This window comes from Helianthus annuus, chromosome 9, assembly GCF_002127325.2.
Source record: "Helianthus annuus cultivar XRQ/B chromosome 9, HanXRQr2.0-SUNRISE, whole genome shotgun sequence".
Lineage (NCBI taxonomy): Eukaryota > Viridiplantae > Streptophyta > Magnoliopsida > Asterales > Asteraceae > Helianthus > Helianthus annuus.
The window spans coordinates 109,022,631-109,166,809 of record NC_035441.2 but is presented as its reverse complement, the minus strand read 5'-3'; the positions used below and the strand labels follow the sequence as shown (position 1 = coordinate 109,166,809).

General features: G+C 37.8%; 6 protein-coding genes, 1 long non-coding RNA gene and 3 other non-coding genes across 11 annotated transcripts; 3 read left to right on the top strand and 7 right to left on the bottom strand.

The window, feature by feature from the left end:
• Positions 1 to 22,913: 22,913 nt before the first annotated feature.
• LOC110878156 lies at positions 22,914 to 25,505 on the top strand. Of its 2 annotated transcripts, none has more exons than XR_004866952.1 (5): positions 22,914 to 23,122; positions 23,244 to 23,470; positions 24,036 to 24,141; positions 24,522 to 24,600; positions 25,378 to 25,505. It is a non-coding gene; the product is annotated as an uncharacterized LOC110878156 (long non-coding RNA). The 2 variants fall into 2 exon arrangements; XR_002557655.2 differs by having other exon boundaries at positions 22,915 to 23,122; positions 24,032 to 24,141.
• Positions 25,506 to 63,429: 37,924 nt separating this feature from the next.
• Positions 63,430 to 65,319, top strand: LOC110878155 (GDSL esterase/lipase At4g10955). The gene is made up of 3 exons (XM_022126412.2): positions 63,430 to 63,615; positions 63,697 to 63,945; positions 64,395 to 65,319. Exons 1-3 carry the CDS (start codon positions 63,551 to 63,553, stop codon positions 65,119 to 65,121), a joined length of 1,041 nt encoding a protein of 346 aa, XP_021982104.1. The 5' UTR covers positions 63,430 to 63,550; the 3' UTR covers positions 65,122 to 65,319.
• Positions 65,320 to 95,435: 30,116 nt separating this feature from the next.
• On the bottom strand, positions 95,436 to 96,056 carry LOC110876082. Its single transcript, XM_022124262.1, has one exon. It carries the CDS (start codon positions 96,054 to 96,056, stop codon positions 95,436 to 95,438), a length of 621 nt encoding a protein of 206 aa, XP_021979954.1.
• A 1,950-nt stretch (positions 96,057 to 98,006) lies between these two features.
• LOC110878154 (putative glycine-rich cell wall structural protein 1) lies at positions 98,007 to 98,801 on the top strand. The gene has a single exon (XM_022126411.2). It carries the CDS (start codon positions 98,112 to 98,114, stop codon positions 98,514 to 98,516), a length of 405 nt encoding a protein of 134 aa, XP_021982103.1. The 5' UTR covers positions 98,007 to 98,111; the 3' UTR covers positions 98,517 to 98,801.
• Positions 98,802 to 101,587: 2,786 nt separating this feature from the next.
• Positions 101,588 to 104,391, bottom strand: LOC110878153 (protein mago nashi homolog). The gene is made up of 3 exons (XM_022126410.2): positions 104,057 to 104,391; positions 102,939 to 103,115; positions 101,588 to 101,916 (listed from the first exon to the last, which is right to left on the bottom strand). Exons 1-3 carry the CDS (start codon positions 104,288 to 104,290, stop codon positions 101,857 to 101,859), a joined length of 471 nt encoding a protein of 156 aa, XP_021982102.1. The 5' UTR covers positions 104,291 to 104,391; the 3' UTR covers positions 101,588 to 101,856.
• Positions 104,392 to 105,556: 1,165 nt separating this feature from the next.
• On the bottom strand, positions 105,557 to 106,374 carry LOC110876081 (sporozoite surface protein 2-like). The gene is made up of 4 exons (XM_035977002.1): positions 105,906 to 106,374; positions 105,707 to 105,713; positions 105,608 to 105,619; positions 105,557 to 105,560 (listed from the first exon to the last, which is right to left on the bottom strand). The coding sequence occupies exons 1-4, from the start codon at positions 106,372 to 106,374 to the stop codon at positions 105,557 to 105,559; spliced, it is 492 nt and encodes a 163-aa protein (XP_035832895.1).
• A 6,201-nt stretch (positions 106,375 to 112,575) lies between these two features.
• Positions 112,576 to 113,309, bottom strand: LOC110878152 (mavicyanin). The gene is made up of 2 exons (XM_022126408.2): positions 113,123 to 113,309; positions 112,576 to 113,033 (listed from the first exon to the last, which is right to left on the bottom strand). Exons 1-2 carry the CDS (start codon positions 113,292 to 113,294, stop codon positions 112,654 to 112,656), a joined length of 552 nt encoding a protein of 183 aa, XP_021982100.1. The 5' UTR covers positions 113,295 to 113,309; the 3' UTR covers positions 112,576 to 112,653.
• Positions 113,310 to 120,206: 6,897 nt separating this feature from the next.
• On the bottom strand, positions 120,207 to 120,297 carry LOC118482540. The gene has a single exon (XR_004868574.1). It is a non-coding gene; the product is annotated as a small nucleolar RNA snoR31 (small nucleolar RNA).
• A 209-nt stretch (positions 120,298 to 120,506) lies between these two features.
• On the bottom strand, positions 120,507 to 120,608 carry LOC118482556. The gene has a single exon (XR_004868588.1). It is a non-coding gene; the product is annotated as a small nucleolar RNA R30/Z108 (small nucleolar RNA).
• Positions 120,609 to 120,680: 72 nt separating this feature from the next.
• Positions 120,681 to 120,785, bottom strand: LOC118482538. Its single transcript, XR_004868572.1, has one exon. It is a non-coding gene; the product is annotated as a small nucleolar RNA Z107/R87 (small nucleolar RNA).
• Between the last annotated feature and the right edge of the window lie 23,394 nt (positions 120,786 to 144,179).

Below are 144,179 nucleotides of genomic sequence, written 5' to 3'. Positions count from 1 at the left end.
ATTGAGCATTATATAATTCCATCGCTTAGGTGGTTAATTGATTAAATATGATCGGCTCATTTAAACAGTTTTGTTGCTTATAAGCCTTTGGGGGGTTTAACGACCGTTGTCCCGGATATCCTCGGCATCATTTTACGAAATGGCCACGACCATCGACATCCCGGTGTAGGCGTACACCCGGTATAAAGTGTCGACATTAAAACTAAAAGACGTAGCCGTTGGTTTCTGTACTACGGTTTTACGCAAACGTGGTGTGTCTATAAATCTTTAACCCGGCACGACCCGGGCTACTGAACGCATAAAAGAACATGTAAAACGTTCACAAGATCATTATGAATTTTCCCAAGTTATAAAAGAGTTTGTGCCTTGTGCATTCAAATCAATTTTAATAAACATTTTCAAATGTGTCAGTTGAATGTATTTACCAGTGTAAACTGACGTATTTTCCCCAAAAGAATTAAGTGCAGGTAACTAAACGAAATTGGCTGGTATTAGCTCCCTAGCGTCGGGATAAGCCTCGCAAGCTTGATTGCAGTATCTGATGGAACAATACTTTATCATTATTTACGATCCACTGTGGATATATTCAACCCCTGTAATACATTTTGATATTACGACCAGAGGTTGAAATTTATATATTTATCTTATGCTTCCGCTGTGCATTATATAATTGTGTGGTTTGACTATATTGTTGCCAACATCGTCACGGTAATCCCCCACCGGGCCCACCGGTGAGACACGTGGAAATCGGGGTGTGACAGGTTGGTATCAGAGCCAACATTGAGTGAATTAAACACTATCCTATTGTGTTTAATCTCAGTGACACAATTGCACATACTTGAGTCTAGACAAGAACTTAGGACAAATTCGGATTAATGCTCCTTTTTGTCTTTATTTTTCGATTTGATTTTTAATAAGTTTTGGAGCAGGAAAATGCCACCTGTTATATTCCGAGGAAGAGGAAGGGGAAGAAGAGGCCGAGGAGAAATCGTGACACATCACGATCAAGAAGCTGGACCATCTGGTACAAGACATCCTTCGATGACAAGGAGCGAAGAGCCACAACGACGAAGAGATCTTTACGAACCCGCGAGGCATTCCACTTCGCACAGCTCAACGCCATCCTACCGGCACTCCTTTGGGCCAGATTCAGAAAATAATCCCAACAACCCACAACCTTCCTTCATACCTCTGCAACGTTCGGTTTCGCACCGGAATTATGACGACCCTACTCCATACTACGTAGCTCAGTTTAATCCGGCTGACTACATACAGGAACCTTCAGGTTTTGTTCCACTAGGGCCACAAGACCATTTTTCTGAAGATCCCATGGAGGAAGATGAGGATCCAACTGAACCAGCTCGTGGTACGCCCACGCATCCGATAGAAGTATCTGATGGATCTTCATATCATGGTCCGCAGTATCAAGGCCCAGACAGCTTTATGGCCTTGTTTGACCGACATGAGTGGTACAACACACCATCTCATCATACATCGCAACCGAGACATCCACAGGATCCCTCTGAGGATTCACGCTTTGAGGCAGTTACGCCACCACCTCCGCCGCCGGCACAACCAGTAATACCTGATCCGCCGAGGCGTAGGAGGACAAATGCTCGTATGTCTACACGAGGAGGAGGAGGTATGCACTTCAGCACTCCTCGACATTCCAGTAGTAGCCACTATCCGCCGCTACAAGAAGAAGGACCTTCAAGTCCTATACAGGAGGCGAACTCCGCACCTACTGCACGAAACTCGCCACCATTTGGGTATGACCAAACCATACCAGCTTACACAGGTCCAACGGCTTACAACCCGTTTGAACCATCACAAGCACAATACAACTACGGCTATGAGCGCGACCCATATGTGGTGTCGGCTAGATATAATGCGCGCTACCCTGAAGGAGCACATGGAAACATGGGACCACCGGACTACTCAGCTCATGGGTATCCAATACCTCCCAGACCTCCAGTTCCGCATCAAGCGCCACAACCACGATTCTCTCCTCCTGAACAGGAAGAAATACTCCATCGACTAGATCGAGTGGAGAGAGAGTTCGAGGAAGAGAAGAAAAGCCACCGAGGATTTCTCAAAGGCTTGGCGAACCTACTAAAGGGCAAAAAGAAGAAACGTGACCATTAGCCCTTAATAGTAGTACTACTGTAATTTCTACTTTGAAATAAGTCCCTGCGTGGACAACTTATCGTATTTCAGTCCCTATGTGGACTTATCTTTCGTCCTTGCACAGACACCTATCTTGCACTAGTCCCTGCGTGGACTTGTCACTTATTTTAAAACCTCTCTGGAGGTATGTATTATTTGAAAGACCCGTTTAGGGCAATATGTAATTGTATTTGAGATTTTGGAATGTATGTTATGAGTTTTGTTTTAATATATATAAAAATAAATCAAAACCATTCCTTTTATATTGATCTGCCTAAATAAAGAATCTTAAAAGGTGAAACCTAGCTTGGGGTCTTTTAAGATCTAGTCAAGATGGTACGACCTAACTGAAAAGATTCTGATTCCCTGTTAACCTCTGTACGCATGTTAACATTCATGGCAGATGTGATTCGTTATAATCACGCACGTCATTCTTATACAATAATCCTTTAAGGATTTCAAAACCCAACTAAATGATATATAAATCGTGGGTTAAATCACCAATGAAGGTGATCAATATTATAAAGACATCCATTAGTGATGCAATGCCTACGGGCCAGTATTATAAAGACATCCATTAGTGATGCAATGCCTACGGGCCAGTATTATTAAAACATCCATTAGTGATGCAGTGCCTACGGGCCAGAATTATTAAAACATCCATTAGTGATGTAGTGCCTACGGGCCAGTATTATTAAAACATCCAGTAGTGATGCAGTGCCTACGGGCCAGAATTATTAAAGCATCCATTAGTGATGTAGTGCCTACGGGCCAATATTATTAAAACATCCATTAGTGATGTAATGCCTACGGGCCAACCATATTAAGACATCCATTAGAGATGTAGTGCCTATGGGCCATAATAATTGTCTTATAAAGACAAAAGGCAGTGGTAGTCTATGACTCCCTGTCAGAAAGAGATAAAAAGAACTACGGTTCAATTCTCTATGCCTTTGATTCTCTGAAATCTCGGCTAACATTATAAAACATCATCATGATTAGGCTTTATGCCGCCAATATTATCTATATAGCTGCAATAGGATATATTCAGATCCTAATACTTAATGAAATAAAAAGTTAACCAAATATGGTCTCTGTACCATGGTTGACGAATTGTCATAAAAGACAATCATATAATAATCTCCTAAATTTTGTTATCTTCTGTAACAGATTCAAGTTACAATGGCGGATCCCAATGGAGAGAACAGCCACACAAACGAAGATGACTATGACAATGCGTCAGTACATTTGACAGGCGCACAGCTAAAGGCTCTGATCAACAATGCTGTCCAGGCAGCTATTGATCGTCAAAATACTGAGTCTCAAGGCAGAACTGTGTCAAAACCACCCTCTAAACCAAAGACACACTCCAAACCACCCTCTGAACCCAAGAAAGATGACGACAAGCACTCGTCTACTGAGCACAGCGTTCACCGCGATAGAGAATATACTGATGCGTCCAGTGCTAAGGGTTGCACCTACAAATACTTTGTATCATGCAAGCCCCGTGAATTTACAGGGGAGAAGGGTGCGGTTGATTGTATCACCTGGCTGGACGAGATGGACACGATTGTGGACATCAGCGGGTGCGCTGAGAGGGACGTGGTTAAGTTTGTGTCCCAGTCTTTCAAGGGCGAGGCCCTGGCGTGGTGGAGAGCTCTGGTGCAGGCTTCAGGTAAGTCTGCCTTGTACAAAATGTCATGGGGGGAGTTTATTACCCTCATAAAAGAAAACTACTGCCCTCAGCACGAGGTTGAGAAGATTGAGGCAGATTTTGTCTCACTAGTGATGACAAACCTGGATTGTCAAGCTTATCTGACAAGCTTTAACACTATGTCACGCCTGGTGCCATATCTTGTGACACCAGAACCACGAAGAATTGCCCGATTCATTGGGGGCTTAGAACCGGCAATCAAGGCCAGTGTGAAGGCCTCTAGGCCGACGACCTTCAGGTCAGTTACTGACCTCTCCTTGTCTCTTACACTTGATGCTGTCCGTCTGAGGGCACAAAGGAGCAAGGAGGCTGAAAAGCGAAAACGTGAGGATGATACCTCACGAAAGTCTGGGAAAAAGCACCGTGGAAACGGTGAAGGCAAGAGAGGGTCGGAGGCAAAGAAGGAGGGGCAAGCTGATGGAAGACCCCACTGCAAGGTCTGCAAGAAACCTCACTCCGGGAAGTGTAGGTTTGCGTCTGGTTCGCAGTCGCAACAAAGGACTCCACCCTGTGGGCTATGCAAGTCCAAGGAGCATAAGACAGTGGAGTGCAAAAAGATAAAGGACGCAACCTGCTTTAATTGTAATGAAAAGGGGCACATAAAGAGTAATTGCCCGAAGTATGCCAAGAAGGCGGAAGAGACGAAGAAGTCGAATGCGAGAGTTTTTCGCTTGGATGCAAAGGAAGCGGTTAAGGACGACACTGTGCTTACATGTACTTTTCTCGTAAATAATATATTTGCAAGAGTACTGTTCGATTCTGGCGCTGATAAGTCCTTTGTAGACCAGAAATTTTGCCAACTACTAAATATGCCAATCAAAACCCTTGGCGTAAAATACGAAGTAGAGTTAGCAGACGGCACGATAGAAACCGTCTCTACTGTTCTAGAAGGATGTGAAATGTCCATTAGGAACCATTCTTTTCCTTTATCTCTACTTCCTTTCAAATTAGCGGGTTTTGACATTGTGCTAGGCATGGACTGGTTATCCCGTAATCAGGCCCAAATTATTTGCGGCAAAAGGCAGATAGTTTTAAAGACTCCGAGTGGTGAATCTCTTACCATTCGAGGAGATACGCAGTACGGATTGCCCGAAGACGTACCTATGCTGAAAGCTTCAAGGTGTTTGAACAGAGGCTGTGTAATTTACATGGCTCAAGTGATAATTGAAGAACCAAAGCCGAAGATCGAGGATCTTCCTGTCATTTCTGAATACCCCGAGGTTTTTCCTAAAGAACTACCTGGTTTGCCACCAGATAGACAAGTGGAGTTCAGAATTGACATCATACCTGGAGCAGCTCCGATAGCACGAGCACCTTACAGATTAGCTCCGACGGAAATGAAAGAACTGAGGACCCAGTTGGATGAACTGCTGGCAAAAGGTTTTATCAGACCTAGTTCATCTCCCTGGGGAGCTCCTGTCCTGTTTGTAAAGAAGAAGGACGGATCGATGCGGTTGTGCATCGACTATAGAGAACTGAATAAAGTTACCATAAAGAATAGATATCCTTTACCAAGGATCGATGATCTATTCGATCAGCTGCAAGGAGCAAGCTACTTCTCCAAGATCGACTTAAGGTCGGGTTATCATCAACTAAGGGTCAGAGATGAAGATGTACACAAGACTGCATTTAGGACTCGCTATGGTCATTACGAGTTCCTAGTGATGCCTTTTGGGCTCACAAATGCACCGGCTGCGTTCATGGATCTCATGAATCGCGTTTGCAAGCCTTACTTGGATAAATTCGTCATAGTCTTCATCGACGATATCCTTATCTATTCTAAGAACCAAGATGACCACGAGAAGCACCTCCGTTGCATTCTCGAATTACTACAACGTGAGAAACTCTACGCCAAATTCTCGAAATGTGAATTCTGGCTACGAGAAGTTCAGTTTTTAGGACACGTTGTGAGTGAGCGTGGTATCCGAGTGGATCCCGCTAAGGTAGAGGCGGTCATGAACTGGCAAGAGCCAAAGACGCCTACCGAGATTCGTAGTTTCCTGGGATTAGCAGGATACTACCGGAGATTTATTGAAAATTTTTCAAGGATTGCTGCGCCCTTGACTTCCTTGACCAAGAAGAAAGAAAAGTACATTTGGGGCCCAAAGCAGCAAGAGTCCTTTGAAGTACTGAAGCAGAAGCTAAGCAATGCACCTGTGTTGACACTACCGGAGGGAACAGATGAATTCGTGGTTTACTGCGATGCATCACACACGGGCATGGGGTGTGTGCTTATGCAGAAGGGCAAGGTGATTGCCTATGCTTCAAGACAATTAAAGGTGCATGAAAAGAATTACACCACCCACGACTTGGAGTTGGGTGCCGTTGTATTTGCACTTAAGTTGTGGAGGCACTACCTTTATGGCATTAAATTTGTGATTTATTCAGATCACAAAAGCCTCCAGCACCTGTTCAACCAGAGGGAGTTGAACATGAGGCAACGCCGTTGGATGGAAACCCTGAATGATTATGACTGCGAAATCAGGTACCATCCCGGCAAGGCGAATGTGGTCGCCGATGCCTTGAGCAGGAAGGAAAGGGTAAAACCCATTCGAATCAATGCCAAGAGCATTGAAGTTAAAAATAATTTGATAGAAAGGATATTAGCTGCGCAGCGTGAGGCTGTGTTGGAAGCTAATTACCCTAATGAAAAGCTGGGAGTAACTGAGGAGCAGTTGACTCTTAGCAAGGATGGAATCCTAAGACTGAATGGACGTATATGGGTTCCAGTTTACGGAGGACTACGTGATGTTGTTCTCCAGGAAGCCCATAGTTCCAAATACTCAGTTCATCCTGGTGCTGATAAAATGTACCAAGACTTAAAGGCAAATTATTGGTGGATAGGCTTGAAAAAGTCTGTAGCCGCCCATGTAGCAAAGTGCTTGACTTGTGCTCAAGTCAAAGCCGAGCACCAAAAGCCGTCTGGCTTGCTACAACAGCCTGAGCTTCCCGAGTGGAAGTGGGAATGCGTAACTATGGACTTCATAACCAAGTTACCCAAAACCAGGAAAGGAAACGATACAATATGGGTCATAGTCGATAGGCTGACTAAATCAGCTCATTTTCTACCCATCAAGGAGACGTATAGCTCCGATATGTTAGCCCAACTATATGTTGATAAGATTGTAGCCTTACACGGCATACCTGTGTCTATTATCTCCGACAGGGATACTAGATACACATCTCACTTCTGGAAGAGTTTCCAGCAATCTTTGGGCACGCGTTTAAACTTTAGTACGGCTTACCATCCACAGACGGACGGTCAAAGTGAGCGTACTATCCAAACGCTAGAAGACATGCTTCGTGCATGCGCGATCGATTTAGGTGGAAACTGGGATAAAAACCTACCTCTGATCGAATTCTCCTACAATAATAGCTACCACACCAGCATAAAGGCTGCGCCTTTTGAGGCATTATATGGTAGGAAATGCAGATCGCCTGTTTGTTGGGCGGAAGTAGGAGAGGTCCAATTATCGGGACCAGAGATTGTTTTCCAGACAACGGACAAGATTGTCCAGATCCGGGAACGTCTCAAGGCTGCCCGCGATAGGCAGAAGAGCTACGCTGATCCAAAGCGTAAGGATTTTCACTTCGAAGTGGGTGAAAAAGTATTACTTAAGGTGTCACCCTGGAAGGGGGTGATGCGTTTCGGCAAGAAAGGCAAACTGAGTCCGAGATACATAGGGCCTTTTGAGGTCATTGAACGAGTCGGATCAGTTGCCTATAAACTGAACTTGCCTGAAGAGCTCAGTGGAATTCACAATGTGTTCCACATCTGCAATCTCAAAAAGTGCTTCGCCGACGAATCGTTGGTGATTCCACACACAGATGTGCATATAGATGAGAGCTTAAAGTTTATAGAAAAACCCTTGTCGATTGAGGATCGACAGGTAAAGAAGCTTCGCAGAAAGCACGTACCGATTGTAAAAGTCAAATGGGATGCTCGTAGAGGTCCCGAATATACGTGGGAAGTCGAAGAAACAATGAAAGAAAAATACCCCTATTTATTTGAGTAAATCTCGGGTCGAGATTTATTTTAAGGGGGTGAGGATGTAACACCTCGAATTTTTGTGTCCAATGATGTGTTAACACGTGTCATTTGTTTACACGTGGCATCTATAATAAATAAAGGACAAATTTTGACAAACCTTGAAAGTATATAAATTCGAGGGTTATAAATGTCAACAAGGGTAAATATACTGTATAGTATCCCTAAATAATGCTTAAACCTTCAAACGAATAAATTATAGATCGTACAAAAACAAAACGCGGAAGAAAGTGAGAGATTACAAACTACAGGGGTTAACTGTGTCAACATGTTTAATAATACCTCTGAGTGACCCTTTAACGTTCCCAAGACTTTGTAACGGTATTATACCCTCACTAAAATAATATATATGAATTTCGCGAAGTTTCGATATGAAACGAGAAAGTTACGATCGAATTCGTAGAAGAAGGGTTAAAAGCGTCAACAGTGAAAGTTAAGGCTTTCCAATATAATTAATAAATAAACCGGGGACTTAATAATGCGGGTAATTAACACGAGGCCCCTATCGGTAAATAACCGAGGGCCAAACCGCAAAGTTACCCCTTCAAAACTGAAAGGCCAGGTGAATCATTACGAAAGATTTCGTTATTAATGGCCAGATTCTGTAATTATTACAAAAAGATTTAAAAATCCTGAAATCTTAACCTTAGGCGACCCGCGTGAAGGTTAGGGATTAGTTGAGGCGGGCCGCGAGCCTCCTCACTAATTCGCCTGATTTCTTAACCTTTAGGCGACCCGCATTAAAATGCATGGGAACTCCCATGCGGGCCGCGTAAAGTGCCCAGATGCAGAATGGTTGTAACTACTTGGCTTTTGGAGCTTTTGAATGATCAAACACCAATGTATGAGGCATGGGCACCCTACACTTGACCCATAGCTTCAGGGGACACCTACCCATCACCCTTGACCTGTTGTAGTGCTTGTAATGATCATGCTTGCTTGACATTGGCTATAAATAGCCAAGTTTGGCACATAACATTCACACAAATCAAACAACACCTCTCTGATCATTCTAAGTGCTCCCAAGCATTCTCTTCTGCTCTATAATCAAGAAGCAACTACTGTAAGTCGTTCATAACCATTTTGGTTTCACATTTCCATAGTTATAGCTCATAAACGCAACCGTCGTAACTAACGGTTGTCATTACAATATCTTGCAAATGGTTCAGTCTTATGACGAATCAAAAATGGTTATAAGTTGGTATTTATGTGGGTATTAAACCTCTAAAATGGTTCCCCCTGATCACCACTCTAACTATGTCAATTATCGAGTCAAACGTGCGGTTAAAAAGTCAACAGAAAGCTATTTTAGCAATTTATGCATAATCTGTAATATATATGTTATGGAACCTGTTTTGACAATCATAAAACATGATAATAAGTATATAAACCTGTTTGCGCTCGTTTGAATCGATCATTTACTATATAGAATCGGTTCGGAGCCGAATGTCGCAAAAGTTTGACTTTTGCTTTGACTTCAGTTCTGACCCGTTTTAGTGAGGTATAAATATACCTTAGGACTCTCTTAGGACCAGGTCACATGTTGGTATAAGCCTCTGTGGTCGGTTCATGAGTTATCCGAGTCTTTTACGTATTTCCGTCATTCGCCTAAAAGTTGACCGTAACGGCCTTATAAAATTAAAACGAGTATTTCGGACACGTGAACGGACCAAAACCTTGCTTGTTAAATTATAAGCATGTCCTTAAAAGTTTCACATCAATCCGAGGCCTAGAATGAGAGTTATGCTAAAAGGCGCACTTTTAAGAAAGTTTTGTAATTAACGGCGCAATTAGCATAACGCCCATCTAACCCAAGTTTTCGTCACCAAAACTTTTACCCACTGTGGTAAAATAATATTTTGGGAATTTTAAAGATTTTTAATAATTTTTACCTTGCTCATAACCTGCGGTTATGGCTACGGTTCGGTAAATACCGAATATGCCCTTTTTGGCCAAAACGGGAGTTCTACAAGGTCTTTTGACCCGATTCCAGTTGCTACTGGTTTTAAATAATAAATAAAGTATTTTAAGCTTTATAAGCTGTTCGGGAAACTCAGATTTCCTGTAGAACTCGAAAAGCCCTTTTAAAGTCTTTAAAATGACCGAAAAGCCCCTTCGGGGCATAATATTAACTTAAACTCGTTACGAGCGTCACGGAAGGTATCCTACTGATACCAGAATACTTTTAAGGCATATTGACTTAGGAAATAAGCGTACGACTCTTATGGTTAACCGTTTCGCCTATTTGCGCACACGGTACGGCCCACGGAACTAGTTTTCGTGCAATAGCCGATATGGGTCAAATTATACTATTTGAACCCCAAAATCCAGAGTATGAACTATCAACCCATATAAAACAAGTCACTGAACTTGTCGGGTCCAAATCATACTCCATTCTCGGTTTTCGCCTTTTCGTGCGAATTAACCATATCAATATATCGGAATCAACCGGTTTAAAGCTACGGCTAATACAAGGACCGCTAGGATTCTAAGAGGTTAATTAAAACCTTCGTTCCAGATTAGGAGCCCCAGTAAAAGCTATCGGTGACTTGATCTAAATTAAGGATTAATACTTGCAAAGGTAAATACTTTTGACTTATTTCCCCTATATGGGCTTGGGTTACGGTATATTAATACCGCTTGATTGAGCATTATATAATTCCATCGCTTAGGTGGTTAATTGATTAAATATGATCGGCTCATTTAAACAGTTTTGTTGCTTATAAGCCTTTGGGGGGTTTAACGACCGTTGTCCCGGATATCCTCGGCATCATTTTACGAAATGGCCACGACCATCGACATCCCGGTGTAGGCGTACACCCGGTATAAAGTGTCGACATTAAAACTAAAAGACGTAGCCGTTGGTTTCTGTACTACGGTTTTACGCAAACGTGGTGTGTCTATAAATCTTTAACCCGGCACGACCCGGGCTACTGAACGCATAAAAGAACATGTAAAACGTTCACAAGATCATTATGAATTTTCCCAAGTTATAAAAGAGTTTGTGCCTTGTGCATTCAAATCAATTTTAATAAACATTTTCAAATGTGTCAGTTGAATGTATTTACCAGTGTAAACTGACGTATTTTCCCCAAAAGAATTAAGTGCAGGTAACTAAACGAAATTGGCTGGTATTAGCTCCCTAGCGTCGGGATAAGCCTCGCAAGCTTGATTGCAGTATCTGATGGAACAATACTTTATCATTATTTACGATCCACTGTGGATATATTCAACCCCTGTAATACATTTTGATATTACGATCAGAGGTTGAAATTTATATATTTATCTTATGCTTCCGCTGTGCATTATATAATTGTGTGGTTTGACTATATTGTTGCCAACATCGTCACGGTAATCCCCCACCGGGCCCACCGGTGAGACACGTGGAAATCGGGGTGTGACAATGGGGCCATTTTTCTCGTTCCCTTTTTCATCCTTTACCACTGCGAGTGTGTTTTATTCATTATAAACCATCAAACTTTAAAAACCATCATTTCATTGCAACCGTAGAGAGATACATATAGTTCCTAAATAAAATAAAAACTTAACTAAATAGGTCAGGAGATACACGGGGTTATCATAAAGGGTTCTACTTCTAAAGAAAATTTCGAGAATAGTTTCCCGATGTGGTAGGACCTTCGGCCTATGGTTCCGTTGATGTCATTCAAAGCCATTCTTCTATCTCCCTTGGAAGGAAGAAGGCGGCTTCATTTTCCTCAGTGGGTTGAGGGGGAACATTCACCGGGACTCCTTGCACCACCCTTTGCGGATGCTCTTGGTGCATGGCATACCATTCGGCCGGAATGATGACCTTGGGTACTACGTTCCACGCTCTTTGGGTTATTATGGGAACCAAAGGCGGGGAAGCAAGGAGGTTTAACCTCTGGTGCAAGAGGTTAACCTCCCGAAGACAACCCTCCAAGCCCACCGTCAGATGGTTGATACGGTCCACTAATGCTTCCTCCACTCCCGTCATTTCGTCGATGGCCTCCCGTAAGGCGTAAACATAGTTCACCAGGGAGTCTTCTGCTGTGGATGACCTCCTCCCCTGTCGGTTATTTCTTGAAGATGACCCACTTGCTCTGCTTGCCATTTTCTGAGAAAGAAACCGAAGAGAAATAAATTTTTACAAAACAGTACCTCGGACACGGCCCCGTGTTCGCTGAACACGGCCCCGTGTCCATTTGTCTGCAGGATTTTAGGCTAAGGATTCTTGGAGTTTTAAATTATTTTCATGATTTTTAACTATAGTTTAAGCTTAGATAATTTAAAACAAAGTTATACAACTAACTTTAAACAAGAATCCATAGCAAATAATCTTACAAACTTCACATAGAGGGTTGGAATCATGGAGTTTCCAAGCTTCCATGGAGGAAATGTTGAAAAAAAAAATTTTTTGAAAGAAGGGGAAATGAACAAAAGTGGAAGGGACAAGATGATCCTTGAGAACCTTCTTTTAGCACTTACCTAGGATGGTATGAGTGAAGATCACAGGAATCTCTGTCTAGTGAAGTGGTAAAAAATGAGCAGGAATCAGGCTGCATTTAAAGAAAACGACAGCGCACTGGACACGGCCCCGTGTTCGCTGGACACGGCCCCGTGTGCAGAGAAAATCCTGACACATTTTGTCCGTATTCTGACAAAATCAGCAGAGAATCTTTTAGGTGAGCACGGGGGCGTGTTGACCGGACACGACCCCGTGTCTGGAGGTTGTCTTATGGAGTTTTGTTGTTCCTAAGGACCTTATTGATATCGGGTGGTTCCTTACTGGATGGAACAACCCCAAAGTGCCTAAGATACCTTAATTGTCCTATACTAAGGCGAGAACACAAGAGGTTGTCGGTGAGGGTAATTCCTATTTTCATTCTAGGTGGCAAGTCCAACCCTTTCCCGGGCTCTCGTTAAAGAAGGTGTATGCCGAATCGCTCAGGTCTATGTATGCACCGAACGAAGTCGATGGAGAGTCCTTCACGGCACAATCGGCACAGGGACGACTATCGTCCAAGTCTTTTCTAGGTATGAAGCACTCCTATTTATAGGCTGAACAGAAGGCTGGGCACGGCCCCGTGTCCGCTGGACACGCCCCCGTGCCCGTCTGACACTCTCTCTCTTCATTAATTGTAATTCGCAATTACAATTAATGCGCCTGCTGTACTTTCGCCACGCCCCCGTGCTCACTGGACACGGCCCCGTGGTGAGCAATAGAAGCTTCTACAGGTTTGTCTTTTCTGCTGCTTCTTGGGCACGGCCCCGTGCTGGCTGAGCACGGGGCGTGTTCAGTCTTCTGTTTTCTCTTCTTTGCTTGGGAGGATGCCGTTGAGGGTTCGGGCAATCTACTTTTGTTCCTTTTCTTGTATTTATGCTAGAATTAGCTGTCTTTTTGCTTCTTTTGTGTATTTGAGCTCATTTCATCCTGAAAATACAAAAGGAGGACAAAAACACTCTTTTTCCAACATTAGTACTTAAAAAGGGTTAGTTTTATGCCTCATTTGATGTAATTTATATGTTGCATTTTATACACATCATTCGGGGACCCTAACTAGCTCAGAAAAGGAAAAACAATGTCAATGACAATATTTTTATGTTTCGGGTAAAGTCCGGTTGTTTGGTTTGATACTGTTTCGTTAAAGTGCTTAATTAATTCGCAAAGTGTCTTTTATGTATATTTTTGTAACACTTTTACTCTCTAACACTTAGGAAATTATAACGGACTATTTAGTGACTTTTCTGCATACTACTAGTATGTTAACAAGCACATGTAAGCATAACACAGATATCAGAGAGCAGTTAAGTAATTCCACACAGTTGTTAAGCACTTTAATTATCAATAATAAATTGTACGGAATACATGGAATTTTGAGGGTTGTCACATTCTCCCCCTGTTAAGAAAATTTCGTCCCGAAATTTAGCATGTGGTTACTGAGGAAGCTAGTTATGTTGCGTTGTTTTCCTGGTTTCCCTGGGGTGTCACATCATCCCCCCGTTGATTTGGAATTTCGTTCCGAAATTCTGCAGTAGCTTCAGCCTCAGTAGTGGTTGCATTTTTCTTAAACAGCTGGGGATACTTGAGCTTCATTTGGTCTTCTCGTTCCCAGGTGTACTCTGGGCCACGACGGGAATTCCAACGAACTCGGACGAGAGGTATTCTGGTACGCTTGAGAATTTTAACATCACGATCCGTAATCTCTACTGGTTCTTCGACGAATCGCAGCTGGTCGTCGATAGTGAGCTCCTTGAGAGGAACTATGAGGGTCTCGTCTGATAGACACTTCTTCAGATTTGACACGTGGAATACGTTGTGAACTCCGCTGAGTTCTTCAGGTAGATTCAACCTGTAGGCCACTTTGCCAATTTTCTCGATGATTTCGAACGGTTCGACATAGTGCGGATTGAGCTTGCCTCGTTTTCCAAAACGAACTACACCTTTCCAAGGTGAGACTTTGAGTAGCACTCGATCCCCAACCTGGAACTCGAGTGGTTTTCTTCGCTTATCGGCATAACTTTTCTGACGGTCACGAGCTGCCGCCATTCGTTGTCGTATCTGAGCAATCTTCTCGGTTGTATCCACTACAAGTTCTTTGCCAGTGATTTGACTGTCACCAACTTCTGCCCAGCAAAGAGGTGATCGGCACTTGCGTCCATACAATGCCTCGAATGGAGCTGCCTGGATGCTGGATTGGTAACTGTTGTTATATGAAAATTCCACTAACGGGAGATGCTTTTCCCAGCCGTTACCAAAATCGATTACACATGCCCTAAGCATGTCTTCAAGAGTTTGGATGGTGCGTTCTGATTGCCCATCCGTCTGTGGATGATAAGAGGTGCTCATATCTAAACGAGAGCCAAAAGACTTATGCATAGCTTGCCACAGTTCAGAGGTAAAACGAGCGTCACGATCAGAAATGATGGAGGTTGGCACTCCGTGCCTTGATACCACTTCCTTTAGGTAGATGTCTGCTAGGGTAGAAAACTTATCCGTTTCCTTGATAGGCAGAAAATGTGCAGACTTGGTCAGTCGATCCACGATCACCCAAATGGTATCATTCCCGCGTTGAGATCTGGGCAGGCCAGTAACGAAATCCATGGAAATTTGCTCCCATTTCCATTTCGGGATCTCTGGTTGTTGAAGTGGGCCTGATGGTTTCTTGTATTTGACCTTGACCCTCGCACAAGTCAAACATTTGCTGACGTAGGTCGCTATGCTGGCTTTCATACCAGGCCACCAGTATGTAGTCTTGAGATCATGGTACATCTTATCCGAACCGGGATGTACTGAATAACGAGACTTATGTGCTTCATCCATCACAAGCTCGCGTAAGTCTCCATAAAGTGGAACCCAGATACGTCCGTTAACATAGTAGGTGTCGTTTTCCTTTTGTTCTAGCCGTTGCCTCGACCTCGTAAGGACTCAGCCTTGATGTTTTCTGCTTTCAATGCTTCAACTTGAGCATCGCGAATCTGAGCGGGAAGGTTAGATTAAATGGTAAGCTGTAACGCACGTACACGCTTAGGTATAGTATCCTTTCGGCTGAGGGCGTCAGCCACAACATTGGCCTTGCCCGGATGGTACTTGATAGCGCATTCATAATCATTCAAGAGTTCGACCCATCAGCGTTGACGCATGTTTAACTCCTTTTGCTTGAAGATATGCTCGAGACTCCTGTGATCGGTGTAAATGGTGCACTTGGTACCGTACATGTAATGTCTCCATATCTTAAGTGCGAAAACAACTGCTCCCAATTCCAAGTCATGCGTAGTGTAGTTCCTTTCGTGAACTTTAAGTTGGCGTGATGCGTAGGCAATGACCTTGTCACGTTGCATCAACACGCAACCAAGTCCTTGGATGGAAGCATCGCAGTAAACCACAAAATCATCTGTGCCTTCAGGCAATGAGAGGATAGGCACGCTACAAAGTCTATCTTTTAAGTGCTGAAATGCGGACTCCTGTGCATCACCCCAATGATAGGTGACACCCTTCTGAGTCAGTGAAGTAAGAGGTTGCGCAATCTTTGAGAAATCCTTGATAAACCTTCTGTAATATCCTGCCAAACCCAAGAATTGGCTGACTTCTGTTGGTGTATGGGGTGCAGGCTAGTTCTTGATCGAATCAACTTTAGATGGATCCATGTGAATCCCATCCTTGTTCACTATGTGGCCTAGAAAATGGACTTCGCGAAGCCAAAAGTCACATTTCGAAAACTTGGCATACAACTGTTCCTTACGAAGAAGTTCCAGAAAAAGCCTCAGGTGTTGCTCGTGTTCCTCCTGACTCTTAGAATAGATCAGGATATCGTCGATGAAGACTATGACAAAGTTATCTAGGTAAGGCTTGCACACTCGGTTCATGAGATCCATGAAGACCGCAGGTGCATTCGTTAACCCGAAAGGCATAACCAGAAACTCATAATGGCCGTAATGAGTTCTAAATGCTGTTTTGGAGACGTCTTCCTCTCGGACTCTCAACTGATGGTAGCCCGACCTCAAATCAATCTTAGAGTAATAACTCGACCCTTGCAACTGGTCGAACAAATCATCAATGCGTGGAAGAGGATAACGATTCTTCACAGTCACCTTGTTGAGCTCGCGGTAGTCAATACACATTCTGAAGGTACCGTCTTTCTTCTTCACAAATAACACTGGAGCTCCCCATGGAGAAGAGCTAGGACGTATGAAACCCTTTTCCAAGAGTTCTTGTAGTTACGTGGACAGTTCTTCAAGCTCTGATGGAGCTAGACGATAAGGTGCTCAAGCTATGGGCGCTGCTCCAGGAGCTAGCTCAATCTGAAACTCAACTTGACGATGAGGCGGAAGTCCAGGAAATTCCTCAGGAAATACCTCAGGAAAGTCGCGTACAATAGGAATGTCTTCAAATCTTCCTTTCTTCCGCGGATGCATCCGAAATGAGGGCTAGAATAGCGGTGTGGCCCTTTCGCAAACACTTCTGGGCCTTAAGGAAAGAGATGATGCCTACAACAGCACCACTCTTGTCGCCACGAATCACGAGGGGTTCTTTACTAGGACGAGGAATACGGACGATTTTCTCCTTGCAAATAATCTCCACTTGGTGTTGAGATAACCAATCCATTACAATGACAACGTCAAAACCACCCAGAATGATAGGAATGAGGTCGATGGAAAAGGTCTGATCGGCAAGGACAAGCTTGCAACCCTTAACTACATGTGTAGCCTCTAAACTTTTACCATTTGCTAACTCTACAATGTGCTTGGTGTTCAAAAGTGTTGGAGTGCGCTTAAGCATTTGGCTAACTTTTAAGGACACATAACTAGTATCGGCACCCGAATCAAGTAACACAGTAACAAAGAAGTCGTCCAGAAGAAACTTACCCATCACAACGGTGGGATCGTTCCTTGCTTCACCCTGACCAATCACGAACACCCGAACTTGGGCGCCATTGCCATTATTGTTACCTCTGTTGTTGCCTCCATTGTTATTTCCATTGTGGTTCCCATTTCTTTGGTTGTTGTTCTGATTTTGGTTCAGCTGGGGGCAGTTCCTCTTAAAGTGGCCTTCAGCGCCACACTGAAAGCATCCTTTATTTCCCTGCTGATGCTGCTGCTGGTGGTTCTGTGGAGCTTGTTGTTGTTGTCGGCGATTCTGATTCACAGGACGTGGGCTCCTGCAATCCTTGGCTTCGTGACCCAGCTTGTGATATCTCTGACAACGACCCTTGTTGCACTGGCCGCTGTGGTGCAGATTACATCGATTGCACTTAGGGTGATTTCCCTTGTACCCACCTTGACCTTGATTCCCAGAAGACTGCTGACTGGGGCTCCTGTACTCATCTGTCTTTCGCTGCTGGGACTGGGCTGAAGTAGAACCCTTGCCCAAATTTCCATCCCACTTGCGCTTATTATCATTGGGAGCATCAGAAGTAGTAGCGCTAATACGCTTGGGCAGCCTGTTCTGCTCAACTGCCTGATCAGTGAGACGATGAGCCAACTTGACGATTTGCTGTATGGTGTCGAGGTTAGCTGAGGTTACGTGGCTTTGAATTTCTGGCACCAAGCCCTTAAGGTACAACTCAATGCGCTTGATGGGAGGGTCCACCATAGTGGGACACAGGATGGCTAGCTCGTTTGACCTCTTCGTGTATGCCTCAATCTCAGATCCTGTCATCTTCAGATTGACAAATTCCACCTCCAGCTTGTGGATGTCGTCACGACTATAGTATTCTTCCTTGATCAGTTCTTTGAAACCGTTCCACGGGGTGGCATTACTACCGCCAACCCAAGCAGTTGAACCTGCGCTTTCCACCAGGTTAACGCAGAACCTTCGAGTGTTCTAGTGGCATATTTCACCCTACGATCCTCGGGGCATTCACACATCTCAAAAACAGACTCCAGCTTCTCGAACCAGTGAAGAAGGCCTACAGCTCCTTCTGTGCCGCTGAAAGTACTAGGTCGGCAATCCATGAAGGTTTTGAACGTGCACACAGGAGGCTGAGCGTGTTGACCTGTGTTGCGAGAATAAAAGACAAGGTTAAGCACGAGGGTTGGTTTGCGAAGGTAGGATCTAAACGTCCTAAGATAGGTTGATATGGCAGGTTATACCTCCTGCAGGAACAGCTGCGAGTGCCTCAGCAACTCATTCGTTGATCAGAGCCGTCAGCTGGGCTTGAGTTAGGTTGATATGTCCTCCACGTTCGTTCATGATCTTCATAACAAAGCAACGTAAGTGAGGAAAGTGTCACGAAAGTGCGTAAAAGTGTGGGACGACAGCAGAGAGTGAGCACACAAGGTTCGAATAGCAATTATCACGTTATCTAATGCACAGTGTACACTATCTAACCGACAATATAACATAGATCATACCACCTATTGTGTCGAGTCTTGCACGTGGAGCGAAGCGTCGTTGTGGATCTTGAGCACTGTACAGGTTATAGTCTGGTTTTATCGAAAAGCTTTTCCCTTTTTAAAACCAAGTTCACTATAACCAATGGCTCTGATACCAATCTGTCACACCCCACAAAATCCACCATGCGGAGTACCACCGCTTGGAGGCGTGACATGACCAGGATCGAGCCACCAATCATACTGAACAACGTATTTTAGTAAATAAAGCCAACCACAATATGATTGGTGACCAAAAGCTAGTTAACCAAGTTTTAATTTAAACAGCGGAAGCATAAACGTAAAGTCCAAAACATAAGTCCATAGTTTATAAGTTTAAGTTCAAAACGCAAGTTTAATAAGTTCATAAGGGTTTAGATATTAAGCACGGAACATAACAGTCCGTACACCACAATGACTCCTTCCACGTGCAAGCTCCAAGCATTTAGCGACCTGTAAGGCATGTAACAACGAGTCAACAACAAAGTTGAGTGAGTTCACGGTTGGTTGTTTAGTTTTAAGTTGTTTCTGAAAACGTGGTTTGTCTTTCGTTGGCGTATTTGCCGTGGGGGTTACCCCGTAGTTGAAAGAAAATTTAATCAGTTCATTCTTTATTACCCATACCCTGTCCATGATTAGTGGGGGCTTCTCCATGTGAACTACTAGACCGTATGATATCGACTACTACGCAAGTAAGTTGTGCCCTACGTCAGTGTCTATGATCACTGATGGTTTGCCATAGTCCATTAGTACACGCCCGTCCGACTGGCACAGTGTGAGGTTTGTTAAATCTAATAGCGCTATTAACTAATGACCCGCTCGCCATTGGCCTCGGCGATTAAGTCGATATAAAATGAGGGACTTATGATAGAGTTTTGTCTAGTAAGTTTTAAGGTTGTTGTCCTACCCAAGGAGGACGAACGTACGTAGTTCTACCCAAGGAGAATACGCAGGATTAATATTGGCATCCTACCCATGGAGGATGGCCGTACATATCCTACCCAAGGAGGATATGTAGATTCAGTTTTAAATTCTTTAACCCATTCCCAAACCACCGGGAATCCCATGCCTTAGAAAGTGTGTGAACTCACCTCGGTTTGCTCGGTCAGATTCTCAAATATAGCTAACAGTCAAGGTCGGTCAATCACGTCCTAATATGATTACCAGTTAGTCATTTAGTGGTTTTCAAATAGAGTACAAAGTTCCTACACGTAACTATCACATAACATGCATTACTTTAACGGTTTATGCCCATGTAACCTTTCCATCTATTCCCATTCACAAATAAACATACGACATTGCACATAACACTTTTATCGACACATAACATGTTAGATCATTCACAGATAACATATTCGACATTTAGACACGCAAATCACTACTTATGTTGTTTCAACTTAATTATCCGAAACTGGGCTGTTTTCGAGCATTTTAATAAAATAGTTATCTTACTTCAAAAATTCCCAACTTTTTACAGAAGATGCTAAACGACCTATATATTATTGTGTAAAAATCTCGGGATCCGATTCAGTACCAATATTTTATAAAAAATCATTTTCCGGACTGCAATCAGATTCATTATTTTCTGACTGCAGCCCACAGAATAATTCATTAAAAATTCATTGTAAGTCGGATTGACGAAATTCCAGTGGGACAATTACTACGACATCAGTATCCATCTACAGTACCAGTTTCATGATCTAACTCTACATAGAACTCAAGTTATGATAGAAAACAGATCGTATATTTTCAGCAGAAAAATGCAGCTCTAGCTGCTGTTACAGAATGACACTTTAAAAATAGTAAACGAAGTCCAAAAATTATGATTCTAGTGCCATTAGAACCGTATTTCATAATACATAAATCTAGGCTTCAGAAAATACATTTTTCGTTTAGTTATGGTCCTGTTACAGCCAACTGAAGTTGGCTGTAAAAACCAAACAGCCTATTGTTTTCAGCTTTTAACTTTCTATCTTGTGTTCGATTGATTCCGTTAACATGTTTAGTGATCACAACAACATCAAACATCAATATTAACCAGCAAAATCATCATGAAATCAACAAGAATCATAACAACACAAGATCTGCATGATTTACACACACATCTACTCTTTATCCAACATATTCATCTTACTTTCAAGTCTTTGAGTTATGATATTGTGTGTTCTTGATTTTTAGTCATTAAATCACTTATTAACCACTTTAAACAAGATCAAGGGGATGTTTAGAAGCACTTACTACCAGCTCGAGGCTAGGGAAGAAACAAAGCGAAAACAAAGTGGATAAAAGCAACGTAGAGAGGTTCTTGAGATTCCGAAAGCACCAAGCCTCCTTGTGTGTGACCTTTCACCCTTGTGTGTATGGGAAATTGCAAGATCAAAGCTTGATGATGGTGAGATGGTGGGATAAGGTTTCGGCCGATCACAAGAGGAGAAGGAAAGAGAGAGCAAAATTTTGAAGTGTTGGTGTAAATGAGAGTGTGATCTTATGGTTACATTTATCAACCATAATAGAGCTTTTGTCCAACAAACAACATGCCATCTTGATACTAGACAATCTTAAATAAAATAATCAAAATGTAAGGGTGTGTCCCACATGGGGGAAACCGATTGGATCATGGGGGGGAGGGTATTTAGTTGGATTTCAACTAACTAGTTAAGTGTTAGTTAGTTTAGTTAGGTGATTAAATTAGTTACTAGTGTGTAGTGTATTATAACGGGTGTTAGGGTGTTCGAGGACCCTAACTAGCTCAGAAAAGGAAAAACAATGTTAATGACAATATTTTTATGTTCCGGGTGAAGTCCGGTTGTTCGGTTTGATATTGTTTCGTTAAATTGCTTAATTAATTCGCAAAGTGTCTTTTATGTATATTTTTGTAACACTTTTAATATCTAACACTTAGGAAATTATAACGGACTATTTAGTGACTTTTCTGCATACTACTAGTATGTTAACAAGCACATGTAAGCATAACACAGATATCAGAGAGCAGTTAAGTAATTCCACACAGTCGTTAAGCACTTTAATTATCAATAATAAATTGTACGGAATACATGGAATTCTGAGGGTTGTCACATCGTCAATCCCCAACGCCAGATCACCTCTTTCTTCTCCAAATCACCCTCTTCAACATCCTCTCATCCTCCTTCTCACACACCATCCTCTATTTCTAACCCTAAACCTACAAAAATGGCCCCTGCCACATTCTTCTTCTACCTGCAACAAAGCATGGCTCCTTCTCTTTCTTTATCTCTTGTCTCTGTGTCTCTCTCTCTGTGTTTCTCTGGGATGAACGAGGAAGACGAAGACGACAACGGTAAAGACATCGCTCCCGCCATCGCACCTCGCGTCCGAATCCATCATTGGGAAACCCTAGGGTTCCGACGGTTGTTGTGACCAAGAACCAGGCGCCGGCAAAAATAGAAACAGAACCCCTAGGGTTTCGACGAAGACGAACTCCGGCAGTCGGACTCTGGCCGTCACGGTGATTTGGATTCGGTCTGAGATAACCCCCAGCAGATTAGCGTCGTCTAGGGCCAGTGAACGGCGGCGATTCAGTTGTTAATTTGACCGGTTCTGACGAGTAGGTGAGTGTTTGCCAAGAATCCGGCCACTACAGAACTCAGAACCGGCGAGTAAGGTAAATTTGAGCTTTGTTCTTTTCAGTTGTATAATTTTTATCAACAAGTGATGTTCAATTTGTTGATGGTTATGATTCTGATTTTTTTTTCTTATGGGTTGCTTTGTTCCAAATCCATGTTAGGTCTATGAATTTAAGAGGTTTTAGGATTAATTACACAGAGATGATTGCATCTTAATTGAGATTGATATCAAATTTATTTATTAGCTTGATTTGGAGGAACAACAGATTCTATCTTCTGAGTCTTTTGGGCTTTTATAGTTTGATTTATTATATAGGGAACATAGCTTGAAGCACCAGTTGAATGATTAAATGCAATTTGTATTGAAAGCTAAGCAATCCTAATCAAATAACCAATATTCTATTTATTTAAACAAATATTTTTTTATAACCAAAATTTAGGCTGTGTAGTGTCGTTCATTGCCTCGAATATCGATAAACATATAAGAGTTACTCTACAAACTAAAAGCGCTAACAAACCGCCCTTAGTTATCGGCAATTCTCCTTCATTAGGATCATTTACAAACACTTAAAAACCACCACCACCACAAATCTGGAGAACCACATTGACCCACCAGAGATTTACGAGAGAGAGAGAGAGAAATATAAGAGTTTCCGGTCACCACAGCGGCAGTCAGCATCCGCGACGCAAGTGGTTACTAGGGTTTCTAAGCCTGCGTCTCCATACTCTGCAACGCCAAAGGTAGATTCCATCTCTATCTTCGTGTTCCTCTTTCCTTTCTTTACAGCAACTCTAATCAACAACAAAGGTGGATGATGATGATTGTTATTTGTATTTTTAATGATGCTGCCTGTTATGGAAGGGGTTTGATTGCTCATAGAGATGGATCTGATGCACTGTAAGCCATTTTACTTGAACCCCATTTGTTCTTAGAATAAATTTGATTTTTATAAGGAAAATTGCTAAGAAAAAAGATCACGGTGGTTAATGATTGGTTGAGGTGCTGTTCTATGTTTGCAAAGAGAATCCTTTGGCTCCTCTCATTTTGCATCAATACATGATATAATGGGCTTGCTTCAGGAACATCAGGTATTGGCTTTTACAAGTTTTCATCACCAATACATATACCATTTGTTTAATTGCTCCTTAATTCATTATATTTTATAGGCTAACTGCATTAAAAAGTGACTAACTTGGGTCAATTATCTGTTTTGTTAAGCATTTTATTTAAGAAAAGAACCATTAAAACCATCTAAAATAATATTTAGATTAGATTAGAATTACCTGCTGTTATAGCTTAAAATTACTAATCAAATTTAAAATAATACTTAACTTAGATTCCAAAACAATCAATGATGGTTGTGAAATCCTTGGAAGCCAGGAACGACAAGGCAAGTTAGACTTACGGTTTAGGTTATCGCAATTTGCAAATTATGTTTGGGTATCCGTGTTGAATTTACAGACGAAACACTTTGCTGACATTGCATTTAGTTTTTGGAGATAATTTGTATGTGTGTTTCATGTTGATTATTATTTTTATACTTAATTAAAATAGGCAGCTTATTGAAGAAGAATGGTATACATGCTTCTCATACTCTCATACACATTTTTTGTATCTGGTATCGATTACTAATATTTTCTTTCTTATAGCCAGAAACATCATTTACAGATGGTTGCTTCAGTTTGGAGGGTTGGGTTTAAAGAATGTCTGCTTGCTGATGGTCTATTCTTAGCTAAAGGTGCCATGGAATACGGCGTTGGTATGTTAAAGTATCTTCTCTTTTTCTTCGGATGACCTAATATTTTTTGCAAATTTTTATATGCGAATTAGATGCCATTTTATAACCAACATTCCATGTTCTGTTGATAATTTTTATATCCGAATGTGATGCCATTTTATAACAAGCATTCCATGTTCTCTTGATAGATTTTTTTTTTTTGAAAAAAAAATTAGTTATCTAAATTTTGTATGTTAGCTCTTTATACGTTGATTCTGCAGGAAACTACTGATAAGAATATGATTTTTTGTGTGTTTTTACTATATAGCTGAAATAGTTACAAAAAGTCTGATTTTGTCTTGGTATGTGTATGCATTCTTCAAACATTTTTGGGGTTTGATGGTTTTGTTTTGGGCTTGCAGTTCTTTCATACGTTTTGATTCGATGGTATTTAATTCGAGTTAGTTTCTGTTTAAACCAGCCGAAATGAGGAAGGGATTGGTACGTTTTCTTTATCTTTTACTTAGTTCAACTTTCGATATAAATTTTGCTCAAGAACCACATATCTACGTTTCGAGTTAGTATAGTTTTTAACATAGCATTTTTTGGGCTAGAATAGAATATGTTTTCATTCGACTGTATAAATTCCAGTTACTCTATTTCGACGTAAATTTAGTTCGGAAAGAGTCAAGTACGCCGCCGCAACCCACGGCGGGTACAAATACTAGTAATAATAGTAAATAGTCCTATAAACAAAATAATATATATAATTAAAAATTAATTTTCAGCATAATATAAACAACTTTTTTTTGAACGGCCAACAAATCCTCTAAATGGGTCACCGGCAAAATTCACCGCATCGGGATATACTTGCCTCCGAACCGGGGAAAACCCTCACCTAGAGCCGAAGCCCGTGAACACTTGCCAGAAGGCACTACAGTGCGGTGAGGTAAAATCCGCTCAGTTCAAAGAACGAACTAGCGATCGCCGCTTACTCGTCTAGTCTCCCATCATCACTAGGTGCCGCAGAAAATAATGAGAAGAGCAGGAATTTAACCCAGGTCTCTTAGAACACCAAGTCTTTTCCTTACTACTCGACCACCACCTCATTGCGCATAATATAAACAACTAATCAAAAAATATCAAATTTAAATGTGAATTAGCCTTTTGCATTGACTATTGGGTACTTGGGTGATTCTTTCAAGACAATAATACTTCTTTTTCCAAGGTGTTGTAATTTTTTATTAGTTTTTTATTTCAATGTTCTTTCTTCCTCAGCCTTGCTTCAAAAGAACCAGAGCTCGCTGGAAAATCGACAAAATTATACACTTCATTTTTCTCTTTCATTTCCCCACATTTCAGAGACAACTAGAAGGGTCAAAATGTAAAGAACTTTCTCTTTCCAGTACTGCTAAACACCAAACTTCGCTGGCCGGAGGGTCAGATGACCCCCCTGACCCCCCTCTGGTTCCGCCGATGCCTGCTTTCTTATAAACATTACATTTATTACACTTGGGAGGATCCCTCCACAAATGTCGTGTCGGGGATTTTGTTTGTTCCCCCTTATCGTGCGCAATGTTGCAGAAATCGGCCTAGGTGGCCGATTAATCGGCGCATAGGCGCTAGTCAGTGGGTTACTGCATAAATTTAAGCTAGTCGGTCAAAAAAATCGGTTATGGTCAAAATCGGTAAAAGTTGGACGAAATCGGTAAAAGTTGGACAAAATCGGACTAATCGGGCCCATATTTTTGTAACATTCCCATTTTTATCATATAAGAATTTTAGGTTTGATTAAATTTATTAACCACTAGTAACTAGTAACTAATTTATTTTTAATATAATTATTCAACCCAAATAGTTTTAAAAACTATTTTATATATAGTTGGTTGAAATATTATAATTAATTAGCCTGTATATGGGTGACCTTTCTAAATAAAATAAAAAGTATATAAAAACTTATATTATTAGACATGTATATTACGGGTAAGTTAAATGTTAGAAATATGAAGTACCTAGATGGGCCTAGAAACCGTTTAATAATTTTATTATAAAAAATACATTATATTTGAACCTACTCTGTTTTTAATTAAACTTGGTTCAAAATGTAGATTAGATTATTCTCGTTCTAAAGACATATTTATTGCCTTATAAAACGTCATATTTTAAAAGTTATAAGCGCCAAATAAGTAAAGCAGTTTAATTAATTATAATATATAAATAATAAAATAATAATAAAACAAAACTTTGAATTTTGAATTTAATATATACGTACGAAATATAAATAAAATAATAATCTAAAAATTGTTATGAATAATTCAGTGGACGACAAAATAGTTGCATAGTAAAAGCGCACAGTAAAGGAAATTATTCATTCGAATTATTGACACAGTAACTTCAATAATTCGTTCGAATTATTGACGCACAGTACAACATAGTTTCTTTCTTCTGTCTATATAAACTCATGTAATATTATAGTTTTGAGATACCAAGAAATATATATATATATAAGAAATCCTTTGAAAATTCTCTCTACTTATCTTCTATATTATTCAGCTTTTAGGCTAGTTTTATAACACGTTATCAGCACAAGCGCTGTCAACCAAGCAAATCAACAAAAGCAAAGGAGTTATTACCATACTCAATGTAAGAATTTCATATATTTAAATATATATACATATATATATAGGTTGAAAGCCTAAGGGTGCACCAGTGAGTGTAAAACCATACACCTTTAGGATGATCTTTTAGATCCCGTTTCTCCTTTATATATATATATATACTTATAATATAGTTCTGTGATAAATTAAAATTAGTACAGAGGACCTATTGCTCTGGAAATATAATAATCATGGGACTACTAACATTTATTTATGTACCTAACATTTTTGTTTATGCATCTAATATTTATTTATGCAATATAACATTTACTAGCTACAGTGAACTGTTTCAAAACGTATCATGGAAGCCTTAACCAAAGGTATGGTGTAAGCTTAGATTTTCTTATCTATATAAGAAACTCACTACTCGAGCTAATCTACACATAAGCTACAACTTCTGATATAATTCAACTCATAATAATTCTATGAAATTCATAGACCCTCGTTATCAATATATGCATCGTGTTTTAGCCAACACTATCAGGGGGCGCAAGAATAATCAACATAGGGTTAGTGCTACCGACCTTTTCCATCTGCATAGTATTTTTGAGCAAGTTCCTTGTAATATTGCCCACGAGCTTGCTACATATTTTTTAAATCAACAAACAAATCCTCTGAGAAGTCTCATGGGAGGGTCTTACATTACAAAAATAGCAAAATCATTAGGTGTCTTAAGTAATCAGATTATCCAAGGATTATCTCCACCAAAGGCATCTGGGATTGTAAATTTTAACTCTGTTAGGCTAGCCCCTGTTCATAATTATATACTAAATCAACCATTCCAGTCGGAGGAAGCTCAAGTTATCTTAGAAAGTACCTCAATACAAAATTTACAACAATCATTGTTGCAGCTTCCTCAACCGTCTTTTTATCGATTTGATCTACAACCACAGCTGCCACCCGTACAAGAACATATTACAACTAACCTATCTCAACCGAACATCTTACAAAACATCTCACCTTTAGTTTTCGAGGAAGATTCAACGATGCAACAAACTTTGTTTGATGAAAACATGATATTCCAAGAGCAGTTAGCATCAGAATCATTTTTGCAATCACCATTACCCCAACAGTTTTTCCAATCACTATTAAACGAAGTAGAACAACAACTGCCACCAATTAATATAACAGAATCATGTACGGTACCTCAATTGAATCTACCTTCAGATTCAATAGGAGTCGAAGTGGCTAGGTTAAACGATCAGATTCGAAATTTGTCTAAACAAATAAAACGACTGACAGAAAGAAATAAATGGTTGGAAGACATGCTAAAACAAATAGCTAATAGTATGCAACTAACTCTACCACCTTCACCACCTTATGATTCTGAGTCTGAATTTGATTCATTATATAATGTAAGTTTGTTCAAATCATAATAGACTATCAAATTATTATGATTAAATTGTTTAATACATACATTCTATTTTGTGTTTTTACTTACAAGTAATACATATATGATCATAAATAAGAAGTTTATGAATCATAATCAGTTGGCATGACCGATTAGACCACACCGAGTCAATGTTGATGTGAATTGTATTGAAGAACTAGAAGATTCTTCAAGTTGGTAATTAGCATACAATATTTTCTCTTAAGGGAAATTCATTATTTACCAACCAAAGTAGGGTGAGAATCCCTAAATATTCTGGAAGTGATTAAAGGATATGCATATCTAACATGATACCGTTTAGTGTTTTTAAATCGATGCATCGTCTAAATGGTTATCAAATCCACAACCTGAAGTTTGTGTGATTATGGCTTAGCTAATGTGATAGCAAGCATATTATTCCAGATTGATATAATGATTTTGATAATAAATCAATTTCACATAATGATCATTGCAATACACGTAAAACTTCATGTAGTTTGGACATGATTTATTGAGACAATCACTGGATGTGTTTGCAAAGTGTATGATCATGAGAGCAAAAGTTCATGTATCAATTCACATCAAGCCAATAAGTTATAATTCTCCCCATATAGTTGGTTTTTGGTCAGGAACCAAAGATGTCTCATCAAAGGTTATGGTCGTGCGACATATATTAAAACTCACCGCACAAAGATGGGACTTCTAAAAGGTTTGAGAATATGTTGGGTATAAACAATCGTCTGTGATTGAATACTTAAAGCCATTAGTGAGAAATTCGTTTATGGCTCATTGGTTTTCACTTTAGTGAATGAATGTTCCCAACATTAGGGGGGGGGATAACAAGCAGTTGGAAAGTGAAAAGTGAAATGAATTATCATGTCATCTTGATCCTCAGACTATAAACTATGAACTAGAAGGTTAAAGTATAATTCATTTACCAGTATTAAAGAACAAATTACCAGACAAGTTCACTGACCTAAATAGAGTGACTAAGTAAGTCACATAATCAACTGCTTATGCTCCAGTTATATTTGTGTCCCAAAAGGACACCACATATTTTCTAATGAGTCTATTACGCGCCTGAAGCGTGAAGCATGGTAGACTAGTCGATTATAGTAATACAATTCCTCGAAAGTTGGAGCAACTAAGTAAGATGGTCAAGTCGAGGTGATATTAAAAAGGTCTCTTGAAGAGACAATAGACATGATGGTTCAAGAAGAACCTCAGGTACCTGGAAATAAAGAGATCTCGATAAGTTGTATCATGTCTAACATATGTATGGAATCGAAATAAAAATCGACGTCGTTATACTTTTGTATATAATGAAGCGCTTAAAATGATCAAATGATAAGGATCAAGATTTAAGATCTGCCTATGAATGAATATTAAGAAATGATTGGCCAAAATAGAAAGACGCAAAATAAGGCAGAGTTTAGTTCTCTAAATGAAATGGAAAGTTTCTGGACCAACAGTCCATAATGTTGGATACAAAAGTGTCTTTTATACGAATCATGTGAAAATCAAATTATATGATATAAGTCAAAATTGGTGGCACAAGAATTTTTCACAAAGACCTATAATTGATTATGAGAAAACGTATTCTCCAGTTGTGGATGCATTGACTTTCCAATATCTTTTTAGTCTGGTAATATATAAAAGAGAATTGACATGCATCTTAGGAAAGTTATGTATCACTTGATACTAAGTCATATAAAATAAGTTTTCAAGAATATTATGATTATTATTCAGATCCGAATACATATACATGTTGTATATGTTATTGAATTGAATATAACTGGAACTCCCCATGAGTATCCTAAAGCATTTGAGTGCTTAAGAGGTTAATTGAAACACCTTATGGATGTAATTATAGTGCACCAATACTCCAATAAACATACATAGAAAATGTGTACCTGGTTATTATGAAATCTCAATGTACACAGTGTACAAACATGGTACAATATGGTTTTTGGAGATAAAAGCAAGTGTTCTTGATATTTTTGCATATGATATAGATATCTATGTGTTAAAAGGACAAGTTTATACAGCAAAACTTCTAAGATTAAAAGCACATGCATATTTGGATATGTATGGACTAAAATAGTTAAATTGAGTGTTATACAACTCGAGATATTCGCACAAAGAGGGATATAAGTTTGATTAAATTAGCCAAGTTCTATGAACATTCTACTTTTAAAAGTTCACTATAATCGCAATTTACAATAATGATGTCTAGGCATCATTGAGGGAAATTGTCGAGCTTTTAGAGGGAGAATTTTTGAATGACCTTGGCACGGTCTAATTATTACTCGAACTGCAGTTCGAGTATATATGTAATTATATTTTACTAATCCCTCTAGTATATCTAGAAAATGATGATTGGATATTTTAGTATAGACATAGTTGAACCTTAAAGTATGTTAAAGGTTGTTAGGTCATTTGCTATAAGAAATGCATATTATATCTCTTACCAGAGTAGAGATTCTCATCCTAGAAGTACCATCGTTAAATGCATAAGTGCATTAATATGTCTTGCTAGCTATGTATGGTTATAATATCTTTCACTTGACCATATTGTCATGATATAACCTTTGTCAAGCAAAGAGACATTGGAATGAGTTCAAAGAAATATTTCAGGTATAAACGATATTTGATTATATATTACTAACCTACCAAAACAAGTTTTGTTAGCTTTGTAAATGCAGGGAATGTAACAACATATAGTTGTGGTTCATATGGTATTTGTTTACATAAAGCACTAGAAATCTCATATAAAGACCATATAACATTGATCAACACAAAGGACTATACATATCAAGGAATGAAGTGGCAAAATATTAACTAAAAGATCTACGCAGAAGGCTTAAACGATACATAATGAAATCAGGGGGAGTATTACAAGTCACACTCTTATATACCACCAAGATTTTTGAATATACTCGAGACTTTATTAAAGACAATCAAGTCGAGATGAGATATGTCCAATCCAGCAACAATTCATCCGATCTTTTCACAAAAGCACTACCTACAACAACTTTCAGGAAACACGTTCATGACATTGACATGCGTCACGTATGGAGAATATGATGCCTTACAAATTGCAACTTGAGGGGGAGCTATAGACTGCACTCTTTTTCCCTTAGCTAAAGTTTTTTCCCACTGGGTTTTTCTTTAGCAAGGTTTTTAATGAGGCAGTACTTAATTACCCCAAAGTTTGCAAAGTGTCATCCAAGGGGGAGTGTTATGAATAATTCAGTGGATGACAAAATAGTTGCATAGTAAAAGCGCACAGTAAAGGAAATTATTCATTCGAATTATTGACACAGTAACTTCAATAATTCGTTCGAATTATTGACGCACAGTACAACATAGTTTCTTTCTTCTGTCTATATAAACTCATGTAATATTATAGTTTTGAGATACCAAGAAATATATATATATATATATATATATATAAGAAATCCTTTGAAAATTCTCTCTACTTATCTTCTATATTATTCAGCTTTTAGGCTAGTTTTATAACAAAAATAACATTAATGAAAAATGCATATGTGTAATGTATAAGGAATGTACATGTATGTAGACTATAGACGTGTCCATTTCTTAGCCTTTAAGAACTTGGAAATGTCACTATAAATTGAAACCAAAGCCATCCAAGAAATTGCTTAGTCTGTCTCCATCTTTCGTCTCTCTCTTTCTCTAAAAAAATTCTATGTTGTTTTATTTATAATAATAATAATAATAATAATAATAATAATAACAATAATAATAATAATAATAATAATAATAATAATAATAATAATAATAATAAAAGCTCTGCCTCGTTTTAAGTATTTTAACTCCCGATCACCGCTACCCTTTTCTGATTGATCTGAGCCCATAACACATGTCAAGGCTCTGCCTGACTAAGTTCGTTGGGGTTCTGTCTCGTGACATAGGGACAAGGTTGAATTAGGGGTACTATACTTACCACGAGTGCATTATATATTTTTTTTAGCTTAGAATTTATACCCAAGATTTATACCAGGAGATTTTCTAGTTGAACCCTAAAGTTACAAAGTAAGTCCATTCTCTTTTCTCACCAAAACTATTTATTATTATTTTACTTTGTCCAAAAGGAAACCCTAATTGAGACCCCCAAGTAATCCTGCGTAACCTTTAACATTTTCAGAACAGTTGGAATTAGGATCAGGGCCCCTAAAACTCAGAGGGGGATATTCCCTAATCAGAATTATCTTCATAATTCGTTGTCAAAATTGAATTTTTACGAAACGTCGACTCAGCAGACCTAAACAAGTGATAAGGCAGCCCTAGGCTAGGGGGTATGCCCCGCGACTCGCGACACGGGAGGGGGATCCCTTCGCGACTCGCGGGCGGGTCCAAAACGGGGTATGAATACAGGGGCTTGGGACTTGAAGTTTGGCGTTAGTTCGACGTAAAAACTCATTTCGTACGTTGAGATATCGTCTGTTTACTACATAACACACACATAGCACGAAACGCTGCCGCGATAACAGGGTAATAGCTCGATCACTGCTACGATTTAATGTCCGATCGATTGAAACCAATCCGATGGATGTTTAAGTGCTGCTCAAACCCGGTTTATACTTTGTCATTCGTCGTGATTCCGACAGGATGTTTGAGTGTCGCCCGAACTCGGGCTATACTATGTCATTCGTTGCGAATCCGCTGGATGTTTAAGTATCGCACTTTGTCATTCGTTGTGAGGTTTTAATCTCGTGAGCTTATCGTAAAAGTTGTATTCAGTTACTTACCTAGTTTCGTGTGCATTATTGTTTAAATTAGGTTATCAGGCTTATCAGTAGGCTAAACTCTACCCCATACACTTACAATCAAAGTAGATGCTAATTCTCAGAAGAATTTGAATCAGGAAGCTTGTTAAATCAATACTGCATGCTTATAATGTGAGTCATTCTCTTTTTACCAAATTTGCTTCCAAAATCATGTTTGGTTTTAAAGTTATAATTACAGGGATTAAGTCTTTGTAATCTTCAATTACTGCTGGTATGTGGGGTTTTGTATACATTACTTGATACCCGTCACCATTGGACAACGGGTTAGCCAATGGATGATCTGACCATAGTCACAGAAACGAGTCGAGTGACAAATACCGATTTGGGGTAATTGGTTGATATATAAACATTGTAATCGCTCTTAATACTGTAAATTATAACAATGCGTCATTTTAGACAAAAAGAATGATTCACTTAGTATTTCCTACTGACAAAACCTTTTTAAAACGTGTTTCAGGTAATTACAATAGATCGTAATAAGAGTTGGATACGGCACCAAAAGGCTTACAGAAGTGGCTTGATTTATCAATTAAATTAAATTAAGAAAAGTTGTTTTATGTATTTGGATTTATTCTATAATTAAGCTACCTTTCAAAACATGGTTTTATCCCATCTATTTAATAAATAAAAATCCGGTGTTTTCTAAAATCTGATAATTTTTCCTAACTCACGGTCCTGATGAAATTTCCGCTGCACTACTTTTCTAAATAACCACCGGTACCACTTGGCTGTTCGCGGCTCCCGATTCTGTCCAGGGTGGGGTCGGGGGTCGTGACAGAAGGTGGTATCAGAGCCACTAGTATAAGCTAATAGGTGTTGTGATAATAATACCTAAGCCTAAATAAATGAGTTAGGAAGTTGCTATTAACTGGTAGCGCACATGATAGCATTTAGACTTGAACTTAAGAAAAGATGCCTTAGTATAAGCTTTGAGATAAGCTAAATACTTGTGTAAATAAAGTGTGATAGAATTTTTGGGATGCCATGAGAATGATAACTAGAACGTTGCAAGTATAATAAATAAGCAATAACACTTGACCACTGTTATTTCTTATTTATTGATACTACTTTGTTCTAGAATATGATCCGTCAGGTAAATATTAATTTCCTGCTTCTTTGTTGAAAGTCATAATGCACTTTCCAAATCATGATTTAAGAAAAATACTATTTATGGGAAATATAAATTTCTTCTCCGGCAAGACTGGGTATGGTGTAACAGACTCTCCAGCTTGTCCGGATATAACAGGGTTACCTCTCCGGCGAGAACCGGATAAGACGGGGTATATAATATGTCAAACAAGTGACAAAATTTCCCTAATTAGTATCGTGACCTGATATTTGACTTGTTTTTGGAAATAAGAATCTGTTAAATACATTGACCTTATGAAGGGTATGTATATTACAACATGTGAAATATATGATTATATAGATATGTATATCTATAAGGAATTCCAAAAGTCAATTAAAGAATAAAGCACAGGTATATGTGTCAATAATAAATCTAGATTTCTTTATCAGGAATCTTTTGTATATATCTACAATTCCGATATCAAACATTATTTCGTTTGATCATCTACCTCCTAACTCGTGTGACAATATAAACGATGGAAACCCTTTAAGTTGGGACACCATCAGAAGTATAAGAATTAACAATGCGTTACCATAAACTATTAACGCAAGTAAGAAGCATGTAAAGTTGTGCTAGTGCACAAGAAAACACGTGAAACTTAAATTATACGTCCACATATGTCGAAGTATATCACACACGACTTTCGAGGCAAGACCTTTGGAAAATATGATTGGGCACGACGACACCAATACTAATTCCGTTAGTGGAAGAACTACTAGTCAAAAAGCGGCACTTTGCCACATGATCCTACAAACGATCTGAATATCGCTGAGGTACGTTGGGACAAGATTTCACAACCATCGGTGCACAGTCTAATCAGAGTCATAATTATTATCACTGAAAAAGGAGTCACATACCTTTGCAACTCCCTCTATTTCATTTTATTCGACATTCCATGATAACGTCACTTAACAACGGTTATCACACGAAATTCCAGATAAAGTTCTTATATTTCTTTCATTGAAATCCTGACTTCTGCATATAATGAGTTTACCTTCGCGTTTCTACTTCCCCTAATGGTCATCATACCATGAGGATTTCTTTCATAGTAGCAATTATTGATCTATTTCATTTCTTGGTAAATCCACACGTTACACATGCACTGTTGTTGCGCATGTGGTTCGTTTGATTTATGAAGACCGCTGGAGGGCTTCATTCCAATTTGTTATTTTATCCAAACTCAAATATCGTTTCACTATACTTGATCTTTGTATTTGTAAATCGCGTTTTTGCAAAACGATGACTCTTTGATATCGAATCGATGAATTTCTTGAAAAACTCGATTTTCTTTTGAATGGTATACGTGGTTTTTGTTGTGACCATTGTTTGAACTTGCTCGCATTACGTATTCAATTCAAAGTCCCATATGATAAAATTGAAGCCATCATATTCGAAATAATCCCAACAAGCACTTCAATTCTCTTAAACCATAACATGCTTGTTTGGTCTTCGACTTCATGAAATTGTTTCTTTAATCACGATCACCTTGTGGTGACGTTTTCCCAAATTTGTAGCTTGAGCTAATCTATATATATATATATATATATATACATTTCACTTGACTTATCCTTGAAAGTGGTCTTAATGCAATTATGTATTAAGACAATGATACACTAAACTCTATTATATTTCGGTGTATCCTTGCAATTCAATAAATGTCAACACACTGATTTTTCTCATTTCATGGTTCAATAGTTGACAAATCTTTCCGTGCTTCTATTTCAATTGAGCTTGTTGATTCTGAGTCTTCCTCAGTTGACAATCAAATTAATTTTTCCTTTGACGATAAATTCTGTTGATTCTAAAAGTCATTCACAACTTGTAAACATTCCATTTAAATATCTATTGATCATATATCTATTTTGACTTGAACCTAATCACCTTGGAAATTATATAATTTCACATCGTTCATTTGACATTGATTCCTAGAAATAATTCAGTTGAACCATTGAGTCTTATTTATTGTACAACTCATATTCACAAAATCTGATGTTTTGATTTTGTTTCATTTACCTTTATATTATTCTTATTGACTAAACATAACTCTAAAAGAAATATCGTAACCCAAATCTCGAGGACGAGATTTAAAACAAGGTGAGGAGGATGTAACATTCCCAATTTTATCATATAAGAATTTTAGGTTTGATTAAATTTATTAACCACTAGTAACTAGTAACTAGTTTATTTTTAATATAATTATTCAACCCAAATAGTTTTAAAAACTATTTTATATATAGATGGTTGAAATATTATAATTAATTGGCTTGTATATGGGTGACCTTTCTAAATAAAATAAAAAGTATATAAAAACTTATATTATTAGACATGTATATTACGGGCAAGTTAAATGTTAGAAATATGAAGTGCCTAGACGGGCCTAGAAACCGTTTAATAATTTTATTATAAAAAATACATTATATTTGAACCTACTCTATTTTTAATGAAACTTGGTTCAAAATGTAGATTAGATTATTCTCGTTCTAAAGACATATTTATTGCCTTATAAAACGTCATATTTTAAAAGTTATAAGCGCCAAATAAGTAAAGCAGGTTAATTAATTATAATATATAAATAATAAAATAATAATAAAACAAAACTTTGAATTTTGAATTTAATATATACGTACGAAATATAAATAAAATAATAATCTAAAAATAACATTAATGAAAAATGCATATGTGTAATGCATAAGGAATGTACATGTATGTAGATTGTAGACGTGTCCATTTCTTAGCCTTTAAGAACTTGGAAATGTCACTATAAATTGAAACCAAAGCCATCCAAGAAATTGCTTAGTCTGTCTCCATCTTTCGTCTCTCTCTTTCTCTAAAAAAATTCTATGTTGTTGTTTTATTTATAATAATAATAATATAGCTCTGCCTCGTTTTAAGTATTTTAACTCCCGACCACCGCTACCCTTTTCCGATTGATCTGAGCCCATAACACATGTCAAGGCTCTGCCTGACTAAGTTCGTTGGGGTTCTGTCTGGTGACATAGGGACAAGGTTGAATTAGGGGTACTATACTTACCACGAGTGCATTATATATTTTTTTAGCTTAGAAGTTATACCCAAGATTTATACCAGGAGATTTTCTAGTTGAACCCTAAAGTTACAAAGTAAGTCCATTCTCTTTTCTCACCAAAACTATTAATTATTATTTTACTTTGTCCAAAAGGAAACTCTAATTGAGACCCTCAAGTAATCCTGCATAACCTCTAAAATTTTCAGAACAGTTGGAATTAGGATCAGGGCCCCTAAAACTCAGAGGGGGATATTCCCTAATCAGAATTATCTTCATAATTCGTTGTCAAAATTGAATTTTTACGAAACGTTGACTCAGCAGACCTAAACAAGTGACAAGGCAGCCCTAGGCAAGGGGGTATGCCCCGCGACTCGCGGCAGGGGAGGGGGATCCCTTCGCGACTCGCGGGCGGGTCCAAAATGGGGTATAAATACAGGGGCTTGGGACTTGAAGTTTGGCGTTAGTTCGACGTAAAAACTCATTTCTTACGTTGAGATATCTCTGTTTACTACATAACACACACATAACACGAAACGCTGCCGCGATAACAGGGTAATAGCTCGATCACTGCTACGATTTAATGTCCGATCGATTGAAACCAATCCGGTGGATGTTTAAGTGCTGCTCAAACCCGGGTTATACTTTGTCATTCGTCGTGATTCCGACAGGATGTTTGAGTGTCGCCCGAACTCGGGCTATACTCTATCATTCGTTGCGAATCCGCTGGATGTTTAAGTATCGCACTTTGTCATTCGTTGTGAGGTTTTAATCTCGTGAGCTTATCGTAAAAGTTGTATTCAGTTACTTACCTAGTTTCGTGTGCATTATTGTTTAAATTAGGTTATCAGGCTTATCAGTAGGCTAAACTCTACCCCATACACTTACAGTAGATGCTAATTCTCAAAAGAATTTGAATCAGGAAGCTTGTTAAATCAATACTGCATGCTTATAATGTGAGTCATTCTCTTTTTTTGCTTTCAAAATCATGTTTGGTTTTGAAGTTATAATTACAGGGATTAAGTCTTTGTAATCTTCAATTACTGCCGGTATGTGGGGTTTTGTATACATTACTTGATACCTGTCACCATTGGACAACGGGTTAGCCAATGGGTGATCTGACCATAGTCACAGAAACGAATCGAGTGACAAATACCGATTTGGGGTAATTGGTTGATATATAAACATTGTAATCGCTCTTAATACTGTAATTATAACAATGCGTCAGTTTAGACAAAAAGAATGATTCACTCAGTATTTCCTTCTGACAAAACTTTTTAAAATGCGTTTCAGGTAATTACAGTAGATCGGAATAAGAGTTGGATACGACACCATAAGGCTTACAGAAGTGGCATGATTTATCAATTAAATTAAATTAAGAAAAGTTGTTTTACGTATTCGGATTTATTCTATAATAAAGCTACCTTTCAAAACATGGTTTTATCCCATCTATTTAATAAATAAAAATCCGGTGTTTTCTAAACTCTGATAATTTTTCCTATTCACGGTCCTGATGAAATTTCCGCTGCACTACTTTTCTAAATAACCACCGGTACCACTTGGCTGTTCGCGGCTCCCGATTCCGTCCCGGGTGGGGTCGGGGGTCGTGACATTTTTTGACCCAAAAAACCCAATTTTTGAAACCTAGACCATGGTTTAAAGCCCAAATTTTAGTTATAAACCTATTTTAACATTTAAGTTTATGTATTTTAACATTTAACCCCCTCTATCTTTTACTTGTTTACATATGGTTCCAAAACTTTTAAATTTATTAATAAAAAGTATAAAGTTATCTCCTAAACTTGTAAATTTATTAATAAAAAGTATAAAGTTGTCTATATATATATATATATATATATATATATAAATTTGTAAAATTATATTTAAAAGTCCAATACGATTAATCCCGATTAATCCCTATTAATCCCTACGCGGTACCTCACCGCCAGACTAACGCCTAGCGCCTTCTACAACATTGATCGTGCGTATTGTGGCGTGCATTCTCGCATGTGCTGATGATTACAATTTACTATTCTTACCATATTCAATCCATCTGTTGGTTATTTGTTGTTAGTAATCATATGAATTATGAGTTGGTGTATGCATATGGTGTGAGTATGTAGTAGATAGAATTTAAAAAAAAAGAGGTGTTTGCATTTAAAATGTTATTTTGGATAACATTTACTAATTGATATGATAACAAAACTATTGTTAGTCCACAACAATATCTGAACGGTATATGTTTCAACTGTGAATTTGGATGTCAAATTCATTTTCGTGTTTACTTTTTACAACTTTGCTTACTGTTACAATTTGAGTTAGTGGTTTGGTTCTTTTGGTAGAGATGTTCACGGTTTGGTTTCAAACAGGGCCGGCCCAGAGGGTGTTAGAATAACGGATTAAAATAGCAAAGTCAAATCAAATGAATTAAAGGGAGAAATTCATTCCATAGTTAGTGGGATATCAATCTTTACCTTATTGTGTAAATTATTTCTTAAATTATTTTGTATTCTCTCCTATAAAAGGGATCATGTAATCGGTGGAAGTAATATAAGAAAATTTATCTTTTCCTTACAAAAAGACATGGTATCAGAGCCACTTTTCTGAACCTGTCATCTTACATCCTTGTCCCTTTCAAAACCTACAAAAAATATGTCAGACTCAGAAGGATCAGTCAATACCAACAATGTCAATGATGAATTGACACTCAAAATTGCTGCCCTTTTGAGGAATAGCCTTGGAATTCAAACAAATTCAATGAACTCTGAAAATCTTGTTCTCGGAATCAAATTAAGCGGAGATAACTATGCTCTTTGGGCAACGTTGATGAAAAAGGCAATTGGTGGAAGAGGGAGAAGATCTCATATCACAGGGGATCCCTCACCTCCTTCAAAAACCGAATCAACCTACACCCGCTGGGAACAAGATGATCAATGCGTGTTTACTTGGTTGATTCAAAACATTTAATCAAGACTTGTAAACAATGTCTCACAATATCCAACCGCTAAAGCACTGTGGGATGGCCTTTCGGTCACGTATGGGTCTAGAACAGACTCCCTTCAAATATTTGATCTTCACAAAAGGGCAAACTCATTGAGACAGGGTGAAGACACGTTGGAGGAGTGCTGGAATAAATTACAAAACATCTGGATGACTATAGACAGACGAGAACCAAACCCTATGAAGGATCCCGAAGACATACAAGTCTACAACAACAAAATACAAGAGCAAAGATTGTATCAATTACTTACTGCAATCGATGAGAAATTCGAGTTAATCAAGCGTGATATCCTAAAAAGGGAACCTCGTCCATCAGTTGAAAGCGCTTATGCCACCATACAAAGGGAAGCCGCTAGATCTCAGATTCTCAAAGGTGTGGCACACGATAGTGACTCGTCTACAGGAATCGGGTTGGGTCTAGCCGCTGTCAATCAATCAAGGGGTGAGAAGAACAAAAACAGGAATAATTCACGAGTTAAAGAAGACAAATCAAAGCTATATTGCACTCACTGTCAGATGAAGAGACATACGACGGAAACTTGTTTCAGAATTGTTGGCTATCCAGACTGGTGGGAAAATAATGGCAAGGAGAAGTCATCGAACAAAGGCAAAAGCTCTGTTGCAATTGGGAATCAGAAAGGCGGAGAAGATGGGTCGCCGGCAACGGAAGGGCAAGCGACTGCTTTTGGGGGTGCTGCCATGGGAATCGACGATCTGAGTAATGGAGGTAACGGGTTTGGATGTTTTACTTCAAACCCTTCTATACCCTTTAATTCCTTATTAAACCCTAAATATTTTAAACCAGGGTGTTTTGATAAAGAAAATGGGAATGACTCTTCTAAACAAAAAAATGATAATCACAAAATTAAGGCTCTACATATACAATGTTAACCGATTATAAGTTCAAAATAAAAAAAAATGGATTTTTGATTGTGGGGCTACGGATACGATTACATATGACCCAAACCAAACAAGTCGCGAATTGAGACTGTGAGTGGGGAATTCATCAAAGTTAAAGGGGGAGGTTCTATTAGATTTTCTGATAAAATTGAGATAAAGAATTGTTTATATGTTCCAACACTATCTTCAAAGTTGCTATCGATTAGTCAAGTTTCAAAGCAACTTAACTGTGTTGTACTGATATATCCGAATTTCTGCATTTTACAGGACATTCTTACGAAGGAGATAATTGGGCATGGTACTGATCAAGGCGGTCTCTACTATGTGGATGAGGTGGTTCACCAGGGACATGCCATGCTTGCTCATGGAACGACTAATAGACAGCTTTGGTTGTGGCACCGACGTTTAGGTCATCCTTCTTTTGGTTATCTCAAGTTTTTATTTCCATGTCTTTTTTCAAAAAAATCCACTCACATGAAGTGTGAAATTTGTATTCATGCAAAAAACCATATAGCCTCTTTCAAACAAAATAACACACTGGTTGATTCTATTTTTTCATTAATTCATAGTGATGTATGGGGACCGACTCCAACATTTACTAACAGTCATTTTCGATATTTTGTGTTGTTTGTGGATATTTCTCTCGTATGACTTGGATTTATTTCTTGAAACATAAGTCAGAAGTCCCTGAATTTTTTTTATGTTTTACCAAATGATTCATACTCAGTTTAAAAGAAAAATACAAATTCTTCATTCAGATAATGGTGGGGAGTTTGTAAATAAATCTATGGAAGAGTTCTTTTAAAAGAACGGTCTTATCCATCAAACTACGTGTCCCAACACCCCTCAACAAAATGGTGTAACGGAACGGAAGAATGGCATCCTTCTTGAAAAAGCCCGTGCTATGATGATTGGGTCTCGCGTTCCTAAATCTTATTGGCCCGAGGCAATAGCCACTTCCGTTTATGTACACAACAGACTACCAAGTCAAATTCTAAATTACAAAACACCATTACAAATGCTTTCCACTCAAGTCACAATCCCTTCCATCCTAACATTACCACCGAAAGTCTTTGGTTGTTCAGTTTTCATCCATATTCCTAAAGATAATAGGGATAAACTCGATCCATGTGCAGAAAAATGTGTCTTCGTTGGGTATGGTACACACCAAAAAGGATATCGATGTTACAATCCTCGTACCCGGCGAATTCTTGTTACGATGGACTGCGATTTCCTAGAGTCTGAATTTTTCTTTCACCAACTTAGTGTTCAGGGGGAAACATCAAGTGACCCACTAAGCTGGTTGTCCAATCTAAGCTGTTCTCAAGTCATTCAAACAGAGCAAGTAGATGGAGCCACAGAATCCACCTCTCCCATTGAAAAGGCTGGCGAGCAAGTTCACATACCTGATGACTCTCCTTCTGAAAATGTCCAAAGTAATGAGAATGAGGTAAATACTCAGGATTCTCCTGTTACAAATTCTGACTCTAATAATGCATCTTATGATGTACCTTCTCATGAACATGAGGATACCAACAGTGACAGCCCAATATACGAAGATCAGTCACATATCAGAATTCTTCCCCCTCGATAAAACAGGGGGATCCCTCCTAAAAGGTACAGCCCGGAACATGTCTCGCGTAACTCGAAGTATCCCGTAAACACTAACAGGGAGAATGTTGCTGATACTGCAAAAGCATTCTCTGTTCTTCTCTAGTCAGAAGAAATTCCAAGGACAGCTCAAGATGCATACAAACAGAAAGAATGGCGAGATGCTATGAAAATCGAAATGGAAGCTCTTGTTAAGAATGATACATGGACTAAATGTGAGCTACAAGTGGGAAAGAAGCAAGTGGGTTGTAGATGGGTCTTTACCATCAAGTACAACGCTGATGGAACAATTGAACCTCGCAAATCAAGACTTGTAGCCAAAGGGTATACATAAACATATGGCATTGATTATTCAGAAACGTTTTCCCCAGTTGCCAAAATTGACACTATCAGGGTTTTGTTCTCTATAGCAGCAAATGAAGATTGGCCTCTACATCAGTTTGATGTAAAAAAAATGCTTTCCTCCATGGTGATCTGATAGAAGAGGTATATATGGAATCTCCACCCGGTTTCTCAGATAAGTTCAAAGAAAATGAAGTTTGTAAACTAGAGAAGGCATTATATGCGCTAAAACAGTCTCCGCGCGCCTGGTTTGGGAGATTCACAGTTGCTATGAAGAAGTATGGGTACAAACAGAGTAATGCTGACCATACCTTGTTTTATAAAAGAAGAAGAGAGCTAGTCTCCTGTCTTATAATCTACGTAGATGATATGATTATAACAGGAAACGATGAGGAAGAAATTGGTCAACTTAGGAGAAATCTTTTCAAAGAATTCGAAATGAAAGATCTTGGAGGATTGAAATACTTTCTGGGAATTGAGGTTCTTCGATCAAAGAAAGGAATCTATATCTCTCAAAGAAAATATATCCTTGATTTATTTGTGACAACTGTGCTCTTTAATCGATGAACAACGCAAAACAATGTTAATTATCAATAATACAATGTGTTTTGGTGTTATTATGTGTGTATTTATGTTTGGTGATTTTACAATTCGATTCGATTCGATTTCAAGCTTTAAATCGCTTTCTGGAAAGTTATACGCAAACTGGTGCGTAAATGCAGTCAGTTTAACGCGACAAACACTCCGGGATAGTGAAATAGGCTTGACATACCTTAAATAACCTTCACATAACTTAGAAATAAGTTTTGGATGGTTTGGTGTGTCGAAAACAAGTTTGTTCGATCGCAGGAACTATTTGTGTCAAACTGTGAAACTATACCGATTTGTATAGTAACGAACATTCCAAAGCTTGATCGTAAGTTACACATACCATAAATATCCTTTACATAGCTTAGAAATAGGCTTTGAGGGATTTGGTATGCTAAAATAAACTTATTGGTCATTCAGGGACTAAAAACGTCAAAAAGTGCACAAGTTTGCATTTTCGCGCATATGTTACGTTCTGAATATATCCGGACATCCAAAAATTTATGTAATCATTAAAATATTTTATTTTAGTGATTGGCATGATAAAATTCCATTCTTCGCTTAATTTGGATCGTTATTGCGTTCGTTACGACTTCCGTCGTAATTAACCGAACAACGCAACCGTACGACCAAACGAACCGACATCCGAGATGTTTTTGAGCATGTTTTGAGTTCCCAATACTTTAACATCATTTTAGAGCCTTGAAATGAGGTTAACGGGGCTTAAACGTGTCAAAAATGGGCCGAAATGCATGTTTTGCAAGTTCAGGGACTAAAACTGACAATCTGCCAAAGATGGTCAGGCGGGGCGCGTAAGACTAAGTGAAGTCTTACGCGGGGCGCGAGGGCATGCCAGACAGAAACATTGAATTTGGTCATTTAGCTCGTTTTTGCTGGTTTTGATCTCTAGTTTTCAATGCTAGGGGCTGGTTTGTGTGTTCTCCAAGTCCCCCAATCAGTCATTAACAATTGTATGGCTTGGATCATGCCCTCTTCTCCAAGAAACGATCCTAACGGTTTGCGAAAAACTATATATAGCCATCCATTTCACTTGTTTCTTTGCTCATTCATTCTTTTTATTGCTTTCTTAGTTTGAAAGTCAAATATAGTTTGACTTTCAGCTTTGACCACGAGATGGTCAACGAGAAGTTCGTTCGAACTTCGCAACGTGAGCGTAATCACGTTGGTTATAGTCCTTAGTGACTATACCCGCTGATTACCACGTTAACTAGGTGTAGTGACGAGTCAAAGTTTCGATCAAAATGCGTTTTAGCACGCATTTTGCAAATGGAACTACTAGTAGGTATCAAAACACTTTGTTTTGATACCAAATCAGTAGGGTAAACATGCTTTGACATGTTTAGCTCGTCGCTTTTAGTTAGTGCTTGTTTAGAGTCGTAAGTCGAGCGGTCTAAACCACCGCTTAGACTTTCGAACTCGACCCGTTTGGTCGATCATTAGGATCCGACCAAGCATGGTTAGTGACCATAGTTGCATAGGGAATAACCTTCCGAGGTTATACCTTATGGTCACCGAGTTTAAGTAGTTATATGATAGGTGGTTTATATGTCTTAGGTAAATTACCAAAATGCGCTTTTCATGCATAATTGGACTTTAAGCATATGTAACCTAACTTTTGTCACCTAAACTGATTATGCAACTTATTTAAACATGTTTAGGCATATACTACTTGTCATAGGACTAGTTAGACATCTCGAACGCGCGTTTGCGCGCACGACGCGTTAAAGTAGCGTAAGCTACCTTAATGGGTCGCAATGGGTCGAAAGCACTTAGGTTAGGTCTCAATCTAGGATGTAGGTTTTGTTAAACCATATCACATGAGTTCCAACACTCATTTGGTTTACAAGACCTCATTCTGTCTGATCTCCCGATTTAGGTGTCTATTGTTTGACTAAGTAATTTGATTATTAGGTGCTGCTTGAGTTTCCTTGGTTTGATTGAGCTTGTTGAGTTCTTTAGATTGAGGATACTTTGCACTTCAATGTGAGTACATAGTTCCCCTATTTTACTGTTTTCAATTGTTTTGGGGTGATTCATATGTACAAAACGAATTTCAAGGTTTAAACGATGATTTCAAAAAAAAAAAACGATTAAGATGGTTTATGTAACACCTCGAAATTTTGCGTCCAATAATGTGTTGACACGTGTCTTGAGTTAACATGTGGTATTAAATACAGAATAAAGGACTAAAGTTGACAAACATTGAAAGTATGTAAATTCGAGGGTTAAAAATGTCAAAGAGGGATATATATACTGTACAGTAACCCTAAATGATGCTCGTACCTTCAAACGGATAAATCATGGATCGTACGGAACGAAATGCGGAAGAAAGTGAGAGATTACAAACTACGGGGGTTAATTGTGTCAACATGTTTAAGTTATACCTCTGAGTGACCCTTTGACATACCCGAGGCTTTGTAACAGTAATTACGCTCACTAGAATATACGATATAAATTTCGCGAAGTTCCGTTTTAAAACGAGAAAGTTATGATCAATTTCGTATGCGAGGGGTTAGAAGCGTCAACAATAAAAGATAAGGCTTTTCAGATAGTAATTAAACTAACCGGGGACTTAACGATGCGGGTAAAAGTCACGAGGCCCTTATTCGTAAATAATCGAGGCCCAAATCGCAAAGTTACCCCTTCGAAACCGAAAGGTCAGGCTAATAATGGCAAAAGATTTGAAAATCTTGAATTACAGGCCTCAGGCGGGCCGCATTAGAGAAACAAGGAAGCTCATGCGTGCCGCGAGCCATGTGAAGATCCGGTTCCTGACATAAGGATTCAGGCGGCCCGCGTGAGCGTAGCCTGATCCTTAATGCGGGCCGCGTCAAGGTGCCAGATGCAGAAAACATGCACAGATTCACTGTTTGATGTTTAAACCGACCTTGGGTGCAATTATGGCAGCATGGGCGCCCCCTACATGTCCCCTAGCACTCAGGGACAGCTGCTGATCATCCATGAGCAATTATAGACTTAGTTGTGATGATCTTGTGCTCAAATTTTCACTATAAAAGGCAATGTAGTGCACACATTTGAAACACACCTCAAACCTGCTTTCTTGATCACTTCTGGAGCTCAAGAGCATTCTTCTAACGTCTCTGGTCGTGCACCAAGCTTCTGTAAGTATGCTTAACCCTTTGTGGTTTAGTTTTTGCATAGTTTAGCTTAAAAGTTAATCCGTTGTAATTAACGATTGACTTTACGATAAATCACAAATGGTCCAGTGGTTTGTCGAATCAAAGGTAGTTATATGTTGGTAATCATGTGGGCTTTAAACCCCAAAAAGGGCACCCTCTGATTCCCAATCTAACTAGTCCAATTGTCGAGTCAAACTTGCTTAGAAAAAGTCAACAGAATGCTATTTTGCGAATTTATGCATAATCAGTAATGTAGATAGCGTGTAACCTGTTTTAACACTCATATAACATGATAATAAGTATATTAACTAGTCTAAGCTTGTTTGATCCGACCATTTACTGTTTTGACCCGGTTCGGAACCGAAAGTCGCAAAACTTTGACTTTTGCTTTGACTTCAGTTCTGACCCGTTTTGGTATGATTTAGATATGCCTTAGGACTCTCTTAGGACCAGGTTACATGATGGTATAACCCTCTGTGACCGGTTCATTGTTTGTCCGAGTCTTTAGCACATTTCCGTTAAATGCTTAAAAGTTGACCGTAACGCCCTTGTCACTTTAAAACGAGAATTTTGGACATCAAAAAGGACCATAACCTTGGTTACTGATTTCTAAGCATGTCCCTAAAATTTTACGTCGATCCGAGGTCTAGAATAGGAGTTATGCCAAATAGCGCAATTACGGAAACTTTAGTAATTAAACGGCGCAATTAGCATAACGCCTATCTAAACCCAAATTTCGGCACCAAACCTTTTACACACTGATGTAAAATAATATTTTGGAATTTTTAAGGATTTTTAATTATTTTTAAACTGCTCATAACCTGCGGTTACGGCATCGGTTCGGTAAATACCGAATATACCCTTTTCGAGCATAACTTGAGTTCTACAAGGTCTTTTGACCCGATTCCAGTTGCTACTGATTTTAAATAATAAATAAAGTATTTTGGACTTTATAAACTGTTCGGAAAACTCAGATTTCCTGTAGAACTCAGAAACCTCTTTTATGATCTTTAAAACGACCAAAATACCCCTACGGGGCACACATTGGATTAAAACTCGTTACGGGCATTATGGAAGGTATCCTATGGATACCACAACCTCTTTAAAGCATATTAACTAAGGAAACTTGTGTAGGACTCTTACGGTTACCCGTTACGCCTTTTGCGCGCACGGTACGGTTTATGTAACTAGTTTCCATAAACTAGCCGAAACGGGTCAAACCTTGTTGTTTTGACCTCAAAATCTAGGGTGTGACTATATTACCCATATAAAATAAGTCTTCAAACTTGTTGGGTCCGAATCACATTTCATTCCCGGTTTTCGCCTTTCACGCGATTAAACCGTAATTATCCTTTGAAACTGACCGATCTAAGCTAAGGCGAAATTAAAGACCCGTTAGGATTCTAATAGGTTGTTTAAACCTTCGTTCCAGAGTAGGAGACCAGTAAAAGAAACTTGCATCTTGTTTAAATAAGGATTAATACTTGCTCAGGTAAATACTTTTAACTTATTTTCCCTATACGGGCTTGGGTTACGGTATATAAAATTACCGCTTGTTCGGGCATTAAATCTTCCATCATATGGTGGTTAATTGAATAATTTAATCGGCCCGTTTAAATACGTTTTGTTGGCTTTACGCCTTTGGGAGCTTAATGACCATGTCCCGGATATCCTTGGCATCATTTTACGAAATGGCCACGACCCCGACACACGGGTGTAGGCGTACACCCATAATGTGTCTATATTATTAAAGGTATAACCGTTGGTTTTCTCGCCACGGCTTTATGCTTTGTGGCGTGTCTATTAACCTTTAACCCGGCACGACCGGGGCGACCGAACGCATAGTAAACATGTAATTCTTTTACAAGATTTAATTATAAATTATCCCAAGTTATAAAGAGTTTGTGCCTTGTGCATTCAAATCAATTTTATTAAACATTTTACAAAAGTGTCGGTTGAATGTATTTACCAGTGTAAACTGACGTATTTTCCCCAAAAAGATTAAATGCAGGTTCTAAGCGTAATTGGCTGGATATTTCTCCTTAGCATCAATAAAGAGTCTCGCAAGCTTAAGATGCCTACGTCTGTTGAACAATACTTATATTTTATTTTGATCCTCTGTGGATTATATTTCGACAATTGTGATACTTTGATATTACATTCAAAGGTTGAAATATATTTATCTTTATGCTTCCGCTGTGCATTTATATATTGTGTGGTTTGACTATATTGTTGCCAACTACGTCACGGTAATCCCCCACCGGGCCCACCGGTGATACACGTGGAAATCGGGGTGTGACAGTTTATACAAAAGTAATAACGATTTCAATAATGTGAACAAACTTGTTGGTTGTAATTACATAACGAATGACATTCATTAGCTCTGATCAAGCCGACCAGTATTAGGTTATGGTACCATAGGATCTGACAAATCCCGTTATCAGACTACACCCATGGTTATGTGTGGGGGTTATGTGGGTAACGACCGAATCTGTGATTATTAACTTACCCTTTGGTGGTTTGTTAATACGAGAACCGAGGTAGTCAAGTCACGAAGGTTTGAATGTTGTTAGCGAGACGACCAAAAGTAGTTTCACTATTAAAACGAATACGATTTTGTGAAGAGTTAAACGACTTGAAATGAGTTAAACAAATTAAACGATTGGTTTGGGGTAGTGATTTGATAATGGGACGGGTGTAGCATGATAAAAGCATGGTAGATACGCCGCTGGTACATCTTATATATAAGTGCTTCTATCATACTACATTGCGTGTCGTTATTTAGTTCACTTGGGAAACGATTTGAAACGATGTCACACAACGAGGTTTTCAAAATGATATAAACCATACGAGTTTTATTAACGAGTTTTACGAGATGTTATACGATTTGGTTTATTAAAACAAATGTTTTTGGGTTAAGAATCATGGCTACGGGATTTTTATAAACTATAACCAATTCGATTTGTGTTGGTTAATTATGTTGCAATACACTTTTCAAAACGAGGTTTGTACTTTTGACTCTTGTAGTCTAACGAGGTACCGCAACATATAAACGAGCCATGAATCTGATACTCTCATAAAACCTATGTACTCGCCAGCATTTCTTTGCTGACTTTATTTTTACATATGTTTCAGGTGGTATTGCTTGATGTTGCTTACTAGGAAGCTTGTGTCACATAGGACCTGGACGAGGCCTTAGTGACTTAAAAACAGTTATAAACAATGTGTAGTTCGTTTATTTTGATTTAAAGACAATGTACATTACCTAATAATTCAATAAAACGAAACATTTGGTTACCATGGTTGTGGAACAATAATTCTGTTGCAACACTCCCTGACGTTTCCGCCACGGTTTGTTGTTTTAACGTGGTCGGGGTGTGACAGAAGAGTTGGTATCAGAGCCAATGGTTATAGGGAATTAGGTTATTAGTAATACTTTGACCTAGACTATAACTTTCTAGGACCCTAACACAAGTTTACTTGTGTTTAGAATTTTAAAACAATACCGTCACCTATCCTTAGGTGATAACCACAACGAGAACACAATAACGAATCCGCTTCGAAAATTAATCATCTATCCTTGGATGATTCATTACTAGGTTTTGAACCCTTTGTTATATGGTTTTGAACCCTTTTGAATTTTCAAAATCTCGTCAAAGTTAAATAATGTGAACACGTGCAAACTGGAAGAGTGAATGCCTGTACCCTGAGTTTTCTGTCTAAGGATAGAGTGTTCGTACAAATCCGCATTATCGGACCAGTCACTCTTACCTGGGAACTCTTGGGGTGAGTGTTCACTTATAGGCGAGCATGTCTTCGGTGATACATTATTATGACCTATTTACTTTGATTTGTCACTGCGTGTCGTTTGTTTGTTCGAGGTAACGAACAAATGATCGCCTTCCTTGTGTTTTGTCGATGTTTTCAATGCCTCCTTTGTTTTTCCAATTATCGACCTCACTCGTTTCTCATGTTTCCTTGTTAGACAATGCCTCCTCGACGCGATGCTCAAACTGATGCTCGAACTTATACTGCTGAGGAAGTCACAACCCTTGTCTCTCAGCAAATGGCTGCTGTGCTTCCAGGCATTGTGACCCAAATCCACAAACTATACAACAACAACAATAATAACAACAAAAATGCACCATGTAATTTCAAGAATTTCAATTATGCGAAGCCGCTTAAGTTTTCTGGGTCACAAGGAGCAATCGCGCTCCTGTAATGGTTTGAAAGTATCGAGAGCACTTTCAGACACGTGTAGTGTCCGAATGAGCGTAAGGTTGAGTTTGCATCTAGTGTATTCGAGAAGCGAGCTCTTACATGTTGGAACAGAGTAATGCGTGATAGGGGTGCCGAAGTGGCACTAGCACAAACTTGGGAAGAGCTCCGAGCTCTCATGATGAGAGAGTTCTGTCCCCGTTACGAGATTCGAGCTTTGGAACGGGAATTCGATGATTTGAAACAAGTCGGGGGAGAACACCGTGCTTATACGGATCGATTTGAGGAGCTCAGTTTGTTGTGTCCCACGATGGTTACCCCATTGGATAAGGCAATTGAGAGGTATATCGATGGTTTACCCGATTCCATGCAGGATATTATGACCGGTGTTAATCCTACTACCCTTCGTCAAGTAATTGAGTTGTCTGCTACCCTAACTGAGTCTCAAGTCAGAAAGGGTAAACTCACCCGCAAGGGTGATAAAAAGAAGTCAACTGATTCTGATAAGGAAAAGGGTAAGGGTAAGAAGCAGGGTGAGTCTTCGAAAAAGTCAAGGAAGCGCAAGGCTTCCCAAAACTTTGCTGTCACCAATCAAACTGCTCAGAACCCACCGACTCAACCTCCTGCGAAGAAAGCATATGCTGGCACCACACCTCATTGTACTCGATGCAACGGTCACCATGTTGCTCAACAGGCCTGTAAACAGTGTGCTACCTGTGGTAGACTTGGGCATTTGGCCAACATCTGTCGCTTTGGTCAAAATCAGGCCGCTCAGGTTCCAGCACAAGCTCAAGGGAATGCTGCGAGATTCCCACCTGGTTCGTGTTTTAATTGCGGAGAAATGGATCATTTCCGCAACAACTGCCCGAGATTGGTAAACGCGAATGCAAATGCGAATGTCAATCCGAATGGTAACGCGATAGCGAATGTAAATCCCGCTCATGGACGAGCATTCCATTTGAACGCAAACGAGACGAGGGCGGACAACGAAGTTGTTAACGGTACGTTTCTTGTTAACAATCAACTTGCGTCTATTCTTTTCGATTCTGGTGCCGATAGGAGTTTTGTTTCGTTATCCTTTGAGCCTTTACTTGCGATACCTAGAACTAAACTGAGGAAGCCCTTATCTGTCGAAGTTGCTACTGGTAAACCACTCGCACTCGATTCTGTTCTTCGTGGTTGTCAATTGAACCTCGATAACCATCTTTTCCCTATCGACCTCATACCGATGCAACTTGGGAGTTTCGACATTATCGTGGGGATGGATTGGTTAACCAAACATCATGCTGAGGTTGTTTGTTTCGACAAGATCGTTCGTATTCCTCTTTCCTCTGGTGATGTTCTTGAGGTTCGTGGCGAGAAACCATCTGTTGGTTTGAAACTCATGTCATGTATGAAAGCTCAAAGCTATCTATGAAAAGGATATGTTGCTTTCCTGGCACATGTCACCGAGGAGAAAGGCAAGAGCAAAAGTACACAGGATATTCCGGTTGTTCGGGATTATCCAGAGGTGTTTCCTGTTGAACTGCCTGGTTTTCCTCCGGTTCGTCAAGTCGAGTTTCATATTGACCTTGTACCCAATGCTAACCCGATTGCGAAAGCACCTTATCGTCTTGCACCTTCCGAGATGCAAGAGTTATCGAAACAGCTTCAAGAGTTATCTGATAAAGGATTCATCCGACCAAGTTATTCACCTTGGGGAGCTCCTGTCCTCTTCGTGAAAAAGAAAGATGGATCTTTTCGAATGTGTATCGATTATCGTGAGCTTAATAAGCTTACCATCAAGAATCGATATCCCCTACCTCGAATCGATGATCTCTTTGATCAGCTGCAAGGTGCTACCTGTTTTTCCAAGATTGATCTACGTTCTGGGTATCATCAGCTTCGTGTATTCGAAGAAGATATTCCCAAAACTGCTTTCCGCACGAGATATGGACACTACGAGTTTACTATCATGCCTTTTGGTTTGACGAATGCTCCAGCCATTTTCATGGACTTAATGAACAGGGTCTGTAAACCTTATTTAGACAAGTTCATCATTGTGTTCATCGACGATATTCTCATTTATTCAAAGTCTCGAGTCGATCACGAGCAACACCTTTGTTTGATCTCGAACTCCTAAAGAAGGAACAACTTTTTGCTAAATTCTCCAAGTGTGAATTCTGGCTTAAAGAAGTTCAGTTCTTGGGACATATAATCAACGAGCAGGGTATTCATGTGGATCCTTGCAAAATAGCAGCAATTAAGGATTGGAATACACCAACGACACCCACAGAAGTTCGTTCTTTTCTTGGCCTAGCTGGATATTATCGTCGTTTTATTGCAAACTTCTTGAAGATTGCGGTTCCACTCACTGCTTTGACTCAGAAGAATAAGCCTTTTGAGTGGGGACCCAAGCAAGAAAAAGCGTTCCAAACGCTGAAACAGAGACTTTGTGATGCTCCTGTTCTATCTTTACCCGAGGGAAACGATGATTTCGTTGTCTACTGCGATGCATCCAACTTAGGCCTTGGTTGTGTTCTTATGCAACGAGGTAAAGTTATAGCATATGCATCTAGACAATTGAAAGTTCACGAGAAGAACTACACGACTCATGATCTTGAGTTAGGAGCTGCAGTTTTTGCTCTAAAAATCTGGAGACACTGCCTCTATGGCACGAAATGTGTGGTTTTCACAGACCACAAAAGCCTCCAGCATATTCTTAATCAGAAGGAGTTGAACATGAGGCAACGACGTTGGGTTGAGCTCTTGAGTGACTATGATTGTGAGTTTCGCTACCATCCTGGTAAAGCGAATGTCGTAGCTGATGCGCTTAGTCGAAAGGAGCGAGTCAAGCTTCATTCTGTTCGAACTCTATCTGATCTTCAAACTCGTGTTCTTCAAGCCCAGCAATTTTGTGTTTCACAAAATTTGATAAATGAGGAATTGCCACATCAGCTTGAGCTTAAACTCGAAGCGAAAGACGATGGTTTGCTTTATTTCAAGGATCGTTTGTGGGTTCCGAAACAAGACGATCTTTGCACTTTAGTGATGGACGAATCTCATAAGTCTCGATATTCTATCCATCCAGGTGCTGATAAAATGTACAAGGATCTTCGTACCAAGTTTTGGTGGCCTGGCATGAAGAAAGATGTTGCCTTGTATGTATCGAAATGCCTAACTTGTCTCAAAGTCAAAGCTGAACATCAACGACCTTCTGGTTTGCTTGTACAACCAGAGATACCGGTTTGGAAGTGGGAGAACATTGCTATGGATCTCATCACTAAATTACCGCGTACATCTAAAGGTCACGATGCTATTTGGGTTGTCATCGATCGATTAACGAAGTCAGCTCATTTTATTGCGATTCGTGAGGATCTATCTGCTGATAAACTTGCAAAGATTTATGTTGATGAGATTGTATCACGACATGGTGTTCCTTTGGATATCATTTCCGATCATGATGCTCGATTTTCTTTTCATTTTTAGAAGACCATGCAATCTGCTATGGGAACCCAACTAAATCTAAGCACTGCTTATCATCCCCAAACAGATGGACAATCCGAGAGGACGATTCAAACTTTGGAGGATATGCTTAGAGCGTGCGTGATAGACTTTGGTGGTAATTGGGACTCTCATCTACCAATGATCGAGTTCTCTTACAACAATAGTTATCATGCTAGCATCAACATGGCACCATTCGAAGCTCTTTACGGTCAAAAATGTCGTTCACCTGTCTGTTGGAATGAGGTCGGTGAGGCTCAGCTTACTAGACCTGAACTCATTTTGGAAACAACAGACAAAATCAAGAAAATTCGCGATAATCTTGTGACAGCTAGAAGCCGTCAAAAGAGTAATGCGGATATGCGACGTAAGCCCCTAGAATTTCAAGTCGGGGACCATATCCTACTCAAGGTGTCACCTTGGAAGGGAGTGGTGAGATTTGGAAGGAAAGGAAAACTTGCACCACGATATGTTGGACCATTTAAGATTGTTGAAAGAGTTGGAAAGGTTGCCTATCGACTAGAGCTACCTCCAGAGCTTGGAAATATTCATCCGACTTTTCACGTGTCCAATTTGCGAAAGTGTTTAGCTGACGCTGATCTTCACATTCCTCTCAACGAGATCCAAATCGATGAAACGATGCACTTTGTCGAGATACCTGTGGAGATAGTGGACCGTACATTCAAACAGTTGAAGAACAAACGGATTAAATTAGTCAAAGTTCGTTGGGAGTCCAAACGTGGCCCAGAGTTCACTTGGGAACGTGAGGACCAAATGAAGGAGAAATATCCGCAATTGTTCTCACAAGTTTCCTCTAGTTAAAATTTCGGGACGAAATTTCCTAAAGTAGGGGAGACTGTGACAACTGTGCTCTTTAATCGATGAACAACACAAAACAATGTTAATTATCAATAATACAATGTTTTTTGGTTTTATTATGTGTGTATTTGTGTTTGGTGATTTTACAATTCGATTCGATTTCAAGCTTTAAATCGCTTTCTGGAAAGTTATACGCAAACTGGTGCGTAAATGCAGTCAGTTTAACGCGACAAACACTCTGGGATAGTGAAATAGGCTTAACATACCTTAAATAACCTTCACATAACTTAGAAATAAGTTTTGTATAGTTTGGTGTGTCGAAAACAAGTTTGTTCGATCGCAGGGACTATTTGTGTCAAACTGTGAAACTATACCGATTTATATAGTAATGAACATTCCGGAGCTTGATCATAAGTTAAACATACCATAAATATCCTTTACATAGCTTAGAAATAGGCTTTGAGGGATTTGGTATGCTAAAATAAACTTATTGGTCATTCAGGGACTAAAAGCGTCAAACAGTGCACAAGTTTGCATTTTCGTGCATATGTTACGTTCTGAATATATCCGGACACCTAAAAATTTATGTAATCATTAAAATATTTTATTTTAGTGATTGGCATGATAAAATTCCATTCGTCGCTTAATTTGGATCGTTATTGCGTTCGTTACGACTTCCGTCGTAATTAACCGAACAACGCAACCGTACGACCAAACGAACCGACATCCGAGATGTTTTTGAGCATGTTTTGAGTTCCCAATACTTTAACATCATTTTAGAGCCTTGAATGAGGTTAACGGAGCTTAAACGTGTCAAAAATGGGCCGAAATGCATGTTTTGCAAGTTCAGGGACTAAAACTGACAATCTGCCAAAGATGGTCAGGCGGGGCGCGTAAGACTAAGTGAAGTCTTATGCGGGGCGCGAGGGCATGCCAGACAGAAACATTGAATTTGGTCATTTAGCTCGTTTTTGCTGGTTTTGATCTCTAGTTTTCAATGCTAGGGGCTGGCTTGTGTGTTCTCCAAGTCCCCCAATCAGTCCTTAACACTTGTATGGCTTGGATCATGCCCTCTTCTCCAAGAAACGATCCTAACGGTTTGCGAAAAACTATATATAGCCATCCATTTCACTTGTTTCTTTGCTCATTCATTCTTCTCTTCTCAACCATCTGATTTGGAAGGCTCCTTCAAGTGTTTGGAGCTTTCTAATCTCATTGGGAACTTGGTTTTCTTGTAGAAAAGATAGCAAGGACCCATTTTAAGCATTCTTTCATTCTTTTTATTGCTTTCTTAGTTTGAAAGTCAAATATAGTTTGACTTTCAACTTTGACCACGAGATGGTCAACGAGAAGTTCGTTCGAACTTCACAACGTGAGCGTAATCACGTTGGTTATAGTCCTTAGTGACTATACCCGCTGATTACCACGTTAACTAGGTGTGGTGTAGTGACGAGTCAAAGTTTCGGTCAAATGTGTTTTAGCACGCATTTTGCAAACGGAACTACTAGTAGGTATCAAAACACTTTGTTTTGATACCAAATCGTTGCTTTGACATGTTTAGCTCGTCGCTTTTAGTTAGTGCTTGTTTAGAGTCGTAAGTCGAGCGGTCTAAACCACCGCTTAGACTTTCGAACTCGACCCGTTTGGTCGATCATTAGGATCCGACCAAGCATGGTTAGTGACCATAGTTGCATAGGGAATAACCTTCTGAGGTTATACCTTATGGTCACCGAGTTTAAGTAGTTATATGATAGGTGGTTTATATGCCTTAGGTAAATTACCAAAATGCGCTTTTCATGCATAATTGGACTTTAAGCATATGTAACCTAACTTTTGTCACCTAAACTGATTATGCAACTTATTTAAACATGTTTAGGCATATACTACTTGTCATAGGACTAGTTAGACGTCTCGAACGCGCGTTTGCGCGCACGACGCGTTAAAGTAGCGTAAGCTACCTTAATGGGTCGCGATGGGTCGAAAGCACTTAGGTTAGGTCTCAATCTAGGATGTAGGTTTTGTTAAACCATATCACATGAGTTCCAACACTCATTTGGTTTACAAGACCTCATTCTGTCTAATCTCCCGTTTTAGGTGTCTATTGTTTGTCTAAGTAATTTGATTATTAGGTGTTGCTTGAGTTTCCTTGGTTTGATTGAGCTTGTTGAGTTCTTTAGATTGAGGATACTTTGCACTTCAATGTGAGTACATAGTTCCCTTATTTTGCTGTTTTCAATTGTTTTGGGGTGATTCATATGTACAAAACGAATTTCAAGGTTTAAACGATGATTTCAAAAAAAAAAAACGATTAAGATGGTTTATACGAAACTAATAACGATTTCAATAATGTGAACAAACTTGTTGGTTGTAATTACATATCGAATGACATTCATTAGCTCTGACCAAGCCGACCAGTATTAGGTTATGGTACCATAGGATCTGACAAATCCCGTTATCAGACTACACCCATGGTTATGTGTGGGGGTTATGTAGGTAACGACCGAATTTGTGATTATTAACTTACCCTTTGGTGGTTTGTTAATACGAGAAACGAGGTAGTCAAGTCACGAAGGTTTGAATGTTGTTAGCGAGACGACCAAAAGTAGTTTCACTATTAAAACGAATACGATTTTATGACGAGTTAAACGATTTGAAACGAGTTAAACGAATTAAACGATTGGTTTGGGGTAGTGATTAGATAATGGGACGGGTGTAGCATGATAAAATCATGGTAGATACGCCGCTGGTACATCTTATATATAAGTGCTTCTATCATACTACATTGCGTGTCGTTATTTCGTTCACTTGGGAAACGATTTGAAACGATGTCACACAACGAGGTTTTTGAAATGATATAAACCATACGAGTTTTATTAACGAGTTTTATGAGATGTTATACGATTTGGTTTATTAAAACAAATGTTTTTGGGTTAAGAATCATGGCTACGGGATTTTTATAAACTATAACCAATTCGATTTGTGTTGGTTAATTATGTTGCAATACACTTTTCAAAACGAGGTTTGTACTTTTGACTCTTGTAGTCTAATGAGGTACTGCAACATATAAACGAGCCATGAATCTGATACTCTCATAAAACCTATGTACTCGCCAGCATTTCTTTGCTGACTTTATTTTTACATATGTTTCAGGTGGTATTGCTTGATGTTGCTTGCTAGGAAGCTTGTGTCACATAGGACCTGGACGAGGCCTTAGTGACTTAAAAACAGTTATAAACAATGTGTAGTTCGTTTGTTTTGATTTAAAGACAATGTACATTACCTAATAATTCAATAAAACGAAACATTTGGTTACTATGGTTGTGGAACAATAATTCTGTTGCAACACTCCCGACGTTTCCGCCACGGTTTGTTGTTTTAACGTGGTCGGGGTGTGACATTATTGGCTGAAACGGGTGTAGTAGATTGCAAGCCGGTTGATACTCCAATAGTGGTGAATCACAATCTTAAACTTAACAGTGAAACTGAATTAGTAGACAAAGGGAGATACCAAAGGTTGGTAGGGAAATTAATCTACCTAGCCCACGCTAGACCCGATATTGCATATGTTGTTGGGGTAGTTGGTCAGTTTATGCACTCACCTCGAACGGATCATATGGAGGCGGTCATGAGGATTCTTCACAATCTTAAGGGAACTCCGGGAAGGGGAATTGTTTTTCAGAAAAATGGGCATCTAAATATTGAGGCGTTTACCGATGCTGATTGGGAGGGTAATCCAAATGACAGAAGATCAACTGCAGGATATTTTGCCTTGGTTGGAGGAAATTTGGTCACTTGGAGAAGTAAAAAACAGAAGGTTGTTTCATTGTCGAGTGCTGAATCTGAGTTTAAAGGGATTGTCAAAGGAATTGCGGAAGTTTTGTGGTTAAAGAAACTAATGAATGAGATTCGATTTCCACACAATCGTCCAGTTCAATTAATGTGCGATAACAAGGCAGCCATAAAGATTTCTGAGAATCCCGTACAACACGATTGAACCAAGCATGTAGAGGTGGATCGACATTTTATAAAAGAGAAGATTGAAGATGGTATTATTGAACTTCCTTTTGTGAGGTCTGAAGATCAGTTGGCAGATATTCTCACAAAGGCAATCACAGGGAAAAATTTTGAATCTGTCTTGTGCAAGTTGAGCATCGGAAATCCAACTGCTCAACTTGAGGGGGAATGTCAGAATAACGGATTAAAATAGCAAAGTCAAATCAAATGAATTAAAGGGAGAAATTCATTCCATAGTTAGTGGGATATCAATCTTTACCTTATTGTGTAAATTATTTCTTAAATTATTTTGTATTCTCTCCTATAAAAGGGATCATGTAATCGGTGGAAGTAATATAAGAAAATAATTATCTTTTCCTTACAAAAAGACAGAGGGTGTGCCACCGCTCTGGGCTCTGGGCCCAAAGCTTTTGGGGCCCGAAAATATTTTTCATTCGGTTTATGCTTATAAAGAAATTGCTGATTGCTGAACCAATTAAGAACATAAGTTTAATATGGTGGAGATGGTTGCCTGATTGTATCTTTATCCAAGATATGTAGGTTCGAAGCAAGCCAACACAAAAGTTTTTTAGTTCTATTCAAACCATTTTTTTAATTTTGCATGGATATCAGTGGATATTAGGCCCTTAATAGTGGATTTTTTTTTAAATTAGCTTCATCAAAAAATAAAGCAAGTGGTGGTTATTCAATTTATTTTGTTTAAATTAAGTTTAATTGTTTTGTTTATAAAAATGATTGTTTAAGTTAAATCTTTATATTAATTGATCAATTGTTTGTCATTTTTATTATTTTTTATTGAGGTAAACATGTAATTATTTAAAAAATAATGACTCTTTGAGTCTGTATGTATTCACCCTATTTTGACTGATCCATATCTTGTCCCCTACTCAAAATTCATGTATTCGCCACCGGTTCAAGCTTAATTTGCATGTTGAGAGAAGAGAAGGGAACAGTGAGAAAAAAGCAACAATTTTTGTTTTGTTTCTATCTTGTATTTGTATAGTTTGATTTATAAAAAAATAGGCCATAAAACATAAATAATATGATGTAGGGGCCCATTTTTGTTTACTCGAACAGGGCACAAAAGAATATAAGTTTTCAGAGACGGCCCTGGTTTCAAACCATGAAACCGCCCAAACAGGTTATGAGTTTGGTTTCGCGGTCGGCTTTTTTTAATAACTTTCGGTTGGTCGGTTTCAAAATATCAAACCGTGACGAATGTTTTGGTTTATGGTTTATATAAAAAAACCGGCCATATAAAACCAAACCGGACCGTGATATCTAATCATATATTTTTGTCGTTTAGATATTTCATATCATAAATATTTAATTATTACTATATATTACTAAACGAATTGAAATCAATAGTGATTTTAATATTATAATAATAGTTATTTTCTTTACTTTTAAACTTTAATTATTTTTTTAATATCAGGTGTTGGGATAAGCTTGGTGTCAACCGGTATCGAACCAGTACTGGTATCGAAAATACAGGGACGGTCCTGTTCGGCATCAGTACCTAAAGGTAAAAACCGGCACTAATACAGAAAACGCCAAAAGTTGGCGCCGAATTGATATTGGAAATCTTTTGGTTCGGGAAATTCAGTGCTGCTACCCGGTACCATTTGCTCATCCCTGATCACGGTTACCGTACAAACAACGGTATCATATAACTTTTTTTTTGTTGATTTTCTTCAACTTTTAATTTTTTCTTTTTTTAGTTTCAGAGGTAGGGATGAGCTCAGTGCCAACCGATACAGAACACCGGTTACGGTACCGGTATATGAAGGTAAAAAACGGTTGTGAACCGGTATCAGGAACGCCAAAAGTCGGTACCAAATTGGTACTTAAGATCTTTCGGTTCGGCAAATTTAGTACCGGTACCCAGAACAATTTGTTTGTGTAAAATAAGAATAAAGTAAACTGGGTGAACATTGAGCTGGGGTTTTGAAGCTTCTGTATTAGACATCATACACCTTTTTTAAACTTCTTTTGTGTGTATTCAGTTTTAAACTTATAATATGCAATCGCATATTATTTTTAGTTCAGTTGTTTTGGACAGTAGAGGTTTTCTTAAAAACACATCTATGCAGTACTTTGGCTACATGTTTAAAGAAGCTTGTATTCTACTATTCTAGACAACTCAGATTAAATTATTAAAACTGGCAGTTTTTATTTATATATTATGAATTTTATATAAAAGGCCCAATAAAACCCAAACCGTCAACAACGGTTTGGTTTTTAAGATGAAGGGTTTGGTTTCAGTTTTCAATAAGAAAAAAATTTATTAACGGGTTGGCTTACAGTTTGACCTAAAACCAGACCATGAACACCCCTATCTTTTATTCAATAAAATAGGGTGTGGCTGTCTTGTAAAATACGTTGAAAAGGAACAAAATGTGTGTATGGAAAAGTCACTCGGATCCATGCCAAAAATATATTCTAACACACATTTTTTTCAACCCTCTACAGGTAACTCACTATGTACATATGAGAAGTTGAGCTAACATTCACAATTCTATACTACCATAATTTTGTGTAATTCCTTTGGTACTCTTATGAGAAGTTGAGCTAACTTCTCATTTGTAGTTGTAGGGGTGTGTATGGGTTGGTTTTGACAAAAAACCATAACCATAACCACTATGTCGGTTAATGGATAACCATGGTTATGGTGGTTATGGTTATTCGGTTTTGATGGTTATAGCAGGTCGGTTATGGGTGGTTAACCGTGTATTTAGCTTAGCTAAAAATAACTAAATATTTTTACATGTAATAAAGTGTTGCATATTTGTATACATTAGTATATTACATAGTATTAAAAAATACATAAAATCTATAATATTAATACCAATTATTATCAAATATTCAAATAAAGTGATATGATACATTCTATAAATTTAAATAAACATTCAACCAAAACCACAAAATGATATGAAAAACCCATAAGTACTAAAAATCTTGAGTCAAAAAAATCAAATATTAAAAATATGGTAAAAAGTCCTAAATACTACAAAGATTTATTACATGTCGGTTCAGTTCGGTTATGGTGGGTATGGAAAAATGATAACCATAACCGACCCGCTAAGTTCGGTTTTCAAAAAAATCATTAACCGACCCACCGGTTTTTTATTCGGTTCGGTTTTTTCGGTTCGGTTTTGTCGGTTAATTCGGTTATGGTTCGGTTCATTCGGTTTTTTCCACACCCCTATGTAGTTGTATGTCTAAATGTCTTGATGCAATGCTGCTAAAAGAATTACAATGCACTTGTAAAATGTTCCAATACAAATTAACTTATTATGATTTTATTGAAACACAACGTTGTATTTTTCTTGCTCAATTAGGAATTTAGGATAGCATTAGAAATGAGGATATATGTGAGAAGGTTGGAATGATGAATATTGAGAAGTTGAGGCAACATTATTAAGAGGTGGTTTGATACGCTGTACAAAGTACATGTTATAACATCAATAACGATCCGGTTGAGTGCGCCGCCGTATCAAAAGCTAGTTAATCTTTAAACTATAAATTTATGAATGAGCTCAGTATCAACCGATACCAAAAATCCCAAAAAATGAGTATCGGTACCGAAAATATCAGGGTTCAGTACCGGTACTGACCAATATTAGAAGGTAAAAAACGGTACCGAAAACTCTAAATGTCGGTACCAATTCTGAACTAGTACCCGGTACCATTTTCCCATCCCTATATTAATGTAACAATATCAAATATAATACGTGTTTATCTATTAATTTTTTTTTCTTAATTTCATAATTTTTTATACCCAATTCCGTATCATATGGGTTTCTTCTTTCTTTCTTCCTTTTTTTGCTTTTATTATACCGCTAGTATGTAGTATAGTATAGATTGTAGACCTAAATTTTATAAACCTTACATGAATTTAAATAACACCTAATCAAAATTCAATATATGTATTTTTAGATAAATCCATAAGTAATTATCTTATATTAGATATCGGTAGGTGGTGTCGTATAACTCAACACAAACTTTGACTTTTGAGAAGAATCTCTCTATATATATTGAAAATCCTTAAAAACGAGTGAGAATTGCAATAAAATTAAAATCAGATCATGATTTGTTATATAACATTTGAAAAAGTCAAACTGTTACTTATGTTTGTCTATTGCTACTTGCTAAATGCCAACTCACTAGCAAAGAAAGTATGCATATGCAAAGTCTAAGTCAACCCCAATTTGCTTATACTTTATATACTCCTTTGGTATTAAAAAAATATGTTGGATGATCTTAATGCATCTCAATCCCCATAAATTTCAACCTCTGAAAGAGAAGCTCAAGTTGACTGATAATGGCTTCCCAACGAGAAATTTTTGATGTTTCAGGCCCTTTGCACCTGCTAAACTCTTTCGATTGGTACATATTGTTGTTATAAACCTGAAAATTTCGCTTTAAATTGTCTAATATTCGAATAAGCGTTTAGATTTCGCTTTACAGGAGAAACACATTTCATCGGAGATCTGTTGCCGCGTGCCTCGTTCAAGGCGTTTACGTTTTGGAAAAGGATCGTCAGCGTGGAAGCAGCGGGCATGAACACGAAACTCACGCTTCGCCTTGGTGGGAACGGTTTCATTTTCAGTTGAATCATGTGCTTGTAGACGATAGTGATTTATCGTTTTTTGGAGCGATTTACGAGCTCAAATACGCACATCCGTTTTTTTATCAGTCTAGCCCGCTCCCTCCAAGGTATCACGAATAATGAAAACCCTGTAAAGTATTATGTAAAGTATTATAAAAAAATACAATAAGAATAATTACAAAGAATAACTAATTATAAAACAAATTCTACTATATTGTGTGCATATATTAAGTGTATATAAACCAATTTGTCGTTTTTTTATCGCTTTTTTTGTCACAAAACTAAAACCCTTTCTTATACGTCGGAATTTCATAAGAAATGTGTTGGCATTTTCGTTCGTAGAAAATGCGTAGGAAATTTTAATAGGAATAATAGCAGTTTTCTAGTAGTGATACTTTGTTTCTAATAGTTGTTATTGCTATTATTTCAACTCATGACTTATCATCTATATGTATTGAGATCACATTGTATTTGTATTGTATCATGATCACATGTCTATTGGTATTATATAACAATAAACCCTAACTAATATCTTCTAATATATTCTCTCTAACAGATATGTAATAGCTTTTCGTGGAACAATCTCCAGATCTCTCACCAGATCTGAAGATATGCGACTCAACTTAAAATGCGTATTCGATAACCTCGAACAAAGCCCTCGATTCCGTACGGCTTTCGAAGCTATCTCAAAAGCCGTAGCAAATGTGGGAGCTCAAAGCGTGTGGTTAGCCGGACACTCGTTAGGCGCCTCAATCGCAATGCTGGCCGGGCGAAACATGGCAAAGTCTCGATCTCAACTCGAAACCTATCTCTTCAATCCGCCTTTCATTTCAGTTCCCCTAGAGAAAGTGATACCAAACCAAACTTTGAAACATGGAGTCCGCATTGCAGGCAGTCTTGTAACTGCTGGAATCGCGACAGCAATGAAGGGTAGGAATAAGGGTCCGGAAGAGGATCCCTTTGTTGTGTTGTCCGAATGGATGCCGAATATGTTTGTGAACCCGGCTGATCCGATTTGTGCTGAGTACATTGGGTACTTTCAACATAGAGATAAGATGGACCGGATGGGTGTAGGGAAGATTGAGCGAGTCGCGACGAAATATTCGATCGGGAGTCTGGTTTCCGGAGCGATAGGGAGAGATTCGGAGCCGGTGCATCTTCTACCAACGGCTTATTTGACGGTGAATTTGAGTTCTTCTGAGGATTTTAAACAAGCTCATGGAATACATCAATGGTGGCAACCACATTTTCAATGGCAGTCTAAGCTTTACAAGTTCAAATAGGGGTTTGTTAATTCATTTATGTTTCGGTTCCATGATATGAAACATAACTGATTTAGGTGTTTGTCTTGCGATCTTGTCGAAGTATGAATAAAAAGGATAAGTTCCCTTTTTTTGCATGAAGGGTAAGTTGTAAATATATGTGGTTTTAAACAGTTTGATCATTCAGTTTGCTTGAATTTGAATAAGCATTTATCACTATTTTTTTAGTAATCCAAATCCAAATTAAATTATCCAAGTAACCAATATCAATTCAACTATCGTATCTCCAATGTAGATTGCTAAAAAACCCTTATAAACACGTTGACTCAACTCCTACGTTAGCAATGCATCAGTTCTTCTAAAACACCAAATTTCTCTTCAATGGTTCACAAATTTCTTTACAATGTTCATGTTATGGTCAGCTTTCAATTTTATTTTGAGTAAAATGTCAAAATGGTATGGTCCCTGAGTTTAGGCCACTTTAGTTCAAAAATAAAACTTTTCCACTTTAGTTCAAAAATAAAACTTTTTGTATATGAAATAAAACTTTTTGTATCTACGTCCCTGCGGTTTCATTTTTGTTGCCATTTTCATCTAATTGGCAAACTGGGTTAGAATTTTCTATTAACTTCTCCCACTTTTTGTCGTTTTCCTCTTTAATTAAAATATATTATGGCATAAAATGACGATTATACATTCATTTAAATGAGAAAAACGACAAAAAAAGGAGAAGTTAACAGAAAATCCTAACATTTTTCTACCGATTAGATGAAAATGGTAACAAAAATGAAACCTTAAGGACCTAGATACAAAAAGTTTTATTTTTAAAGTAAAGTGACAAAAATGGCCTAAACTTAGGAACCATTTTGGCATTTTACTCTTTTATTTTTCATAAGTAAATAATTTATTATATATATATCAAGTTACCTATAAAAAGTTAATTAATTTGTCATTGTAGCAACCACCAAGACATTCAATAACAAACATATTTTGATTGTGCATTTTGTCTATCGATTTCATACTATTGTTCGACGGTGATTCTTTGATCAAACATGATCATCATCACTATTTGTATTAATCGCTTCCGTTGTTGTCGACAATCCAAGCTCATCCTTCACCATGAACGACAACCCAAGAATGCGCCATGGACGAAAGCTGGTGTTTTCCGCATTACTCATGGTAGAGCTTCATGAATTGAACAACCCCGTTAAGAGGTGCTCTTATGTGAATAACCCAGATTACCTGATTTTGAAGCATTACCTCTTCAACCTACTACCCTATTATACAATGTATATGCGAAGTAAAAGTCAAACCCGAATTGTTTATTTTGTTTTTGTATTTATTCCTTTGTATAATATCATTTAAAAAAAAGTCATAGCATAGAATACATATTTTTAAATCTATGATACATATATCTTTCTAAATAGTTATTTGTCAATATTCTGGGTAATTTAAGATTAAATGCATAACAACTCTCTCATTGGTATACCTAGAAAATTAAGAGGAAGCAACAATCCAATTCAACAAGATACTCAATAAACACAAGGCGAACAAACAATTAAGAATCCCAAAATACAGAGAGTTAGAAATAAGGAACAATTGTATATTTCCCCTTAAAAAACTGTTTAATTGCGTATTTACTCAACTTAGAATTAAAATTGCATATATCCCCTTACTTAACTATTAAAATTGCATATATCCCCTTCCTTAACTAATATAATTGCAAATTTACCCATTTTGATTTATTTTATTAAAACAAGTTATATAATGACTTTTTTTACCCTTATTTTTACTAAAACTAAAAAAAAATATTTATTCATTTTTCTAGTCTTTATGAATTTTTCACAATTCTTTAAAAAAATTCATATTTATTCATTTTTACTAAAACTTAAATACTGAAATAAACCGCTAAACTAGTAAAAATGAATAAATATGTATTGATGTTTTTGACCGGTATAATAATAATAGTATTATTTTTAATATACCTGAAAATATCTTCTTTTTTAACAACAAACTACACTATTTTTAATATACTTTTATTGTTTACTAATTACTGCATTTTACAGGATTTTAACCCTTCACCTTTAGGACAAAGGAAATACACCTTATCACCATAATATATAAAAAAACGTACTTTGATTTTATATATCATAGTAAGCCTTTCTGTCACGACCCCCGACCCACCCTGGACGGAATCGGGTGCCGTGAGCAGTCCCGTGGTACCGGTGATTATTTTTGAAAAACATTGCAGCGGAATTTTCATTAGGACCGTGAGTTAGGAATAATATCAGAGTTTAGAAAACACCGGATTTTATTTAAATAGATGGGATAACTCCCTATTTTAAAATGGTAGCTTTAACAAAGATAAATTTTATTTTATAAAACAATATTTCTTTAATAAGCCAATTCTTGATGCCTTTCAGTGCCGTATCCAGCCTTATGATAATTTCCTGAAACATGTTTGAAAAAAGTTTTGTCAGCGGGAATGCTGAGTGAATTCATTCCATTTTTATACAAATATATTGTTATACCTTACAGTATTAAGGTTTTATATTTATTTGCATTTACCTTACTCAATCAGTATTTTGTCACATAATAGCAATTCCAATATAACAGCAATAATATCACTCATTGGTTTACTTTCATTCAATAGTGAATTAATCAAATAACTTATACTTTACTGTTATTCAATTTATCTATCATTAGGCAATTCCTATGACTGGGTCATATCACTGTTGATCATTCTTTCAACTAGTGACTCTGACCATATCACTTGTTCATAACACTGTTGATCATTCTTTCAACTAAGGTCTTTGGTCATATCGCTGTTGATCATTCTTTCAACTAGCGATTCTATTCATGGCACTGTTGATCATTCTTTCAACTAGTGCTTCTGGTCATTATCACTGTTGATCATTCTTTCAACTAGTGATTCTAATTATAACACTGTTGATCATTCTTTCAACTAGTGTCTTTGGACATATCACTGCTGATAATTCTTTCAGCTAGTGACTTTGGACATAATGATGTCTTATTACTTGGTCAAATATATTATTTCTAGCACCAAATCATGCAATTCAGAATAATGACATTTTATGTCAATTATTATAACTTATCAAAACATATTAATTCACTAATTGTAATATCAGTGTATAGTAACCTGACTAAAAGTATTATATTTGACTATGCACCATTTAGATTTATACATAATAATTTAATATTAAGAATAATATTAGTTGTGGTCATGCTAACCTTCTGTATAATACCTCCCATACCAGTAAAATATAATAACTTAATCACTGTAAGTATAACTGGTAACCATTTAGGATTTTAGAAAGCATTTTGTAATATAATTGTTTCACAAAAAGTGATAAAACTGTGATAAAAGAGTATGGACTCACAAACGGTGAGAAAAGAGAAATGAACTCACAGTGCAGATTTCTACGGGCAAAGTTTAGTCTACAGATAAGCCTTGATGTATTGCTGATTCAATTTAAGCAGAGTCTAGTCTATTGATTAGCCTAATTCACACAAACGGGTTTGTAACTAATACAGCAATTACGACAATTCACGAGATTAAACCTTCACAACAATTAATCAGTGCAATACTCGATAATTCAATCGGATTCACAACGAATAACAGAGCATAGTCCGAATTCGAACAGCACTCTAATATTCAAGTCGAAATCACGATGAATAATCAAAGTACAAGCTCAATTGAGCAGCACCTGGACTATCGTTGGATAGTTATAATCGATCGGACGTTGAATCGTAATAGCGATCGAGTTATTACCCTGATTGTGGCAGCGATTCGAGGTTTGTGTGTTAATTGGGGTAAACAGAGCATAACTCCGTGCCTCAGACGAATTTCTTCGTCGTTCAAACGTAGAATTTCAAGTCCCAACCTCTCCTATTTATACATGAAGTTTGACCCTGTCGCGTAGCGCGAGGGGTACCCCCCATGGGCGTCGCGCTACGCGAGTGGTAACCTATTTTTTATAGGTAGCTTCGTGTCTAAGTAGCTTAGCTGAGTTGATAAAATTGTAAAATTCTAAACGGCCAACAAGTTATTTAGATAATCGTAACTAGGGTTTTGCCCCCCCCCCCCCCCCTGAGTTTTAGGGGCCCTGATCCTGATTCTGATTGTTCTGGAAATTTTAGGGTTAGTGCAGAATTACTTGGGTTTCTCAATTAGGGTTTTCTTAATAGCTAATTACCATCCTAATTATGGATTTTAGTGACAGTTGTTACATCCTCCCCACCTTCATAAAAATCTCGTCCTCGAGATTTGGGTTATGATATTTCTGTTAGATTTATGTCATAATTTAGTTAATGGAACTGGATTTTAAGGTAAATGACACAGAGTCAAATTTTGTGAATACTAGTTGTATCAGTAGAGTTTAAAAAAGTTCAACTGAAATAGTTCAAGAAATCGATGACTACTGAATGAGATGAAATGATATAGTTTCGAATAGGACTAGGTTCAAGTCAACAGATATATGATCAAATAGATATCTGTTTACAGTTAGTGAAATGACTTTTTAGAATAAAATTCATGATCAAAAGAAAACTTACTTTGATTGGCAACTGGGGAAGACTCAGAATTGATAAGCTCAAAATAGAAGTATAAAAATGATTGTCAACTATCGAACCAAAAGGAAAAATGTGTTGACATTAACTTGCAAGGATATACTGGAATATAATAGAATTTAGTGTATCATTGTCTTAATACATAATTGCATCAAGACTGCTTTCAAATGATGAGTCAAACGAAAGATATACGTGGGTTTTGAATGATTCGTATGATTAGGATTAGCCCAAGCTACAAGTTTGTAACGACTCCGCAAGGTGTCGTAATGATTGGAATAATTTTAATAATTACGGTGCTCGAACAATTTCACCGTATAATCAACTGAAAGTTTAGATGAAGAAAACTTGGATATTTATTTCAAATAGGAGTTTCAATTGATGATGAAAAAGACCAAATGAATTACTCTAAAATTTTCGATAAATAATGAAAGAAACGTTTAAGAAGTACACCGGAATATGGTACGAATTTTGTGTACTTTTATCTTAACACATAGTTGTATTAAGACTGGTTAAGAATATGAACCAAAATTAAAATTCGTATATTAGGAGTGAAATTGAAAATAGTTCAAGCTATAAATTTATTATGACGCCACAAGGTGTCATAGTGATTGAAATAGTAGCGGTGAATGAAACGAGTTTCACCGTCAAATGAAGTAAATCAAATGAAGTAAATCCGAATGTTTCAATAAATTATTTTGGATTGAAATTGAAATAATTGAAGAAAGTTTTTCGATCGAAGATAATAAGGCAATAAGGATTACGAAACGCTCGATAGATACACGGAAATATGAAATGAATTTGTGTATCATTATCTTAGCACACGATTGTGTTAAGATTGTTTTGATAGGATAAATCAAAGCGGATTCAACATGAATGAATAATTAAACCCGTATGTAAGAGGTGCAACGAGATTAGCACAAGCTTCAAATTTGTGAAAACGTCACCACAAGGTGATCGTGACCAAATAAATGATTCAACGAAAGTGAAAACTAAACAAGTTTGGTATGGATCTGAAATAGAGGAAATATTTGACGGAATGTATTTATTTATGAACTTTTATTTGTACTAGGGTCAAATGATAACTTAACTTAGATATATATCAGTGACTACGTCTGGAATCATCTCTACTTCTTGTGTAGTAAGTGCGTATGCTAGCGCGTTCTTCTTAGCTCTGTTTGTTGTTCTAGCCTTGTTGTCAGATGCTTTGGTTAGTTTCGGGCAATATGGTTTGATGTGTCCGGTTTCCCCGCAATTGTAACAGATGTTAGTTTTCCTTCTACACTCTTCCTCTATGTGCCCAGTCATCTTGCAGAAGTCACAGTAGGGTGTGTTCCTAAAACGACATCGTCCTGAATGCGTTTTGTTACTGTTTCTGCAGATAGGTTGCTCTAATGACGGTTCAGTTTCTTTCTTCTTGAGTTCTTGGAAAATTTTCTGGGCTAATTCTTTCTTCTTGTTTTCTTCTCTTGTGCGGATTAGTCCATCTGTCAGCATGTTAGCTAGTTCAACTGCTTCCTCAATAGTCTGGGGTCTAACGGCCTTGACTATGTCTCGGATTTCGCTAACTAATCCCCAAATATAACGAGAAATTAGTACGGGTTCTGGCGAAGCCAGAGTTGGCACCATTCTTGCATATTCGAAGAATATTGTCGTATATTCACGACAATTTACATCTATCATTTTATGATTTAGGAATTTGTTAGTTATTCTTTCCTTTTCATAAGGAGGACAAAATTTTCTTTCTACTACTTCCTTGAATTCTTCCCAGTTTATGGCATAAGCCATGGTCCTTCCTTTTGCTTGAAGAATAGTATTCCACCATTCTAATGCTTCTTCCTTAAAGAGGTTAGATGCATACATCACCTTATCTTCTTTGGCACATTTGCTGATCGTAAGAACAGCCTCTGTCTTTTCCAACCATCGCAAAGCAGCCGTGGCACCTTCACTGCCCACGAACTCAGTTGGTTTACAAGCTAGAAATGCTTTGTAGGTACACCCGAGAATCCTCGTCTTCTTCTTCTTGGGAAATGGGGTTTTGGTAATATCATTATTACCACTATTATCACTATGGTTAAGACTATCGTCACGGGTATGCTTACTGCTCATAGCTTTGGTAGGTTCTATGGGATTTTTAACAGCTTTAATTATTAAGGGTAAAGCATTAGCTATTCCTTGAGCTATTAGATTTTCTATAGCATTTTTATCCAAAGGATTTTCATTATTAGCATGAACTTCTGAATTATGTGATACTTCATTCGACATCTGGATTGCAAATATTTTCACTTATTAATATCACAGGGTAATTAAACAAAATAATACCTCCAGGATATTATATGTGCATATAGACATATACATATTCATGTATAACACATAAGTTAATTTGTATTAGTTTCCTAACTTTATTGTTTAGGTATTAAAGAACACCTAATTAGCTTAAACAAGTGGCTTAACTTATACAAAGGCATCTTTTCTTATTCAACTTTTGAATGTTATCAGATGTGCTACCAGTTAATAGCAATCTCCTAACTCTTTTATTTAAGTTTAAATACAACACTTATAGGCTCAGAATAATGGCTTAGCTCTGATACCACCTTCTGTCATGACCCCCGACCCACCCTGGACGGAATCGGGTGCCGTGAGCAGTCCCGTGGTACCGGTGATTATTTTTGAAAAACATTGCAGCGGAATTTTCATCAGGACCGTGAGTTAGGAATAATATCAGAGTTTAGAAAACACCGGATTTGATTTAAATAGATGGGATAACTCCCTATTTTAAAATGGTAGCTTTAACAAAGATAAATTTTATTTTATAAAACAATATTTCTTTAATAAGCCAATTCTTGATGCCTTTCAGTGCCGTATCCAGCCTTATGATAATTTCCTGAAACATGTTTGAAAAAGGTTTTGTCAGCGGGAATGCTGAGTGAATTCATTCCATTTTTATACAAATATATTGTTATACCTTACAGTATTAAGGTTTTATATTTATGTGCATTTACCTTACTCAATCAGTATTTTGTCACATAATAGCAATTCCAATATAACAGCAATAATATCACTCATTGGTTTACTTTCATCCAATAGTGAATTAATCAAATAACTTATACTTTACTGTTATTCAATTTATCTATCATTAGGCAATTCCTATGACTGGGTCATATCACTGTTGATCATTCTTTCAAATAGTGACTCTGACCATATCACTTGTTCATAACACTGTTGATCATTCTTTCAACTAAGGTCTTTGGTCATATCGCTGTTGATCATTCTTTCAACTAGCGACTCTATTCATGGCACTGTTGATCATTCTTTCAACTAGTGCTTCTGGTCATTATCACTGTTGATCATTCTTTCAACTAGTGATTCTAATTATAACACTGTTGATCATTCTTTCAACTAGTGTCTTTGGACATATCACTGCTGATAATTCTTTCAGCTAGTGACTTTGGACATAATGATGTCTTATTACTTGGTCAAATATATTATTTCTAGCACCAAATCATGCAATTCAGAATAATGACATTTTATGTCAATTATTATAACTTATCAAAACATACTAATTCATTAATTGTAATATCAGTGTATAGTAACCTGACTAAAAGTATTATATTTGACTATGCACCATTTAGATTTATACATAATAATTTAATGTTAAGAATAATATTAGTTGTGGTCATGCTAACCTTCTGTATAATACCTCCCATACCAGTAAAATATAATAACTTAATCACTGTAAGTATAACTGGTAACCATTTAGGATTTTAGAAAGCATTTTGTAATATAATTGTTTCACAAAAAGTGATAAAACTGTGATAAAAGAGTATGGACTCACAAACGGTGAGAAAAGAGAAATGAACTCACAGTGCAGATTTCTACGGGCAAAGTTTAGTCTACAGATAAGCCTTGATGTATTGCTGATTCAATTTAAGCAGAGTCTAGTCTATTGATTAGCCTAATTCACACAAACGGGTTTGTAACTAATACAGCAATTACGACAATTCACGAGATTAAACCTTCACAACAATTAATCAGTGCAATACTCGATAATTCAATCGGATTCACAACGAATAACAGAGCATAGTCCGAATTCGAACAGCACTCTAATATTCAAGTCGAAATCACGACGAATAATCAAAGTACAAGCTCAATTGAGCAGCACCTGGACTATCGTTGGATAGTTATAATCGATCGGACGTTGAATCGTAATAGCGATCGAGTTATTACCCTGATTGTGGCAGCGATTCGAGGTTTGTGTGTTAATTGGGGTAAACAGCGCATAACTCCGTGCCTCAGACGAATTTCTTCGTCGTTCAAACGCAGAATTTCAAGTCCCAACCTCTCCTATTTATACATGAAGTTTGACCCTGTCGCGTAGCGCGAGGGGTACCCCCCATGGGCGTCGCGCTACGCGAGTGGTAACCTATTTTCTATAGGTAGCTTCGTGTCTAAGTAGCTTAGCTGAGTTGATAAAATTGTAAAATTCTAAACGGCCAACAAGTTATTTAGATAATCGTAACTAGGGTTTTGCCCCCCCTGAGTTTTAGGGGCCCTGATCCTGATTCTGATTGTTCTGGAAATTTTAGGGTTAGTGCAGAATTACTTGGGTTTCTCAATTAGGGTTTTCTTAATAGCTAATTACCATCCTAATTATGGATTTTAGTGACAGTTGTTACACTTTCTCATGTTGAGTTTAACAGTTGTAAACTAGCTTCTCATTTCTAAGAAGATAAAGGACAACCGTATAATAAGGTTTGACTTGGTTCATAAACATGAACAAGTTTTGCCATAGACGGGGCCATATTTACTTTATTTTTGTTTTTAGATTAGAGGATTTTATGCTTGAATATACGTTTGTTATTTCTTTGTTTAAATTTTATATTGCCTTGCTGTATATATTTATTTTCGTTTTTAATATTTTTTAACTCTTAAAATACTCAAATTTGTCTAATGCTGGTCAGTGTAATAGATGTCTTAATATAATTTTTTTTAAGTTTTAGTAAAAATAAAGTTAAAAAAGTCCTTATATAACTTGTTTTTAATAAAATAAATCAAAATGGGTAAATTTGTAATTATATTAGTTAAGGAAGGGGATATATGCAATTTTAATACTTAAGGAAGGGGATATATGCAATATTAATTTTAATTTGAGTAAATACGCAATTAACCAGTTTTTTAAGAGGAAATATGCAATTGTCCCTAGAAATAATAATTAGATCCCTTTTATTTTCTTTTATACAAAGAGTTAGAAATAAGAAAACAAAGATAATTGGGATCCCTTTTATTTTCTTTTATAGAAAGAGTTAGAAATAAGAAAATAAAGATAATTGAGATGCCTTTTATTTTTTTTTTATGTATTAGCCCTATAACACAAGGCAAACAAACAATTAATCATCGAAGTTAACAATTTTTGCAACTTAATTGGTTAAATATAAAAAAGTATTTTGAAGGGTATACTTGATATTTTTTTCTTTAGGGTAAACATAATTATACAGTAGATGGAAGATATAATATAAATACTTAGGTAACGTTTGGTATGCAGAAATGAGAGGTGGAATAGAATAGACCATTATGGGGGAATGAAGAAAAGAGTGTTTGGTTGGTCGATGGAATGGAATCCCCTATTTTAAAATGCATTCCATTCCTCCAAAATCATTCCATCCGTCCCCCCTGTTTTTTCCATTCCATTTCCACTTCATTCTTCATTAACAACACCACAACCCACCACCGTTGCCTCCACCCACCGGTCCACCACCACCACCACCACCATCATCCGCCGTTGTCACCCACCACCGTCGCCACCCACCACCGCCACTGCCGCCACCTGCCACCGCCACCCACCTCCATGGCCGCCACCCACTGTCGTCGCGGGCACCTCCGATAACCGCCACCACCCACCTTCGATCATCGCCGCCACCGCTGCCACCATCGTTGTTGCCACCTCCGATCACCGCTGCTGTCGCCACCCACCTCCGCCACCGCTATCAACCGCCACAACCCACCGCCGCTATTAACCGCCACCACCCACCCCCGTTACCACCTGCGACCACCGTCGTCGCCGCTACCACCTCCAATCACCGCCGCCACCCACCTTCGTCGTCATCCACCACCACCACCGTTGTCACCACCCGTCGCCGCCACCCACCATCTCCGAGGGCACCAACAATTACCGACGGCACCCACCATCGCCGCGGGCACCTTCGAGCACCGCCACCACCCTCCTTCGATCATCACCGCCACCGCTGCCACCATCGCTTCTACCACCTCCGATCACCACCGTCGCCGCCACCCACCTCCACCACCGCCATCAACTGCCACCATCCACCGCCGCTATCAACCGCCACCACCCACCGCCGCTACCACCTGCGACCACCGTCACCGCCGCTACCACCTCCGATCATCGCCACCGCCGCCACACACCTCTGCCGTCACCCACCACCACCACCGCCGCCGCTACAACTGCCACCTATCACCACCCACCATCACCGCCCATCACTGACCACCGCTATCCGATTTTATTCCTTCGTCTTTTTTTGCATACCAAACAACAAAAAAGTAATGGTTCATTCCATTTTCAGATGGTAACAAAACAAGACACGGAAAGGTAATGATCAATTCCATTACCTCTTTCATTCCATTACCTCGTTCATTCCATTCCCTCGTCCATTCCATTATCCCATACCAAACAGTTAATGGAATTGATCATTACTTTTTGTTGTTTGTTAGATAAGAAAAGACGAAGGAAAAAAATCGGATGATGGTGGGTGGTTATAGGTGGCAGTTGTAGTGGTGACGGTGGTGGTGGGTGACAGCGGAGGTGGGTGGCAGCGGCGATGGTGGTGGAGGGGGTGGGTGGTGGTGGCGGCGGCGGCGGTGGGTGGTGGTGGCGGAGGTGGGTGGCGACGGCGGTGGAGGCGGAAGGTGGGTGGAGGCGGTGATCGAAGGTGGCAGCAGTGACGGTGGGTTGTGGTGGTGGTGATCAGAGGTGGCAGCAGCGACGGTAGGTGGCGGCAGTAGAGGTGGTGGGTGGTGGTGGTAGCGATGGCGGAGGTGATGGTGATGGTGACGATGGTTGCGGTGGCAGTGGTGGTGTCGTCGGTGGGTGGCGGGTGGCGGCAGTGGTGATGGTGGTGGCTGGTGGCGGAGGAGGTGCGAGACGATGGTGGCTGGTGATGGTGGTGGGTGGTGGCAACGATGGTGGGTTGTGGTGTTGTTAATGAAGATGAAGAGGAAATGGAATGGAAAAAAACAGGGGGACGGATGAAATGATTTTGAGGGAATGGAAGGCATTTTGGAATGGGCGATTCCATTCCACCGAACAACCAAACACTCTTTTCTTCATTTCCTTACAATGGCCATTCCATCCCCCTTCTCATTCCTGCATGGTCTTGTTTTCAATGTGGGTTGTTGTGTCCATTGCCCGAATGTGCCAGAAACGGTGGAACACACCTTTCTAGACTGCAAAAACGCGAAAACACTATGGAGATTGATGTCCTTATAAGTTGGTTGGGACTTCACCGGTTTCTCTAGATGCTTAATCAGATCATAGAGGACGCTTCGGGTCAGAGGAACAAAATTCAGCTCCGCATGATGTTCAGGACCATCTGGATGCTTTGGAGAGACAGGAACGAGAAGGTTTTTAGGAGTATAAAGAGGTTGCCTGAGAGAATTTGTGAAGAAATCGTTACTACTCTCTTTCAATGGATTACAACCAGGTCTAAATACATCGATTGGAGCTGGGGGTTTCTGACCCGTTTAGCTGCTGCATTTAACTTCTTTTTTTTTTTGTTGTCTTTTGTTTATGCCTTTTGCTTTCCTTCTGTGTTTCCAGTGTTTTGCTGGAAGGCCTTGTGCCTCTTGTGTTTTTGCATCAATATATTAAAAAAAAAACCTGAAGCAACCATTTTAACTTCTAAAGAAAAATGATTTAAATTAAACTGGGCTTAGGACAATGAGCCGAATGAATTAAAGAAATGGAATGCATGGAGCGGCCCGCATGATTTACAAAAGTCACAAAACCCAAATTACAAAAGTCACAAAACCCAATGATTTATTATGGTGTGCAAGAGCCTTACCCAATACTCCAATAGTGTAGTAGGCCATTATAAAATGAATCACACAAAACCTTTCAAAAGATTCTTCAATGGAAACCATGCATCCCACATCATCTATCATATTAACCATTAGGGATAGTTAAGGTTCATATGTGTCTAGGCTTTTTTTTAAATTGAATCTTTATACATGATTGGTGGATTATCTGTTTCTAAAAAGCCATGATAGATGTTTAACTATTACCCATGCATGATAGATGTTCATATTATATGTGAATATTACCAACATGCATCTCTATTATTACCATAATATACCATGCATTGTTATTAGCAACAAGAAGTTATTGGTCATGATTGAATTAGGCATGATGGAATTATTAAGTGATGTTCAGATGTTGCGCCCCCTCCCGCCCCCACTATGTTACGTCCCTGTATAGAATTAACTTTTAGGCATCATTGTTTGATGTTTATATAGGCGGATATTGCTCATAACATGTCTTTTTTATAACACAAAATGTTAGTCTTTAAGGACATATGATTTGATGTTCATATATGCAGATCTCCTTAGACCATGTGTAGTGGTAGAGGGTTATAATGCTCCCACCATGGGGCATTATATGACACGTGGTGTCCTAGTCAAGAAGGGGGCATTATAGCAAAAGTGGCGTAGTGGGGCATTATGCCAATAACCCCCATTCAATCATTTCACAATCATTTCACAATTATTTTTTTTAATTTAAAACATAAAAAAAAAACTTCATTAATTTAAAAATAAAATTACATTACTTGAAATAAAAATAAAAAAAAACTGAAAAAAAAACAGAAAATAAAAAAAAACTGAAAAAAAAAACTGAAAAACAGAAAATAAAAAAAACAGAAAAAATAAACTTAAAAAAAACAGAAAAAATAAACTTAAAAAAAATAACATGATCTAGAGTCCATATTTTTCTCTAATTTTTTGGCGACGCATTTGCGCAAGGATCAACGCATCGCCTTGTAGGTGGTCGATAGGTTTGGACAAAAACTCGATGTCCTTTTCCATTTGCCTCGCCTCTTGCATCTCGTTAAATTTTTTGGTTTCGGCCATTCGTTCCTTCATAATCTCATAACGTTGGTGGCCGAGGTCGCGAATGTCTTGGAGACGACGGTTCATCTCCTCGAAATCTTCCTTTAACTCGAGATTGGAAGACGACTCGACCGTTTTTTTCCCGGTTCCCTTTCTTCTACCGGTGGGTCGGACGAACTCTTCTTGAATTCCCTCATCAACGTCCACCGCCTCATTTAAATCAACATTGCGGGCATCCGATGTCGGAGTTGACGGGTCAACGGAGGATGATGTTTTTGACCTTTTAGCCCGACGTCTACTACTAGACGTCATTGGATTAACTACCGCCCACTTTGGACTTTTTCGTAGTAGCTCCCAATACTTGTAGTACGTGAAAGGGCATTTTGTCCTCTCGAACTCCTCCAAACTCTTCGTTAAAACACCCACGTCACCTTCACCGCTCGGCCGATTATCGTAGTTACGTTGGAAGACTTCTTGGAACGCATGACACTTGTTGTTGATGTCGGTCCATTTGCTAGAAATTGAATCTTTGTCCCGATATTCGCCTTGCCCCCACGTGCTAAAGAATAGTGCTCGAACCCTATCCCAAAAAACCGGGCCCGTTTGAAAGTTTGCTACAAAAATAAAAAAAATAATAAGTACTATGTTAAAAATTAAAGTAACAAAATAAGTAAATAAAAATTTATATAAAATAGTTACCGGTCTCTTCGTCCTCCGAAATGTCGACAAACGCCCGAGTCAACGCGAATTCCTCTTCCTTCGTCCATTTAATGATATTTTTTGTACGCCGCGGTGCGTCCTTATCCTTCTTCTTATGCGACCTTTTGCCGCGTTTCGATGTTTCTTGCACCGGTTCGGGTTGGGTCTCCGGTACGACTTCCACATCGGGTTCGGCTTCGGGTTGTGACGGTTGAGACCCGCCGGCTTGACCATAGCCGAAAGTGGGAGGAACAAACGGAGGGGCGCCACTCAAGTAAGCCGCGTAAGTTAAAAAGCTCGGGTCCATGTCTTGAAGGTTGTACGGGGTTTGCGGTTGGGTTGTGTTCGGGTTTGTGGGTCTTGCGGGGACACCAAAAGGAGGGCGGTATGGATGCATGATTGTATAAAAATTAGAAGAAAGTGGGTTTTTTTTTATAAAAATTAGAAGAAAGTGGGAGAGAAAGTGGGAGAGAAAGTGAGTTTTTTTATAAAAAAGGTGTGAATGTGGGGTATATATTTATAGTTGGAATATTTTAAATTAAAAAAAAATAATAATAAAGAATGTTACCGTTTGACAACGGTCAAAAAGTGGGCCCCCTCTCATTTTAAGTGTTTTAATTAAAACGCCGGAGGGTTTTTTTCTCGAAAATCACGCCCCAAAACGCCCCCTGTAATGGGGGGTTGGGCGTTATTGGGCGTTATTTAGCAATTTTTTTTTTAAAAAAACACCCCACTACGAGCGGTCTTACAATGAATCGTTAGTTATGATGGATGTTTGTTTTGATGTAATAATTAACATTGACTTAATAAACGAGCTCTAGCCTGGACTTAAGGTACCATAATTAATTACGGTCACCGGTCTAAAAAAAAATCCTATTTTTTATATAATATAATATAACTTTATTACATATAAATAATAATAATTAATATGTTGCTTCTATGGCAGATTTACCTAAGGACTAGGAGGTGTAATTCCCCTACTCGAGAATAGCTCGTATATTTTTTTAAAGAAATTTAAATTTAGAAAACTCGGCTCCGGTAAATTACCTATATAATAAAATTAGACTTGAATGAATAGTAGTAATAAAAATAGAATACCTATATATTAAAAACACACTTCAATGAGTAGTAATAAAAATAGAATTGAATAAAAACACACTTGAATGAGTAGTAATAAAAATAGAATTGAATAAAAACACACATGAATGAATAGTAGTAATAAAAATTACCTATATAATAAAATTAGACTTGAATGAATAGTAGTAATAAAAATAGAATACCTATATATTAAAAACACACTTCAATGAGTAGTAATAAAAATAGAATTGAATAAAAACACACTTGAATGAGTAGTGCTTTTAAATCCACAGAAAAGGACTGCCTTTACATAATGATTATGCTATTCACCCTAAATTCTTTTAAAGCAAATTACTCTGTAAGGATACTCTTAAAGGTTTAATGATTCACGTCATTTTATCTTTAGGTTTTATATAAAATACGAATCAAGATGTTAAAAAAATGGTAAGTAGAAGCTTTAGTTGGATAACAAAAAAGGCCCCACATTTTTTACATTGTTTTGGGTCCTCAAAACTGACCGGGCCGTCCCTAAGTGTATATAAAAAAAATAATTAATGTGTATTTGAAAAGTAACTAAATAAACTTAAGCTCTCTTAAGTTAAAGTGGTCGAGCTCAAATTTAGTTGAGCTCAAACTCAATTTGTTCAAACCCCTAAGAATAATGTAGCATGATTCGATGATTGTGTCTTAACCAGGGGCGTAGCTTAGGCTACCCCTGAGGGGGCATCCGCCCCCCGAACTTATTGATACGTAGTGTTATGAATAGTACTTTCATATAGGTATATACGCCCCCCCCCCCCCCCCGGTTTCGGAAAAGATGAGTGGGGAGGGGGGGGGGGCTTCGCCAATGGTCTTAACATGATTTTAGAATGAATCTCCAACATACAAAATGCTACTTTCAATAAATAATTGTCATTAGATGTTGATGTTTCATCCTTGTTAAACCATTAGGATTGAAGATGAAAATGACACATAGTCGAGACCACATAGGAAAAACAACTAAATATGCATTTAGGATCATGCTAAGAGTACTACTAGGCAAACTTGACTTTACCTAAGACTATCTCCATGCTTGTGGCATCGGTCATTGGTTATAGTTGAATTGAAGGTTATAATTGAGTTGAATTGTAGTACCCTAACGTCTCTTTCTGCCATCCATGGATAATGGAGCGTCTTGTTAAACCACTAATAAGTTATAGGAAATAAAGACATAAGGGTTGTGTTAAAAGCTACACCCAAAATTGTTATATTGACACCCTCTGTACTATACTTATAGCCATATACGGTTTTCACAAACTCTTGGTCCATAATATCATATAGCATCGTGTCATGTCGTATAGCATCGTATAACACCGTGTCGTATAGTATCGTATAATATAGAATAGTATCGTATAACACTGTGCCCTATAGTGTCGTATAGCATCGTGTTGTTTAGTATCATATAGTTTGTTTGGGAAGGTCGTCGTTTGGAGTATGTTCATGAAAAAAATTCATGTGTGAGGCAGAAGTTTTACCACAATAGGCATCGTATATAATAAAAATTAAATGTTTACTTAATTTTTTATAAAACTTGCTAGTCGATAAATATTGTATTAAAATGTTTGTAAATAAAACTAGGTCTATAAGCCCCCATATAGGTCTATATTAGGCCTATACGCAACATATGTAAAAAAATAGGTCTATAAGCCCTAATATAGGTTTATAAAAGGCCTATACAAGGCAGAACTATACGCCACATATAAGAATATACGTGATGTATAAGGTTAGCCGCCAGACATATTCTGATAGCATTCCCTGAAACATTCTGTTGGTACAAGGTTGTACCGTATACGCCACGTATAATTTAATACGGTGACGTATAGGGTTACGCTTACGAGTGTGTAGGTAATCACATGGGGTGTTCTGGTATCTCCCCCAAAAAATAAAAACTTATAATTTTAACCGTTATATTTTGCCTCACCTAAGAATTCGTATGGAGTTAATTGCCCGGATGGTCTCTGTAGTTTTACGTTTTTTCACGTTTAGTCCCCACCTTTTGAAAATAGCAGGTATGTTCCCTATGGTTTGTCATTTTGTTACTCGAATAGTCCCTGAGTAGATGTCAGTTAGTTTGGAAATTGCATGTATGCTCCCTATGGTTTGTCATTTTGTTACTCGGATAGTCCCCGGAGTAAATGTTGGGGGACTATCCGAGTAACAAAATGACAAACCATAGGGAGCATACATACTATTTTCAAAAGGTGAGGACTAAACGTAAAAGAACGTGAAACCACAGGGACCATCCAGACAATTAACTCAATTCGTATGGGTGTACAAATGTTGTATGATTCATCTGATATAGTGCGGAGGCACAATATATAAAAAGAATACTCTAAAAATTGATACATTTTTGAACGAATAAAACTACTATATCAATATCCATTTGATATAGTGGGGAAGCACAATATAATAAAAAGAACATACTCTAATAATGGGCGGAACCAGAGGGAGGTCAAGAGGGTCTGTTGACCTTCCGGTCACCGGAACTTTTTGAATTTTTATTTATAAATTTTGAGTTTTTGAAGAACAAACTTAGAGATGGATCCCCTAATTTGAACGAGTATAGAATATAAGCTTATGATGACCCCCTAACTAAATCGTTCTGGTTCCGCCACTAACTCTAATGAAAATTGATAAATTTTTAACGAATAATATAAAACTATTATATCAAGTCACTATTATAGGAAATTTCTAGAATTTTCAAGTTGAGTCCCGAAGTTAAATGTCTAAATAAACACATAATATTACAATTAAATCGAAGTAAAGCAAACTCATTAAGATTGAAGATAACCTCAAACTTAGAACCGGGCCAGTCTGTAACATCCGGCCTCTCATACTACCAATATTGTTTGATTTGCCCAGAAGGAGCTCAGACATTTGTTTTGGTTTCCTTGGTGGAGACATCGCAGAAAGTCACGTATCCTATTACTACTCCTTATGATTATGGTGCTACAAAGTTGTGTTATTTCGTTTATGTGTTATGGCCGGCCTCATAAACGGATCAAAAGTTTTACCCGTTTAAGTTAAGCCCTATTTTAGCCTATCCGGTTGTTTCAAAAAAACTTCTCATTCTTGTATCAGCTCCGGTCTCGATCTCCATCAAGTATTACACAATCAATCGAACACGAGACAAATATTATATCCTCGTTAACAACAGTGTCGAATACCCAAATCCCAGATGCCGTTAAATGGATCTTCGCTGACGTCAAGAGGCCTTTGTCTTCGTCACTGCAAAAGAACAAACCGTTAGCCTCGCCACGGAGGACCCCGGAGTGGGGATCCGTGACCAAGCTCCGGCATGAGAGTAAGTAAACCTGCCGGAGAATGAGAAGGAGTTATTCCGATGGTTAGGATCACCGGAGTAGTTCCTTTAAGGTGTGAATCTAATAAATGCCTGAATGTGTTTAATGTGAGAATGTTGGTCGGAGATAATGCCGGGAGAGTAAATGAGAGTGTGTTAAATGTGTTCATACCTCTTGTTACCGTTTTCCCCTTCTTATATAAGCGAGCAACCTTATCTTGCATGTGGGATATTAGTTGACATGATCCAACGGCTTCTGGTAATCTTTGGGGGGCTCAGACACGTGTCTGAACCCCAGCGGCAGGATGATAGTCTCATTTAATGCTTACGGCTGGAAGTGTACCATGCCAGCCGAGATGCTGGTTACATCGGACATTAAATGCTCTTTTTTACTTTTCTGAATTCATGCTTCCCGCTCATATTTTCATGTGGAAAACCTTAATGGAGAAGCAAACTTGTTCGTGGGCCTCATGTGTTGGGCTTTTGTGGCGTCAGCCCAAACTGGGTAAATGGAGCAACCCATTGGCCCGTCGTCAAGTCATCTTTAGTCCCTGGTTCTGAGACCCAAGGCTCATGATCCGGGGCTGAGCCATACTTGTATTTTCAGAAGTTAGTTTTCTGTCCTAGAAAATGTGGGCCCGGGCCCCCAAGTGGTTATTATTAACCCTCTATTAACCTGCCGAGTATTAATGGCGGGGTTTAATCCCCTTGATACACGTGCCCCCTTTTTGAATTTCGAAAGGACTCTGACGTGACGGTTATCATCACCACCAGTCATCTCTTTAAATGCACTCTTAGCCCCTTTGATTTCTTGTTCTGCTTTCATTATCATCTTTCCTCTCTCATTTCCTTTAACATTTCTCCGATCGTCATATCTACATTTGTCATGAGCCGTTCAGGCCGTTCGGCGATACGATCGGTTTTGACAGCAAAGGACTTGAAGTCCTTTGTTGAAACGTACAATATCCCTGAGCAGTTTTCTCCTTCTTTGCCGGGTCCTAATGAACCGGCTGAGTGTACGTCGGTCAGGATCTCCATTTACACGCTAGCATTTTCCTCCTGTGGGGTCCGGTGTCCTCTTTCCCCTTTTAAGGTTGCTTTGCTTCGTCACTTTGGTGTTCACTTTTCTCAGATACATCCTTTAGGATTTATGAGGGTGGTACACTTCGAGTTGTCATGTGCAGCCGTTTCTGGGGAGCCTTCTATCCCTCTATTCTGCATGTTCTATAAGCTAATCTCTGATGGAGATTGGTTCACTTTTGCAAAGCGACAAAACAGCGTGTCGAAACCTTGTTACTCTTTTATGCCCACTTCTACCTATCCGAAGGATTGGAAGAGTAGGTTCATCTTTGTTTCTGCTACTATGCTGCCGGAATCTCCACTGCTAAGAGATCTTGAGGCTGTTATCGAGGATGTTGTTCCGACCCTGTCTGCTGCTAAGACCGTCCAGTGGAAACGGATGTACGAAAACCCAACGAGGACCTTTACTTTTTCCGAGGGGATGCTCGCCATGGGGGGTTGGGCCCTTCCTATCCGGTTCGTCCCAAGGCCTTTTTTGTCAAAAGGGTATCCTTTATTCTTGATCTGCTATTTGTTGTTGTCCTTTTTTGTGCTTTAAGAGTTGTGCAGTCATCTTTAGTGCTTTTCCTTGTGCAGAGCTAACTTTGTGGAGGCTACTTCAAGGTGATTCCAAGGATGTCAAGTTTGTAGTTGATAACAAAGTCGATCATGGCTTGAATGCAGAGGTACATGTTACTGGGGGGTCTGCCCAGGTTGGGGGTTCTATCACCATGGGAGGTGATGAGGGAAACCCTTCTGATGAGGAGGAAAGTTCTCCTGACCTTCCCCCTGTTCAACATTCTGATCAAAGTGATGATGAAGCCTTGGAGGTTTGTTTGATTCATAAAAGAAAGGCTGCAAGTCCTAAGCCGACCCCTGCTCCCCGCGATATCCGGCAAAGGCTCCGGAGTGCCAGCGGTCAGAAGCCCCCTCCTTTATCGAAGGTTGTTTCCGATCTTCCCCTGTTGGAGTCAAAGGTTCCTTGTCTAAACACCTGAGGTCTTCAAGTCTTGTGAGTGCACCTTTGCTGGTAGGTCTTTTCTTCCTCCCATTCATTTTTTTCTACCTTTGTTTTGTTTTTGATATCCTTTTTCTTGTTACGCAGGGGAGTTCTCAGGATCCCATAGAAATTCCTACTGGTCCCTATTCTTCCCGTGTTCGGGATAAGACTTCCGAGGTGGGCATAGCCCGTTTTTCCTCAGCCTTTGAACTGTCACCTTCTCATGCTACGGGGACCAGTAAACCCACTCGCCTTGAAGGTCCTATTCATCGGTCCCCTTTGGCTCCTCTGTTCGCTGATGCTATTCCTCATACATATGTCCCCAACTGGAAAATATCTCATTCTTCTGTGATAGGGACTCCTGAGTCTGCTAGGGACTTTCTTACTCATGTTGTTCCTCCCTCTCATAAGTTTGTGAACTCCGCTCTGAGGGATGATCTCTTTGAGGATCAGTACAGTCTGTCCCTTTGTGAGAGCTTTTTCAGAGGCGCTGGGATGCTGCAGCGGATTGATGATTTAAGGAGGACGAATGAAGGACTCAAGGTTGAGCTCAAGACCTCCTAGTCTGTTGCTGCCGACCTTAGGTGTCAAGTGGTCGAGGCTGAGAGGAAGTTGCAGGAGGAGAAGGTATATAGCCCTTCCTCCCCCCCCCCTTTTTGTTTTTGGGTTGTTTGTGATGCTTTTTTGTCTAGGGAGCGGGGACCATGCTGGAGCAGAGGAAACAAGCTTGGGAAATGGAGATGGCGGCGCTGGTGGAGGAGAAGGAGGAGCTGGCTGCTGAGTTAAAACATTTGAAAGAAGTTGGCTCTGTCTCCCAGGAGCAGTTGAATACCATGTATGCAGATTATGGGTTGACTTCTGATGATAACCAGCGGTTGGCCGGGGAAAAACATTGGCTGGTCACGGAGGGGTTTGGGGCCTTCCTTTCTGCTGTCTCCCAGTCAGAGGATTTTAAGAGTGGTTTGGCGGAGATATATAGGGCTTACCGGGATGTTGGCTACCAGGCTGAGTTGAAGGATGGCTAAGCTTATTCTGCTCAGGGTCTAGGCAGGAAGGAGACTCCGCTGTATAACTCCAAGGCTAAGAAGAAATTATCCAAGCTGGATGAGGAGTTTGGGAGCAAGAGCCCGGTTATCCTGAGGAAAATCCTGGAGCATCCCTTAAAATCGATAGATGAATTAAAGGCCCTGTTTTCCTCTGTTGGTCCTTCCTCTCCGCCATCTTTGTCTGGGGGTGCCCCCAGTGATTCCTGGACATTTGCTTTCTTCGATATGGTTGTAACTTGAATAACTACTTTCCTTAGGATACTTTTGAACTCTTTGTGTTTGAAAAGGGGGACCTTTGTGTGGGGGTCCTCCTTGGTGCCTAATCGTATAACTTATGATCCTGTGTTGTTGCCCTGTCATTTGCATGCTTTTTGTTATGTTTGTTGCTTTGCAGGGACTTTTGCCTAGGATCAAGTTGGTGTTTTTCCTGGGGACCTTTGGACCGTTTTGCAAGAAGTTGAGCTTTGGTCTTTTTGGTTGAACTTGTTGTGTTTTGTTGTCTTGTATTTCGGCCAAAGTTATTAGGGCTTTTCTTTGAACATTTGTTTTGTAAATAAATAAAACATGATCTCTTTTTGTAGTTTTGTTTACAAAGATATGTTGTGCTCGTGGTTTGTCTAGTAAACCAGGATTGTCTGTTCGAGGCCAATCACAGGACAAGTTTATAATGTGAGATTATGTTCTTGGTTTGTTTTTGTCCGCTTTCTTTGGGTTAGCTAGACCCTATTTTCCCCACGGTCGGGCTTTTGGCATGTTTGATATACCTTGTACACGTGTGTCTGCTTGTTAATTAGGTTTTATAGTGTTTCCAGGCACGTCTGCCTAGGTATAATACCTGCTATTTTGTCAAAAGAGGACATGCTAACTGCCCATTTTTCATTTCTTGGGGGATTTAACTTCCCAACATCAGTTGTTACAAAAGACCTGTTCTTGGGGCTGAAACCCCGGGACATTAGTTAATCATTACAAAAGTGGCTCCTTGGCCGTTTTTCTTTCGGGGAGTTATTCCTTACGCGTGGTACTTTCTAAGTTGCATGAGGTTCCATGTCCTGGGGACCTCCTTGCCTTGGAGTGTTTCCAATTTGCAGCTCCCCTTGCCGTTTGCCCATATGACTCGGTAAGGCCCCTCCCAATTGGGGCCTAGTTTTCCAGTGCTCTCCTGTAGGCTGGCCTCGTTTGCTCTTAGCACCAGATCCCCTGGGACGAGGCTGAGCTTTTTCATTTTGGCGTTGTAGTAACTTTCCAGCTACTTCTTGTATTTGGCCTCCCTGATTGCTGCCACCTCTCTTATTTCCTTTAAAAGGTTCAGGTTCATCTGGAGGTCCTGTTCGTTCTCCTCCTCCCTGAGCTTCATTCGGGCAGTTGGGGACCCTATTTCGGCCGGGATAACGGCTTCCGTCCCGTAAGTTAAGCTGAAAGGGGTTTCCCCGTTGCAATCTTTAGGAGTGGTCCTGTATGCCCATAACACAAATGGTAATTCCTCCAGCCATCCTCTTTGCTTTCTCCCGAGCCTCCCTTTTATTCCCTTGATAACGCTTTGATTGGCTCTTTCTACCAATCCGTTGCTTTGAGTGTGGGTGGTGGAGGTAAACACCTGTTGTATGTGCATCTGTTCATACCAGGGTCTGAAGGGTCTTCCCGCAAATTGGACGTCGTTGTCACTTACTAGCTCCTTTGTAACCCCATATCTGCAGATGATGTTGTCTAGCATAAATCGTCTCATTTGTTCCCCGGTTATCTTTGCTAAGGGTTTTGCTTCTATCCACTTAGTAAAATAATCGATGGCGACTACCACATATTTGACCCCTCCTGAGCCCTCGAACGACCCTATTATGTCGATGGCCCACTTCTGAAAGGGCCAGGACGTCGAGACAGGTATCATCGGATGTTTGTGTCGGTGGGTCATAGGTGCATGTACCTGGCAGTTGTCACATTTCTTGATTTCCTCGGAAGCTGTTTCGTACATTCGAGGCTAATAGAACCCCGCATTCATTGCCTTTGCTACTACTGTCCTTGGCCCCGAATGCATTCCACAAATCCCCTCGTGCATTTCCCTAATCACATACTCAACTTCTTCCATGTCAACACACTTTAATGAGGGGCCCAGGTACGATCTTCGATACAGCTCCCCATCAATCAATTCATATTGCAGGGCCTTGACCCTTACTTTTCTGGCCGCCCACTCTCCCTCAGGCAGAGTTCCGTCTCTGAGGAACTTTACAATTGGTGTCATCCATGTTTCTTGTGCATTTTCGACTGAAGCCACCTCTTCTGTACCGAGGGAGGGGGAAGTCAGGACTTCCACTTTGACTTCTCTTGCTAGGTGGTCAAATGCTACTGAGTCTAGTTTGCTGAGGGCGTCAGACTTTCTGTTTCTCCCGCGGGGGATGTATTCTAGCTTGAAAGTTTTGAACACTTCGGCCATTTCTTTTACTTTTGCCACGTATTGTGCCATAGTGCTATCTTTTGCCTCGTACTCTCCTTGATATTTCTTGACCACCAGCTGCGAATCAGTGCTAGCCTCCACATGCCTTGCTTTCATTTTCTTTGCCAACCTCATCCCTGCTAAAAGGGCTTCATACTCTACGGTATTGTTGATGTTTTCGAAATCTAATCTTATAGCGTAGGTCAACTCAACCCCCTCAGGACTTATCAAGGTAATGCCTGCTCCACTTCCTTCCTCACTGGAGGCTCCATCTGTGAATATCTTCCATACAGCCCTGACTTCCTCCTCTTTTTCTTTTCTTTCCAAGGCTTCCCATTTTTGGAGTTATTTCTCTTCGTCCTCCGGAACCTCTGCTAAGAAGTCGGCCAGTATCTGTCCTTTTATGGCTGTTCTGGGCTTGAATTCCAGGGAGTGTTCTCCCAGTTCTACGGCCCACTTAGCCAGTCGTCCGGACAGCTCCGGCCTCTTGAGCACCTTCTGGAGGGGCTGATCTGTCATTAAATTGATCTTGTGTCCCTGGAAGTACCTTCTGAGTCTTCGGGAAGCGAAAACAAGGGCTAACGCTAACTTTTCCAGAGGCATGTAACGCTCCCCAGGACCCTTAAACGTTCTACTGATGAAGTATATTGGTATTTGCTTTCCCTCTCATTCCACCATCATGACTGCGCTTATGGTTGTTTTTTAGGCTGATAAATACAGGAGTAGGTGTTCCCCAGGTACTGGGGTGGCTAGGGTTGGGAGTTAGCAGATATAGTTCTTCATTTCTTGGAAAGCAGTTTCTGCTTCAGGGGTCCATTTGAATTTGTTTGTTTGAAGGCAATCCTTCAGCACCTTCATGAAGGGGAGAGTCCTGTCAGCCACTTTCGATAGAAAGCGGTTCAGCGCGATTAGTCTTCCGTTCAGCTGCTGGATATCTTTTAAGAACCTGGGAGATCTCATTTCTGCCACGGCTTGGGTTATCTCTGGGTTGGCTTTGATTCCGCCTTTGGTGACCACTATCCCCAGGAATTTCCCTTCCTCTACCCCAAAACAGCACTTCCCAGGGTTCAATTTCATATTTACGTCTTGCATGGTTCGGATCGTCTCGGCTATGTCGTCTATCATAGCCGCTTCGGTCAAACTCTTGATGACAATATCGTCTACAGACACCTCCAGGTTTCGTCCCCGTTGTTCCCTGAAGAGGGCATTCATGAATCTTTGATAAGTTGCCCCCGCGTTCTTGAGCCCGAAGGGCATTTTGGTATAACAAAACGTCCCTTCGTCTGTGATGAAGGCGGTCTTCTCCTCATCTTCCATCGATATTTGAATCTGGTGGTATTCTTTATAAGCATCCAAAAAGCACTTAAGGGGGTATTGAGATAAAGAGTCTACTTGCACATCTATTTCCGGGAGGGGGTAGCAGTCCTTGGGACATGCTTTGTTTAGATCTTGAAAGTCGATACACATCCTCCATCCTCCATCTTTCTTTTGAACCATAACCGGGTTTGCGACCCAGGATGGGTACTTTACTTCCCTAACTATTCCGGCTTTGAGCAATTTTCTGGTCTCTTCGCAAGCGGCCCTCCTTTTACTGGGACCCATGCTCCGCTTTTTTTTGTTTAACTGGCTTTGCCCAGGTGTAAGTGTTGAGCCGGTGTTCAGTTAGGCTCCTGGGGATCCCTGTCATATCCCTGTGCTGGAACGCGAATACATCTATGTTGAAGAGGAGTAACTCCTTAAGGACGCTCTTGCATTTATCGCTTAAGTGACTTCCCACTTTGACCGTTTGCTCTGGGAACTTGTCACAAAGGACCCATTCTTCCACCCCCTCCCTTCGGGGTTTCCCGGGTGCTTTCTCCTCGGACACAGAAGAGACTACCTCATATGCGGATTTCACCCAGGCTAAGCCCTTTGGTGTCTGAAAGACTAAAGCTCCATGTGGGGTGGATGCTTGTGCCTGCAAATCCCCAATTCCGGGTCTTCCTAAGATTGCATTATATTTTGAGGGTGCCCGGACCACTGTGAAAATCAGGTTTATGGTCCGGACGCGATCCCCTACCCCAACTGTGAATGGGAGTCTGATTTTTCCCAAGGGGTGTGATATACTATTGTTGAACCCTACCAAAGGAATAGAGTCTTCCTCGAGCCGATCTCTTACATCTCTGTCAAACCTGAGGAAACAATACTCGTATATTACTTCGACCCCAGATCCCCCGTCCACATGTATCCGGGACACCTTATGACCAGCTATTATGGCCGAGATGTTGAGGGGGAGCCGTTGCACTTCGTTTTCCTCCAGGTGTGGCATGAGAATGGGAGCTTTCATGCAGTCCGGGGAGCCCAGAATTCTGGCCTTTACACTTCGGGTGGTATTGAATTCGTCCCTTCTTCTAATCATATCCACATCTGCCCTCCCAGGCTCCCTTGCATTTCTTCCCTTCCGATCCCCTCCTCCCCCCTTGATTTCCTTCACCAGATGGGCCAGTCTCCCCGTTTTCACTGCGGCCTCTATCTCTCTCTTCAGGTACATGCAGTCATCAGTTTTATGACCAAACCCTTTATGGAACTCACAATACTCGTTTGGCTGTGCTTTTGGTCCAGGATTTATGGGTGGTGGTCTTGGAAAGGAGTCCTTCACCCTCTCAGTGGCCAGTATCTCGCTCGGGGTTTTGGTTAGAGGGGTGAAATTGTCAGATAAGGAGGAGGGCCTCTTCCCCTAGGTTTGTATGGGGAATAGGAGGGTCTTGCCCTGTCGTGCAACATTCTATCAAAAGCAGGCTTTCTAGAGTAAGGTGTACCTTTGTCAGTAGGTTTTGCGGTTGGGGTGACCCTTCGGGGTGTGACATCCATCTCCTTAGCTTTGCTGACTGTGTCTTTTCCCCTGACGAAGGCTCTGAGCCTGTCCATGAGGTTGTCAAACGAGTGGGGGAATTCCTCCCCCAGTTTTTCACATAACTGTGCGTGCTTTAGCCCGTTTATGAAACTGCTGATTTTCATGACCTCCGGGGCATCCTTGATGTTCATACTTTCCTTGATAAACCTCTCCATGTATTGGCCTATCCGTTCGTTGTCTCTTTGCCTTATGTGCAGAATTTCGTTTGGATTCTTGACCACCTTCCTTTGTTGACCAAATTTCCTGAGGAACTTCTCGCTTAGCTCTTCGTAACTGTCAATTCCTCCTGGAGGGAGGCTGTCAAACTAGAGCCGGGCTCCCTCTGTCAAAGTCTGTACGAACATATGGCACCAAACCGGCATGGGCCATCACCCAAGTTGTCCTGCTCCCCTGAAGGCATGGAGATGATCTTCAGAATCTCTTGTCCCATCATAGCGGTCAAAGTTGGGGGGGGCAGCTTTGTTTTGGGGGGCATCGGTGCTTCTGCAATCCTCCGAGTGAACTTTGAGACTTCGGCTAAGTCCCGTGGCAGATAGGGCTGATCCAGGCCGTCCTCATTTTGATTATCCTTTTCTTTCTCCTTTCTTTTTGATCTTTTTCCTGTGACGAGCTCTTCCCTTTCCTCTGAGGACATCTGTCGAAGGACTGTCATGAATGTTTCTATTGGGTCACCACTACTGCCTTTGCTTTGAAGGTCTGCCCCTTCCTGGTTGGAAGGTGCATCAAAGGCAAGTCTAGCCCTAAGGCTGTTAAGTTTTTCTTGCCTCTCCAAATCTTCAAGACACTTTGTTAGTTTCTCTCTGTGCATGGCCACAAAATCTGGAGTTATATGTTCCACTCTTTCTGGGTTTTCCACTTGATTCTCGTTGCCTTCTTCATGAGTTATATCTTCTATTGTGACCTGATCACGATCATTCTGTACCGTTTGGATGGTACGTGAGCTGGGTGGGGTTGCCATGCTGCTGTTTGCGAGACAGGCTGCTCTTAACGTCGGAGTTTTATGTGGAAGCACCAGTCAGGCTGGGGTCCCATGGATGGCGCCAATGTCGAATACCCAAATCCCGTATGCCGTTAAATGGATCTTCGCTGACGTCAAGAGGCCTTTGTCTTCGTCACTGCAAAAGAACAAACCGTTAGCCTCGCCACGGAGGACCCCGGAGGGGGGGATCCGTGACCAAGCTCCGGCGTGAGAGTAAGTAAACTTGCCGGAGAATGAGAAGGAGTTATTTCGATGGTTAGGATCCACTTGTTAGTTTCTCTTTGTGCATGGCCATTTGAATTTGTTTGTTTGAAGGCAATCCTTCAGCACCTTCATGAAGGGGAGAGTCCTGTCAGCCACTTTCGATAGAAAGCGGTTCAGCGCGATTAGTCTTCCGTTCAGCTGCTGGATATCTTTTAAGAACCTGGGAGATCTCATTTCTGCCACGGCTTGGGTTATCTCTGGGTTGGCTTTGATTCCGCCTTTGGTGACCACTATCCCCAGGAATTTCCCTTCCTCTACCCCAAAACAGCACTTCCCAGGGTTCAATTTCATATTTACGTCTTGCATGGTTCGGATCGTCTCGGCTATGTCGTCTATCATAGCCGCTTCGGTCAAACTCTTGATGACAATATCGTCTACAGACACCTCCAGGTTTCGTCCCCGTTGTTCCCTGAAGAGGGCATTCATGAATCTTTGATAAGTTGCCCCCGCGTTCTTGAGCCCGAAGGGCATTTTGGTATAACAAAACGTCCCTTCGTCTGTGATGAAGGCGGTCTTCTCCTCATCTTCCATCGACATTTGAATCTGGTGGTATTCTTTATAAGCATCCAAAAAGCACTTAAGGGGGTATTGAGATAAAGAGTCTACTTGCACATCTATTTCCGGGAGGGGGTAGCAGTCCTTGGGACATGCTTTGTTTAGATCTTGAAAGTCGATACACATCCTCCATCCTCCATCTTTCTTTTGAACCATAACCGGGTTTGCGACCCAGGATGGGTACTTTACTTCCCTAACTATTCCGGCTTTGAGCAATTTTCTGGTCTCTTCGCAAGCGGCCCTCCTTTTACTGGGACCCATGCTCCGCTTTTTTTTTGTTTAACTGGCTTTGCCCAGGTGTAAGTGTTGAGCCGGTGTTCAGTTAGGCTCCTGCGGATCCCTGTCATATCCCTGTGCTGGAACGCGAATACATCTATGTTGAAGAGGAGTAACTCCTTAAGGACGCTCTTGCATTTATCGCTTAAGTGACTTCCCACTTTGACCGTTTGCTCTGGGAACTTGTCACCAAGGACCCATTCTTCCACCCCCTCCCTTCGGGGTTTCCCGGGTGCTTTCTCCTCGGACACAGAAGAGACTACCTCATATGCGGATTTCACCCAGGCTAAGCCCTTTGGTGTCTGAAAGACTAAAGCTCCATGTGGGGTGGATGCTTGTGCCTGCAAATCCCCAATTCCGGGTCTTCCTAAGATTGCATTATATTTTGAGGGTGCCCGGACCACTGTGAAAGTCAGGTTTATGGTCCGGACGCGATCCCCTACCCCAACTGTGAATGGGAGTCTGATTTTACCCAAGGGGTGTGATATACTATTGTTGAACCCTACCAAAGGAATAGAGTCTTCCTCGAGCCGATCTCTTACATCTCTGTCAAACCTGAGGAAACAATGCTCGTATATTACTTCGACCCCAGATCCCTCGTCCACATGTATCCGGGACACCTTATGACCAGCTATTATGGCCGAGATGTTGAGGGGGAGCCGTTGCACTTCGTTTTCCTCCAGGTGTGGCATGAGAATGGGAGCTTTCATGCAGTCCGGGGAGCCCAGAATTCTGGCCTTTACACTTCGGGTGGTATTGAATTCGTCCCTTCTTCTAATCATATCCACATCTGCCCTCCCAGGCTCCCTTGCATTTCTTCCCTTCCGATCCCCTCCTCCCTCCTTGATTTCCTTCACCAGATGGGCCAGTCTCCCCGTTTTCACCACGGCCTCTATCTCTCTCTTCAGGTACATGCAGTCATCAGTTTTATGACCAAACCCTTTATGGAACTCACAATACTCGTTTGGCTGTGCTTTTGGTCCAGGATTTATGGGTGGTGGTCTTGGAAAGGAGTCCTTCACCCTCTCAGTGGCCAGTATCTCGCTCGGGGTTTTGGTGAGAGGGGTGAAATAGTCAGATAAGGAGGAGGGCCTCTTCCCCTAGGTTTGTATGGGGAATAGGAGGGTCTTGCCCTGTCGTGCAACATTCTATCAAAAGCAGGCTTTCTAGAGTAAGGTGTACCTTTGTCAGTAGGTTTTGCGGTTGGGGTGACCCTTCGGGGTGTGACATCCATCTCCTTAGCTTTGCTGACTGTGTCTTTTCCCCTGACGAAGGCTCTGAGCCTGTCCATGAGGTTGTCAAACGAGTGGGGGAATTCCTCCCCCAGTTTTTCACATAACTGTGCGTGCTTTAGCCCGTTTATGAAACTGCTAATTTTCATGACCTCCGGGGCATCCTTGATGTTCATACTTTCCTTGATAAACCTCTCCATGTATTGGTCTATCCGTTCGTTGTCTCTTTGCCTTATGTGCAGAATTTCGTTTGGATTCTTGACCACCTTTCTTTGTTGACCAAAGTTCCTGAGGAACTTCTCGCTTAGCTCTTCGTAACTGTCAATTCCTCCTGGAGGGAGGCTGTCAAACCAGAGCCGGGCTCCCTCTGTCAAAGTCTGTACGAACATATGGCACCAAACCCGCATGGGCCATCACCCAAGTTGTCCTGCTCCCCTGAAGGCATGGATATGATCTTCATAATCTCTTGTCCCGTCATAGCGGTCAAAGTTGGGGGGGCAGCTTTGTTTTGGGGGGCATCGATGCTTCTGCAATCCTCCGAGTGAACTTTGAGACTTCGGCTAAGTCCCGTGGCAGATAGGGCTGATCCAGGCCGTCCTCATTCTGATTATCCTTTTCTTTCTCCTTTCTTTTTGATCTTTTTCCTGTGACGAGCTCTTCCCTTTCCTCTGAGGACATCTGTCGAAGGACTGTCATGAATGTTTCTAGTGGGTCACCACTACTGCCTTTGCTTTGAAGGTCTGCCCCTTCCTGGTTGGAAGGTGTATCAAAGGCAAGTCTAGCCCTAAGGCTGTTAAGTTTTTCTTGCCTCTCCAAATCTTCAAGACACTTTGTTAGTTTCTCTCTGTGCATGGCCACAAAATCTGGAGTTATATGTTCCACTCTTTCTGGGTTTTCCACTTGATTCTCGTTGCCTTCTTCATGAGTTATATCTTCTATTGTGACCTGATCACGATCATTCTGTACCGTTTGGATGGTACGTGAGCTGGGTGGGGTTGCCATGCTGCTGTTTGCGAGACAGGCTGCTCTTAACGTCGGAGTTTTATGTGGAAGCACCAGTCAGGCTGGGGTCCCACGGATGGCGCCAATGTCGAATACCCAAATCCCGGATGCCGTTAAATGGATCTTCGCTGACGTCAAGAGGCCTTTGTCTTCGTCACTGCAAAAGAACAAACCGTTAGCCTCGCCACGGAGGACCCCGGAGGGGGGATCCATGACCAAGCTCCGGCGTGAGAGTAAGTAAACTTGCCGGAGAATGAGAAGGAGTTATTCCGATGGTTAGGATCACCGGAGTAGTTCCTTTAAGGTGTGAATCTAATAAATGCCTGAATGTGTTTAATGTGAGAATGTTGGTCGGAGATAATGCCGGGAGAGTAAATGAGAGTGTGTTAAATGTGTTCATACCTCTTGTTACCGTTTTCCTCTTCTTATATAAGCGAGCAACCTTATCTTGCATGTGGGATATTAGTTGACATGATCCAACGGCTTCTGGTAATCTTTGGGGGGCTCAGACACGTGTCTGAACCCCAGCGGCAGGATGATAGTCTCATTTAATGCTTACGGCTGGAAGTGTACCATGCCAGCCGAGACGTTGGTTACATCGAACATTAAATGCTCTTTTTACTTTTCTGAATTCATGCTTCCCGCTCATATTTTCATGTGGAAAACCTTAATGGAGAAGCAAACTTGTTCGTGGGCCTCATGTGTTAGGCTTTTGTGGCGTCAGCCCAAATTGGGTAAATGGAGCAACCCATTGGCCCGTCGTCAAACAGACTTCTGTATCATCATGCTACCAAGAAACACAAGTTTTTGTTTGATTGTTTTGGGACTTGTTTACAAGAAATAAAGAAAGCTAGAATCACAAACTAAGATGAGAAATAAATAAAGCAATAAATAATATAAAGACAAGTTACAAGGCAGGTATACAAGAATCGCATATATATCTTTGAAACACGTACGTGTCATCCTTTTTAGAATGTATCTCTAACTTAAGTTACTAGTGGAATTGAACATCAAAAGGGCGGCTATATGCGCATGGCCCCGAACTCATAATGGATGTCAATTTAATCAAATCTTTATCATCCATAAGTTTAATAATAATTAACCGGCTTGAGTTCAATACGCGTAAATTATCATTTTCAACCATTTTAACAAAAAAGAAAAATAAATATTGTATATAAACATATATTTAAATGGATGAAGACATGCAGTTAGTTTATTATTTACCATTGTTGGGGTGGTGCAAATCACAAGTGGCAGATGACCACCCTTATCTCTCACATCCACCTGCAAGATTTAAACAAGTGTGCTTCTTGGATATTACCACCATTCACGGGTCCTCATGTCTTTCACATGTGAAATGACATAAATATCCTTCATGCATCATAGTCATCACACTCATGATTACTATATATAACCACTAAAAAAGACTTTGAAAATAAGTACTTTGATCAAACAACAAAATGCATTTGAAAACCTACCAAATTGTTGTACTTGTTGTGTTGTTATTTATATCTATATCTACTGCCACTAAATTAGGTGGAAGAAAAACCCTTGATAACCAAATGTCTAGTACAAGTCCAAGTGGAGATAGTGGTGCAGCCCATGGTCCAAACTGGGACTACAGTTGGGGTTACGGCTCGAGCCCCGGGGGCGGGTGGGGTTATGGGTCAGGCTCGGGCCGGTCCCCTAATGGTTTTGGTAAGGGTTATGGATTTGGTTTTGGTTCTGGGACTGGGGGTGGTAGTGGGAGTGGGTGGGGGTCTGGTTATGGGTCTGGTGGTGGTGGAGCTCATGGGGGTGGGCACGGTGGTGGCGGCAGTGGCGGTGGTGACGGCGGAGGACACGGTCCCGACAACCATGTATAAGTTGGCTGCAGCTGGTTTGAAGAAATCTATGTATGCTTTAATATATAGTGTAATAAATTGATGGTTCAACAAGGTGTGTCTTTGCAACCTACATGTGTCATGCTATGTAGTATGGTGTGCAAGTGTGTTTGTGATTGTGTTTATATGTGTGTTATATATATAGGTAGGATCATCCTAATGTTATGTTATATATTAAAGTGTGTTTTTCTAGTGTTTTTTCTTCATAAATCGTACAAGTATAGATTACAGATTCTCCTAATGTTATTGATTATTAACTTTGGTGTTTGAGACTTGCTATTAAAAAGTTTATATTGATTTTACGTTTAATATAGCAATAAATGATAATATGATATGGAATGTTTGATAAAACCCAAGATTTTTTTCCCTTGTTATAGGGGTTTTGTTCTTGTTGGATGATCAAACTCTAAATGGAATGAGCTCCCGGGACCTTATTATTTGAGTAGGATTTTACTAGATATATTTGATAAAATATTACTAATTAAGTCATTGTTTTATAACACGTTATCATCATAAATTAATATTAAGTTGGATCGAATTGTGCTAAGGTAACCTTAAAGATTTATAACGTACTGTACTTGTGTTGTTTTTAATTCTAACTTATATTGTAGTGTTCTTACAGTTCTGTGTTTTGTTAGAGATTTATTGCGATTTTTCTTGTCTGAGTTTCCCAAAAAATTTGATAAAATGTAATTATCGTAAATTAATATTAAAATTTATTTACAATTAACTTGTATTGTTCTTTTTTAGTTTTATCTAATATATTGTAGCTCTTACAATTTTGTGTTATGCTAAAGATTTATTGGTATTTTGCTTATCATGTTCTCCCTAACACAAACCATATTGTGGTTCTTACAAATTTGGGTTATGTTATTTATAACACGTTATCATCAGAAATTTTTATTAAGTTGGATCGTATATATTGTGCTAAGGTAAACTTAAAGGTATAATATAAGTTGGCTTGTATTGTTCTTTCTTAATTCTAACATATATTGTAGTTCTTACAGTTTTATGTTATGCTAGAGATTTGTTGTTACTTTTCTTGTCTTTATTATCTCCAATGTAGACATATTCATACTGTGATTGTTATAATTTTGGGTTAAGTTGAGATTTACTATTGTTGTTCTTGTGTTGATTATCTCTAGAAACATCATTGTATACTATTTACAATTTCGGGTCAAGCTCAGATTTATTTCAATATCACAATGAGTAAATGAATCTCTAACTTAAAAAAAATAAAAAAACTCCGTCAACTTGTTTATATAAAATCGCAATGATCAAAAAAAAAAAAAAGTCTGTCAACTTGTTTATATAAAATCGCAATGATCAAATTTCTCTTAGTTGGCATGTTAAAACAATGGTTGTGTAAATTAGAGTTATCAATGAGTTAACTATGTTGGTGTTAATTTTGATATTTTTAACAATCACAAAGTAACATGCATGATGTATGAAATATAATAACTAATTTACTAACATGCATTTTTTTAACTATAATAACTAGTCTATTAATCAAGTCTAAGGTAACAGTTACATATATGCTTGAACATGCATTATTCTATTTTTTCAAAAGCCCTTCGGGCACCCAACCAGGCCTTTAGGCCATGCACGGCGTACGGAAAGCATCTTGCTGCCATCCGCACATTTCGGCGACCTTTGGGTGCAAGATTTTGGTTGGATCCTGTCAAGATTTTGGCCAAATCCTGGAAATTTTTTGGTAATATTCTTCAATTCCGAGTGAACTGACTACAACATCCAAAAATGGTCTGGAACCTGCCTTAACTAGGCCTAAACAAGCTTGAAACATGTCTAACCCCTAAAGATGGTATGTTTGTGCTATGCGTCTTGCTTATCTCGAGCCCACGCTTTTTAAGTCTTCTTCCGTCTAGACCCAAGGCCTTCACGCCTTGAGTGTGCCTTTAACAACTATGGCATTATTCGAATTTACTTGTAATTAATATGCAAATGAAGGGTCAAGTTATTCTACAAAATCTTCTAACTGTAAGAAGTGTAAGAAGGATTTATAGAGTGACAAGTGTCTAATAACCTAAAACTAAACCCACTACATCACCACCAAAAATCTAAACACCCACCCCCCCACCCCCCGGCAAAAAAAAACTACACCTCACAAAAAAACCCCCAAAAAACCTAAACCCCACCCCCACCCCCCAAAAACCTAAAAAAAACCTAACCCCCCCCCCCCCCACCACCACCCCAAAACCTAAAAAAACCTAACCCCCCCCCCCCACCCCCCAAAAACCTAAAAAAAATCTAAAAAAAACTAAACACCCACCCCCCACCCCCTCGGCAAAAAAAAAAAATTTTAGGGTGGGTGATGTGGGGGGGGGGGGTTAGGTTTTTGGTGGTGGTGGATGTTTAAGGTTTTTTTTTTTTGTAGTGGGTTTTTTTGTGTAGTGGGTTTTTTTAGGTTATTAGACACTTGTCACTCTATAAATCCTTCTTACACTTCTTACAATTAGGATCCTTTGTATTTGATCCTAATCCGCAAAGGAAAATAATAATAATAATTCTCGGTGGCCTTATTTTGTTACTTTATAATTTCAAGAGGATCAGTAAGAACATTTCTATAATATTGGCTTAGTTATACGCGATAAGAAATCTCGCTAGTATAATATTAAAGTTGATGGTCGATATCGATACTTCACCACCAACTTTAATAAATCTATACTATATATGCAAATCGACCCGTTGCAAAATGCCAGAGAATACTGGTAATTACCTGCTAGTTATGGTAATTAGACGAAACCTTAAGGACGAAAACTTCACTTTACTCTAAAAACTAACACCCCTATCATCACTTTCCTATTTTGTTCTGCAATGCTCGATACTCGCTCGGCGTTCATTCGAAAAATGCTCGGATCGAAAGACGCTCGTTCGACTTTGGCTCAGTTGAAAAAATGCCCGGTTCAGTTCGGATCAGTTAGTAAACGAACCGAGTACGAGCAAAGGTCCGATCGGTTCGGCTCGTGAACACAACAGCCTGATATATGAACTCCCAAGTCCAAAAAAATCCAAATAACATGATCAACAAAATATTTAACATGAAATTTCCAATATATAATGAATTAGTGATGCAATGCAAGCAATGGCGGCAAATACATATAACAGCAGTTTGTCACACATTTAATTTAATTTTAAATCAAATATCAATGACCACCTGATAAAAGACGACATGAAACCCAATCAAAGCCGATTTAACATGTTTTTAACACCAACGTTAGCTCCACCATGTCCCATACAAACTTAAACCACATAAAACATCAACTCGGATAATCCAACAAGTACCATTAAACATAAGTGCTCCTTAAATCGGCTTGATCTTGAAGTGGAGTGATATCAGCGAGAACACGAAACACTTCAAGTCCTGCAAATTTCAGCTTTCGTTAGCAAAAAATGTGACAGCATACACAATTACACATCCACATTATACAGAAAAATTGAGCTAATCCTGGATTAGGATCCACTTTGCTGATAAAGTCTTTAAAAATGGTCCAACTTTCAAAATGACCTAAAGGCAGAGGGTATATGACATGCATTACATGGGTTGTTGGTCCCATAACCAAAACAATAATGAGAAAATAGAATACAATAGCTCAGATAATCACCATATACACACAAATACAAGTTTAATGAATATGGTACATAAATCAAGGGATGGAAATTTGTATCTATATGTATCGACTTTTGTTTCTTGTTTGATACATAAATCAATGAATGGAAAGCGTATATACGGTAAACTAACTTTTAGCCTCTGGTAAAGAAGCATGATGGCTAGACTGCAAGCAGCTTAACCACTTATTATGAGGAGCTAAATGCCTACTATATGTTTATGACCCAAAAACATACCATACACTGGGTTTTAAAAAGCGCACCTGAGGCGCGCCTTGGCGCCTTAGGTAGCCCGAGGCGTGCTTTTTACAAAAAGCCCCAAAAAAGCGCAAATTTTGGGGGTTTTTCTGGCCTGAGGCGCGCGCTTCATGTACATAAGGTGTTTTTATGCCGTTTTTAAGCATCAAACTGTTGTACAATAGGGTTTTTGGTTTGTACTTGGAGGTAAAATCATATATAAACCTTATTTATAGCTATATTTTGGATAAGTGATGCTAAAAACCTATGAGATATATATACAAATATATATATAATCCCTTTGCACCTCGGGTACGAAAAGCCCACCGCTTTTGCGCTTCGCGCCTCGGTTTTAGACCTCGTCGCTTTTGCGCGCCTCGCTTTAAAACCAAGACCATACATGTTCGTATTCTTACATTACATCACCACTGACCGCAGAATGACAATTCATAATGACTAAAGAGAATAATAATCAAGATGTAGTGAACATAATTACTTTGAGAGACATCGACTACAAAAATTTGTAAGGCTGTAACAAACCTGAACAAGGTAATAGAAGATTCGGAGGCCTTCAGGGTCTTTACTGGTCTGCACATCCATGAGCGACCCAATTTTTGAAGTAGTAAAAGAAATGTGTTCGTTGCCCATCACAATCTCAAGTTCTTGCCTTCCCACACGGTCTGGTTCTGGCCAGTTGTTGTCATCTTCTTTCATTATCTATGATACAGACATACATAGCATAAATATTATTACTTGTTATGATATAGACAGGTGAGTAACTTATAAATGTATTAGACCAGAATTAGATGGGCCGGCATACAAGAAACCCTAGCCCAACATTGGACAATCGATCTTCTGTAACCAGTAACATTAAGCCCCTCATACCAACCAATACTGCCTGTTTTACCCACAAGGAGCTCACAATATTTTTTTTTTGTTGTATAGGTACAGCCTTCCAAAAAATTCACTCGTCTTCGAATTGCTCCCACCAGGCGCATTTACCTGCAAAGTCCTCAACTCATCTATGACTAATAAGCATGGTTTTAAAAAACGCTTAAGGCGCGCCTCGAGGCGAAACGGCCAAAAAACGAGTCTGAGGCGCGCCTCATGGCGTTTTTACTGCATATGCGCCTGCTGAGGCGCTAAGAAAGGCTGCGCCTCAGGTGCACCAAAAACGCCTAGCGCAGTCAAAGGCACTCCAGTGAGATTCTGGCCACCTTCTGCAGCATCCAGCCAAATTTCGGTCCTAACGGCTAAAACTTGTCCGGGACAGCCAAATATGGCCTATAACTAGCCCTAAACCAGCTAAAAACATAACTAAAACAGTAAAACCCCTACAACTGGTACGTTTATGTTCAGCATCTTGCTTATCTTGAGCCCTAACTTTTTAAGCGCTTTGCACCTAGGCCGAAGGCTCAAACTTTGCGCCTTCCGCCTTCAGCTTAATCAAATCTGAAACACCGAACTGCAAAACTATTCAAACCCTAACAATTGCAAACCAAACAATAAAACCTAACCAAAGGTATTGGAGAACCAGTTCATCTCAACTACACAAATTCCTCATCCAAACACACCAATTTCTATAAACCTAACACAAACCTCAAAAACCAACAAAACCCTAACAATTAAAATTAAAAACAAAAGTAAAAAGAAATAACCTCAGAATCGGAGACAATGCGGCGACACTCCTTGAGTACAGAAGGAGTGAGAAACACCTCTTTACGGATCATCGTATCGTTCTTGTAGTTTGAGTTATTAGCGTAACGGAGTTTACCGTCTGGTCGGAATTCAAACTCCAAAAACTCGTGACCGAACTTACCCTTGTGGCCTACGTAGTACCTCAGGTAAAACTCACCGGCGGCCGCCGCCGCGCCGTTTTCTTCTTCCGCCATCTCTCTCTCTATCTCTTCCTACCGTCTGAAAACGTCGCAGTGAAATAGTGGGTTGTGAAAAGTGGATGCTCCGGTTTAGTTGCGGATTTAACCGGGTCAACTAAATATGGATGTACTTGCAGGCCCAAGGGCCCCAAGGCCCATAGGTTATTAAGGCTGGTGGGTATGGTGATGGTCCGTACTTGAAGGATGATTCGCCACGTAGGCGTCACGTCATAGTCCTCCCAATGATGGATCATCCTCCAAAACTAGAGTGCATGGGAAGATGGTCCTAGTCATAGTCCTCCACCACTTTTATGTTTTTTTTATTTTTTTTAGTCTTCTATTTTTTTTTAACATTTAACAAATATACTAACATAATAATTTCATTAATATTAAAACCACATTACATATTAATAAAAAAACATAAACTTAACAAAAAAAAAACATAAACTTAATAAAAAAAACCAAAGACTTAAAAAAAACATAGACTTAAATAATATTATGTTTCTTCATGATGTCGGTTTGAAGTTTTTTCAACATCGAACGTTTCGGCTCGGGATACTGATCGACATCCATCGTTATCATTTCCCATTCCTTTAGCCGAATTTTTTCATCCGGAATTCTTATTTTCTCGTTCGACAATCGGACCTTCTCGCGTAACTTTTCTTCCGCTACACGAGCTTTTTCATCGACGGCCCGCTCCTTCGCCTTCGTCTTTTGGGCCGAGACGTCGTTGTACATTTTTAACTGTTCCATAAACTCTTCCATCTTCGGGTCCACCTTTTCCTTTTCTTTCCCATTGGCCCGCTCCTTCTTTGATTTGTCTCGGCCCTGTGGACGCTCCGCTTCATGTACGGCGTACTCCTCTTCGTCAAAGTCGGCGTCATCATTTAAGTTTATGTGACACCTCGCGTCCGATCCACCGGCGCTAAAACTACTCGTTTCCGATGTTTTTTGGCGTTTCGCCATCGCCACCTCGTTGGGAATCGGCGCCCATTTTGGTTCGTCTTTTAGAAGTGCCCACGCGCGAACGTGAGCAAAGTTGGTATTACCATTGTTCTGCTTATACTTGTCCAACGCTTTTTTGAACACATCGTCGTCGCTCATGCCGCTCGACGGTCAGTTATATATAATTTATTATATTCCTCGCAAAACCTATTGACGGACGAGTTCATTTTCCGCCACTTTGAGTAGATCGAGTCGATATCTCGATACGAGCCTTGGTCCATAAGGACGATGAACTTCGCCAAAACCTTGGACCAAAACCCCTCACCCGATTGGTTATTACCTATAAAAAACAAACAAAATATATAAAGTTAGACAAAATAAACAAACAACATGTATAAACTGTTAACAAAATTAAAAAAAAAAACTTTAATCAAAATAAAAAACAAACTGTTAACAAAAAATTAAAATTTAAAAAACTAAACAAACTTTAAACCTTTAAAAAAAATACAAACTGTTAAAAAAATAAACTTTAAAACTATTCTAAAAAAGCAAAAATATACCAACTGTTTAAGAAAATAATAAACCAAAAAAATTAAACTTTAGAAAAAATTTAAACTTAAAAAAAACAAACTGTTTAGAAAAAATAAACAAAAAAAATGTATAAACCTTAAAAAAAAATACCAACCTTTTGTCGGGTGGTCAGACGTGCCAATGTACGCCTTGGCTAAGGCTTCTTCTTCGATTGGTGTCCACTTAGTGGACTTCGGTTTGGACGGTTGATCACCCACCACTTGCTTGCCTTTGTTTCGTTTTCCTTTTCCTTTAGGCGGTTGGGTTTCGGGAACAACTCCCACATCTTCTTCGGGTTCGGATTGTTGAAAGGGTTGCGTCGGGATCAATTGGGGTTGAACGGGTGGCGGCGGGTTCGGTTGGAGATTAAAAGCACCCCGCATCATCATTTGTTGAAGGACTTGATTTTGAGAGAATTGGTTCGGTGAGTGTTGGAACGCGGCAAAGGCGTTTGAGGAATATTGAGAGAATTGGTTCGGTTCGAGCGTCGGATAATATCCCGGAACCGAGAAAACATTAGGTTGGGTCGGGTTGTTGGGATTGTTCGGGTTGTTCGGATTGTTTGGGTTGTTGAAGGGATCCATGAAAGAGTATAAGGTTTATAAAAGTGGAAGAAGATTTATAAAAATTATGTGAGAGAGAGATGAAATTTTGGGGTTAAATTTGTGAATGGAAGTGAAAATGGAATAGAAATATATATATTTTTAAAATTTGACCGTTTTGTTTTTTTGTTTAAAATAGAAATTTTAGTTTTTTTTATAATGGTAACTTTAGTTTAGGGGCCCCACTTTTTGGACCGTCAATACTGGCAAGAAAAGGACGTTGAGGACGGGACGGGACGGGGGGCACGGTGTACACACCGGCGACCGACCGGGACGGTATGGGGACGACCCCCATATCGTGTAGCCTAATACCGGCCCATAGCTTTTGAGCCATTTATATTTTATACCAGAGGTGAAAAAAGAACCCGGGCCGATTTGGAACCAGGTTTGGACCCGACTCAGTTGTGCGTTGTAAGAGCATTCACGAAAAGGAATCTTTTGACATATCAGACCCTGAAATTGCATTTTATAACAGTTTTGGCCTCTAACACTAACCGTGTTACTTTTTCCTAGTTAAGCCTAAAGGTATTATGGTCCTTTTATAGATTAGGGGTTGTTTATATAAGTTATAATGTTCTTTTAATATTTTTATTTGTGTGATTATTTAATTTTTTATTTCTTTATTTCATGATTACTAGTAGGGTGCCCGCGCGATGCGGCGGGGGCGACACTTTGCATTGCAAAACTCGTTTCTGGTAGTGTTCTTATTCATATAATATTTATGATAACATTATTGTGGTGGATATATGTCATAAGTTTACACATATGTAAAAGTTTTATTCTTTTATAAAAAATAATAACCAAAAGACAAAAAATATTGTTTTTTTTTGTATAAAAATTAATAATCAAAAGACAAAAAATAAAAGATAAGTTGTTATAATTGTAAAGTTTGTTTATTTTATTGGTTAAATTATAAAGTATAATTTTATTCTTTAAAGTTCATAACTTTTTATAAATATCCACATAGTACTCATCCAATAAACTTTAAGTTTAAAATTTTCGTTTTTATAAAAATAAAAAATAGTATTTGACTCGTAAGTACGTTTTAGAGCTTTAACTTAAATTGTTAAATTTTGGGTTTTTACAAATATAAAAAATTTATATTTTTATAAGATTTCATAAACTGTTTTAAAAAAAAAACAGGATGATAAGAGTTTATATCTTTATTAACTTTATATCATACTAAGTTCAAATTTTTAGTTCCTAACTAATCTTATCTATATGAGTCTACTTTTAACTAATAATCCCTAAAAATATGCAACACAATCTACTACTATGTATCTAGTCAAGTTGGTAAATAATTATTTTAGAACTGACTAATATTATCTATAACAATATAGTTGAACTTATAATTCCTAAAAGTTTGGACCCCAGTTTAGAATTTATCTAGTAAATATTGTAAATTTCTGGAGTATTTTATTTATATTACTTGTTATAAAAATGTTTATAAAATAATTATTTTTTATTAACTTTATATCATAGTAAGTTCAGTTTTTTAGTTTAGCTTTAAAGTTTATTACTTTATTACTTTTTAATCAAAAAATGCAAATTATTAGATTAATATCCAAGAATAACTGCAATAATTATTTTTTTTATTAGTTGACTTATAATTCCTAAAATTTTGGGACATAGTTTACTATTATCGGCTAAATATCGTAAATTAGTATTAAATAATTCCTAAAATTTTGGGATATAGTTTACTATCTATCTACTAATCCGTAAATTAGTATTAAATAGTTCCTAAAATTTTGGAACATAGTTTATCTTCTATCTACTAAATATCAAAGTTTTGTTTTGTTATAAAAATTAATAATAAATAAAGTATAGAAAAACTGTTTTAAACATGTAAAGATTCGTTTGTTAATAAAAAATACTAAACAAATGACAAAAAATAAAAAATAAGTTGCTATCGTTATAAAGTAAGTTTATTTTGTTGGTGAAATGATAAAGTTTATAATTTTATTGTTTAAAGTCCATAACTTTTTTAAATATCCACATCATACTCATCCAATAAACTTTAATTTTAAAATTTTCGTTTCGAAAAAGTAAAAAGTAAAAAATAGTAGGTGACTTGTAGGTACGTTTTAAACACCTTTAACTAATGTTAAATTTCATTTTTATAAATATTTAAAAAATCATATTTTTATAAAACAGTTTTTATAAAAAAATAGGATGTAAAAGTTTATATCTTTATTAACTTTATATTTTTATTTAAGAAATACAAATTATTCAAAAAATCTATAATATTATATAATTATTTTTTCATATCTCGTGTCGTCCAACAGTTTTTTTTATAGAAGGCACTAATGGATATATACGAAATCCTCGTGAAACATGACTGTTAAATTGAATAAGTTTAGTGTGTTTTGTAAATACAATCTTGAATTTACTCCAAACCAAGAGGTAGTTTTCATGTTTTGGCCATTCTTGGTAATCGAATTTATCTCTTTGGAAATGATCAAGTACGAACATGTAAATTATATAATACGAACATGATTAAGTACTAAAGTATATTAGTTCAATCGAGATGTAAATTATAAGTGCAATAAAATAACACAAAACATAAACTTCAAATATAAAATAAACTTTATTATTCATGGGATAGTCTATATCAAACAAAAACAAATGAAAATGAAAAAAACATAAAAACACTTGATATATTTCATCTAAAATCTCTACTTTTTTTATCCGTTTTTCTTGTTTGTGCTCGAATCAGCAGTATCATCTAATTCATCTTCTTTCTCATCGTCCTAAGAATCATCTAAATTTATAACCTCGACCCATTTCCATTCAGAGAGTCTCTTAGATCTTTTCTTTTGATTCTCATACTTCCGATCCTTAAAAAACAAAAATTTAATAAAAAAGTTAAAAACATGATTAAATAAATTTAAAAAAAAGAACAAATATTGAATAAAAAAATTTAAAAAAGATTAAATAAATTTTAAAATTACCTCTTCACTAAATTGACGTTAAAGCTTAGACTTGTATGGACTGAACATTGCACCATAAGAAATAGTTTCAACACTATTATCACCATCATCCTACAATAAAACACCAAATAATAACATAACGAACTTGTTAATATGAAAGAATATAAGCGAAAATATTACTTAAAAACTAACAAAAGCTTGTTCGACAACTGGGGTGTTTAAATTGGTGTGTTGAATCTGAAAAATCAAATAAGTTAGTATTCACATAAAAGTAAATAAAAGAAAACAATTATTCATTATTGCGAAATAACAAAACTTATCATAGAACCGACCTTAGATTTTTCAATATCGCATGCTTGTTTTTTCGCATCAAGTGAATTCAGAACTGGCTCCATATTTTAAATCTGTTTAGCAATAGAAATGTAGAATTGTGAGTGTTTGCTATGTATTTATAGTAGTCCGTTAGGGTTTAGTTTTAGATTGGTCATCCATTTATTTAGGAAGTTTGTTGTGAGTTTTAAGTTTTTAAAATAAGATGCACATATCCTGTTTTGTTTATTGTGGCATGTTTAATAGGAAGTTTGTTGTAAGTTTTATCTATACTTACTATATAAAACATGCCACAACAAACTAACTCTGTACAAGTAAAATTAGGGAATATTTTAGTTTATTAATGCCGTTCAAAATAAAAAACTTGGGTAAAAAACAAATGCTAATGTACGGTAGCTAGGTAATGGTCAAAGTTGGTTTGGGTAAAAAACAAATGTTGGCTTTAATCAATTGTACATTTACGCATCGGCTATTTGTACTTTATGAACGCACGGCGAAACTAAAAAAGACAACTATCGAAACATTTAAAAAAATGTGCCGATCGTCATGGTACCTTCGAATTTTTTTAAAACATTACGGGTTGTAAGATATCGCAGGAATACATTAAAGAATTAAAGAGGCAGGGGGGAGTGTAACTAATTACCCATAATTATGTTAAATGTCAAGGATTCAAATCTAATAGATTGATGGACAAAAAAATAATTATGGTTTAAAAGACTACTTTACCCTCATTCTAGGGATTTATTTATAAATAATGGGGGAAGAAGTTCTTAACTTTTGGGAATCCTTCCCTCATGTATTATAATATAGTATAGATTATTTAACAAAATACGTTTAAAATATACAAATAAATACATATTTCTTTAACAATTTGTTTTTTTATAAATATCGTTTTTATAAAAAATTGTTTTTAACCTTTATAAAACCGTTCCTTTTTAAACAATTTGTTTTTAAAATCGTTCTTTTTTAAGTAATCATTTTTTTTTTATAAATTGAACAGTTCATTTTTTACCATTCTTTTTAAAACTATATGTTTTTTAAACTTTTTTTAAACAATTCATTTTTTAAATTGTTTATTTTTAAAGCGTTTCTTTTAGAACCGGTTTTGTAAAGCGTTACTTTTATTTTTAAATCGTTATTTTAATCATTTATCCCTTTTTTAAAATCCTCCATTATGTTTTTAAACTTTTTTTATACAGTTCATTTACTTTTACTTTTAAATCGTTATTTTTAAATTGTTTGTTTGTTCGAATTTTGTTCATTTCTTAAACCTTTTGTCTACTAAAATCATTTGTGTTTTAAAACCTTATATTTTTATCAGAATTTTTAATACCATTTGTTTTTTTTTATAAATGTTTTTTTTAATCTTCGAAAAACGTTCATTTGTTTAAAATTTTTCATTTTTTTATAAATGTTCTTTAGGAATCGTTTTTGTAAACTTTGTATTCTATAATTTATTTATTGCCGATAGCAAAAATAAACTTAAAAAAAATGAACATTTTTAAATCAAAGGAATATAAAAATGAACAATTTTAAACAAACGAACAATTTTTCAAAGATCTGAAACAACGTTTATAAAAATAAAGCAAAACGTACTAAAAATATGTTAAAAATATAAGGTTTTAAAAAGCGAATGGTTTTAATAAATAAAATGTTTAAAAATTAACGAATTTCGAACAAACGAACGGTCCAAAATATGAAAGATTTTAAAAAAGATAATTGATTCGAATAACGCTTAAAAATAGAAGGAACGTTTTACAAAGAACGATTCTAAAAGAAACGCTTTAAAAAAGCGGTTTTAGAAATGAACGACTTTAAAAATTGAAAATTAAAAAAAAAGGTTTTAGAAAGAGAATGATTTTAGTAAACAAAAGGTTTAAAAAATAAACGAAATTCAAACAAACAAACAAACAACCCAAAAATGGAGGATTTTAAAAAGGATAAACGATTTAAATAACGTTTTAATAATAAAAGTAACGCTTTAAAAATAAACGGTTTTAAAAATGAACGACTTTAAAGAATGAATCATTTAAAAGAAGTTTTAAAAACATATGGTTTTAAAAAGAATGGTAAAAAATGAACTGGTCTATTTATAAAAAAATGAGGACTTAAAAAAGAACGATTTTAAAAACAAACAGTTTAAAAAACGATAAACGGTTTTTAAAAGGTTAAAAACATTTTTTTAAATGAAATTTATAAAAAAACAAATTGTCAAAGAAATATGTATTTATTTGAATATTTAAAACGTATTTTGTTAAATAATAATCATGAAATATAGAAATAAAGAAATTAAATAATTACACAAATAAAATTATTAAAATAACTTTATAACTTACATAAACAGCCCTTAAGCTATAAAAGGACCATTACCCTTAGGCTTAAGTATATAAAAAAAAGTAACATGGTTAGTATTAGGGGTCAAAACCGTTATAAAATGCAATCTTAGGGTCTGATATGTCAAAAGATTTCTTTTTTGACTAAAAAGAGTTAAACTGATTAAACCATGTGGGTCAAAACAGTAATTTACATTTTATCTCTGTTTCACTCACAACCACTTTCAAAACATATTAAAAATTTATAAAGGATGAACAATGTCACCTCAAATTTACAGATGAACAGTAACATTTTCTCTCCCCTCTATTCACAACCATTTTCATAAAACAAAAACCTCCTTCACATAATTTGAGGAAAGGGATGCAAATGCTCTAACCCTATACCTGTTTCAACTCGTTCGAAGTCGACCTGAAACATGATCTCAACCCAGTAAAATCTGATCCTTTTTCGGTAAAAACCCGGTTTCAATCCAACGGTTTTGTAAATTAATGGTTTGTTAATGGTTGACAACCTGATCGAATTAGCTTGAGCCTAACACCCGATTTTTGCAATTTGAATTCAATATTATGTAAAAAATCACAATAAGTTCTTAGTATGTCAAAATCACAATAAATTCAATATCATGTCAAACGAATATAACATATTACAAAGTGCATAAATAATCAAATTACACGATTGAGATCAAAACACCCCAAAACCCTAAAAGTCCCATCAAGACTAAATTTGATCCTGCATAAATAGACTCAACTCCACTAGGTACAATGGTTGAAGGATTATTGTTCTTTGATCCACCACTCTCTGTCTCGGGTACACTACTAAGAGGTGCCTCCGTTGTATCCGATTGGTTTCTTTCCACTATCACATCGAGCTTCATTCCTGAATAGCAGTACAACCTATTACCACAAAAGAAATATCTTTCTCCGGGACTCGTAAGAGGAATAGACGTGTTCCCATCACTAAAACAGTTTATGACGTTCGTCGTGTTGCATGTTCGAAAACTCTCTTGGCCTACCTCACAAACACTATCTGTGGACGCGTACTGAAAAACTGCACAAAAGAAAATAAATTATTCATAACATCAAACTATTAAACGCTAAAACTACAGAAAGAATAAAATCATAGAAAGAAATAGTTACCTAAGACATCACCGACGACGAACTTCTTCCCTTGCTCCCACGTATCCAGATTCGTGCTAATGTGCCAACCCGAGTTGTCCCCAACTATATACGTGTTAGCATCAGATGTTATTGCGAACCCAAAGGCTATGATAGCAAGAACCACAAATACAAGTTGCTTTTTCATGTTCATGCTTCAATATGACCTACGAGATTAATTCTTGTGTTGTATATATAGTTAAGGTTTGTTGCTTCTCTTATTACAAAATCTAGATGACCTAACCAACCACTATGTAACAAATGATATGTCCCTATTAAAAAATATTTGTATTTTGGAGCGTTTTGATTGATTCAAGATCGAACGGTGGATTTTAGATAATGATGTTGTACGGTGCAACTAATTAAAGCGACAGTCAACTTATATGTGGGTTGATTAAGAAAATAGTGACGTTGAGGTTTGGTGGTCTAAAGCAAGAAAATGTTGTTGCATGGCAGTTGAACATCTTTTTTTTTTCTTTTTCGGATTATAAGAGAAGACGGGGCGGGTGCGTGATACTCATCTATCACGCGTTGAACATGTCCGTAACACCGCCGCCACTCATTTGATAACGCGTGAACATTTAAACGCGTTAACCTGAGCACGCGTTAAACTTTTGAGTTTTATAGGGTATGACTTGTACATTGTGCATTAATACTTGTATATTGGAATCCCCATCACTAGTGATTCCACCCCTCCTACATTTCTATCACTAGTGATGGAAATTGGATTGATGACATGGCATTAGTTGATTGGATAGTGGGAGTGATGGAATCCATCACTAGTGATTCCACCCCTAGTCCCCTAAGGTTTAGCTTTAAAAGTAGAAATTGGGTTCAAAATGTCAAAATATCGTTTTTTTCAAAAAACTATATTTGATGTAACAATTTTTGTGAAGAAATTAAAAGGGAAATTTGATATCGTAAGGACCATATAAAAATGGCATCATTAGATTTATTTTATTTTAATTAATTAATATCCTTATTTTTTAAAAAGTATCAAAATATTAATTCTACCCTTAAAATTAGAAATGTGCTCAATGACAATTAAGGAGATTGAGCCATCTGGATGTTATTTTGAAGGTTGCTCGGTATGGGTGAGACTCATCCTTGAAGGATGACCCTCCACGTTAGTGCCACGTAGATCGGGTGTGAGGATGCGGCAAAGAGGATGGAGTTAAGGAAATGAGGGATGTGCCTAAAATATATATGTATATGTTCTAAGTATATGTGTGTGTGAGAAGAAGATGCAACAATTTTTGTCCTTTTGTGAGCGTCCATCGTCCCACACACGACGTTCTCGATGACGACGGCGCTCCGGAAATGGTGTGCAGGGCGGCGACGGCCCAGGATGGGGCGGGGACGGTCCCCATACTGTCTAGCCTAAGCTTTTCCCACATGAACAACCCAACATTATGGAATATCTTAAATAGTAAAGTTTTTAAGGTTTTGTTTGGACCAATCAATTTGTATTTGGGTTACAGGGTCACAAGTTCCATTCTTTTTACGAGGTTTATGATTGATCATGGTGAAATCAGGACGATTTTGTATTTCCATGTGGTGAGTTTTATCCTTATGATTTGATTGAAACATTGGAATTGGAATTGATGATTGTCACAATGTTTGTTGAAATCATTTTGATAGTTTAATGTCAACATAGCCATCACTGAGTATTTGAGGGTCTCGTGGGATTAGAAAAATGGACACGTGAGAATGCATTTGCCGGTCGGTTTTCGGCCTTCCATCTTTGTTGCCATTGTCAAAAACGATATTGTTACTTATTTGGTTGGTGGGTTTAAAATATTAAGTTTTCAATTGGGCTACATGTTGTTAGTTGATTTAAATAAAAAACAGGTTTAAATGGGCCGAGATTAAATATATTAATGGTTAAAAAATCATATTGGGTTGTTAAAAAAATTATGTTAATTAGGTTTTAAATTTCATAGGCTGTTGTTAATGAGGTTTCAAATTTCTTAGGCTTTTGTTAAAAAAATATGTACAAAATTTACATAAAAAATTAATAATTTAGGGCACTCGATGAAACTGGGCCTAGGCAATCGCCTACTTTTTCCTTAGGTTATGGGGTATGGTGATGGTCCTCTCTTGGAGGATGATCTGCCACAAAGGCGCCATGTAGATCGGGTGTGAGGATGGGGCAAAGAAATAAGTAAATAAAAACTTCAAATATAACGCATTGGCCCAATCACCACCAGGGGCGGACCTAAGCCCACTTCAAGGTGGGCGGGCGCACCCCCGGGGAAAAAAAAAATTAGTGTTAAATTCCGTAGAAAATCACGTCCGCACCCCTTGGAATTTTTCGTCCGCACCCCTTGGATTTTTCGACCACACCCTTGAACGCACCCCTTAGGTAAAAAGTGTTATCAATTTATATTTTAATTTTTTTTGGTAAACTCTTATTTAAAAAAAAATACTACCTAAATTATATAACTTTTAATACCTAACTAACTAAACCCAAATACCCATACTTTTACCCACTTATAATTCCTAACTAGCTAGCCCACTAAGTCTTAGCCCATTAACCAAACCCAACAATATTTCAAACTATAATAAAATAATTAAAGCCCAAAACCTTTAGAAATTATCTCCCGCTCTCTCCCTCTCTTGCATCCCTGCACGGCCAACGAACAACATCACCCAGCGACAACAGTCCAGCAGCCGGCGACCACCGTAATCAGCCACCATACCACCGTCGTTTGACACCAAATCTAACCGGAATCCGAACACGGGTAAGTTTCTTTGTTATTTTGATGATTTTGGTTGATATTATAAGAGAAAAAAAGGTAATAAAGTTGTTAAATAGGTTTGAAATTTTGTGTGTTTTGACGTTGTTTATTGTTTTTTAGATGATTTTTAGGGTGATTATGTTGTTTATATATTTTTAGGGTGATTACAACAAACATTATGATTTCTAGGCTTGAATAGTTGAAAATTAAAATTGAAACATTATGTTATGGAGCGATGAACTTATGTTATATAGAGAAAGAATTGTTTAAAAAATTAATTTTAAATGATGTTTTGTATAGATTTCAAAAAATGAAAACTCGTAGGGCGCATGGGCGGATCTTAGTGGAGCCGTGGCAGGGTCACGGCCCTGGCAAGTTTTTCGGCCGTAGTGCTAATTTTCCGCATTTCGATCGAAATTTTGTATATACACTATGTTCGGCCCTGGCAAATTTTTCGGCCGTAGTGCTAATTTAGTGTCCGTGTCTTTCAGCCCTGGCAGGTTCAACGAGCAAGATCTGCCACTGGTAGGGCGTCGACGTTTTAATTATGTTTGTAACAAAGTTTACATGTTTTTTATTATCATATAAATTTAGTTTGATGTTCGTTTGTTTTACATGACCCGACCCGATACGAACCGATTTTTTTACTCATATACCTAGGGGCCTAAAATTTTTAAAAATGTTCCGCACCCCCATGGAAAAATTCCTGGGTCCGCCACTGCTTGTTACTTGCATGAGTCAAAGTCACTAGCATGATATGTGCAACTTTTTATTACCATCATCAGGGGCGGACTTAAGGGTTGCCCAAGGTGGGCAGGCGCACCCCCGGGAAAAAAAAAATTTAGTGCTAAGTTCCGTCAAAAATCCCGTCCGCACCCCTTGATACCTAAATAACTAAACTCAAATACCCAATACCTTTAACTAGCCCACTACTAAGTCTTAGCCCAATAAACAAACCAAACAAATCAACAATATTTCAAACTAAAATAAAATAAACAACCCAAAACCTTTACATATTCTCTCCCGCTCTCTATCATCCCTGCACGCACGCCAGCGATCAGAACATCAGCGACAACAGCAGCCGCATACCACCGTAATCAGCCATCATACCACCGCCGATCGAACACGGGTAATTTTCTTTGTTATTTTTGATTATTTTTGGTTGATTTTTGGTGGGGTGGGACGGAACCGGTAGCCACCGGAAGTGATTTTTTGATGGCAGGAGACATGTGCTTCTTGTTAGTGATGATATTTTATTTTGTGGTGGGTTATATATTTATATTTTGTTAGTGATGATGGTGATATTTTGTCTTTTTTTGTGGTGGGTTATATATGATCAGACCTGATGTTTGGGGTTTTTTTTTAATGGTGTATATGATGTTTAGATGATTTTTAGTGTGATTTACATTATGATTTCTAGTGTTTGAATACTTGATACATTATGTAATATGTTATGGAGCCATGAACTTATAGATCAATTTGTTTGTGAATTGTGATAGCCGGTAGGAACCATGAGTAGGGACGTTATGGCGCGAGTTCTCAAGAGGAAAGTTGATACATCTTCCGAATTCGTTGATGTGGATACTCTTCCTTCGGATCCTTATAATCGCAAGCCGATTGAATCATATAACGTGAATCAACGAGATGAGATTAGAAGGGCATATCTACTAAGGGGACCATATCAACCATTTAGTTTAATGTTCTTTTGTTTTACATGACCCGACCCGACTCGAACCGACATGATACGAACCAATTTTTTTACTTATATACCTTGGGGCCTAAAATTTTTAAAAATGTCCCGCACCCCCATGAAAAAATTTCTAGGTCCGCCACTGATCACCACAATAAAAAATAAATAAATAATCTGCTAATCACCTCAATGTCATATGCTATTACCATAAATTGCTCCTCACCTGCTCTTAGCGTCATCGTTCGTGCAATATGATCAACGCCTCATCGGCCACAACATTTATATTATTTATAAGTAAAAATATTATGCAATGAAACGTATTTGTTTTTAAAAACAGAAAAGCTTAATATCAAATTGTCACTATTTTTCTCCACAAATTTAAATTAGATGACCCAATTATCAAAGTGCTCAAAGTTCAACAGACGCTCGCTCGAAATATTCGCTGCTCGAAAAATGCTCGCTCGAAATATTCGCTGCTCAAAAAAATGCTTGTTTGATTTAAGGCTTGCTTTTTAAATGAACCGCTCCACAACATTGGGATTGTAAACGAGTCAGACACAAGCAATGATCCGGATGGTTTGGCTTGTTACTAGCCTTACGTGAATACGGTTAAAATACCCATTTTTCTATCCTTGTATATGTCAAGATCCGTAACCATTTTTTTGGTGCATTTAATGTAGTTTTGCTGGATTACCTATTATAGATTATTAGCTTACAACCCCGTGTATTACACGGGTTGAATGATAAAAAATGTAAATTATAAACTTGTATATAATCCTTGTTAATGAAATGACTTATTTAGATAAATTAGTAAAACAAAAGAACAGTTATATTTTCGTTACTTGTACATGTGATTTGATACTTTGTTAGTAATTATTGTTTATATCCAAATAATATATTTTATCTTAACAAATATATATGGTTATGGTAAAATGAAACTTCTACGAGTTGTAAGAACTTAGTGAACTCACCTTACAAAAGGTTTTTTGAATTTTTTACAGAGGGTGTGAATGAGCGGTTAGAGACTTAGTGCGTTAAATTTTTTGATTTTAGATTCAAGTGGTTAAAACCACTAAAACATAAGGACTCAAAAAGTAATTTACTATTAATTAAAATTGAAATTATACGTTTGATCTCTAACTATATTAAATAATATTATACTTATTATATCATTTGATACATTTATATTTGTTATAGATAATTATAGGTAATCTTCCTATAATAATAAATGAAAATCCTTTTGTACTCGTTCTGGTGTCTCCTCCCTTTTAATAATAGTATTACATATTAATTTTTTTACATAAAATATAATATAATATTAATTAGAAATTAGAAATATTGTATCCTATGTTTAGAGAAGTTTAAAAAAAAAAAATTGAAGTTACACCCTTTACCAAAAACTATTAGAATTTTAACCTGTAACCTAAAAGTTTTTATATTTTTTGGTTTAATCTCACAACTTTTTTACTTTTAACTTTAGTCCCATATACATTTCGTATTTCGCAAATATTACATTTCACGGGTTAACAAGGCGCAACATTTGTGTGTGGTTCAACATTTTTATAACAGGTTCATCGCAACCCGTAAGTGCATAAAACACTTGGTTATTATTCTATATGTTTTATAGTTTCAGTCTAATTTTTCCGCTTTAACACACCAGAATTTCGTTGACGGTAATGTCGCATAGGTGATATTTGTCATGGTTTTACACTCACACCTAGTGGGAAGGCTTACTTCTAGTTTGAATAAAAAAGTAATAATATAGATAAAAAAAATTAATTAAGATGAATAGTTGGGTAAAGTATACAATTTGAAATCTAAGTAACATTAGTAAGTCTTTGATATGGTTTATTTATAAGATATTATGGGTGGGTTTGGGTAAACTAATTTAAGGCATATACACATCACATCCACCAGCCAGATTCTGTCCTGTTCAGTTAACATTTTGCTTTGCTGCAAATCGAACAAGTTTTCATCTGCCACGAATTCGTAAAGTAGATCAATATATTTGGTGTGACAATTGACATTATAACTTCATTTTATTATACACACACACACAGGTTTTTTTACTAAGATCATGATTAGTGTGAAAGTGCGACGCAAGTAACGATTTTATTTTTGCATTTTTGCATTTGAGTATGTCTACCATTTCATGACATGCCATTTTAGAGGCAGTGTAATACTGTATTAGTCTGTTATGAGTAGTTGTACAGTCTGAGATTATCGATTACATTATGGTCAGTCTGTTAGGTAGCTCCATTGTAGTTCGTTCTCCAATATATAGAATAGAGCTTCTCATCGTAAATTTTGATTGATTCGCTTTCATATGAGATAGATGAGTTCTTGGTGACTTTAAGTGTAACGAAATCCGGAGTGTAGCAATGTAAGACAACCTTTAAAACAGTAGCTGATCCAATGTTTTTCATTACGAGGGCCAAAAACAGATCATTTAAATAAGGGCCAGTTCAAAGAAGACTAGATAAGACCCTTATTTACCGACCCAAACCAAAACAACCTTTTTTTATAATTGACACGTATTGATCCAATTCTGTTTTGACCCATGACCCGTTTGCCTGGTCTAACCATAACTTGTTCGTCCCAAAAACAAAGTAACTATATCAAAATTACTGATTAACAAGATTCAGAAGCATTGTGTACATCTGTTGAGAACAAATCTCTCAGTCCAAGTGTTGGAATATGAATAAATTTAGCTTCATCATTATCTCACATAATAAAAATGTAAAATAACAAATACTAATTATATTAAAACAGAAAAACGTACTCACAATCCTAAAAATATCAAAAAACAAATCTAAACGTTAAAACTATAAAAGTCCAATTCAATATAAATCTTTTCATAAAGACGAAATTTCATAAAAATATTAAAAAATGAAAACAAAATCAAGATTTAAAAAAAATGATTTGGCGAAAGATATTACTCAGTAGGCATGAAGTTAAATTAGGTTCGATTCTGCCAGCAGAGTTTCCTCAACTTTTATATCAGAAGAGGGAGCTTTGAATCTTCATCGTAACATATTTCATTCGCCAAAGCAAAAACATCAAATTTCAATGAAAAAAAACATCAAAGTAAAAATAATTTTTGAGAAGAGATCGCTCAGTTCAGCGGGAATATCGACACGCAAACAAATCTATGAATAGAGATGCCTGCATTCCGGTCTGTTGAGCTTGAATTTTCCGAGTCGTCACTGCGATCTAACTCAATCAATTGATTTGAAAAGATTAAATAAAAATAGACGATCAAATTGAAGATAGAACTAGAGAGAAAGAAGGTAATTAGCGGCGTAGGATGATGAGACTGATGGTTTGAGTGGGTGTATAAATAGGTTGTGAAATTAGGGTTTGTTTTGACTATGGGTCAGTTTTCTAGACGGCCCGTTTGGCTAATAGAGGGCCTGCTGGTGTTGGGTTAGATAATTCAAGGGATTGGGATTATCAAAATCAAACGACGTAGTTTTGGTTATTGTATTTTTAGTTTTTATTATTTTGAGTTAATTGCCAAAATCGTCCCTGAGGTTTGAACATGTTTGTCATTTTCGTCTAAAATGACTTTTTATACCAAATAGCCCCCCACGTTTGTAATCTTTTGTCATTTTCATCCAAATGCCTAACTGGGTTAGAAACGACCGTTTGATGAGGGTTTTTTTTTTTAATTTCACAAGTACAAATATTTTATAAGGTATCTCTTTTTGGTTGTTCTGCATACCCCTATTCAAGAAATCATTTTTCAACTCGGTTTTAGAAAAAGAAGTTTTAACTTTTTGTTCTGCATAGCTATAGTTGAATCACTCAATTTTATTGAAAAGATTTGTAAACTATCACTTTTTACCAACATACTTTATGAAATATGTTTGTTAAATGGTGATGCGTGACAATTAGAATTCAAAGTCATGAATGAACACTCGATTGGTGTTGCTCAAAAATCAAGATCTGAAATTAAAAACTGATCGAATCAAATTGGGTACTAAACCTGTTTTTGTGGGTTGACTAGTCATACCTCTCATGAACCTTAAATTATACACAAACCCAACACGACTCACATATACATGATTAACCTTTATTTAGTTTCAGTCTTTAACTTTTAACATAAATACCCAAGTAGTTTAAGTTCTCGTATAAATTACATGTAAAAAAACTATAAAAATAAACAATAAGTTGACCAGACCCCTTTAGGACTAACCGTATCTTAAATACACACCCATATCTCAAATTACGTGTGAGTTTAGATGCCACTTGAGAAATACTTAACTGCAAATCCAAGCTAAGCTCCCTTTTCATTTTCTAAAGCTTTAAATGGTTTATTTGCTAGAAGTTGATAATTTTTGGAAAAAAAAAAACTTCAAATATATAAATTTGTGTAAATAATGTCTGTATGCTCCAACATTTGCATATATTTTACAAGTATGAAAGCTAATTAACGTATTTTAACTTGATAACATCTTTTTAAATATAATCTCAAAGTTGGTAAAGCTCAAAACTAGTAGGTTTCACAAGTTGATGTTAAAAAGAAATTACATTTCAGACCCTGTATTTGTGAAATTTCAAAAAAACCTCATTAAACGGTTGTTTCTAACCCAGTTAGGCATTTGGATGAAAATGGCAAAAAGTTACAAACGTGGGGGGCTATTTGATACAAAAAAGTCATTTTGGACGAAAATGGCAAACACGCCCAAACCTAAGGGACGATTTTGGCAATTAACTCTATTATTTTTTTAAAGAGTAAATTACAAAAATCATCCTTTATGTATGTCATTTATTGCAAACTGTGTCATTTGTCTTTAATAATTACAGAAAACGTACTCGATGTTTGCAAACTCCTGCAAATTATGTTCTTTAGCCTTAACTCAGTTAATTTTTTGTAGTTAAATCTGACCAAATGGACCTCACATGAGGGTATTGGTCATTTTACTCTCATGTGGGGTCCATTTGATCAGATTTAACCACAAAAATACTTTCATGTGGGGTCCATTTGGTCAGATTTAACCAAAAAAAATTAACTGAGTTAGGGCTAAAGGACATAACTTGCAAGGGTTTGCAAACATCGAGTACGTTTTCTGTAATTATTGAAGACAAAGGACACATTTTGCAATAATTGACATACATAAAGGACGATTTTTGTAATTTACTTTTTTTTAATGGGAAAGTGAATATGCAGCGATCGGTACCTTCTTCTCCAACCCTCCATCAATGAAGATATTAACTATACATGTCAAAATCCATAATTACATATTATAAGAACTAGAGCTTTCTCTAATATGTCTTTAATTCTTGATTATAAAAGAATAATAATATTTACCCTACACCAACTTGTGAAGGAATAGCATCACAATTGAGGCCTGAGGGTGCAAAATCGTTTGAGAACCAGATGTGTTGTGTTTATAAACCTATTACTGGTCAACTGTGATGATGATTGGGAAATGAAGAGGATACATAAATAAGCCCATGTGTAGTGGTTAACATCTCATTCTTTGGCGTTTTTACGCCATGTGACAGCCCAGTCAGCAATAGGCCATGTGGTGTAGAACTCAACAAAGCTTTGCATTTACAATGAAAGAATTATTGGAATGTCACAAAAACGGCTATGGAAGAAGCGAAAAGGCGATATGTTTAACTCATATTTTGTCAACATGTTGAGGGATTTGGAAAGCGAGGAATGAATGTATTTTCTCTGGAAAAAGAATCAATATAGATGCTATTTTCGGTGAGATGCAAGCAACAACCTTTATATGGATCAGAGGGAGAGTGAAGCAGAGCCAAATGGAGTGGAATAAATGGGTGCGGTTTGATATGGCAAGTTGATCTTATGTAAGTTTTATCCATGTTTTTATCGATAGTTCGGTGATGTTTTTTCTATTTTTTTAAGTATTGGATGGTTGGCTTAGTCACTTACTAACGATGTAGTCTGTATCAAACTATTTTGGTGATGAATGACATTATTTTTTGTTGTTAAAAAAACACCTTCAAAAAGTCATAAGGAGGAGGGGTAAAAGTCACTTTGTCAAACACATTTTTAACTTATAAAAGTTAATTAGTCAATAAAGAGTTTCAATAAGCAATCCCAAACATGCCCTAAATAGTGTAATAAGGGATTTAATTGGTGATGGAGGATTACTGAGGAATATGTCCGGTACAAGCTATGAAATACGATGGTGGAAATTGGGTGATGCGAAAATGATGTAGAGTCGGTCATTGAGGCTTTTAGAAGCTGGTTATCAATTTGGAAGTCGAAATTACTATCATATGGAGGAAGGATTACATTACTAAAGTTGGTATTAAACTCACTCCCAACGTACTTTTTCTCACTATATAAGGTTCTGATTCAAGTGTTGAAGCAATTGGATAGGCTAAAAATGGTATTCTTTTGGGAGGATCCAAAGATAGTCATAGTATGAGTTGGATGGCATGAAAACATGTGATTGCTTCGGTTGAATATGGCGGGTTGGGTTTCGGGATTCTCCGAGACGCTAACTTGGCCACGCTCTCGAAATGATGGTGGAGGTTTAAAACAAAATAAAAAACGGGTTGTGGAGGAAATTGGTTTGGGCTTTTCATCACAACTCTCGCTCTTGAGCGTCTATTTCGGCTAAAGTCACTCTGGCCGGACCTTGGAAGCAAATTTTAAGTATTAATAACTAGCCTAAGAACCCATGTGTTACACGGGTTGATTAAAGATAATATCTCATCATCATCGTTGTTTACATAAAATGTTATGAATAAATACACGTGTTGAAACGGATCATGTAAAAACTTTTTATTAACCATGAATATGCTGACATCACAATTCGTTGAAAATCTCTTTATACACCACATTAGTTGTTTTATCTGTAGGTTTTCCGTTGTTGTCAAGTATGAGTAGTTTGACCACATCTCTTGTTTTCATCCTTGATAAGGCAACATACAATTGATCAAACATATAATATCTAATGACATTGAGATGAACTTTGTAATAAAAAACTTTTTGATATAAACGTATAAAAATTATACTGAACTAAAAAATTATAAATATATAGGTGCACGGGTGGTCTTACAATAAATTATATTATTCAACAGTGTTGATACAGGAATTTGATGGAGAAATAGTTGATAGATTAGACGCAAGCTCGGATTCGGGTCCTCCACAATTGTCACTTTATCCCAGTTCTTTGCTAGCTCAAAAAACCAAAAATATCTATCTCCGATTTCGTTGTGGAAAGTAAAATGTTCAAAATTTGAATATCCTTCGTATGGAAATAAAAGGAGTATCAAATAGAGGACATACAATGCTTCCATGTATGGACATCCCTTTTGCTTTTAAGCTCAAAAATGCACTCCGAATGTTGGCGATCAATGTGATATTATCCCTTTTGCTTTTAAGCTCAAAAATCTCATTACAAGTCTCAGTCTACCGCTTTCTTTTCATTCCCATTCCATTTGACCCATTCAATCTTAGATCTAATTTAATATTCTTGATTTAATTAGACTATACACCGTCTCAATTTAACAATTAAGTTGACATGCAATCTGTACACATCAAGTTATAGCACAATCAATTTAGGTAAGTTTAACTCATGAGAACCATAGTATCGTATTATACAAAGCTTACTTGGTATTGTTGCTGTTAATTATATAGAAATTGGATGAATGATTGAAGTCAAGATTTATAAACTCGTTAAATAATTAGGAACTAAAATGAAAAAAAAAATTGAATAAAAAAAGAAGACATGAGAATATGATTCTTTTTTTTTTCTATCATAATGTTCAGATCAAATAGAACAGAAACCAAGCTAAAAGGCAATAAAAACTGAAATTTATTGAAACGAATCATGAATAAGAACATAATGTGAATAAATTGTTACAAAAAATATATAAACCAAACAAAGTAGTTAAATAACATTCTTTCTTTAAATTTAATCATACCATCAACCTATAATAATATATGAAAAAGCATCACATAAATGGGTACAGTAATTTAAAGACACCCATTAAAGTTAATGCATAGACCAAATCAACCTATTAATAAGTATTAGAAACTAACCGATGCTGACGATGTGGGCAGGTGTATTCCCAAAACTCGAATCCTAAGACCTCCAGTCCACCCTAGACATACCCATGCCTAGCCAAATACAATTATAGCAATAAAACCCACAACAATTATCAACCCAAAAAGCCTTGGTTTAACCACGCACCCCCTCTTTATTCCAGCCTAGCACTTTTATCTCCTTAATCTACCTCAATTATAGTATATAAATATATAAATCTCCTCTAATCAACAATATTGCATTGAAAATAAAAGTGGGCAGCCGGTTAGTAACACATACCTGATCCCGAATCAAAACTCACAAAGCTGAAACCACATCTTCCTGTCAATCAATACGATCATTAGCTTCTTCAGCAAGCTTCTATTTATTCTTGTCAATTTAATTCGCCACTTCCGCATGAATATATTGCTTACCTGGGCAGTTACAGATAACAAAGATGCGGAAAAACAAACCTTTGGACAAAAGTCACAAAACTGGCCAAACCTCAGGGACGAAAATGACATTTTACTCAATGTAATATGTTGATAACAACAAACATCAAGATTTAGAAGCCGATCAAATAAAGATCAGGCTTCAATGGTATTCAGTTCCTGACCAAAAGGAAGCTTTAGAAAAACTTACGCAAAGGATCAAACAGGTGTTTGATTTGGTGTATAGTAGTATACTTCCTCTTCATGGTTCCTTTTCTTTCCCGAGCGAATTGTTGTAATCTTTTCTATCTGCAATATATTATTAGATCAGCATCAAGATGTCTATTTTTATACAAATGCAGGCAGTTTCCATATAGAGACATGGTAAATATACATATAGCCAAGTGTAATTCAGAGCAGCAGGACAAATATAAGAAACAATCACATCTAATAAGCAACACAATTCCAGTGTTGGCCATTCAGTTAGCTAAAGAATGCAACATTACATGCTAAAAAACAATATTAACTCACCTCCTCGTTGTTTTTATACGCAGTCTTCATAAGTTTTTGAGGTTGCTACTCACTTCATCCAAGAACTTAGTCTGCGTAAAAGATTTGGAAGTAGAAATTAGGATACACTTGATATATCACAAGTCAAAAAGGAAAAGTCCATAAGACATTGTAAAAAAAACCTAAGACCAAAAATTTGTCGGAAAGAAGAAAATACATCACATCTAGGGGTCAATAGTTCATGGGTTAATGATTGGACTGGAACTCTTTTGGTCATTTTTTGAGGTACCAACACTCGTTTAGTTAAGCAATAAAACCATGTTCATCTGGAATAACCTTCAAAAGATCACAACTAACATGACATCTTAGTTTCAGTGTGATCAGCCAACGATCATCAACAATCAAATCAACATGTTGAACCAAATTCTCCCAACAATGGCAGATATAGTTCTAGCTTTTGGATATTGTATATTGTAAAAACAACAAAATCGAGATGGTACAAAGTTAAATTTAATAATAATCATAAACTTGAGATTTAAATGAACCAAAGTGTATTACCTGTTCACATTGAGAAGTCAATCCCCTGGACATTTCCCTGCACTTGCATCTATAATTGAGTTGTTTTCATTAAATATGTAACGCCCGGCTCTTTTGTACTTTCCATTTATAGAAAGTTTTGTTCGTATTTCTATTTTTGGAAACTTTGTATTCTTGTAATCGTTCCCTTCTTTGTAATCATTGGCAAACCGAGACTTGGATCATTAATGAAGCTTGTATTTTGTTACATTTATGTTATACACATTCTATGTATGCTCGTATGTTCGACTTCGTGAATCAATCGATGTTTAATCGTTATTCTTGGAAACTATGTGCGAAACTTGTAATTAGTCTAAACTTATGCATGGAACGTATTTTGAACGAGAACGACACTTGTCAAACACTTATACGCTTGATTATACTTGGTTTATACTCCTCTTACTTAATCACATCTTAAACTATGCCTTTATGGCAAATATGGCCCTTAAAATACCTTAAACGCATCAAACACACAACTTCAGGGGCCAAATTGTAAAAAAATGAAACTTATCCGGAACCACAAAGGGCTCGCGGCCCGCATGGACTTAGCCTGATACCTCAGGCGGGCCGCCTGGACCCCCAGGTCTGCAGAAAGTTGGACAGTCACGACCAGCTTCGTTTTTGGGCGGGATTCCTTGGTTTAAACCGAGTTTTAGCACTAGTTAACCCCCCAAATCAACCCTAATCACTCTCCTATAAGTACCCAAGGTCCTCCAAGCACTTGGACACTTTCATCACACTCAAATCTCTCAAAAACACTCTCAAGTTCCAGCAAGAATCTGCATTTTCGGACAGATTTATACTCTTGCACTAAACTTGGTATAACTTGCTCATTTCTTAACGAAATTACTTGATTCTTCTTCCTACTTGCTTGGTTAATCATGGAGTTTGATTCCTTGACTTCTCCTTGGAGAAATTAGACCTGGAATTGCTCTGAAATTGACCAAAAACTTTCTGTTTTGTTACATACTTGTTTAAACTTCATCCAACTTGTGTCTAACACATCTCACACCAATGTCCTAATGCTTACAACCCCTCTTATGGTTGGTTAAGCTTAAAAACATGGTTGAGACACTTAAATCAGAGGGTTAAACCTCATAAACTTTCTGTTTTGTTAGGGTATTTAACCCACAAGTCATGTAAAGCTTAGACCTTGATGAATGAGTGATTGTGGAACAACTTGGATTGTTCCAACATAAAATCCTCACATGATTTGATGATTTCTTTTAGTTTAGATTATTTGTATACTTGTATTAACCCTAGTTCGTAACCTTCCTTGGTTGTCTTTACATCAAGTGAAGTGGTGAACATTCAAGGGGTCCCTAAATGGAAGCATGTTCTTCCTACCCCATACATGACATTCATGAATGACTCGAGGTGCCTAAACGAAGATCTTAATCTTCTACCTCCTACTTGAAATATTGAACTTAATAATATGTAATACTTAAATATATATATATACACACATTCGAACCTTTAATATTAAACTTGTGTTTATATGTTAAGGTAGTAGAATGACATCTAAGACTTAACACTCCAAGTATGATTCTAATGGGCTTACTACCCATGAAATACAATATAACCCTAGTGGTTACGTAGTGTCATATAAGAGTGTAAGTTAAAGATGATTATTTTGATATCATACTTTATGTTATGTTAAACTCCAAATTTATAATCTTCCGTTATAGGCCAAACTCACACACCTACGTTTCCTTGTGTAGAAGGACTAGGTGCTCCAATTTAATCCATCCACCAAACTCGCTCGCGGGATTTCAAGTGGGAAAGCTTGCAACCACCTTGAGTATACGCGATCCCTTTTTGTTTTAAACACTTTTGGGATGCAACTTGTATTCTATATTCAAACACGTGACACTTGAAACTTATTTGAAACATGCTCTATCCATTTAAACATGAAACATGAAACTTGTGATACTTGAGACTATTTTGTGCTATGTGAACGTTTAATCCCTGTGTGTAGTTCCGCCTTAACAATAGTAGCGCTATAGGGGTAATGCACCTCCCCCATTTGTAGTCGAGGGGTATTGTTAGGATGAGACATGTTAACCTCCCGTGAAACTTTGGGATAAGCACTTTAACGCATTGGAAACTTGGGCTATCACTTGGACTGCGTGAACTAGCATGGCTGAAACTATTGTATTATGTTCATGTTGGATATGAGTTTTTATTCTATTATGCTATGTAAACAAACTTGTATACTCGCTCATTGCCTTTGCATTGAAACTCTATTTTAATACATGTTGCAGGTTGATTAATGAAGTATGGATGATTGATGAAACAAGTTTAGGGTGGACTAGATACACACCTAGATTTATCTATCTTTTGTTTGTTATGTTATTTGTTGGAACAATGTTGTTATTTCCTTTCGAATTTGTATGACATTGAGTTTTGAAATGAAATTTGAATTTAATTAAATATTGTCACATAGTGTTATGACGTCTCTAGCAATCTATACACACTTCGTCTCATCCCGATGTTTCCGCCATCGGTTGGGGTGTGACAAAATAATTCGGCATCACCGATATAAGAGCTTAACTCTTAAGCGCAATATACATCTTCAAACAAAATATGTTCACAAAGTCAGCAATTTAGTAATGCAGTACATCGATTTGCAACTATGAAAATCAAACTAATACATTCACATAACATATTCAAATGGATTAAACCATAAAAATCAGCTTTTACATTTGTGCATATTTTGCCCAATAACATAACATCATATGCATCACGGCAATACATATACAGTTAGCTTGTATACCATTCTTAAATATTAGACATTTTCAAGTATCCACATCCAAAGGCTGTGTACAACATAGAGTAACAGAAAACCAACTTCCTAATTTTCACTAACTTGCAATTTCTAATGGTGCAACTACCAAAGTGTTTCTTTCTCTTCATCCTTCTTCAATCAGAACAATAGCCGACAAACAAAACCAAACACACCGGCGACTACCAGTACCAGACCCGTTAAACTCAGTTTAAAGCCCATGAAAGATAAACAAAATCAGAGGAATCAAGATTGAAGAATCAAATTCCAAGTTCTCATATTATCATAATCAACACCATCATAAAAAACCCTAATTTCTGAACATATTCAAGATTTCATTTATAAACTTACCTGGTTTCTTTGAAGATGAAATTGATGTATCTGAAATTGTCATATGAAGGCGCCAAAGTAGGATACGGCTGAGATTTAGATTTGGTGATTGTAAGATGATTGAAAGAAAAGGGGAGAAGTAAAAAAAGAAAGTCTGGTTACAGAGATCATCCGGTCAAAAGCGTGTGATAAAAGGAATAGATTTTTAACGCCTAAACCAAAGGAATGAGGGTTTTCTGAAAATCGCCATAGATGCAATCAACAATGATGGAATGGAAGAACCCTAAAATTGGAATCGGTATTTTTTGAAAATCAAGATGAGAGAGAAAGCGGTGGAAGATGAATGTGAATAATGTGCGTCTATGGAAGATGAAATAAAAATGGGAAAGAAGAGAGATAGATGGCGGTTTGAAGAAACTTACATGAGAAGGAGTGAAGGAGCATAGAGGAAAAGAGATTGGCGCTCAAGAGGAATTCTCTGGCCTAAGAGGGTGTCCACATCAACAAAATGATTGGCTAAGAATAGGCCATGTGGCTAAGGATAATTCTTTTCGTATAGTAGATAGATAGATAAGATTCAAGCATTTGAATATTGTACATCTAAACAACCTGCAACTTTTTTTTCTCTTTAATGGAATTATTATAAGCTGAGCGTATTAACAAATTCAACCAACATGCTCATCAATCAACAGTCTACTAGTTAGCTCAGGGAGAAGAACATAAAACTTGTGCAAGCAACGTTATTATTTGATAATGGTTTCAATAGATATTCTTTTAAGTGGTCCAAGTTGGGTGCATATTGTAGGTTCACATTTTGGCCACAAATACTAATTTTACAGGTTATATCAAAACATGGCTATTGTTGCAAATTTTGTTTTATTTATTTTTTATTTTTTTTGTGAAAAACATGGCTTTAACTCTAAACATGTCTGCAAATCTTGTTGTATCTTTAACTTTTTTTTCATAGCCCAATGTCACAAGTTAAACTAAAAAAAAACTAATAAATGTTAATTAAAAAAATAGTCTTTTCTCTAAATTAAGTGGTCACCAAATCCATTATTCTGTCACATGGTTCTCTAAGTCTAAGCCTATCGAACAAACGAAGTAATCAAGTTATTCAAGTAATGTGGCATCCATACTGTAGCAGTATCTGGCCCAGATGCAATGGCATCTGGTTAAATATCCAATGTGGTGCCACATAAAAATATTAACTAACTCCACCTCCTCATTTCACACAATTTCCACAGTATAAAAAAATAGCAGAAATTCATACCATAGCTTATGATCCCAAATCTTCTATGTCAAACCTTTGAATTCGATGAGTGCTAATTATGAGACCCTCGTTTTCCTATTGATTTTTTTTAAATAACAAAAAGAATTAAATCTACCCATAAAAGTAAATATTTACAAAGTACGAAAAAAGTAACTACTAATTTTTTAATAGAAATCCAAGCATAATATCAGTACACATCCAATCATTAATTCTAGCACATTCGGATCTTAATTAAATGTATTAAAAACCAGTTGCAAATATTCTACCGGTTTAGCGGTATGGTTATTGCCCATGTAAAAAGTGGTGTTTAATGTATAGGAGTAAAAAAATGTTGTTAGAAAAAGGTATTTTATTTGTTATTCTGCAATTAAGATCCACACATTAAACAATTAGCTCGGATTAACATGGATAACGTAAAAAGAGTAAAACTGAAGATTTCATAAGTGGGAGAAATAAATAAAACAATGGTATGGTTACACAACCACCCAACAAAGATCTTATTTAACCAAAGTCTAAGGAAGGTTTTATTAACATACTGAAGATTTCTACTTTAGGATTAATGGGTTCAATAATAAAGAAAAAGAAGTACCATCAGTCCTTAAAATTGGTTGTTAACAACTTTAACACCACTATAAAACCGCTTCAGATCCATCATAGCCTTCTTGATCTGGATTGATCGTATAGAAGATGCTGCCGCAACCTCTGCCTTGAACCACTTGTTCGACCCAACTGATTCTAATGGTGAACCCTGTCCACTTTTCACCGAAAACCCACTGGTTTTGGTTTTAGGACTCTGGGATGTTGTTTTTTTCTCCTGAAAATGCAAAGACAAAATTATACTCAACAGCTTAAGAAAGTAAAGATCATTTTTTTTTTGCCAATTTCAAGAAACATAAATTTAGTTACCTGGTGTAACTGACTGCTTTTAAGAGACGGGCACCCCCGCGAGAGGTGGGATCCCTGAAGAAATCCAATAGAGATCTTAATTAACCAAACGAGCTCGAGCCTTGATCTTGATTAGGTTCACGAGTTTATTAATTATATAATATATAAATATATTTATATAATTATTACGTTATGAGAGAGGATCAAATAAAAAATTGATTTTCTTTAAATCGGCTAAAAAACCATCTTAGCCTTCCATAGTCAATTTTGTTGACTTTTTTTTAAATTCCCTTACACATTTAAAAATCATAACTTTTTTATAATACATTATTTTTTTTCCAAAAAAAATCACCATAAAATTAATTTACATTTAGTTTTCATACCATATTGCTATATACAAAATGACAACTCAAAAAATACGTAAATTGCTTTGTACTTTTATGTTAAACTTTTTGTGCTGAATTTTTTGTGTTATTTTGAGAAAAAAAAAAACAAAAGGGTGAAAATTTAAGTTTTAGGACCAAAATGCTCCTTAATCCTAGTTATGAGGTGTAACATCTGACCCCTTACTATCAATAGTGTATGCTTTGCCCTTGATAGGTTGCTCATCCATAAACTCACCAATTTGTTTTTGACCTATCCTGGTACTACTCCCACCTAAACATGCTTAATTGTGGAGTTTTCATGTGCTCCACAACCAACTGAGCCCAAAACACGTTGGTGATTTAAAATGCGGGGAATGTCTTATGAACCAAGAATCTCTCCTGTCCACGACCGATGTGGGATTTGCCTAGAGTATCAAAATGGTCAATGTTAATCTTCTCGGTATCCGTATTGGTGTCGGTATCGTTACAGAGGAGTAGAAACCAAAACTGAAAGGGGAATTTAAAAGTAAAAACCAAAAAAACTAAGGAAACCCACCATCCACTCAGGTAAAAGGTAACCTTATCCTCAATAATCCATTCACTTACTCAGACGAAGAGGTTGCACTATAGCTATAAACCTAAAGCCAGCTTTCTCTTTATAAAAACCACGTCTGTGAGAATAGAAGCACTCAAAGGCGAAACAATCTTGCATATACCTGAAAATGAATTTTAAGGAAAGCATTTAATATCAATGATGTACTAATATTAATTATTCAAAATAATATACCGACACTTATAGAAGAATGTCATTGCTCACGGTCGGAAGATAGAGTGGTAGATGTAAGATTAAATATATTATGTATTAATATTTAATCTATAGCCATTATAATCATTTACATAATATAGATCAAAATATATAATAACCTATTAAATAATTAGTTGGTAATTGTTGATGGACCATATTACCCTTATTAACTAATTAGGTTTCCTCCTGGGTGCTTATATAAGGAGACTTATGTGGAGGTTAAGGGGTTAGACAGTTACACAATCAGACACACCCCATAAGCATAACATCATCACGTTCGACCTCCTTCTCCTACGGCCGATACCCTTTTCGATTTTCTTAGTCACCATCATCAGTCAGCACCCTAAGGAGGAACCAGATCACCTTGACAAAGATGTCGAACTCCATGTTGTCTTCTCTCACTGGATTCTCCACTACACTGTCTGCGGTGACAGGTATGTTTTCATGTTTTCCATTATGTTTAAACAGAACTGATCCAACATGTGGTATCAGAGCATATGTTGATTAGTCAGTTCTGTTTTCGTATCCATAATTCTGGGATTGAAACTTGGAAAACGGATTTTTTGTAACTTTAAAACGGTGACAGCCGGTTTCGAGTCATGAAGATCGACTCGAGATCTCTGTTTTCGGGAAAAAGGATTAATTATATGTTCACTCGAATTCAACTGGGTTATGTTTGACCGAAATCTGTTTTAAAACCTTAAAAAAATTCAGGTTTCGGGTTCCAGAATTCATGTTTTATTTTTTTAGGGTTCATCATGTTCTTAGGAAAATTCGAAAATTCTGTTATGTTTTGGAATGTTTTAGGATTAATGAGTGTTTTTTCCATGTTTGATCCAATTTTATCTTTTAAGGTTATTCGAAAACTGTTATTAGATAAACAGTTATAATTTTCGAAATATGTTGATAAAATTAGATCATCTTAAAACAGGAAATAATATCTCATAATCCCTTAGAATTCGAATTTTCAGTTATGCTTTCACATTCACAGCTGTTAACAGGAAGCTTCGAGATCATCAGATTACGACTCGAGACCATCAGTCTCGACTCGAGACCATAAGGTCTCGACTCGAAATCATCAGGTCTTTAAACCTTCACAACTCGAGACCAACAGATCTCGACTCGAGACCATAAGGTCTCGACTCGAAATCATAAGGGCTCAAAAGTCTAAAACTCGAGACCATAAGGTTGCGACTCGAGACCGTGGTTGCGAATCGAGACCTCATCATGACTCGGGATCTCATAAAATATAGTAGTCGAGACCATGGTTCCGATTCGTGACAACAAGGTTGCGACTCGAGACCTCATAACTGACTCGAGATCTCATAACTCAGTCGATCCGCGCTAACAGGTGGTTTGCTACTAAATAATTGGTTTTTGTAATTACTTAGTTTAATTTAACAGAATCAGATAATGTTTTACAAAACCAAAATGGCTTTACTTGAATGAGCTTCTGATGTATCATTTCTGGCCAAAGCTGGTTTGATACATCTACTTATCATCCAAGTATTACGAAAGCAAAGTTAAGTGTGCATCATAAACATGAATGTATTAATATCTGGCCAAAGCTGATTTAATTCCTTCATAGATGGCATACTTAACAAGTGCATAACTAAAGTGATTGTCTCAATTTCTGGCCAAAGCTGATTTGTTACAACCACTTTGCACATATGCTTAAATGATTACACTTCTGGCCAAAGCTGTTTTGTCTTCGTTTAAGTAGAATTTTAACTAAGTCTATTATTTTGATGTTAGTAATAGACAATATCACAGCTTCATAATGTAAAATGGTCATTATTTATGCCTGCCTTAGTTTAACATGCCCTTAGATCACATTAGGACTTCTTCCTTAGTATCATAACTTTCTCATCTTATTTCCATTATCAGCGCCCAATTGCGGGATTCCACCTTTGACCGGTGATAACTATGCTGCATGGAAGGATGCTCTCATGCTTACACTTGGATTGCTGGATTTTGATTACGCTCTAAGAGAGAATAAGCCAGCGGACCTTACCACTCAAAGTACTGTTGCTGAGCAGTTAACTCATGAAAAGTGGACTAGGTGTAACCGCATGTCTCTCATGTTTATGAAGCAATCCATAAGCAATGCAATCAGGGGAGCTATTCCTGATTCTGAAGATGCTAAAACCTACTTGGAACATGTGGAGGCACAGTTCAAAGGGACGTCTAAGGCACACGCTAGTACCCTTATCCTCAAGCTGGTGACAACTAAGTATGATGGGAGAAGCGGCATTCGCGAGCACATCATGATGATGAATGACATGGCCAATAAGCTGAAGGGGCTAGAAATGGAAATCAGTGATGGTTTCCTTGTTCATTTTATCATCACTTTGCTTCCTTCGTTCTTTGAAGCATTTAAGATCAACTACAACACTCAGAAGGAAAAATGGACGATGAGTGAGCTGGTCGCCATGTGCGTACAGGACGAAGAGCGCATGAGGATGGATCGCACTACTGATGTTGCCAACTTCACCACCTCCAACTCTAAGAAAAGGAAGAACAAACATCAGAGGAAGGATGCTTCAAAAGTCCAAAGGCCTAATCCTAATACAAGTGCACCTTCCAGCTCTAAGAACTCCTTAGGCAGTATCCGCTGCAAGTTCTATAAAAAGACAGGACACATGCAGAAGGAATGCTCTGACTTTAAGGAGTGGCTGGCTAAGAAAGGTAACGATTATTTTATGATACTTGAGTCCTATAATTTAAGTGTTCCTGCTAATTCTTGGTGGTTTGATTCTGGTTCTATGGTTCATGTTACCAATTCAACTCAGGGATTCCTTTCAATCCGGAAGCTGGAAAGAAACCAAAGAACGCTTAAGGTTGGGGATGATTGAGAATTAGAAGTGAAGGCCATTGGAACATTACAATTAGTTATGAAAACTGGTTTATGTATTAAACTTTATGATACCTTATATGTTCCTGAGGTAACTCAGAACCTTGTATCAGGACCAAAGTTAGACATGGACAGTTTTATTGTTTCCCATGGTCATCGCAAACTCTCTATCCTCTATGATTCTGTTCTTTATGGTACTGGTGTTCTGGATGGTGGTCTCTATAGATTAGAACTAGATGATGCTTTTCCAAATCTTTGTTGTCATATAATATTAATGAATCACTCACAAAGATGGAAGAGAAACGAGACTTAGAGACTTCATCCATGTTGTGGCATCAGCGTTTAGGCCACATTTCAAAAGAACGATTAAATCGTCTAGTAAAGGATGAAGTCTTACCTCATCTCGATTTCTCTGATTTTGGAACATGTGTCAAATGTCTTAAAGGTAAAATGACATTAGCGAATAAGAAAGGTGCCACTAGGAGCTCTAATTTATTAGAACTCATTCACACTGACATTAATGGTCCCTACCAAATCGCTGGCATAACAGGACATACTTCATTTATCACTTTCATTGATGATTATTCTCGTTACATGTACTTGTATCTTATTAAGGAGAAATCTGAATCTCTAACAACTTTTAAAGATTATAAGGCTGAAGTTGAAAAGCAATTAGATCATCAGATTAAAGTTGTGAGATCAGATAGAGGCGGTGAATATTATGGAAGACATACTGATGTGGGTCAAGCTCCTAGTCCATTTTATGAGTTTTGTAAGGGCCAGGGGATTGTGAACCAATACACCATGCCTGGTACACCTCAGCAGAACGGAGTCGCTGAAAGAAGAAACCGTACCCTTATGAACATGGTGCGCAGTATGTTAGCCAACACTAATTTACCATTATTCCTCTGGACTGAAGCGTTAAAAGCAGCTGTTCATATACTCAATAGAGTTCCTTCTAAGTCTGTCCCTAAAACTCCTTACGAACTCTGGACAGGAAGGAAACCGAGTCTTAAATATATAAAAGTATGGGGCTGCATTGCTGAAGCAAAACTTTACAATCCTTTCCTAAGGAAACTTGACCCTAAAACAGTTACCTGTTTCTTTATCGGGTATCCTGAGAACTCAAAGGGTTATCGTTTCTATTGTCCTTCCCATGTCACCCGTATTGTTGAAACCAAGCGTGCTGCGTTCCTGGAGGATTTCAAGGTCAGTGGGAGCAGTACCAACCCTTACGAAGAATTGCAAGAAGTACAGGACGCGGGGGGGGGGGGGGGGGGGGAGAGACTCGTCGCTTACCATTACTCCGATTACTCCTCTTGTACCCAATGCAACTACTGCACCTGAAGCTACTGCACCAACTCCAAATTCACCTCTACAATCAGAACCCATTATACCTCATGACGAAGGCATATCAAACGCTCAAAACCAAGACAACGCTGAACCTGATAATCCACTCAGGAGGTCATCTAGGCAAAGAAGGCCTACTAATTGGGATGATTATGTTACCTACCTGACTGAAATGGATCCCGGAAAGCTCAATGATCCTATCTCTTACAATGAAGCCATTAGCAGTGATCAGTCTTCTGAATGGAATAAAGCAATGATTGATGAGCTTGATTCCATGAAGAAAAATGATGTTTGGGATTTGGTAGAATTACCACACGGAGTCAAACCGGTAGGATGCAAATGGGTATTCAAAACAAAACTGGATCCGAATGGGAACGTTGAACGCTACAAAGCGAGATTGGTTGCAAAGGGCTACACTCAGAAAGAGGGAATTGATTATCAAGAGACGTTTTCACCTGTCTCTCGTAAAGATTCATTAAGGATCGTCATGGCCCTAGTAGCTCATTTCGATTTAGAGCTGCATCAGATGGACGTTAAAACCGCTTTCCTTAACGGAGACTTGGACGAAGATGTTTACATGAAACAACCTGAAGGCTTTAAACCTGAAGGTCAGGAGCATCTAGTCTGTAAGTTGAAGAAATCCATTTACGGGTTAAAACAAGCATCACGTCAGTGGTACCTCAAGTTTGATGAAGTCATGAAGAAGCAAGGTTTTATGAAGAATCAAGTGGATCAATGCACCTACCTCAAGATGAGTGGGAGTAACTTTACTATACTTGTCCTTTACGTAGATGATATTCTATTGGCAAGTAATAGTTTAGACATGTTGCATGAGTCGAAGCGGTTCGCATAACTTCGACATGAAGGATCTCGGAGATGCTTCTTACGTCATTGGCATCGAAATTCACCGAGATAGACACAAAGGGATCTTAGGATTGTCCCAAAGGGCTTACATAGATCATGTCCTTACACGTTACAACATGCAACAGTGCAAACCCTCCGTCACTCTAGTAGTTAAAGGAGATGTTTTCGGTTCATTCCAGTGTCCGACAACAGAGGTTGAAAAGGAGCAAATGAGCCAGATACCTTACGCATCAGTAGTCGGGAGCTTGATGTATGCTCAAGTCTGTACTCGCCCAGATATCGCTTATATTGCTGGAATGCTAGGCCGTTATCAGACTAATCCTGGCCTAGATCACTGGAAAGCAGCTAAGAAGGTACTTCGATATCTGCAAGGGACGAAAGACTATAAACTGACTTATAGAAGAAGTGATCATTTAGAAGTGGTGGGCTATTCTGATTCTGACTTTGCCAAATGCAAAGATGACAAGAAATCCACTTCGGGCTATATCTTTATGTTAGCAGGTGGCCCTATCTCTTGGAAGAGTCATAAACAACAGTTGATCACAACTTCCACAATGATGGCAGAGTACATTGCTGTTTATAACGCAACCTGTCATGGAATGTTGCTTAGAAATCTGGTCACTGGACTCAAAATTGTTAATTCCATTTCTAGACCATTGAAGCTTTATTGTGATAATTCAGCTGCCGTTAGCTTCTCGAAGAGTAACAGTTCGACTGGAGCTGGTTTATATCTCGATACAAAATATCTGTTCGTACGTGAACGTGTTGAGGAAAATAATCTTTGTATCGAGTATATTAGTACTAAAGATATGCTTGCGGATCCGACGACTAAAGGTCTCCCTCCTAAGGTTTATGAAGAACATGTTCGGAATATGGGATTTAGTAAAGACCTTATTTATGCATATTGTACTAGCTTATGTTTATGATTAATTTAAGCATATTGTACTAGCTTATGTTTATGATTTTGTATGTCTGTTAGAATATGTTCAACCGGTATAATGGCATATAGGCAAATAAAGTTACAAATCAAACAAAGGGCTTATGCGTATTTTGATCATGACGATTAGGTTTTAAATTAAGGCTATAGTATGATTAATGGGGGTCCTGAGTCGCATAATGATTCAACGGCTGTATTTCTCTGCTATAGTACTTGTTTAAGGCTAAAATGAGTGTTAACTCCTGATCAGGCTTATCTAATACTCATAGTAAATGATTACTCGGATAAGTGGGAGAATGTAAGATTAAATATATTATGTATTAATATTTAATCTATAGCCATTATAATTATTTACATAATATAGATCAAAATATATAATAACCTATTAAATAATTAGTTGGTAATTGTTGATGGACCATATTACCCTTATTAACTAATTAGGTTTCCTCCTGGGTGCTTATATAAGGAGACTTATGTGGAGGTTAAGGGGTTAGACAGTTACACAATCAGACACACCCCATAAGCATAACATCATCACGTTCGACCTCCTTCTCCTACGGCCGATACCCTTTTCGATTTTCTTAGTCACCATCATCAGTCAGCACCCTAAGGAGGAACCAGATCACCTTGACAAAGATGTCGAACTCCATGTCGTCTTCTCTCACTGGATTCTCCACTACACTGTCTGCGGTGACAGGTATGTTTTCATGTTTTCCATTATGTTTAAACAGAACTGATCCAACATGTGGTATCAGAGCATATGTTGATTAGTCAGTTCTGTTTTCGTATCCATAATTCTGGGATTGAAACTTGGAAAACGGATTTTTTGTAACTTTAAAACGGTGACAGCCGGTTTCGAGTCATGAAGATCGACTCGAGATCTCTGTTTTCGGGAAAAAGGATTAATTATATGTTCACTCGAATTCAACTGGGTTATGTTTGACCGAAATCTGTTTTAAAACCTTAAAAAAATTCAGGTTTCGGGTTCCAGAATTCATGTTTTATTTTTTTAGGGTTCATCATGTTCTTAGGAAAATTCGAAAATTCTGTTATGTTTTGGAATGTTTTAGGATTAATGAGTGTTTTTTCCATGTTTGATCCAATTTTATCTTTTAAGGTTATTCGAAAACTGTTATTAGATAAACAGTTATAATTTTCGAAATATGTTGATAAAATTAGATCATCTTAAAACAGGAAATAATATCTCATAATCCCTTAGAATTCGAATTTTCAGTTATGCTTTCACATTCACAGCTGTTAACAGGAAGCTTCGAGATCATCAGATTACGACTCGAGACCATCAGTCTCGACTCGAGACCATAAGGTCTCGACTCGAAATCATCAGGTCTTTAAACCTTCACAACTCGAGACCAACAGATCTCGACTCGAGACCATAAGGTCTCGACTCGAAATCATAAGGGCTCAAAAGTCTAAAACTCGAGACCATAAGGTTGCGACTCGAGACCGTGGTTGCGAATCGAGACCTCATCATGACTCGGGATCTCATAAAATATAGTAGTGGAGACCATGGTTCCGATTCGTGACAACAAGGTTGCGACTCGAGACCTCATAACTGACTCGAGATCTCATAACTCAGTCGATCCGCGCTAACAGGTGGTTTGCTACTAAATAATTGGTTTTTGTAATTACTTAGTTTAATTTAACAGAATCAGATAATGTTTTACAAAACCAAAATGGCTTTACTTGAATGAGCTTCTGATGTATCATTTCTGGCCAAAGCTGGTTTGATACATCTACTTATCATCCAAGTATTACGAAAGCCAAGTTAAGTGTGCATCATAAACATGAATGTATTAATATCTGGCCAAAGCTGATTTAATTCCTTCATAGATGGCATACTTAACAAGTGCATAACTAAAGTGATTGTCTCAATTTCTGGCCAAAGCTGATTTGTTACAACCACTTTGCACAATGTCTAGCACTCAAAACCAACTTACGATGCACTCGAACACATGGTTAAATCCAACTCATACATACTTTGGTTAGAATTTGGAATGGAAACCAACAGAAAAGGCATCTAATGTCACATCTACAGCTAACAATATTAGCAAATGTGTTGCAAATTAATGAGCATAACGGGAGGCCTACAATGTATCATAGACAAACTTATAGAAAGAGTCGTGGTTCTATTACAAATAAATCAACTATTACCATATTTTGAAGCAATTAGGGCAATCTTTTGCAGGTACGCCAAAGGGTTCTCAAACTGTTCCTTACCTGGATAATAACCGGGCACTCCGGCATCTTATCTCTCCAATCAAAATCAGTCACCTCAAACTTTTAAAAGTTTTTTTTATATGGCATCTCTCCCATATATAGTGCCACCAGATTGTGCATTTACACCCATATTGTCAAACGATCTCACAACACCAGAACCTCTTAAAGCATCTCCATTGCTTCTAGTCATCAAATTCATCACATTTGCACCGGCATAATATATAAATAAAAACTGCAAAAATAGAAATTTATTATTCAATGGAGTTGTCTAAAATACAAGCTTCTTTAAACATGTAGCCAAAGTACATGGATGTGTTTTTAAGAAAACATCTACTGTCCAAAACAACTCAAGTAAAAATTATATGCAGACTGCATATTATAAGTTTAAAACAGAACACGTAATAAAGAAGTTTACAAAAGGTGTATGGTGTCTGGTGTCTTATACAGAAGCTTCAAAAAAACCACCTCAATGTTCATCCAATTAAGTTTAATCTTATTTTAGACAAAAACTAAATAATTATAATATGAAATATCTAAAAATCAAAAACTAATTATTAGATATCACGGTCCGGTCCGGTTTTATACAACCAGATTTTTATATAAACCGTAAGCCAAACTGTTCGTTATGGTTTGAAATTTTGAAATCGATCAACCGAAATTTAATAAAAAGGCCGACTGCGAAACCAAACCGATAACCAATTTGGGCGATTTCATGGTTTGAAACCAAATGGTGAACACCCGTACCAAAAGAACCAAACCACCATCGCTAACTCAAATTGTAACAGTAAAGAAAGTTGTAAAAGTAAACACGAAAATAAATTTGATATACAAATTCACAGTTGAAACATGTACCTTTAGGATAGAGCCTGCTATGAGCACTATTACCAACTATGATCCTGCCCGGTTCAAGAATGTATTCTAAAAAATGACACGATTAAAATCAAACCCATTTTGACTTGGTTACCCATCCAGCTGGTCTTACCACCTCTGTTGTTTACCCAAGCCGCACATATTTTCAAATAACTGAATTTGGGAACATGATTGCTTGGATTGTTACATGAACATGTCACTTAATAATGTTAAATATTCAGATTTGAAATATAGAATGAAGACAACTGGTAACATTCGATACTTGTTTATGCAGATGCAGAAAGAATAAGATAAAAGGGTAACCTGAATTGCTTGCTGAAGAAAAGAGTCTCGAAAAGTACAGTGCAAGGGATGATAGCTAGTTTGGTCATCTACAATAAAACCAGTAATAAACATTGAGTTACTAAACAAAAGCTTATCGGGATATTAGTTTTTATAAGATTATACTGATGAGATAATGATATAATTCTACATACCAAGTACCTAACAACTAACACCAAAAAATCAAATATAAAAGTACGAATGTAATTACGGTTTTGAGCAACTGTTTTTTGGCACTGCAGGAATACCTAGTAATAACCAACAGAATTGAAACCGAGGCTGAGGTTAAGAAGACCAATGGAAATCCCATTCAATACGCCAAATCCCATGACAACTCTTGAATCAAAGGGCTTGTGCTCAAAGAACTTCATCCATAACGCCACATGTAATGAACAAAATGTGACTAACAGATGCTACCCTGTCAATGTTGTAGCTGACTATCATCACCGTCCGTAATTATTTTAGGATAAAAATGATGAGACTGGGTTCAATCCAAGGAGTTACCAAGCCTTAGAGGAAATATGGATTCATCATCTAAGTGTGATTCAATCCAATCCATCAAAAACTCAATGTACTGTGGAGCCAAAACTTCAATTGGTTTCTTGATTTGCACACCATGAGCCATCGATAATCATACCTGTAAATTTTATTTACATATTTTTAAGAATTATTTACAAATAAGATGGATTAATCAAATAAGATGGATCTTAATTATTCTTATGCTTCTGTTGGGCTCATGCAATAGAGATCTTAATTAACCAAATACATACATCACACCACTATTTTGCACAACATTCATAATATCTAGAGTTCATTAGACTGAGAGCTTTTCAAGATGCTATTTTTTGCCCAAATTATTAGATCTATGTTTCAAAATCAACTATAAATTATTACTAACACTAATCACTGAAAAACATATAAAAGTATGATAACTCAACCAGCAAGGGTCCATATAAGCTACTTGAGTCCTGATATAATTGTGAGCTCGTCATGAAGCGAAACATAAATTATAACAAAATATAAATTTACCAAAGTTTTTCTTCTTTATATATTCTGCGACATCCTTCTCCACACTACAATTCTCAAACACCTGCACAAACGTAGCCAAATTATACAAAAGATAATTTCATTGAGACTGAACTAATATGAGATCATGAATTTAATGAAACAAAAGCGATTAATCACATAATTAATGACGA

Bases quoted from the DNA above. Each gene is read 5' to 3' on its own strand.
- LOC110878155 (XM_022126412.2), top strand. From the start codon at position 63,551: ATGGCTTCCCAACGAGAAATTTTTGATGTTTCAGGCCCTTTGCACCTG. The intron at 63,616-63,696 runs GTACATATTGTT...TTCGCTTTACAG, and splicing joins CTGCTAAACTCTTTCGATTG to GAGAAACACATTTCATCGGA. The intron at 63,946-64,394 runs GTATCACGAATA...TCTCTCTAACAG, and splicing joins TCTAGCCCGCTCCCTCCAAG to ATATGTAATAGCTTTTCGTG.
- LOC110876082 (XM_022124262.1), bottom strand. From the start codon at position 96,056: ATGCGGGTTTGGTGCCATATGTTCGTACAGACTTTGACAGAGGGAGCC.
- LOC110878154 (XM_022126411.2), top strand. From the start codon at position 98,112: ATGCATTTGAAAACCTACCAAATTGTTGTACTTGTTGTGTTGTTATTT.
- LOC110878153 (XM_022126410.2), bottom strand. From the start codon at position 104,290: ATGGCGGAAGAAGAAAACGGCGCGGCGGCGGCCGCCGGTGAGTTTTAC. The intron at 103,116-104,056 runs GTTATTTCTTTT...TCTGTATCATAG, and splicing joins GCATTGTCTCCGATTCTGAG to ATAATGAAAGAAGATGACAA. The intron at 101,917-102,938 runs GTTTGTTACAGC...TGAAATTTGCAG, and splicing joins TCTTCTATTACCTTGTTCAG to GACTTGAAGTGTTTCGTGTT.
- LOC110876081 (XM_035977002.1), bottom strand. From the start codon at position 106,374: ATGGATCCCTTCAACAACCCAAACAATCCGAACAACCCGAACAATCCC.
- LOC110878152 (XM_022126408.2), bottom strand. From the start codon at position 113,294: ATGAACATGAAAAAGCAACTTGTATTTGTGGTTCTTGCTATCATAGCC. The intron at 113,034-113,122 runs GTAACTATTTCT...TCTTTTGTGCAG, and splicing joins CGTCGTCGGTGATGTCTTAG to TTTTTCAGTACGCGTCCACA.